This window comes from Ranitomeya variabilis, chromosome 1, assembly GCF_051348905.1.
Source record: "Ranitomeya variabilis isolate aRanVar5 chromosome 1, aRanVar5.hap1, whole genome shotgun sequence".
In the NCBI taxonomy this organism is placed as follows: domain Eukaryota; kingdom Metazoa; phylum Chordata; class Amphibia; order Anura; family Dendrobatidae; genus Ranitomeya; species Ranitomeya variabilis.
The window spans coordinates 943,293,551-943,437,729 of NC_135232.1; the positions used below are offsets into that span (position 1 = coordinate 943,293,551).

The 144,179-nt window shown below is 44.2% G+C and overlaps 1 protein-coding gene across 2 annotated transcripts; it reads right to left on the minus strand.

Annotated features, from left to right (window-relative positions):
* Positions 1-27,330: 27,330 nt before the first annotated feature.
* On the minus strand, positions 27,331-105,298 carry SETD7 (SET domain containing 7, histone lysine methyltransferase). 2 transcript variants are annotated; one of them, XM_077279208.1, is made up of 8 exons: positions 105,141-105,290; positions 93,710-93,839; positions 77,708-77,909; positions 74,436-74,625; positions 63,015-63,096; positions 40,083-40,200; positions 29,440-29,597; positions 27,331-27,772 (listed from the first exon to the last, which is right to left on the minus strand). In XM_077279208.1, the coding sequence occupies exons 1-8, from the start codon at positions 105,178-105,180 to the stop codon at positions 27,595-27,597; spliced, it is 1,098 nt and encodes a 365-aa protein (XP_077135323.1). In that variant the 5' UTR covers positions 105,181-105,290; the 3' UTR covers positions 27,331-27,594. The 2 variants fall into 2 exon arrangements, with proteins under 2 accessions (XP_077135323.1, XP_077135324.1); XM_077279209.1 differs by lacking the exon at positions 77,708-77,909 and having other exon boundaries at positions 74,436-74,648; positions 105,141-105,298.
* Positions 105,299-144,179: the final 38,881 nt, after the last annotated feature.

Sequence of the window (144,179 nt, forward strand, 5' to 3'; positions counted from 1 at the left end):
TTTGTTCTTCTAGGAATAACTGTTGGTTCACGACTTGATGTAGCAGAATCGTCTGATAGATCTTCTGTGGCAAAATATGAGTTGGAGGAGGCTGTAGAAATATTGAGATTGGTAAAGCTGACTTGCCTCCCTCTTTGTTAAATTTTGGTCTACTGAAAGATCTATTTTTCAAAACAGACGGCCGTGGTCTATTATTTTTCCACGTCGTGTAGACCTCACTAGCTTCATATTCTCTGGTGTCTCGCTCAAATTTTGTCTTTTTTAGACTAGATATTGAATCTTCCAACACTTGTAGATTTTTAACCATTTTGTGGTTAGTTTTATTAAATTCTTCCAAGTGGAAATAGATCTTAAGGGAAGACTGAATCTTATTTATGTCTTCCTTAAACCTATTCAATACAGCTTCCTCATGCTTGACAATGAGTTCCATAAGCGACATGGAGCAGGATGATAGAATTTGGTTCCAGTCAATGTGGAAAGTCTCTGTATAAAGAAAAGTGAAAACTGAAGTACGTTTTGTTGCTATAAAAGCACCTACACTAGGGAATATTCTTTCACCCAGTTATTTTTCTAATGAAACACTCATATACACTCACTGGCCACTTTATTAGGTACACCTGTCCAACTTCTTGTTAACACTTAATTTCTAATCAGCCAATCACATGGCGGCAACTCAGTGCATTTAGGCATGTAGACATGGTCAAGACAATCTCCTGCAGTTCAAACCGAGCATCAGTATGGGGAAGAAAGGTGATTTGAGTGCCTTTGAACGTGGCATGGTTGTTGGTGCCAGAAGGGCTGGTCTGAGTATTTCAGAAACTGCTGATCTACTGGGATTTTCACGCACAACCATCTCTAGGGTTTACAGAGAATGGTCCGAAAAAGAAAAAAAATTCAGTGAGCGGCAGTTCTGTGGGCGGAAATGCCTTGTTGATGCCAGAGGTCAGAGGAGAATGGGCAGACTGGTTCGAGCTGATAGAAAGGCAACAGTGACTCAAATCGCCACCCGTTACAACCAAGGTAGGCCTAAGAGCATCTCTGAACGCACAGTGCGTCGAACTTTGAGGCAGATGGGCTACAGCAGCAGAAGACCACACCGGGTACCACTCCTTTCAGCTAAGAACAGGAAACTGAGGCTACAATTTGTACAAGCTCATCGAAATTGGACAGTAGAAGATTGGAAAAATGTTGCTTGGTCTGATGAGTCTCGATTTCTGCTGCGACATTCGGATGGTAGGGTCAGAATTTGGCGTAAACAACATGAAAGCATGGATCCATCCTGCCTTGTATGGAGCATCTTTGGGATGTGCAGCCGACAAATCTGCGGCAACTGTGTGATGCCATCATGTCAATATGGACCAAAATCTCTGAGGAATGCTTCCAGCACCTTGTTGAATCTATGCCACGAAGAATTGAGGCAGTTCTGAAGGCAAAAGGGGGTCCAACCCGTTACTAGCATGGTGTACCTAATAAAGTGGCCGGTGAGTGTAAACCTACCTAGTTATCTACAAAAAATTTTTTCAGATGTGGACATACTCCCTGCAAAGCATGTTCACATGTAGTTCATAATAAACAAAAATGTAAATCTATCACTACAAACAAAGAACTTTCTATTAATAATGTTATAAATTGCCGGACCTTTGAAAAACGTATAAGATGTCATATGTCCGACGCGGTTAATATGAAAGCTGTCAGTATTATCAGCAGTCTCAAAACATTTTTCTCAAATACATAAGGGTAATATCAGCTCCCTAAAATTGTATGGCATAGAAAAAGTGTATAGACCTCAGAGAGGAAGTGATTTAAGGCGGAAATTGTTGAACCGCAAATCTTTTTGGATTTTTAAGTTACAGACCAGAGTCGCCCACGGCATGACTATATGACAAGATCTTATTTTAAAATACAATTAAGTTTAATCGATTTTTCTATTTTGTCTTGACGTATTATATATACATTTTTTTTACAATTTTTACAATTCTGACCACTGTCCCTTTAGGAAGTAATATTTCTGGAACGCTTCAATGGATCCCAGTGATTCTGAGGTTGTTTTCTTGCGACATATTGTAATTCATGATAGGGGTAAAGTTTCTTGGATATTACTTGCGTTTATTTGTGAAAAAAAGCGAAATTTGGCGAAAATTGTAAAAATGTTTGCAGTTTTTCAACTTTTAATTTTCATGCTGTTAAATGGCAGAGATGTCACACAAAACACTTAATAAGTAACATTTCCCACATGTCTACTTTACATCAGCACAATTTTGGAACCCAAATTTTTTTTTTTTGTTAGGAAGTTATAAGGGTTAAAAATTGACTAGCGATTTCTCATTTTTACAACACCATTTTTTTTAGGGGCCGCATAACAATTGAAGGCACTTTAAGGGGTTTATATGATGGAAGATACCCAAAAGTGACACCATTCTAGAAACTCACCCTTCAAGGTGCTCAAAACCACATTCAATAAGTTTATTAACCCTTCAGCTGCTTCCCAGGAATTTTTGGAATGTTTAAAAAAAAATGAACATTTAACTTTTTTTCACAAAAAAAATTAATTTAGACTCAATTTTTTTTATTTTCCCAAGGGTAACAGGACAAATTGGACCCCAAAAGTTGTTGTGCAATTTGTCCTGATTACGCTGATACCCCATATGTGGGGGTAAACCACTGTTTGGGTTCATGACAGAGCTCAGAAAGGAAGGAGCGCCATTTGACTTTTTCAACGCAAAATTGGCTGGAATAGAGATCTGATGTCGCATTAGGAGAGCCCCTGATTTGCCTAAACAGTGGAAACCCCCACAAGTGAACCCAGTTTGGAAACTAAACCCCTCAAGGAATGTATTTAGATGCATGGTGAGCACCTTGAACCCCCAGGTGCTTCACAAAAGTTTAAACGTTGAGCCATGAAAATAATAAAATCACATTTTCCTCACAAAAATGTTATTTTATCCCCAAATTTTACATTTTCATAAGGGTAACACGATAAATTGCACCATACAATTTGTAGTACAATTTCTCTTGAGTACGCCGATACCCCATATGTAGGGTAATACTACTTTTGAGGCACAGTGCAAAGCTCAGACGGGAAGAGGTGCCATATTGGAGTTCAGATTTTGATGGACTGGTTTGAGGGTGCCATATCACATTGGCAGAGCCCCTGAGGTGCCAGAACAACAGAAACCCCCTATATGTAAACTCATTTTACAAACTACACTCCCCAATGAATTAATCTAGGGGTGCAGGGATCATATTGAAACCACATGTGCTCACAGAATTTTATACCATTCAGCGGTGAAGAAAGAATAAATTAAATTTTGACCACTAGAATGTTGTTTTAGCCCCAAGTTTTTATTTTTTTTCCAAGGGCTAATAAGAAATTTTGTTTACAACAAACTGAAGTCCACTTTTTCTGAGTGCGCCAATACCCTACATGTAATCGGGAAATATTTTTCAGGCACAGTGCAAAGCTCAGAATGCAAGGACCGCCAGATTTTACTGATATGGTTTGCAGGTGCCATGACCCACTGGGAGAGCCCATGAGGTGCCAGAACAGCAGAACCCCCCATAAGTGACCCCATTTTATGAACTACACCTCTCAATAACTTCATGTAGGGGTGCAGTGATCATATTGACATCAAGTGTGTGTCACAGAATTTTATACCATTGGCCAGTGAAGACCAAATAGCTAAATTTTTAACACCAAAATTTTGTTTTAGCTAAAGATTTTACATTTTCACACAAGAAGTGGGTAAAAATGGCACCAAAATATGTCCCACAATTTCTACTGAACATGGAAATACCCCATATGTGGCTGTACAGTACTGCTTAGCCACACGGAGAGACTCGGGGGGAACAAAGCGCTATTTGCCTTCGGGAGCTCAGATTTTCCTACAACAGTTTGCGGACTCCATATACAGAGCCCCTAATTGCTAGAAGAGCAGAATCCCCCCCAAGTGACCTCATTTGGGAGACTATACCCCCTTGGGGAATTTATCTACAGGTGTAGTGTGGATTTTGACTCCATGGGTATTTTCCAGAAACAAGCAAAATGAATGTTGCCAAGTAAAAATTGCAAACTGCCGCTGTAGTGACCAGTATGCTGTAGTCACCAGTGCTTTGCAGTCCATAGCGTTTACCAGTGAATACAGGGGGTGGGTGGCACCAGGCTGGATCTGAAGAACCCCAACTTACATTTAGTTTCTTATTTCATTGCTTTCTCAAGGGGATGCAGAAACGATTAGTTTTTTATAAATATAATTTATTTTTATTGTGTAAAAGCAGCAAAACATAAAAAAAGACATAAAAGTGGTATCACTGTAATCATACTGTCCCAAAGTTTAAATGTGGCATATCACTTTTACAACACTGAACAGCATATAAAATACCCAAAAAATATGAATTGCTGGTTTTTGTTCATTCTGCCTCAAAAAATTGGAATAGAAAGCATTAAAAAAAGTTATGTGTCAGAAAATGATATCAATAAAAACTGACTCATCTCGCAAAAAAAGCTCCCAGATGACTCTGTCGGTAGAGATATATAAAAAATTATAGCTTTCGTTTTTTAGTGTGTGATAGCAGCCAAACATAAAAAAAAATATAAATATGGTATCGCTGTAATTGCACCGACCAGAATAAAGTCATCTAATCACTTATACTGCACAAGGAATGGCTTAAAAAATAAATGTAAAATATTCTTGACCTGCTGTTGATTTGTTCTTTCTGCCTCACAAAGGTCACAGTAAGGCTCTGCTCATATTTATCCTGCGTGCTACAATGAGTGCTTACACTGTGGTTTCCATGTAAATCTCTGATATGTGTGATTGAGACGGAACCCCAGACAAAACATTCCCGATAATGAGGCAGATGGAGGCACTGTGGACGCTGTCTGGCCTATGATCCGGCAGTGTCCATCTTTTTAAGCGTGCATAAAAACGTGGTTAGCCACAGTTTTGTGCACCTCTGAAAAGATAGACAACGCTGAACACAGGACAGATGGAGTCCAGAGTAACTCTGCTGCCTCATTATAGTGAATGGATCCATCCCTCAAGGGTTTCATTTAAAGCATGTCATTCAGAGATTTACAGTTGCGCTCAAAAGTTTACATACCCCGACAGAATTTTTGCTTTCTTGGCCTTTTTCAGAGAATATGAATGATAACACCAAAACTTTTTCTCCACTCATTGTTAGTGGTTGGGTGAAGCCATTTATTGTCAAACTACTTTGTTTTCTTTTTTTTTTAAGTCACAATGACAACCAAAAACATCAAAATGACCCTGATCAAAAGTTTACATACCCTGGTGATTTTGGCTTGATAACATGCACAGAAGTTAACACATGGGTTTGAATGGCTACTAAAGGTAACATCCTCACCTGTGACCTGTTTACTTGTAATCAGTGTGTGTGTGCATAAAAGCTGGGTGTGTTTCTGGTACCCAGACAGACTCTTGCATCTTTCATCCAGCCACTGACGTTTCTGGATTGTGAGTCATGGGGAAAGCAAAAGAATTGTAAATGAATCTACGGAAAAAGGTAGTTGAACTGTATAAAACAGGAAAGTGATACAAAAAGATATCCAAGGAATTGATAATGCCAGTCAGCAGAGTTCAAACTGTGATTAACAAATGGAAAATCAGGGGCTCTGTAAAAACAAAACCACGGTCAGGTAGACCAACAAAAATGTCATCCACAGCTGCCAGGAAAAGACTCTCTGAAAACTAACAGTGTGGCTGTTTCAAGATGCACAATAAGGAGGCACTTGAAGAAAAATGGGCAGCTGAGAGTTGATTATGCTGATTGGAAACTTAGGGGCTCTGGATATGGAGTTCGCTAACTATTCTAGGAAAATCTATGCTCCAAGAAGCAAATAGCGCTCTATCCCTCCAGAGTCTCGCCGTGTAGTTAAGCTGCACTGCACAGCCACATATGGGGTATTGCCACGTTCAGTAGAAATTGTGGGCCAAATTATGGTGACATTTTTACCTACTTCTTGTGTGAAAATCTAAAATCTGGGGCTAAAACAAAATTTTGGTGGTGAAAATGTACTTACTTTTTCTTCACTGCCCAATGGTATAAAATTCTGTGACCCACCCGTGGTGTCAATATGAGTATGCCTAGATGAATTTTCTGAGAGGTGTACTTTGTAAAATGGGGTCACTTATGGGGGATTGTGCAGTGCTGGCACCTCATGAGCTCTCCCAGTGGGTCATGGCACCTGCAAAACATAACAGTAAAATCTGCACTATAGTATGGCGCTCCTTCGCTTCTGGGCTTTGCACTGTGCCTGATAAATATTTCCCATTTACATGTAGGGCATTGGCGCACTCAGGAAAAATGGACCTCAGTTTGTTGTAAAAAAATTTCCTATTAGCCCTTATAAAAATTAAAAACTTGGGGCTAAAACAACATTTTAGTGGTAAACATGTAATTTATTCTTTCTTCACCACTCAATGGTATAAAATTCTATGAGACACATGTGCACCCCTAGATGAATTCATTGGGGGGTGTAGTTTGTAAAATGAGTTCACATATGGGGGATCTGTTATGACACCTCAGGGGCTTTGCCAATGCGACATGGCACCCTCAAACCATTCCAGAAACTCTCCAAAAACTCACAAGTTCAATGGATGCAAGAATTGTGAAGGTGATATCAAAGAAGGGTCCTATGTTAACATGTAACTTGGCCTGTTAGGATGTTTTGGAGGTAAATAGCTTTTTTGTTCAGTGAATGTGACCTCCTAATGCTGCAAATTCCACAAATGAGCACTTTCAGTTCTTCAAAACATATCAAATGTTTAGACATTCTACTGTGCCTAATAATTTGGAACAGTGCATTTTGAGTTTTTATTCATTTTGGAGATTATACTGTTATTATTGGGAGGTTTCTTCAATAAAATTCAATGTATACTCTAACAGGTGATGACTTTTATTAGAATGACTGTCATTTGCACCGACCATTTAGGAAAATCCGAGAAAAATGTCATTTGCATAATAATTTGGAACATGGTGTATGTTCCAGAGGACTGGCGAATAGCAAATTTAGCACCAATATTCAAAAAGGCATAAAAAAAGAAAACAAAACTGATCTAGAAATTATAGGCCAGAAGTTTAACATTTCATTTATAGTAAACAAAATTGTAGGGTTTTCTAAGAGAAGCTACCTGGAGTGTCGCAGTAAAAAGTAACCTTAGAATCCTGAATCAACATGGGTTTGTGAGGAATTGGTCCTGTCAATCTATTGATTAGCTTCTATGAGCAGATATGTTTCAACCAGTCTTTGTCGGGTAAGACCATATATGTCCTCTACCTGGACTTCTCAAAGGCGCTTGATATGATGCCGCATTAAAAAGTTAGTAAATACAGTTAGGTCCAGAAATATTTGGACAGTGACAGAGTCTTCATGATTTTGGCTCTGCATGCCACCATTTTGGATTTAAAATGAAACAACTCAGATGCAATTGAAGTGTAGGCTTTCAGGTTTGATTAAAGGGGGTTGAACAAAAATATCCTGTGACGTGTTTTGGAATTGCAACCATTTTTCTACAAAAACCTCTTAATTTCAGGGGCTCAAAATTAATTGGACAAATTAACTTTACCATAAATAAAATGTTCATTGTTAATACTTTGTACAGAATCCTTTGTATGCAATAACTACCTGAAGTCTAAGACATGGACATCACCAAACACTTCCCTACTTTGTAATGCTTTGTCTCTTATTTACTATAGCGGACTTCAGTTGTTGCTTGTTTGCGGATCTTTCTGCCTTAATTTTTTTCTTAAGCATGTTAAATGCATACTCAACGGGGTTGAGATTTGGTAATTGACTCTGCCACTGCAGAATATTCCACTTCTTTGCCTTCAACTCTTGGGTTGGTGTAGCAGTGTGTTTTGGGTCATTGTCTATCCCCATACTGTGAAGCACCGTCTAACCACCCTTATTGCATTTGGTTGAATCTGAGTATAAAGTACAGGGCTGTACACTTCAAAATTCATCTGGTTGCTTCTGTTTTCGGTTCCAGTAATTCAGTGTGATTGGAAGCCATACATGTCCATACCTATCACACTGCCTCCGCCATGTTTTACAGGGGATGTGCTGTGCTTTGTTTCATGCTCCGTTCCAAGCCTTTTCCATACTCTCTTCTTCTCATCATTCTGCTGCAGGTTAATCTTAGTTTCATCTGTCCAAAGAATGCTTTGTGGCAAAATCTAAGCTGGTGTATTTTAGTTTTTTTTATTTTTAAAGCTGATTAATGGTTTGTACCTTCTGATGAATCCTCTGTATTTGCTCTCATGAAGTCTTCTCTGATTGGTGGACTTAGATACAGAAACACCTACTGCCTGGAGAATGTTCTTCACTTGTGTGAATGCTGTGAAGGGGTTTTTCTTCACCATGGAAAGGGTGCTGCGGTCATCAACTATTGTTGTCTTCCATGGACGTCCAGACCTATTGAGTTTCCAAGCTCACTAGTGTTTTTTTTTTTTTGCAGAATGTAGCAAACTATTGATTTGGACACAACGAGGGAAAGGAAAAAGGGGAAAGTCAGCTCACCAAGTCCAGATTCACCTTGCCAGGTGAAGGCAATTTGCACAGTCGTCCCAGTCTCGGAGCGGAGTGTGTCAATGACTGACTTCTAGACATCTGTCAAGTCAGCAGTCTTCCCCACGATTGTGGAGCCTATTGCAACAGACTAAGGCACCTTTTTGAACGCTTAGGAAGCCTTTACAGGTTTTTTTTGTTACTTATTCTAATTTACTGAGATAATGTCTTTTGGGTTTTCATTGGCTGTAAGCCATAATCATCAACGTAACAGAAATAAACACTTGAAATAATCACTCTGTTTATAATGACTGTATAATAAGTTTCACTTTTTGTATTGAAGAACTGAAATAAATTAACTTTTTGATGTTTTTATAATTTTGTGATAGGTAGAGATATGGCAGAGAAATACTGGTACAGTACAATGCCAAAGATTTCACTTACTTTTTACATTACGTGAGTGATATCTATTGTAAATTCTACAGTACCGTACAGCAGAGGGGATTTATGGAAGTCAACCCCTTATGTGCCAATTCTTATGACCTACCCCCTCCCTCAGTTCCAGTCAGCATTTTATTCTTAGCTGAACTCCCTGCAAAGAAAAAGCCATGGAAAATATCACTAATTGGACACTTGTGCTTATTTAATAACAAAAATGCCCCCTAAAAGTTGCTGCAATGCATTTCAGCTTGTAGTTGTTGTAAAACTATAACTCCCATCATGCCCTGGCATCCACTGGCTCTGAGGGAATGCTGGGAGTTGTAGTTTTGCAGCAGTCTCAGAGCCTATTTAGAAGTAAATAGTCCCATGCGGCCTCACATTACATGACTACTCTGCAAATAAGGAGCCACCATATAGTATAATGCGCCCCCATATTGTATAATGCACCCTCCAGTCCTCCACACAGTATAATGTACATTCCACTGTCCTCCATATATAATACACAGCCCATAGTCATCCATATAGTGTTTTGGAAATTTGGTTTTAATAAATCTACCCCTGTGTAGGCTGCGGCAGTTCCCAAATAGACTGATACAGGAAAGATATATATCTTGGTACAGTGTTAGCCAGTAGATAGAAAAATATTTAGAATTGAGAGTCCTCAGTGGTTGATACCTTTTAATGGCTAACTGAAAAGATGGTAACAAATTGCAAGCTTTCGAGACTACACAGGTCTCTTCATCAGGCAAAGACTAAAAGAAATTCTGAAGAATCACATATTTATGCACAACATAGTATAGAAAAAAAAAAAAAAAGGAAAAACCATGGATAAGACAGGTGACATGAAGCAGAATTACCATGAGTGATAAACAGTTATGTCCATAACTGGCCCAATATTTATGGACATAACTTTATCACTCATGGTAATTCTGCTTCATGTCACCTGGCTTATCCATGGTTTTTCCCTTTTTTTTTTTTCTATGCTATGTTGTGCATAAATATGTGATTCTTCAGAATTTCTTTTAGTCTTTGCCTGATGAAGAGACCTGTGTAGTCTCAAAAGCTTGCAATTTGTTACCATCTTTTCAGTTAGCCATTAAAAGGTATCAACTACTGAGGACTCTCAATTCCAAATAGACTGAGTATTTTGAGCGCTCAATAATGACACTGTACAACTTAGTGACAGAATTCCATTAATACTGCTCGTTTATTGTACATACATGGTTTTATAATTGCATATAGAAAGGGGGTGGTTAGTTAATTACCATATTGTTGGGCTTCAATGTTATTGATTAAATATATATGGAAAATGGTGATTAATGCGCATATGAATGCTGATTAAGCAACTAAAGTAACTGTCACCATTTCTGCAATTAGGACAAAGTTGACATGTCTACTCATCACTTAGCACATCTGGTGTTGTTCCGCTTTTCATCTGGAAGGCCCCAAACAGTCTGTCTGGCTTATATCAGTTTGTCAGCCATTTTAAGTAATTGATTATAGTGTGTATATATTAGCTGTGAGTATATATGCAAGTGATCTATATGAAATAGAAATATATATATATATATATATATATCACAATAGTATAATGTACAGCCCATAGACCTCAATATTAGTGATACATCTAGATATAATGTACAGCCCATACTCATCCGTGTAGTATAAGGCACAGCCCATAGTCATCCATATAGTATGATGTACCAGCTTTAGTCATCTATATAGTACAGGGTGGGCCATTTATATGGATACAGCTAAATAAAATGGGAATGGTTGGTGATATCACCTTCCTGTTTGTGGCACATTATTATATGGGAGGGGGAAAACTTTTCAAGATGGGTGGTGACCATGGCGGCCATTTAGAAGTTGGCCACTTTGGATCCAACTTTATTTTTTCCAATGGGAAGAGGGTCATGTGACAAACATTGAATTTCACAAGAAAAACAATGGTGTGCTTGATATTAAGGTAACTTTATTCTTTCATGAGTTATTTACAAGTTTATGACCACTTATAAAATGTGTTCAAAGTGTTGCCCATTGTGTTGGATTGTCAATGCAACCCTCTTCTCCCACTCGGTTGACACAATGATAGCAACACCGCAGAAGAAATGCTAGCACAGGCTTCCAGTATCCGCTGTTTCAGATGCTGCACATCTTGTATCTTCACACCATAAACAATTGCCTTCAGATGACCCCAAAGCATCTGAAACAACGGATACTGAAAGCCTGTGCTAGCATTTCTTCTGCGGTGTTACTATCAGTGTGTCAAGAGTGGGAGAAGAGGGTTGCATTGACAATCCAACAAAATGGGCAGCACTTTGAACACATTTTATAAGTGGCAGTAGCATAGCTACCAGGGAGGGGCAGATGGTGCGAGTGCCCTGGGCCCGGAGCTCAGAGGGGCCCCACCCAGAGCTACGCTACTTTAACTGTATCGGCACGCACAGCACGCCGATACAGTTACATTCTGCGGCAGAGCAGGGAGAATAGGTCTCCCTGCTCTGCCGCCCGGCCGCTATGGGGCCCCTGAGCAGGCGGGGGCTTAGTGCCAGCAGTGGGCCCCCCGCCCGTCACCGCATTGATGAGGGAAGGAGTGCACAGCGCTCCTTCTCCCATCACCCCCGTCAGCGTCTGACGTCGCCGACACTGACAGTGGGTGCGGTGACATCACCACCCGGCGCCCTCTGTCAGGAGATGAGCGGGAGCTCGAAGAACAGCTGGAACAATGAGGAAGAGGGGAGTATTTGTTTTTTATGGGGGCTGCCTTATACTACAGGGTCTGCCTATGGGGGGCTTCCTTATACTACAGGGTCTGCCTATGGGGGTACTGTCTTATACTACTGGGTCTGCCTATGGGGGTACTGTCTTATACTTACAGGGTCTGCCTATACGGGTACTGTCATACTACAGGATCTGCCTATGGAGGTGCTGCCTTATACTACAGGGTCTACCTATGGGGTGCTGCCTTATACTACAGGGTCTGCCTATGGGGTGCTGCCTTTTACTACAGGGTCTGCCTATGGGGTGCTGCCTCTTACTGAAGGGTCTGCCTATGGGGTGCTGTCTTATACTACAGGGTCTGCCTATGGGGTGCTGTCTTATTACAAGGTCTATGGGGTGCTGTCTTATACTACAGGGTCTGCCTATGGGGTGTTGCCTTATACTAGAGTCTGCCTATGAGGTGCTGTCATACTACAGGAGGGTCTGCCTATGGGAGTGCTGTCTTATACTACAGGAGGATCTGCCTATGGGAGTGCTGTCTTATACTAGAGTCTGCCTATGGGGTGCTGCCTTGTGCTATAGTCTGCCTATGGGTGCTGCCTTGTGCTATAGAGTCTGCCTATGGGGAGTGCATTATACTATATTGAGGACTATCTTGTGCATTATACTATATGGAGGCCATCTAGTGGGCCATTGTACAGTGTGGGGATTACAGTGAGGGGACCAACGTACAGTGTGGGGATTACAGTGAAGGGGCCATCATACAGTGCTGGAGCCATCAAACAGTTTGAGGGCTACTAAGGGGTCAGGGTACTGTGTGGGGGGTGCATTACAGTGAGGAGGCATCATGGTATGTAAAAGAGCATCATACTGTGCATAGGGAAGCTGTACAGGGAGGAGACTCGGGACATTATTCAATGTAAAGTGGGCACTTATTGTTATAGGAGAACTCAGGTTACTGTGACTATTAAAGGGGCACACAGGGCAATATTACTTTCTACGAGGCAAAATGTGGGCAGTTTTCTAGGGCACTTGCACCCAGCATTACTATATTAGAGGGGAGCTTTAGAATTTAGAGGGCACAGAGAATCACACAGCAGGTGCAGTAATAGGGACACATACGGCAGCAGCGGCTCAGTACTGGAGTATCAGGGGCAGTAATAGGGACACATATGGCAGCAGCGGCTCAGTATTGGGGTATCAGGTGCAGCAATAGGGAAACATACGGCAGCAGCAGCTCAGTATTGGGGTATCAGGTGTAGTAATAGGGACACATATGGCAGCAGCGGCTCAGTATTGGGGTATCAGGTGCAGCAATAGGGAAACATACGGCAGCAGCAGCTCAGTATTGGGGTATCAGGTGTAGTAATAGGGACACATACGGCAGCAGCGGCTCAGTATTGGGGTATCAGGTGCAGTAATAGGGACACATACGGCAGCAGCGGCACAGTATTGGGGTATCATCAGGATGAGGAGTTTGTGCAGGTTGGGAATAGATGGTGATGGGGCTGGAATATGAGAAGTGAAACGTGTCTTTGTTGTATTCTCTGCAGGTGAGTCGTTGCTGGGAGAAGTTGTCATGTCGGTCTGGGTCAGATGAAAAAGACGGGAACAGTGAACGATTCCATCAGAAAGGACGTCAGCGGTAAGTCACTATCTGTAACTCTGCTGTGATCTCTTATATGTTCTGTAGGGCTGGTATCTACCACTGACCATATGGCGGTAATATCTGTGTTGGTCTTGAAATAGAAATTATCTTTAGTAACAGCGCGGTCATCTGCTGAGGTTCTCCTCCACTATTAGGGCGCGTCACCGAGTTGTAATAAAGGTTACCTGGCTAGGGGCCCTCAGAAGTTTTGCCCCCTGAACCAAAACCCTAGCTACGCCTCTGATAAGTGGTCATAAACTTGTAAATAACTCATGAAAGAATAAAGCTACGTTACAGCCAAGCACACCATTATTTTTCTTGTGAAATTCTCAATAGGTTTGTGTCACATGGCCCTCATTGAAAAAAATGAAGTTGGATCCAAAATGGTCGCCATGGTCACCACCATCTTGAAAAGTTTTCCCCCTCCCATATACTAATGTGCCACAAACAGGAAGTTGATATCACCAATGATTCTCATTTTATTTAGGTGTATCCATATAAATGGCCCACCCTGTATAATGTACAGCCCATAGTCATCCATATAGTATAACTCACAGCCCATAGCCATCCATAGTACCATCCACTCCCCTGCCACATGGCCTTTTCTTCTGAAGCCGCAGCTGACTTAAGCGTGTAAGTGACAGGAGAACATGATGTCACTTCCATGCACCCCGATCATGTGCACTCCGTCAGCTGCTGGTATCTGATTGGTTGGCAGTGTGTATTGCTGCTTACTGACCCGACAGATCTGTGCTCCACCGCAATACACTTCATCTGAATGATGACACGAGTCCAGTAAGTAAATATGAAAACTAGTCACAAACCTTGTCTCAATACTAAAGTAAAGGGCCAGCACATAATAACTTGCATATTTTACTCATGACTGAGCATCTTGCTTCATTCATTCACGATTAATCAGCTCTGCCACATTCGACTCTGTAGAACGGGATTACAAAAATAAGTACAGGAGGCATGGGGATAATTGAATGCATTGTTTAATACCGATAGAGAAGTCTTACATTGTATAGTCATTTTTCCTCCAAATTGATACTTATTTTACCTGAACAATTGCTTTCCACATCTTATAAAATGATATATCTGACAGATTGAAACCGTTATTATATTTTTCCAAGAGTGATAAGCATAAATCAAAACTTGTAGTCGCAGCGCTGCACGTTTCCAAGATCCAGCAGCCCACCATGTACACAAGTCTTAATTACAGTAACCAGCAGCATTCTGAATTCCGGTTATTGCACTTTTAATAAAGCCAACATGGAAATAACAGATTACTCCATTTCTCAATAATAACATAGTAACTCGCAGTCTTATGGCATGTTCACATGTGGCAATTTCACAAAGACATAGAAAACTCGTGAACACACCTTCATACTGGTTTATCGCTTTCCTAGAAGTTTTCATAAAAGCACATTATTCTCAATTCTCTCGCGCTTGATAAATACAAACATGATCATACATAGTAGGTCACAAATGTCAGTCTTTTCTTTATTGTGCATACATCTCAACTCAAAAACAGCAATACAGTTTATCCAACAACAAATCCATACTTTAGATCAGACCCGGTTTTAAACCTGTAAACTACAATATACTAAAATACATAAAAAACACATTTATTAATGTTCTAGTATGCAATGTATTAAGGGAGAAACTTCCCAGAATTTAATTCTGATACATCTGCTGTCTTACTTTACACAGAAAAAGAAATCAGAGCCTTACGGAGCCATTGCTTCAGTTGCGGCTCCTGTACACTAGTGTGAACAGAATCTAAAATATGACTACAGATCAACGAAAAAGTTAAAAAACGCCAGCCTCTATTGAACGTAGAGGTACAGTAGTGTGCACCCTGTCCAGTAGGTGAGGTGCTGGTGTAACGGACAGAAAAGCCCTGGTTAAGAGTGAGTCGTAAGTTCACCGCACACTCGTAGGATCTGTGATGCAAATACATTTCATTTATTACAGTCCAATAGAGAAGTCAATCTTACAAGTGAGCGAAAAATGAGCAGTCATACATATAGTAACAAAGGCTGCTAAAACGACAATGGTTACATCACACGTTGTGACCCTCCCGATCTAACTCATTGAGTCGCTGTGTCTGAAGAATAGTCTGTAGAGACCAGTGTTTCTCAACTCCAATCCTCAAGAGCTACCAACTGGTCATGTTTTCAGGATTTCCTTAGTATTGCCCAGGTGATGGAATTAATGCTTGAGCAGGTAATAAAATTATCACCTGTGCAATACTAAGGAAATCCTAAAAAACATGACCTGTTGGTGGGTCTTGAGGACTGGAGTTGAGAAACACTGGAATAGACCAAAACAGGGCTGTTCTCAGAAGATCCCAAGGGAAACTGCTTGGTAGCGGGAGCGCCGCTTTCTCCACTCAGACCACCAACGTCTCTGACAGCCACCCTACCAAGCAGTTTCCCTTGTGATCTTCTGAGAACAGCCCTGTTTTGGTCTCTACAGACTATTCTTCAGACACAGCGACTCAATGAGTAAGACCGGGATGGTCGAAACGTCTGATGTAACTGTTGTCGTTTTAGCAACCTTTGTTACGATAGGTATGACTGCTCATTTTTCGCTCACTTGTAAGACCGACTTCTCTATTGGACTGTAATAAATGTATTTGCATCACAGATCCTACGAGTGCGCGGTGAACTTATCACTCTCTCAGCCTCTATTGAACAACAGGAATTACATTAAGAGTTACCTTTTTGTTACTTCAATGAAATACTCATGTAACAGGAAAGTGGAGTGAATCTTATTGACCTGTGTATAAGTCAGAAATAAGCAGGAATCCGATGTCCAACATGGGGAACCGCGGCACAACCTGCTGTGTACTGTAGTAGCGTCGGTTAATGACATTCTAAGAAATCTCATGCAGACGTTGCAGCATAAACTGACCAGCGTTGGAGGTAAGATCTGTAGATGTGAATTTATATGCACTGCAAAGGGTGAAATGTGTGACAAATCCACAACATTATAGCAACAAGATCTGCAGTAGGGCACAAACCCGTAAGCTACGTTCACATGTAGCGATCATGCTTCGGCTTTGAAAAGCAGTGACCCTGTGCCCGTGTCCCTGCACAAATCACTTAATCGTGCAGGGAGACTTCCGTTTCATACGGTCAACAGACTAGCCAACCACAAACCTTTAATAAACACAATCCTCAATTATATACTATGTAATATATTATATAATAGGCTGTTGAGAATAACTTTTTTCCACTTTGTAATTTTGTATTCCGTCTTTCACGTCACACAAATTAAAACACTTGTGTCATTTTAAGGCACATAAAAAAAGCAAAAAAATACCAAACACACAAAATCTTCAGTGCAAACCTATAGCTTTAATATTTCAGTTAATGGTATATCATGCCCTGAGCAGCCACTAAGTGCATCCTGCAGGACATGAAGATTCCTGCATCCCGTAAAGCAATTTCACAGCAGTATACCAAGCATTGTCCCCATTTATCATAGGCACAAATAAGAAGTATACACTGATTAAACAGTCTGTAGATTTCTTGTAAGACAATACAGATCACAGGTGAAGTTTACAGGCAGCGTCACATTTACCTTTAATATTGCACTTACTAACAAAGATAGGAGGGCGTTCGACAATATATTTACCTCCCATACGGCCGCCTCAGCTCAAACTATTACATGTGCAATTCTGTCAATTTTAAAATCAAATCCGTTTTTATTTCACAATGCCATTTCATTTTTAAATTAGAGACAACTTCAGGTCCATTTACACTACACAACTATGAACAAGGATGAAATAATCTTACAACTCATATTTCTCGGCAGCTTGTTGTCCTGTGTAAACAGAACCTGTGCTGCTGAGAACAAAGGCAGTCTATGCGCATAGAACGATCGATTACAGATCATCCGTGCACTTATGAAGCTCCGTCTGCCTGTGTAAACCCGCTATTAAACAGCATCAATCATTATTCATTTCTCCTGAGTCCATGGGGTACAGTGGGTAATTGTCTCCTAATTGCGCCCCACATTTAGCAAATTATCGTTTTTCCACAAAATATGGTAGCTGATAATTTACTGATGGCTGGAGGTCTTACTCCCGGGGATACTGCAATCCCAAGTGTTGGCTTTGTTCACATGTCCAATAGTTATTTCTGGTTTTGGATCCATTTTGAGATGACAAAAAAGGGAAAATGATCCAGGATGCATTCGTGTCTTCTGTTTGACTGCAATATGTTTTCAGCTGTCTGAAGTTTATGTGAAATAAATCATAACAAATGGTCATCAGTTATGACATCTATATATTAAGGGCTGTGTATGCTCCGAACAATAGAGGTGTTGGGAGACACCTCTGGTAAAACAGGTGCACACATTGGTTTCTGTTTTGCATCCATTTTTGTTCCATGTGTTAGGGTATGTGCACACGTAGTTTTAAGCTCTGAGGATTTTTCCGCAGCGGATTTGAGAATTTGGCAGGCAAAAGGCATTGCGTTTTACCTGCGGATTTAGGGTATGTGCACACGTCCGGATTTCTTGCAGAAATTTCCTGAAGAAAACCGGAAATTTTCTGCAAGAAATCCGCATTTTTTTTTCGCATTTTTTTTAGCATTCTGCAAGCGTAATTAGCTTGCAGAATGCTAAAGTTTTCCAAGCGATCTGTAGCATCGCTTGGAAAACTGACTGACAGGTTGGTCACACTTGTCAAACATAGCGTTTGACAAGTGTGACCAACTTTTTACTATAGATGCTGCTTTTGCAGCATCTATAGTAAAAGATAGAATGTTTAAAAATAATAATAATAAAAAAAAAAAAATGCTTATACTCACCCGCAGACAGCTGATCTCCTCACCGGCGTCCGTTCCGTATAGATGGTGTGTGCGCGCAGGACCTTCCATGACGTCGCGGTCACGTGAGCGGTCACATGACCGCTCACGACCAATCACAAGACAGTGACGTCATCGGCAGGTCCTTCACCGCACACCAGCTACAGGAACCGAAGCGGCAGCATGCAGCTGAGAGGCGGGAAGACATCGAAGGTGAGTATAGGACTATTTTTTATTTTAATTCTTATTTTTTGACCACTTATATGGTGCCCAGTCCGTGGAGGAGAGTCTCCTCTCCTCCACTCTGGGTACCAACCGCACATAATCTGCTTACTTCCCGCATGGTGTGCACAGCCCCGTGCGGGAAGTAAGCAGATCAATGGACTCCTAGGTGTGCGGAATCCCCGCAATTCCGCATTTTAATGAACATGTTGCTTTTTTTTCCGCGATGCGATTTTTTCGCGGAAAAAAAGGCTACATTTGCACAAGAAATGCGGAATACACTGAAAATAATGGGAGGCATATGTTAGCGTTTTTTTCGCGTTTTTTCCGCGTTTTTATCACGTTTTTATAGCGAAAAAACGCGAAAAAAACGCAAAAAATACTGAACGTGTGCACATGGCCTAACAGAGGATTTTGTGCGGATTCCACCTGCGGATTCCTATTATGGAGCAGGTGTAAACCGCTGAGGAATCCGCACAAAGAATTGATATGCTGCAGAATGTAACCCGCAATGTTTCCGCGCGTTTTTTCTGCAGCATGGGCACTGCGGATTGCATTTTCCATAGGTTTACATGGTACTGTAAACGCTGTGGATCTGCAGCAAAATCCGCACATAGCCTACCAGATTCAGGTTTGTTTTTTTTCATCCTGGATCCATTACAAATGGATGACAATTGGACATATGAGCAGAGTCTTAAGTGCAGCACTGTTCTTTTTATTGTGTAAAGGGAGTCTGTCAGTAGGATCGTCCCTAAGTGTCTATATGGGCATGTAATAAAGTACGCCTGCGCAGGAACCGCGACAAGAAGCAAAGTAGAGGACGACATCGTATGAAGATGGGAGGCGCCGGACCTGCATTACAGAATGCTGTAGATAAGCCCCTGATGGCGGTGGCCGCAGTTTATAGGCCCAAAATTAGGTGACAGATTCCCCTTAAGTGGGGTTGATTCTACTGACAGATTCCCTATAAAGGGACAGCTGGAGATAGCCAGTACTTGCCAAATACATTTACCCTATATATCTTCATGACTAGGAATTAGCAAACCCCTAATTATGTTTCTTATATGCACATTACAAGTCACTAAGAACTTTGAAATCCAAGCCGTCATTTTCATATACAATTTATCTATAATAAATATTGAAAATGGACCTGGAGATAACAAGTGAGGCTTTAACTATATCAATTTTCAGGTTAATATATAACATAATAAAAGCAACTGTAAATCGTGATATTAATCCAGTGTTAAAAAAACAATAGTAGATCACAACATTGTACTCTAAATTCTCAAAGGTAAAAGGCAAGTGAAGACAAGCATATGAAAACTTGTGTTTTGTTTTTCTTTTACCAATCCCCCCCCAAAAAAATACAATTTCACTGCACGTGTCATCAGCATTACAGTATTTTTTTTTAAAAACCTCATTATAACATACGTTTTATACATTAACAGTTTAATGTGTTTTTTTTTTGTTACAGGACCAAATATGTTTTCCTATCTTAATTGCAATGCATCTGTAAGAACGTATGCTATACAATTGCTCTACTTTTTTTTTGCGTACCCATAGACTTGAATGTGTAAGTCTCATCCAAAATGCTGAAAAGACTAGATTATGCTCAGATTATTATTTGCTCATCACTATTTTTTTTTCCTGCATGGCCACTTGCTGGGGCCACTATATTGAAGAAAAAAAGCAATTTGCTAAATTCAGAACTACAGAATAAACTAATTGGAGCAGATTTATGAAAGAGTCTAAAACTAAATTGTTAAACTTGGCTTTGTTGCAACTAATCACATTGTGTTTAGTAAACGCCTGGCGGCCCCGTTGGGGCACGTGTCCGAAGCCCCGGGAAAAACAGGATTTGGTCTATGCACCGACGGGGCCATGGACTGTTCTGGTTCTGAGAGAGCGAACATGCTCTCCGCAGTGCATAGTTTTTGAGCATGCACGCCTCGGACCCTCAGAGGCAGTCTACTACGCCTGAGCATCCGCCTCCAGCAGGCGTACACCCTCACAAATTATGCACATGTCCACTCTGCTGTCACAATTATAGTCTACTAGACTGTGGGCCCGATTCTAATGCATCGGGTATTCTAGAATATGCATGTCCCCGTAGTATGTGATTCGCGGCAGACTGTGCCCGTCGCTGATTGGTCGAGGCAACCTTTATGACATCATCGTCACCATGGCAACCATTATGACATCTACGTCGATACTGTGCCCGTCGCTGATTGGTCGAGGCCTGGCAGCCTCGACCAATCAGAGACGCGGGATTTCCATTGTGACATCATCGTCGCCATGCTGTGCCCGTCTCTGATTGGTCGAGGCCTGGCGGCCTCGACCAATCAGAGACGCGGGATTTCCAGGACAGACAGACAGACAGAAAGACAGACAGACGGAAAAACCCTTAGACAATTATATATAGACTAGACTGTGGCCCGATTCTAATGCATCGGGTATTCTAGAATATGCATGTCCCTGCAGTATATGGACAATGATGATTCCAGAATTCGCGGCAGACTGTGCCCGTCGCTGATTGGTCGAGGCAACCTTTATGACATCATCGTCGCCATGGCAACCATTATGACATCTACATCGATACTCTGCCCGTCGCTGATTGGTCGAGGCCTGGCGGCCTCGACCAATCAGAGACGCGGGATTTCCAGGACAGACAGACAGACGGAAAAACCCTTAGACAATTATATATATAGATGGCCCTGTCGCCCATACGTCAGCATCCCGTTTTGTGGGGGGTTCGTACGTACGCCCTGTCGGGTCCACCAAGCATGTACTAAGCCCAATGTGAAAGCACACTAATAACGACAGTTTTACAAATCACAAATCTCCACCATTAATTTTAAAATATGCGACAATAGTGAGCAGATGTTAACAGTGTGGAAAAGACAAACAGCAATTGTGCCGTTTCCATAAGGACACCATTTGTTTTTATTTTATGGTGGTGGGGGTGAATTGGCCTCATTTATGAAAACGTCGTAAGAGAAATAACAAACAGAAAACTGAAGATGAAAGCTGCAGTGTCACAGTTTGCTACTGATAAGTTGTTTTTGTTTATAGCTGACTTTTCAGAAATTTTAAGCCAAATTGTGAAATCTATTAAAAATAAATAATAAACGCCACACTGTCTGTTACTCATGAAAAGCAATTTTTAAAAAAAACTATAAAAAATTTAAAACTGCAAAGTAATTGGTTGCTATGTGCAACCCCAAAAAGTGTTTGTTTTTTTTCAGGAAGATTTCAGGAGTTAATCATTCTTAGTAGTCGATCAAGGCCGTTGTGTCACTTTTCCCACGCACTTCTACTATTATGGGATTATCGAAAAGCTGTGAAATTTTAATTTACTTGTTTTAGCAGAGTTCATGAAAACCTAGCCCTGGCCTTTTCCATACAAGTCTGCAAATTTTGTAAGTCAGATCATATTCTTTAGACGTGCGTTTCTCAACTCCTGTCTTCGAGTACCTTCAGCAGGTCACGTATTCATACTGCACTCGTGAAGTAAAATCCTGGGCCTCAAAACAGCCATAAAAGTGTTTTCTACGGGATATTCTCAAGATTGTGCGTTTTCAAGTATCCATGTTGGGGGGATCTTGAAGATTGAAGGTAACAAACAATGCCCTTAGGCAGCCCTTAAAAAACCCCGTCCCTCCCCTTTTCATAAGTATCTTAGCATCTGTAAGGCCCATTCACACATCCTGATATTTCTGGTACTGGAAAAACAAGTACCGCTGCTATCAGTCTCCGTATGTACAATCCGTGTGACATGTACTGGAATAAAATGCAGAACAGAAATGACAGCTGTTTAGGTGTTTGATAGATTGATATGGGGTAGATAGAAAGATAGGTATCTGTGAGATACAGAATTAGTCCTGTGTGTGTGCAGTTTATTGTACATGTATTTAGCTAATAAATGAAAAAAAATGACGTGGCGTCCACCCTCCTATTTTTTGATAACCAGTCAAAGTAAAGCAGACAGCACCAGGCTCATATTATTAGGTTTGTTATTAGGCCCTACCCAGCCTAAAAACACCGACCAGCAGCCACCCAGAATTAGCACTTCATAGATGCACCAATTCTGGCACTGGCTCTTCCCAATGGCTCTGGTGTGGTGACAATTGGGGTAAAATTACCGCTTTTCACAGGCGATGGGGTAGTGATGACAACAATCATTATCACTGCCGGGTCTTGCTGAGCAGCTCTGATCAGAGTTGTAATTAGTACCCGACGCCTATGAATAGCAGTTACTGTACTGCTATTGACACTCGCTGGAGCCTGATTTGAGGATCATGGACTATGGAGAAGCTTTGTGGGAACATTTTGGCTAATAATTGGTGAACGAGTGAGTGTCTATCGTATTTCAGGTAACCATTTTTTGACTACTTCGGATTTGTTGGATTACAGAAATCCTGCATAAGGTTTTCTAATTTTATTTTTTATATATAAATTGGTGAACGAGGGTGTGGGGGGAGTCTTTATTCAAATAAAGTCTTTTTGTGTGTGTTTTTATTTTTTATTACCAGGTTAGTAATGGAGATGTCTGACACCTCTCCAATACTAACACTAGTGGTTGATGGCATGCTGTGATTTTTTACAAATCACAGCTTTCATCAACACCAACTACCATTACTTGTATTGTCACTGCACCAGAGCAATCAGGAAAAGCAGGGCAGAGCGCCAGAATAGGCATATCTAATAGATGTGCCAATTCTGGGGCGGCTGCGGGCTGGTATTTTTAGGCTAGGAAGGGTACAATAACCAGAGACCCTCCCGGCCTGAGAATATGAGCCTGCAGCTGTATGCTTTACCTTGGCTGGTTATGAAAAAATAAATGAAAAAATGTACTTATTAGCAAAATACATGTAAAGTAAACTACACACGCACGGCATTAATTATATACTTCATGGATAGCTTTCTATATATCTCTATCTTTGTACAGCACCTAACACCTAAACATCTGTCATTTCTATTCGGCATTCTATTCTGGCGCATGTCACACCAATAGCAAAGATATGTCACACTTTATGTCATCCATGTACATGTGTGAGGACATATTGACATCTGTGCTGCCAGAAAAAAAATGGATATATCCACGTGTGGGCCACACTCACACATGGACATGTGCGCAGCCCCGTAGATTATAATGTGTGTCTCCAATACATGTGAGAAGTGTCACCACACTTCTTAGAAACATTGACAGTGTGAAGGGGGCCTAAGACACAGCTCACTGACGTATTAAGGTCCCAATCTTGCTTGAGTAGCAACCCAGAGTACAGAAAAAAAGGTAGTTTTGGCTAATGTCATCCAAAGTTAGCATTTCAGGCAGTTTTGAAGCTATGCCATGTTGGTATGTATGCCAATAGTCAGCTAGTTAGAAACCTCAGCTAGGTGAGACCATATTGAGTGGAGTATCGGATACACTACCCTCAATCTAACCCTAACTTCTGTAGAACATGGGTACTTGACGGATTACAAATAAAACAAGCTCTCAATATTTCAACATGTCCATCGAATAGACAGATGAAGTGCCATTACTAAGCAGCGCTTTTCCGGTTATATATAGGTATGTTCAGGCATAGATTTTTTTTATTGCCTGAAAACGCAAGCTATGGACAAAAAAAAAATAAATACAGCGTAAATGACACCTTTTTTTGGCAGATCTTAATTCATTTCTGGTGATAAGCCACATTGATCTTTATGGGAACCCCATTTTGTTTCCACAGGTAAAAAAAAAAAAAAAAAGCACCCTGTGAATGAAATGTTCAAAATTTCATTTTGTAAAAAGATGCCCTTTACTGCACAAAAATAGCCGCTGTATGTGAACAGTGTACTAGAATCCTGAATAAAGCAGTAACAGAATGAAGTCATTTAAACATTCATATTTGCAGTTGTTTTAGGCTACAAATCATGAATGTGAATAGTTACAATACATTAAGAAGTTCTGCTGTCCTAGGGTTAGGGTAAGTTCACACAGGGCATTTTTTCTGCAGCAAAACCTGATCTTCTTGGCAGGAAAGAAGCTGCGTCAAAAACGCAGGTTTAGGTGCGTTTTTTTCCCTCTTTGTCCATGCTAATGTCCTTGAATTTTCAGCAGCAAATAATGATACCTGCGTTTTTGCTGCGTTTTTTTTCAACACCCATTCAAGTCAATGGGTGAAAAACGCTGAAAAAACGCTGAAAGAAGTGACATGCTATATGTCCAAAAACGCAGCAAAGCACAAAATACTGATCACACAAAAAACCAATGTGTGTGCATGAGATTTCTGAAATCTCAAAGGCTTTGCTGGTCCTGTAAAAAGCAGCTGAAAATTACCATAAAAAAACGCAGCAAAAACGCCCTGTGAGAACTTACCCTTACACTTATGTGAGTAAACCAATACCATATCTCACATTGTTACTACAACGGTAACCACTGTGGACCCCTATAGTTTGGTCACAAGCAGAGTCCAAAAGGGTTATGCTATGTTCTGACCAGTAGCCCATCGTTGGCACGTTCGTACCCTGAGTGTGAGAATCTGATGCGTAACAGCCATAAAAAGTGTGAGGATGTACAAGGACCAGCACATTCGTGAATTCTGGAGAAAGGATGCGTCTTGGTCTTCCTGCCCTTCATATACATGTATATAAAATAAGATATTTATTAACAAATAAGCAAACGTTTTACTTAAATCAGTGTAAAGAAAAAGGGACCACCCTTAAAGGGATTGTCTGATCTAAAATGAAAAGTCTGCAGTCACTCTGTGTAACTGCAGACTTTAGAATTTCCCCAGCGCACATGAATGGCGGTGACGTATGCGAGATGTATACTGCCGGTAGTTGAATTTCCCCAGCGTACATGAATGGTGGTGATGTATGCGAGATGTATACTGCCGGTAGTTGAATTTCCCCAGCGCACATGAATGGCGGTGACGTATGCGAGATGTATACTGCCGGTAGTTGAATTTCCCCAGCGCACATGAATGGCGGTGAGTGTGACGTATGCGATATGTATACTGCCGGTAGTTGAAGTTCCCCAGCGCACATGAATGGCGGTGACGTATGCAATATGTATACTGCCGGTATAACATGTTGTATGGAGTGAGGCCACGCCCACTCAATGGCTTTTGGCCAGGGCGTGCATATCGCATTCATCAGATAATCCTATAAATGTGCCCTGCTGTGTACTGTGTAATGGCCGTGTCTGACCGTACAGGAACATGGTCTGATCATACCGCAGCTCCTGGGCAGGGAGGATATACTGTAAATCAGACAAGTACTATCTGTTAAAAAAATGGATCACACTTGGACCAATGTGATTCAATGGAGCAGTGCAGAATGTACGTTTTTGTATTTTTCCTCCGACTGATTCAGAATTTTAAAAAACTGCTGCAAGCTTGATTTGACTCTGGAAATTGGATGAGACTCGCCCATTCAAGTCTATGGGTGCAAGAGAGAAAAAAAATGATTGCATGTCACAGTACAGAATTACAAATACATTGTACGGTAATTCTGTAACAGACTGCACATGGTCCTGTTTGATTAATAGCCAGATAACACACAGACTGCACACAGATGACAAGTGTGGGCAAGTAGTTGGGGGAAAAAATAAATAAATATATATCTATCGATCCATCTTTCTGGATTAAATTCTGATCGATCTTTTAACAGTCCTGTGAACCAACCCTTACTGTGAGGTAAACAGGAACATTTGATTTAAACACATCCAATTGTGAAAATTACCTTTATTCCAAGCTCTATTCATAAAAATGTACTTTGTTTGTGGGACAACCCCTTTAATGTGGACATAGGCCTCCCTTAACCCAACTGAGCTAATAGAGTTTCCTCTTGGCCACTTCTAGGCTATGTTCCCACATTGAGCCGTTGATGCTTCAGATTTTCTTCACATCTTATTTAAATCAGGCGATTTGCGGCCTTTTATTGCACTTTTTACCATGCATTATTATTGTGTTTCTGACACTGCAGTTTTGGTCTCAGCCCACGACGTCTTAGTGTCCGCCTCCTGCAGGTGTACGCTCCTGAAGAAAGTGCACAGCCGAGCGCACGTTTACTCTGCCGCCACCATTACAGTATATGGCTCATGCGTCCGGACCCTGTTTTGAGGGGGATTTCTCACGCATGCCCTGACGGGGACACAGAATGCAATGCGATAGCACCCTTAGTAGCTAAAAAAACACAAATCAAAAAGTCCCACAAGCACAGGAGATTACTTTTACAGCTGGCCGCTGCATATAAACTAGAACATACGCGTGGTTTTGTTGGTATAAAGAGTACGTCAGATGTGAAAAAGTGTAATGATTTAGCAGTCTAAAATTACAGATATGTGGGAGATATTAAAATCTCCTGGCATACAGCAACCATGCCCCATGTGACCGCCACTGGATAGGAGACTACAGCAGAATGCCGAAAGCACTAGCATGTATGCAGACATATAGCTGCCGCCTGCCGTGTATATGCATCCGCTCACAGCCGGAGACAAGAAGCCTTTGATTTCTTGCAGGGAATACATTCTGTACACATGCATCTATACGAGGTCATTACGTTAGAAAAGCATTTTATACATCCATTTTTGTGCACATTTCTTTGTAAATCAATACTCATCACACCTGCGATATTCTTTCACAGTCTAAGAACACACTGCATAGGGCATTATAGAATATAACAAAAGTGTACCAAAAGATCACTAGTTTTCATTTTCCCACAGCTAAATGTGCGGTCCTACCACAGACAGATTTATAAACAATCCAGGAGAGACTTGACCCTTCTGTAGTTCTTTCCTATGTACGTAGAAAAGGTCACATTGTAGTAAAGACAACAGCCACCCTTTCCCATCTCCGGTACAGGACTGCCAACTTACACGACAGCGTCCTAGTGTATTGTACACGCCGTGTAACCGGCCCAACGGCAGAGACACAAAAGCCTCCATATTTGGAGTCCTAGCCTTCTCCGCCCTGATGCCTATGGAAATTAACCCTGAAATATGTACTAATCCGCACAGTATTTGCCTAGTATTAGCATCCTCCTTTTAGTGTAAGATACGGTCACAATGCTAATAGGTATTTTGACTACAAGTTTAATAACGAGTAACATCACAAGATGAAGATTAGTCGATTGTTATTCTCAGCGACCTTAGGAAAGTCCAGAAATCTTCGGTAAAAACAAAATGCATAGATCCAGTTACCCAGAGAGTAGAAGAAAAGCTTCGCCGTTCACTTCTGAGTCAGCTCAAATTCCTTCAGCTGCTGCCGATACCATTCTGGGGCCTCGGGGCCATTTTTCCCTGCAGAGTTGTGGTCGTAGCCGTACGCCACAGTAAGTTCCTCGTCCTTTTCTACTGCTGCAATGGTTCTGATGCACTTGATCAGCCCAAATCTAGGATGAACAAACCTTAAGAAAGAAGACGACATAGAAATCAAGAAAACATTACAGTTTAGATAGGAAGGTGTGATAACATCTATCTTCACACAGGGGAATGATTATTTTTTTGAAGCTGATAATTTGGAGTCTGCAGCCAAGTGCAAATAGGGACAGACAGAGCTACAACAATAAATGCCAATACTGTAGATATGCAGTCGGTAGCAAGTGTTACAAGTCATCTGGCAATATAGACCCCACCTATCAAATAGGTCACACTCTAAAGGGAATTGGTCAGAACAAGGTATTCATCAGCAATCTGTAATTTATATGTTGCTGTTGTGTATTTTATGCTAGATGTATGCTTTCTTATTAGGTGCAGCACTCATGAGTCAACTCCTATCATTCCTGCCAGTCATTGACTGACAGTTTTCTGCAAATGAACAGTAACAGAGTTGTCAGTCATAAGCACAAACTACCAGATCCTAAATACCGAAGACACCTCACAGAAACTACACCCCAGGGACGTGTAGTACTGAAATCAGCTTGCTTTCAAGTTATCTCTGTATCTTCCAGCACGCAACCTCTGATTCTCCCAAGACCTCTTTTTCTCCTCCACATATACGTTCCTCACCCAATCACCTCCAAGACTTTTCCTCTTGTATCCCTCATCCTCTGGACTTCTGTTCCTCAACACATCCAACTATCCGTCACATTTGGAACATTCAAACGGAACTTGAAACTCCACCTCTTCAGGGAGGCTTACAGCCTACAATGACCCTGCGGCCACCTCACGCCACCAAAGCTGCTGTAACACTAACCCCCACCTTACCGTCTCCTTCCCCCTTATCCTGCACTCTGCAACATTCCCCCTTTACATTTCCTGGGGGGAGTCTTCCTCTCACTTGCACAGCACTGTTAGTATACCTTTCCTCACCCTCCGAGGTCTCTGCCATTGCTCCTTGCATCTAATATTGGCTGCAGCTCTGACGCCACCTCAACAGCCAATCAGTGAGCTCAGAAGCTTTGTGTGTGGCATTACATCTATAAAGGCAGAGCTCAGTAACTGATGTCAATGATACCGTCAATTTCAAATACCTGGAACAGTGGTGGATATTCGGCAGTGGACCCAAAGAGGGTAGATGAAAAAAAAACACTGATTTTCTGGGAGACGACAGCCTATTTAATAGAACAAACATTTATATACAAATTTTCTCCTATAACGGACTTATAGGCCCAGGTCCATTTCATGTGGTATAATACAGAACAATGGCGTATGTGCATTCTCTGTGGTATTTATATCATTTTAGTGCTTACAGATGAACAAGTGTAGTCTGTAGACCAACGCCAGAAGAGCTCTAACCATCAGAGTCAATGAAGACACAGACAAAATATAGGGAAACCCAATCACAACGTGAATTATCTGAAAAATGTAACCTTCACGTGCTCCATTATAATATTCTACTGTCAGCAGACACACAACACAGGACATTCCTGACAAATACTCCCAAAGAACTATAGAATGTGACCCATGAGACTTGTATAAGACAATGAGAACTGTCTGCACATAGCACTACATCAGGTATTAGTTAGAGATCAGATTTTTAATTCAGCTACCTTATATTTAATGTATGTAAGCCCCTTAAGACCAAGTTTCATCTAGTTCTACATCTCCAGTAACTTAAGAGTATTGTACTCACGTGTCATAAATACAGTTAGGAGAAAAAGCGTGGTTGGCCTTATGTCCCAAAGATGCAGAATATTTGGTAGTAATGTTGTAGGGATCTGGTACATCAATTACAGTTTCATCGTCTAAGGAAATTGTGTTGCCATTTAACGACCAGTCTCTGCTGTCCACCTAGTGGTTAAATCAGAAAGGGTACATGATTCTTCATATTTCTGGGAAGGGGAGGTAAAGTACACAATTCGGCTCAAACCTTATGGAGAATCCTTGTTTTTATTCTACCAGTGTACTAGATACCATAATTAGGCAGAGTACCTAATATTAACAATGCCAGCTTATCAAAGGGAACCTGACAGATGGCACACACTGGCCGATCCATGGGCAGCATGCATTTGATGCTGGCTGCTTTATTTTAGCTCCAGTGGCATTACAAAAAGGAAAATGGGCAGATTCAAAAGTTTGGGCACTCTGCGCGGTTATTACCTAGTAGCATTCCCTATTGAAAGTATCATAGCTTGTAAACGCTTTTTGTAGCCAGTCAAAAGGCTTCCAATTCTTGTACAAAAATGTAAAGTGCTGCAAAATATGTTGGTGCCATAGAAATATTATTATTATTAGTTTGAAGGAATTTCATCCATTGTTCCTTGGAAAATTCTTCCAGTTGTGTGAGATTCCTGGGTGGTCTTGCTTGCACTGCTATTTTGAGGTCTAGCCACAGATTTTCAATGATGTTCAGATCAGGGGACTCTGAGGGCAATTGTACAACCTTCAGCTTGTGCCCTTTGAGGTACCGGTAGTCTATTGTGGATTTTGAAGTGTGTTTAGGATCTTTATTAGTGATGCACGACAGTGCTTGGATATCGTGTTGTTAGAGAGCCGCAACACATGCAGGGATTGCATGTTTGTTAGAACATAAAACACGCAGCTGCAGGGACTCGAACATACAGTGCCAGCAAAAAAAACAATCTTTACAAATTCAGCAAAACCACAAAATCTTAACATTCAAGTGTTTTATTGTGGATATTTTATTTCAATAAGTATTTTGTTAAAAATTAATTAGTATTTACATTTTGCTAAGCCAGTTTTGCTACTAGACAGTTTTTGATCATCTCCCCCATTGTGTGCACTTTTAAAGAAGTAAAATCAGGATGTGGATTTTACATGTAAAGTTTTATTTTGCAGCACAAGTATGAAGATTTTTTTGCTAGCACTGTATTATTCGAACACACCCAAGATACTCAGATAACTCGTTATCTGAGCACATTCGCTCATTACTAATCATCCATTTGTAGAAACCATCCTCTTTTCAACGTCAGCTTGCATCAAGAATTTGTTGAAATTTCATTGAATCCATTCTTCCCTCTACCTGTGAAATATTCCCCATGCAATTGGATGCAACACAACCCCAAAGCATGATTGATCCACCGCGACAAGCCCGCCCTTGGGCATGAGAATCTCAATAACTGAAAACTACAGATAAAGATTAAACAACAACCACAAAACGGATTTCATCAACCAAGGTAACAGTTTAATCAGTATAACGGCGCCAACCTGGCACTGTCTGTAGGTTACTCAGCATAATCCTTCTGACAGGTTCCCTTTAACTACCTCATCGGTACACAGGAATGGTTTCTAAAGTGAATCAGGCTTGTTTAGATGTTCTTTTGCACACGTCTGATGCTGAATTTTATGGTGAGAGGTTTTCTTCTGATGACTCTTCCATGAAGGCAATATTTGTGATGGTGTCTCTGAACAGTAAAACAATGTGCATCATCCAGGGTCTACAAAATCTTTCTGCAGGTCTTTTGCAGTCAAGCAGGGGTTTATATTTGTCTCTCTAGCAATCCTACAAGCAGATCTCATTAACATGTTGCTTTGTCTTCCAGACCTTAGCTTGACCTCCGCTGTTCCCGTTGACTGCCATTTCTTAATTACATTTCAAACTGAGGAAAGGGCAACTTGAAAACGCTTTGCTATCTTCTTATAGCCTTCTGCTTTGTGGGCCTCCACCATTTTCAGAGTGTTAGGCAGAACTCATTGCTGCTATTGTTTGGCACAAGGTTAAAGGAGGCTGAGTTTTTGCATCACCTGGCCTTTCTTAACGATGAAAGTGAAAAAGCCATAACTCTAACAGGCAAATTAAAGTCTGAAACCATGGTCAAAGTTAAATGAGCACACAAATCTCCAAGGTTGCCCAAACTTTATCGGACCATTTTCCTTTTTGTAATTTTTTAAAATGTAAGGGATGAAAAAATAAATAAATATATATATTAGATGGTGGCCCGATTCTAACGCATCGTGTATTCTAGAATATGTATGTATGTATATAGCAGCCACATAGTATATAGCACAGGCCACGTAGTATATAGGATCCATTTAGTATATAGCAGACAAATAGTACGTGGCCTGTGCTATATACTATGTGGCTGCTATATACATACATATTGTAGAATACCCGATGCGTTAATACAGGCCACGCAATATAAAACAGTGGCCACACAGTATATAACACAGCGCAAACAGTATATAACACAGCCCACGTACTATATAACCAGCCCACGTACTATATAACACAGCCCACGTACTATATAACACAGCCCACGTACTATATAACCAGCCCACGTACTATATAACACAGCCCACGTACTATATAACACAGCCCACGTACTATATAACACAGCCCACGTACTACATAACCAGCCCACGTACTATATAACACAGCCCACGTACTATATAACACAGCCCACGTACTATATAACACAGCCCACGCAGAATATAGCAGCCACGCAGTATATAACACAGGCGACGTAGTATATAACACTGGCCACGTAATATATAGCACAGCCCACGCAGTACAAAACACAGCCCACATAGTATCTAACACTGGCCACGTAGTATATAGCAGCCACGCGGTATATAACACAGCCCACGTAGTATACAGCAGTGTGGGCACATATCCCTGTTTAAAAAAATAATGAAAATAAAAAATAGTTATATACTCACCCGCCAGGATCCAGCGAAGCTCTGGCGATGCGCGCGCGGCTGCCGCCATCTTCCGTTCCCAGGATGCATTGCGAAATTACCCACATTTTAGCGGTCTTGAGAGACCACTAAGTCTTCTGGGTAATTTTGCAATGCATCTCTGGGAACGGAAGACGGCGACAGCCGCGTGCGGCTCGGCGGACTACGGAGGGTGAGAATAGCAGGTTTTTTGTTTTTTTTTTAAATTATTTTTAACATTAGATCTTTTTACTATTGATGCTGCATAGTTAGCATCAATAGTAAAAAGTTGAGGACACACAGGGTTAATAGCAGCGATAACGGAGTGCGTTACCTGCGGCATAACACGGTCCGTTACCGCTGGCATTAACCCTGTGTTAGCGGTGACTGGAGGGGAGTATGTGGGCGCCGGGCACTGACTGCAGGGGAGTAGGGAGGGACTAAACGGACTGTGACCGTTGCTGATTGGTCGCAGCAGCCATGACAGGCAGCTGTCGAGACCAATCAGCGACGCGAGATTTACATTACAGAAGATGCCGACGGAAGTACCCCTTAGACAATTATATATATATATATATATATATATATATATATATATATATATATATATATACACACACTCACTGGCCACTTTATTAGGTACACCTGTCCAACTTCTTGTTAACACTTAATTTCTAATCAGCCAATCACATGGCGGCAACTCAGTGCATTTAGGCATGTAGACATGGTCAAGACAATCTCCTGCAGTTCAAACCGAGCATCAGTATGGGGAAGAAAGGTGATTTGAGTGCCTTTGAACGTGGCATGGTTGTTGGTGCCAGAAGGGCTGGTCTGAGTATTTCAGAAACTGCTGATCTACTGGGATTTTCACGCACAACCATCTCTAGGGTTTACTGAGAATGGTCCGAAAAAGAAAAAAAATCCAGTGAGCGGCAGTTCTGTGGGCGGAAATGCCTTGTTGATGCCAGAGGTCAGAGGAGAATGGGCAGACTGGTTCGAGCTGATAGAAAGGCAACAGTGACTCAAATCGCCACCCGTTACAACCAAGGTAGGCCTAAGAGCATCTCTGAACGCACAGTGCGTCGAACTTTGAGGCAGATGGGCTACAGCAGCAGAAGACCACACCGGGTACCACTCCTTTCAGCTAAGAACAGGAAACTGAGGCTACAATTTGTACAAGCTCATCGAAATTGGACAGTAGAAGATTGGAAAAACGTTGCTTGGTCTGATGAGTCTCGATTTCTGCTGCGACATTCGGATGGTAGGGTCAGAATTTGGCGTAAACAACATGAAAGCATGGATCCATCCTGCCTTGTATGGAGCATCTTTGGGATGTGCAGCCGACAAATCTGCGGCAACTGTGTGATGCCACCATGTCAATATGGACCAAAATCTCTGAGGAATGCTTCCAGCACCTTGTTGAATCTATGCCACGAAGAATTGAGGCAGTTCTGAAGGCAAAAGGGGGTCCAACCCGTTACTAGCATGGTGTACCTAATAAAGTGGCCGGTGAGTGTATATATATATATATATATATATATATATATATATATATATATATATATATATATATATATATATATATATATATATATATATATATATATATATATATAATGTTCCAAATTATTAGGCAAATGACGTTTTTCTCAGATTATCCTAAATGGTCGGTGTAAATGACAGTCAGTCTAATAAAAGTCATCACCCGTTAGATTATACATCGAATTTTATTGAAGAAACCTCCCAATGATAACAGTATAGTATCCGAAATGAATAAGAACTCAGAATGAACTGTTCCAAATTATTAGGCACAGTAGAATTTCTAAACACTTGATATGTTTTAAAGAAATTAAAATGCTCATTTGTTGAATTTCCAGCATTAGGCGGTCACATTCACTGAACAAAAAAGCTATTTAACTCCAAATCATCCTAACAAGCCAAGTTACATGTTAACGTAGGAACCTTTCATTGATATCACCTTCACAATTCTTGTATCCATTGAACTTGTGAGTTTTTGGAGAGTTTCTGCTTGTATTTCTTTGCATGAAGTCAGAATAGCCTCCCAGAGCTGCTGTTTGGATGTGAACTGCCTCCCACCCTCACAGATCTTTTGCTTGATGATACTCCAAAGGTTCTCTATAGGGTTGAGGACAGGGGAAGATGGTGGCCACACCATGAGTTTATCTCCTTTTATGCCCATAGCAGCCAATGACTCAGAGGTATTCTTCACCGCATGAGATGGAGCATTGTCATGCATAAAGATGATTTAGCTCCTGAAGGCACGTTTCTGCTTTTTATACCATGGAAGAAAGTTGTCAGTCAGAAACTCTATATACTTTGCAGAGGTCATTTTCACACTTTCAGGAACCCTAAAGGGCCCTACCAGCTGTTTCCCCATGATTCTGGCCCAAAACATCACTCCTCCACCTCCTTGCTGACGTCGCAGCCTTGTTAGGACATGGTGGCCATCCACCAACCATCCACTACTCTATTCATCAGGACCATCCAGGGTTGCTCGACACTCATCAGTAAAGACTGTTTGAAAATTAGTCTTCATGTATCTCTGGGCCCACTACAACCGTTTCTGCTTGTGAACACTATTTAGGGGTGGCCGAATAGTAGGTTTATGCACCACAGCAAGCCTTTGAAGGATCCTACACCTTGAGATTTGAGGGACTCCAGAGGCACCAGCAGCTTCAAATAGCTGTTTGCTGCTTTGTAATGGTATTTTCGCTGCTGCTCTCTTAATCCGATGAATTTGTCTGGCAGAAACCTTCCTCATTATGCCTTTATCAGCATGAACTCTGTCTGTGCTCTGTTTCAGTCACAAATCTCTTCACAGTTTGATGATCACTCCTAAGATTACGTGAAATATCTAATGTTTTCATGCCTTGTCCAAGGCCTTGCACTATTTAACACTTTTCAGCAGCAGAAAGATCCTTTTTATCTTCCATATTGTTTGAAACCTGTGGCCTGCTTAATAATGTGGAACATCATTTTTAGGCCGGTTTCACACGTCAGTGGCTCCGGTACGTGAGGTGACAGTTTCCTCCCGTACCGGAGACACTGACACACGTAGACCCATAAAAATCAATGCATCTGTTCAGATGTCATTGATTTTGTGCGGACCGTGTGCGGACCGTGTCTCCGTGTGCCAAACACGGAGACATGTCAGTGTTCGTGGGAGCGCACGGATTACACGGACCCAATAGAGTCAATGGGTCCGTGTAAAACACGGACCTCACACGGACATTCTCCGTCTGGGGTCTGTGTGCGTGCCGGAGACAGCGCTACAGTAAGCGCTGTCCCCCCCACATGGTGCTGAAGCCGCCATTCATATGTTCCCTGTAGCACCGTTTGCTACAGAGAAAATATGAATGATAGTGTTTAAAATAAAGATCCATGTGTCCGCCGCCCCCCCACCCCCTGTGCGCCCCCCCCGCTGGTCAGAAAATACTTATCCGGGTCCCCCGTCGGCTGTCGCTCCTTCCTGGTCTGGCCGCGCCTCCTACTGTATGCGGCCGATTACACTCATGAATATGTGGCTCCACCTCCAATAGGGGCGGAGCCGCCTATTCATGAGTGTAAATGAGCGGCCCCACGTGACCGCATACAGTAAGCCGCGGCCAGACCAGGAAGGAGCGACTGCCGACGGGGGATCCGGGTGAGTATTTTCTGACCAGCGGGGGGGGCGCACAGGGGGTGGGGGGGCGGCGGACACATGGATCTTTATTTTAAACACTATTCTTCATATTTTCCCTGCAGCAAACGTTGCTGCAGGGATGATATGAATCGCAGCTTCAGCACCATGCAGAGTGGGTACCACACGCTCCGTGTGGTACCCACTCGCCATACGGGCGGCACACGTGTGCCGCAGGTATGGCCTCCGTGAGTTCCCAGGCACACGGACACGGATAACTCCGGTACCGATTTATTCCGGTACCGGAATTATCTGGACGTGTGGGTCAGCCCTTAAGAAGTTTTCCTTTAATTTGAATCACCTGGAAAAGTAATTATCACATGTGTTTAAGATTGATTTCAGTGATCCATTGAGCCCTGAGACACAATACCATCCACGAGTTTATTTGAAAAACAAAACAATTACCGTATATACTCGAGTATAAGCCGACCCGAGTATAAGCCGACCCCCCTAATTTTGCCACAAAAAACTGGGAAAACTTATTGACTCGAATATAAGCCTAGGGTGGAAAATACAGCAGCTACCGGTGAATTTCAAAAATAAAAATAGATGCTCCATACCGTTCATTATTGCCCCAAAGGAGGTTCCATATAAAGCTGTGCCATATATAATGCTCCATACCGTTGATTATTGCCCCATAGATGCTCCATATATAGCTGTGCCATATAGAATGCTCTGCACCGTTCATTATGGCCCCCATAGATGCTCCATATAAAGCAGTGCCATATATACAATGCTCTGCACCATTCATTATTGCCCCATAGATGCTCCATATAAAGCAGTGCCATATATGCTCTGCACCGTTCATTATTGCCCCATAGATGCTCCTTATAAAGCAGTGCCATATATGCTCTGCACTGTTCATTATGGACCCATAGATGCTCCATATAAAGCAGTGCCATATATGCTCTGCACTGTTCATTGTTGCCCCATAGATGTGCCATATAAATCTGTGCCTTATATAGTGCTCTGCACCGTTGCCCCATAGATGTGCCATATAAATCTGTGCCATATATAATGCTCTGCACCGTTGCCCCATAGATACTCCACATAAATCTGTGCCATATATAACGCTGCTGCTGCAATAAAAAAAAAAACAAAACACATACTCACCTCTCTTGCTTGCAGCTCCTCAGCGTCCCGTCCCGGCGTCTCTCTGCACTGACTGATCAGGCAGAGGGCGGCACGCACACTATATGCGTCATCGCACCCTCTGACCTGAACAGTCAGAACAAGAGGACGCGAAGACAGAGCGGCGCCCGGCGGTTGGAACGTGGACAGGTGAATATAAAATACTCACCTAGTCCCGGCGCTCCTGGCGCTCCCCCTGCCTGTCACACTGTCTCCGGGTGCCGCAGCTCTTCCTCTATCAGCGGTCACCGGCACCGCTGATTAGAGAAATGAATTTGCGGCTCCGCCCCTATGGGAGTGCAGTCCATAATCATTTCTCTAATGAGCGGTCCCACATGACCGCTGAACAGGGGAAGAGCTGCGGCACCCGGAGACCGTGGGACGGGCAGGGGGAGCGCTAGGAGCGCCGGGACTAGGTGAGTATGCGACACGCTCTCTCCCCCTCACCCGCCGACCCTGCCGCCGACCGTGACTCGAGTATAAGGCGAGAGGGGCACTTTCAGCCCAAAAATTTGGGCTGAAAATCTCGGCTTATACTCGAGTATATACGGTAAATCTTTATGACACTTAAATCCAATTTGCATAATAATTTGGAACACAGTGTGTGTGTATATATATATATATATATATATATATATATATATATATATATATATATATATATATATATATATATATATATATATATATATATACACACACTCACTGGCCACTTTATTAGGTACACCTGTCCAACTTCTTGTTAACACTTAATTTCTAATCAGCCAATCACATGGCGGCAACTCAGTGCATTTAGGCATGTAGACATGGTCAAGACAATCTCCTGCAGTTCAAACCGAGCATCAGTATGGGGAAGAAAGGTGATTTGAGTGCCTTTGAACGTGGCATGGTTGTTGGTGCCAGAAGGGCTGGTCTGAGTATTTCAGAAACTGCTGATCTACTGGGATTTTCACGCACAACCATCTCTAGGGTTTACAGAGAATGGTCCGAAAAAGAAAAAAAATCCAGTGAGCGGCAGTTCTGTGGGCGAAAATGCCTTGTTGATGCCAGAGGTCAGAGGAGAATGGGCAGACTGGTTCGAGCTGATAGAAAGGCAACAGTGACTCAAATCGCCACCCGTTACAACCAAGGTAGGCCTAAGAGCATCTCTGAACGCACAGTGCGTCGAACTTTGAGGCAGATGGGCTACAGCAGCAGAAGACCACACCGGGTACCACTCCTTTCAGCTAAGAACAGGAAACTGAGGCTACAATTTGTACAAGCTCATCGAAATTGGACAGTAGAAGATTGGAAAAACGTTGCTTGGTCTGATGAGTCTCGATTTCTGCTGCGACATTCGGATGGTAGGGTCAGAATTTGGCGTAAACAACATGAAAGCATGGATCCATCCTGCCTTGTATGGAGCATCTTTGGGATGTGCAGCCGACAAATCTGCGGCAACTGTGTGATGCCATCATGTCAATATGGACCAAAATCTCTGAGGAATGCTTCCAGCACCTTGTTGAATCTATGCCATGAAGAATTGAGGCAGTTCTGAAGGCAAAAGGGGGTCCAACCTGTTACTAGCATGGTGTACCTAATAAAGTGGCCGGTGAGTGTATGTGTATATATATATATATATATATATATATATATATATATATATATATATATAACATTTTTTGCCTAAAATACAAAGGATATGTGTCATCTTTAACATTAGGCCTTTTAGAGATCATTTAATCTTCAACTTGCTTAACAGTTCACAACATTAATTTTGACCAGGGGTGCCCAAACTTTACATGCCACTGTATATATGTTTAATTCGGAAGTGCTGCGGGTTCTCCCCGCCCGCTGACCTGAATTGGCAGGTCTCTCCTTGCGTGCGTGTATAGGGAGAAACCTGTTACTCAAGGGCAGTGGGTGGGGGAGGCCGCTGGTGACCAGCCTGTCTGACTAGTCTCCCATGTGGCTCAGTCCCCAGCGGCTATTAAACTATGTTTTTCTCTGAAAAGCGGCAATGTTTTAGAATTAAACATATACTCTATGGTTGATGATATACAGCCAGCGCCTGATACATGCTGCCTGTGGATTACTGGTGGGGTTCCCTTTGTTCCCTTTTAATTGCCATGATAAGGTTATATTGTAGATTTTATGTTTGGAGATACTACTGCACCTCTTCTTCCTAAATGGATCCAAAACCAGATTAGAAGAGTGTAACCAGACATACGAAAAAGTGATGTTTGATTGATAATCCAAAGAGATAGCAGTGTGGCTGAATTCACACTGCAGCTACCCAGAGCATCCAAACATGTCCATAGCACCCCAGTCATTCAATAAGGCAATATAAGGCTATGTTCACAAGTTTCATTTTTGCTAAGTTTTTACAGCAGGAAAACTTGCTCTCTTGGCAGTAAAGAAGCATCTTACAAAAAGCAGATTCTGCTGCGTATTTGCACTTAGTCTTTACTTTCATGGGTGAAAAAATGCTGCAAAAACACTGAAAGTAGTGACATTCTGCAGTTCTAAAAAAAAAAAAAAATACAGCAGTTTTCCAAATCAGTCAGGAAAAAAAAAACAATGTGTGTGCATGAGATTTCTGAAATCTCATAGCTTTTGTTGGTACTGTAAAACGCAGCTTAAATTTTGCAGCAAAAACGCAACGTGTGAACATAGGCCTAGAGGTTCTGATAGGCCTCTATTGGGCAGGTATACCCCTTTCATTTGGTTGGAATAGATTACCATAATCTGCTGCAGTATAAAACATTTCCTGCAAGGCTTACATGTTTCTAACATGGGAAGCAGTGGGTGAGGTCCAGCATAGCTTGCGTTAGTTTCTTAAGTCTTACCTCTTGATGTGTAATCCGCACACCATTATAGAAGGACATCACAGTACGAGGACCTGTGCTTATATTAGCGTAGAGACCTTCTCCAGCATTAGAAATCAAAGAAACAGCTACGTACACTCTAGGGAAGAGAAGAAAAGATGCAAGTCCAGAGATAGTCATCAGACGGCAATTACAAGAGACGGAACAGGAACCCAGAAAATGGCTCCCTAATAGCAGAATATGGAAAGAAGAGTCCTCGGTAGGAACAAACCGAGCAGCAGCTTGGAGCCACCCATTCCACCTCCTATCAAGAGGAACAAACCTTCACATGTATGGCACTATAACCAATATATCATGTCTGCAGGCACCAATCTCTACAGAAAATGTGGCAAATAGACTATAAAAATATGCAGTATATCTTAAGACATAAAAGAGTGGACGCCCCCCCTTTGAAGAATACGAAGGGGGTCGCATGATAACACAGCCCTCTCCCCACATACATATGATTAAAACGATGGGATTCACTATTTGGAGGAAGTTATAGCAGGTCTGAAAATGCGGTTGTTTTTCCTGAAAGAGTTAATTTATTCAGTAAGCTGCGCTGAAGCGTGAGCAGGTTATTTCTGGTTTTATCTGGTTTTATTCCCGCACTTTCTGTGGTTTTTGATTGGTCCATAAGGAAAGTGCGGGAAGAATTTATCCTATATATTCAGCTGTTCCATCAGCTGTCTCTCAGTCACCTGATGAAGACAGAAGACAGCTGATGGATTCCCTCCTACAGCACCTGATCCAGAGGGCGGAGGCGGAGGGCGGCGCCGAATGGCTGCGGAGTTGCCTGGCTATGAGACCGGCTATAAAACCTACCTCTGATATAGAGGTGCCGGCTTCTCTCGCGCCTAGGCTGTCTCCCTCCCCTCGGCGGGACGAACCACCTTCAACACCGGCGAGGTCAAGCCAGAATTCCGGGAGGAATCGCAGGGCCAGAGTGGTGTACTCCCCGTCACCACCATCTTCGCTAGCGCCGGAAAGCACTCTGTTGGCGCGCAGCGGCAGGCGGAAGTCGTTGCGGCGGAAGTCCCGGAGTCCGCCGCGAGATTTGAACAGGAGCCAGCCGACACCTCACCTCCAAGCGCCGGATGCTGCAGCTACGTCCGGCGCATCTCAATGGGAGGATCTGGACGAGCCTTCAGCGCCGGCGGCCACATCAGAAGCCCCTTCTCATCGCTTTAGCTGTGTGGGCTCTGCAGCAGCACAGGGAGTGTGGGTGAATCCAGAGAGTGGCACCGGTGAGCTGTTAGTCCAGAGCTCCCCAGCTGCTGCGTCCACCGCCGCGAGATCCTGGTTGTGCCACCCTGCAGCGCCCAGCCGAGATGCGATGCGTCTCCCTCATCTAACGCATTCGCCTGCAGGAGCAGGCTCGAGTGCCGACATCCACGTCTCACAGGACCGGAGGCTTCACGGCAGTGGTGAGAGCCAAAATGTACCAATATCTGTGTATTCTCCTAGTGTAAAAGATCAGGTTAGAGAAGCGTTGGAAGAATATCTGGGCAGTGGCATTTCTTCTGCTCCTAGATATTCTTGCACTGATACTAACTCTGGTAGCTGTAATGCAGTTTTAAAGCCAGGATTGTCAGAGATTCTTGTAAAAGAATCCCTTACTTGTGAAATTTCACCGCTGGGTTTTCATTTAAGCCCCGCGGTGAAGGAGTTAATCTGGAGCAGAGCATTCGTTGATGTATTTTCCCTTTTGCCTTCTGGTAGGGACCAACAGAATAAATTTGAGAGAAGGGATGATTCTGATGACAAAAAGAAATCTGGTCCTGTTAAATCATTTAATAACTGGATCCAGGCCTTCTCCATTTATTCTGCGGTATTGGGGGAAAAATTTCCGAATCTCTGCTCTGGGCTTTTCCAGCACTTAGACTCTATATTGGAAGCCTACCGTAACTTTGGTGGTATGGCTTGGTTACTTTACGCTGAGGCATTCAGGCAGAAATGATCAATGTTCCCTCATTTATCTTGGGGTACGAAGGATGTCGGGTTATGGGTTAATCTGATGTTACCTCAGAGGTTCCCATCCCATAGACAGACTCCTAACCCCTCGATAAAAAAGGGTGTGTGTTTCGCATTTAATGAGTCGACGTGCAAATGGGCTCAGAACTGTAGGTTTCGGCACGAATGTTCCTTTTGTGGAGGAACCCATGCAATGGCCAAATGTTTTAAGAAACAAATGCAAAGTAGTCAGCACACCAACAGTAAAGAATCATTTTCTAAAAGCACTGACTCCAGTGATACTGGAAGAAATGGTCCCTTGGCTAAGAATCTATCCAGATCAGGAGAGTAGTTCCCTTTTATATAATGGTTTTTTAAAGGGATTTTTCGTACCCCCATTTTCCGGTATCGGTTGCAGGCCTGTGGTTAATTTGCCGTCTGCACTTGAATTTCCGCACATAGTAGAAGAAAAAATCATAGCTGAATTAGAGCTGGGTAGAGTTTCTGGTCCGTTTGATACCCCTCCATTTGAGAACTTTAGGATTTCGCCCTTAGGTGTAGTTCCTAAGAAAGATAGTGGGTCTTTTAGACTCATTCACCATCTATCATATCCTAAAGGCGAATCCCTAAACGATGAAGTGAGCGGTTATGATTGTTCAGTTCAATATACATCTTTTGACGTTGCGTTGGATTTATTGCGGAATTTTGGTCGCGATGCCCTTATGGCAAAATCGGATATAAAGTCCGCATTTAGGATCCTACCAGTTAATCCGGATGGTTTCAACTCTCTTGGCTTTTCTTTTAAAAATAAATTCTTTTTCGATAAATGCCTCCCCATGGGTTTTTCCCTTTCGTGCTTTTATTTTGAATCTTTCTCTTCGTTTCTGCAATGGGTAGTGGAGTTTGATTTTTCTGGAGGCGGGATGCTACACTACCTCGACGACTTTTTGTTTGTCGGTCCTTTTGATTCAGGTAAATGTCAGGCTATGTTGGATAGGTTTTTAGAAGTTTGTCGGTGTTTTGGCGTCCCAATTGCCAAGGACAAAACGGTACTTCCTTGTACTTCACTTGAGTTTTTTGGGTATTGTTATTGATTCCCATAGTATGTGTTGCTCTTTACCTTTGGAAAAGCTATCTAAATTGCAAGCCACAATATCCCGCTGTTTGATTTTGGAAAAAGTTACTTTGAAAGATCTGCAGTCCCTTCTAGGTATGTTAAACTTTGCATTAAGAATTATCCCTATGGGCAGGGTATTCTCTAGAAGGCTTTACGATGCTACGGCGGGTTATTCTTCTCCTAAGTCCCATATACGCTTGGGCAAGGAGCTAAAGGATGACCTTAAAGTTTGGTTGAAGTTTTTATCTAGCTTTAATGGCAAGTCTATGTGGCAGTCTTCATTTGTGTCAGCAGAGGACATTAGTTTATATTTTTTCGCTGTAAGCGAGCTTGGTTTTGTTATATCATTTGAATCCTCTTGGTGTTCAGAGCATTGGCCTCCTTTCTGGCAGGAGAACAGAGCTTTGAATAACCAGACGGTTTTGGAGTTATTCTCGGTATTTTTGTGTCTCCATCTGTGGGGTTCCTTTCTAAAGGATAAACGAATTTTGTTTTCATCAGATAATCAAGGTTTGGTTTTTGCTTTAAACACCCTTTCTTCAAAAAATAAATGGTCGGCTAGGATTATTAGGCACATTGTTTTTCTTTGCTTGAAATTTAATATTTGGATAAAAGCCTCCTTTTCCTTTAAGGAGCGCATTGATAATGCTGCATCTGTTTATCACCGCCAGCTGTTTCTATCCAAGAGGGAGTCATTGAAAGCAGAAGAAAACAGAACTTCCTGCCCGCAATGGATTTGGAATATAATTCAGGAGTAATTTCGCATTTTATTGCTAAATCACTAGCCGATAGAACATGGGCCGATTATTCGGCGGCATGGAAGCTGTGGATAGATTTTTGTTCAGCGAAAAATAACCCTCATGGTAATTGTAGCGTGGGGATGTCACTTTGTTTTTTGGAGCATATGGTGGGTAAAGGTTTATCCTTTTCAGCTTTATCAAAGAATGTTGCGGGGGTTTCATTTTTCCTCAAAATGCTAGGCGTCCGGCCAATGTCGGATATTTTTCAGGTCCGGCAGTTTTTAAAGGGTTTTAAGAAGGCCAATTTTAAACCTGATGATCGTCACCCGATTTCTTTCCATCTACTGAAAGACCTTTGCTCAAGCCTTTCCTCAGTTTGTTCTAACGATTTCGAATCTTGTCTTTTTTCCACAGCGTTTTGTTTAGCCTTTTTTGCGGCGTTAAGGGTGGGCGAAATTGTATCTCAGAAAAAGTCTTCCCCTTCTGGTCTGTTTTTTGAAGATGTGAAGCTCTTTGATTCACATATCCTGATATTTATTAGAAAATAAAAAACAGACCAGATGGGTAGAGGCTCCTCGCTACGCTTGAACGCTATACCGGATAAGGTTATATGCCCTGTTTTCAACACTAGAAAGTGGTCGTTGTTAAGGCCCAGAGTCAATGGCCCGTTTTTCATTCATAGTAATGGTGAACCGGCAACGATTTTTCAATTTAATTTTATTCTTAAAAAATGTTTAAAGTCACTGAATGTCTCTGACCAAAAAATTTCCTCCCATTCCTTCCGCATCGGTGCCGCAACGGAAGCTGCCAGATCGGGTTTTCAAGAGAGCAGGATAAAAAGCATAGGCAGATGGGAGTCTAAGAGATAGCATTAAGCTACTTACGGGTAGCGGCATTTTTCGGAGGCCCATGACAGCACTACGAGAGAGGGGATCCGCCCTTCAGGAACAGGAAACCTACAGAGATACAAAAGGGCGGCACCTCTCCCTATGCATCAGTTGTATATTAGAGCCTGAGAGGACTACCGCGGTTAGTAGCACACAAATATTATATATAGTTTATATACAAAACTAATCCAATACAAATACCACACGTGAGATCTATATATATCTCATTATATACATTATAGGAAGTGCAACCCCCACGTGAATAGGGAGGGAACTAAGGGTGCTGTCATGGGCCTCCGAAAAATGCCGCTACCCGTAAGTAGCTTAATGCTTTATTCGGACTCCCATGACAGCACTACGAGAGAATTACAGAGATGTAAAACTACCTTAGGGAGGGACTATAGCTTGCAGCACCCTTAACCCGAAGGTGAGATCAGAGGAGCACCCCAAGTCCAACCGATAGTGCTTGAAAAAGGTGGAAGGGGACGACCACGTAGCTGCCTTACATATCTGGTCGATTGATACTCCAGATCTTTCCGCCCAGGATGTAGCCATGGCCCTGGTGGAATGCGCCCTCAGATTCTGCGGAGCCGGACCTCCACCTGCAGTATAAGCCAGAGAGATAGCCTCCCTAATCCACTTCGCTAGTGTGAACTTCGAAACTCTAAGCCCTTTCCTAGGACCTTGGAAGGATAAAAATAACGCATCCTCTCTCTTCCAAGCGTTAGTGACTGTGATGTATTCTAACAGGCATCTTCTAACATCTAATGTATGGAGTAGTTCTTCTTTAGCGTTAGAGGGGTTAGGGAGAAATGATGGTAACACTATCTCCTGTGATCTGTGAAAATGTGAGGTGACTTTTGGCAAATAGGCGGGGTCCGGTTTTAGGACTACTCTGTCCTGTAAAAACTCTGTATATGGGGAGAGTCTAGAGAGCGCTTGAATGTCCCCTACTCTACGAGCAGATGTTATCGCTACCAAGAACGCTGTCTTGAGGGACAATAATTTAATTGAAGCAGAATGTAAGGGCTCAAACGGTTCTCTAGTCAAGGCTGACAGGACTAGGTTGAGATCCCAAGGTACCGACCTGTTCTTGTGTATAGGTCTAGCTCTACTAGAAGCTTTTATAAACCTTGATACCCAATAGTTATTAGCAACGTTACAAGAAAACAGGGCCCCCAGGGCTGAGACTTGTACTTTTAGTGTACTCGTGGATAGGTTTAGCTCTAACCCTTTCTGCAGGAATTCTAAAATTTGGTTAATTGGTAACCCTTCTTCCATTCTGAAATCCAAGAACTTCCTCCAGGTTCTAGAGTAGATCTTTGTTGTTATATTTTTTCTACTCTTCATAAGGGTATCAATTAAGTTTGGGGAAAAACCTCTGTTTTTTAATAATGACCTCTCAAACACCATGCCGTCAAATGGAGCCCCTTCACCTGCGGATGGGTGATCGGACCTTGATGGAGTAAATTGGGAATGTCCGGAAGTACCCAGGGGTCTTCCACCGACATGGTCCTGAGCCACGCGAACCAAGCTCTCTTGGGCCAGAAAGGGGCGACCAGTATGACCCTTGCTCGGTCCTCCCTTATTTTCCTGACCACAAGAGGTAATAGGCCCAGCGGGGGAAACGCATAAGCCAAACGGAAGTCCCATTTGTTCAGGAAGGCGTCCACTGCCAACGGATTCTCCCTGGGATTCAGAGAACAGAATTTTTTTGTTTTTCTGTTGTCCCTGGTGGCAAACAGGTCCACGTCTGGATGACCCCACATGTGGACAATCTGACCGAAGATGTCTCTGTTCAGGGACCATTCCCCTTGTTTTAAGGTGTTGCGGCTTAGAAAGTCCGCTTTTATGTTTTCTTTCCCTTTTAAATGTAGAGCAGTTAAAGATAGTAAATTGCTCTCTGCTGTCTGGAGAAGGCGGTCTGCTACATCCATCAGAGATTCGGAGTGTGTTCCACCCTGGTGGTTTACGTAGGCTACTGCCACCTGGTTGTCGGAGAGGATCTTGACATGGTGACCCTGTAGATACACGAGGAGTTTTTTAACTGCTAGCTCAATAGCCATTAACTCTCTCTGATTGGAGGAAGCTGATGTTTGAGGGTCCCATAGCCCTTGAACTACGATGTCACCCATGTGCGCCCCCCATCCCGTAGGGCTGGCGTCAGTTGTTATTACACGAGTCACATGTGTCACCCAGGGAACTCCTGCCGACAGATTGCCTTCTACTAGCCACCATCTGAGAGATGTAAGTACTACTGGACTTAACGTCACCTGACCCTGCAAGGACCCCTGTAAGGCTCTATCATTGTCCAGAACCTCAAACTGTAAAGGTCTGGTATGGAATTGGGCACAACGGACGGCAGGAATGCACGAAGTTAGGGATCCTAACAGTGACATAGCCTGTCTAAGGGTCATGGATGGTTTATTAATCGCCTTCAACACCTGTTGTTGAATGTGGAGTAATTTATCAGGCGGCAGACAGCATTGTTGGGTCTCAGAATTTAATAACAGTCCGAGGAATCTCTGAATTTTTAGGGGCTGTAAACGGGATTTGTCATAATTTATAATCCAGCCCAGATGTTCTAGTTTGGCTATGGCTGTCATTGCTTGCGAAAGGCAATGATCTGCTGAATTCCCCACAATAAGGAAATCATCCAGATAAGGTATTATGAGGATATCGGATTCTCGCAAATATGCCATAACCTCAGCGACTACCTTGGTAAATACCCTAGGAGCTGCAGAAATGCCGAAGGGAAGGGCTCGATATTGAAAATGACGAACAATTCCCTCTATAGACACCGCCACCCTCAGGAACCTCTGGAAGTTCTCATGGATAGGAACATGATAGTATGCGTCCTTAAGATCTACAACTACCATAAAGCAGTGTTTGAACAACATCTTTATTGTAGTACTGATAGACTCCATTTTGAAGGTTTTATTAACCAGGAATTCATTAAGAGATTTAAGATTAATGATGGTCCTAAATGACTTATCTGGTTTTTGAATCAGAAATAGAGGAGAGTAGAACCCTCTTCCTCTTTCTGAATCTGGGATCTCAATCAGCACCTTTTTAAGACATAAATTGGTGACTTCAGCTTCCAAAGCCGTTTGTTCAATAGAGGAGGAACGTAAGGGGGTTAATTTGAACTTATCCCGAGGCCAATGGTCAAACTCCAGTCTCAGACCGTCTGATATAATGCCTCGGACCCAGTCACTATTAGTGATGTCAGACCATGCGGAAGAGAAGGCTGCCAATCTCCCTCCCACAGGGATTGCTAGTCATTGGTCTGACTTTTTACGTTCTTTTGAGGAACGGCGGAACATATAGCCCGTACCTCTCTTGCGTCTATCCTCCCATCTGAAATTATCTCTCGAGGGTGAGGACGCGCGTTTCCTTCCGCGACCAAACCTCCTTCTGTTGAAGGGGCGACGGTAAGATGCTGATGCCAGATTAGGGAACTTCTTCTTATCATCACCTGCTTTTTCAAGCAAGTCATCCAGAGTTGGTCCGAAGAGATATTCCCCTTTACATGGGATAGCGCAGAGCTTGGATCTTGATTGGATGTCACCAGACCAACATTTTAACCATAAGGCTCTACGAGCCGCGTTGGAAAGACCTGCTGCTCTGGCCGCCATTCTGACGGAATCCAGTGAAGCGTCCGACAGGAAGGCCGCAGCATCTTGAATCACTGGGAGCGCATTCAGGATTGTATTCCTGGATGCACCTTCCTTAAGTTGTGACTCTAACTGATCCAGCCAGACCATTAAGGATCTGCCTGTACACGTTGCGGCCACCGCTGGTCTCAGAGATCCGGCCGCCATCTCCCAGGTACCTTTAAGGAAGGTGTCTGCCTTCCTATCGAGCGGATCTTTAAGGGTCCCCATATCCTCAAAGGGTAATGAGGCTTTTTTGGACGCTTTCGCCACCGCCGCATCTAGCTTAGGGGCCTTGTCCCAGGTATCAACGGCTGCATCCTCAAAGGGATACCTGCGTTTTAAAGCTGGTGGTAACGAGCCTTTTTTCTCCGGCTTCTTCCACTCTCGGAGAATTAAATCTTGAACTTTATCTATCACCAGAAAGGATCTGCGCTTCTTATGGTCTAATCCGCTGAACATTATTTCCTGCCTGGAAGGTTGTGTTTTAGGCTCTTCCAGGCCCATGGTACCCCTGACCGATTTAACTAGTTTGTCCACTCGGTCCAGCGGTAGACAAAACCGGCCAGAGTCCTCTTCCGAAGACGAGGAAGAGGGAATAGAGCCATAGGAACCTTCCTCTCTTTCTTCCTCCGAAGATTCAGAGATTAAGGGAGTTTTAGGTTTTGAACTTCCCGCCTGGGATAGAGACCGCAGGGATTCCCTTACTTCCATACGGATCATCTCTTTTAAGTTAGCCGTATTTGCAGATTCTTCCGCTACCTAGGGGAGGACAATAAGGTGATACCATCTATCCGACCTGATGTCCCTTAACCCCTACCACACCTGTAGACCTCACCGTCTGTTGTATACAGGGGGCACATAATTTTTTGGGATAAGAATCTGGTAAAGGGATTCCGCACAGGGCGCACTCCTTATGTTTCGTCTTTGCACTTCTCTTCCCCTAGAATGACAAAGTATAAGGGGGCCCGCGTCACTGAGTGAACATTCACGTAGATCACTTACCAGTGTACGCCAAATCAAGGTACCGGAACACGAGGGGGTTCTTTCCCAGTCGAAGCTCTCGATCCCTGCTTGGACGAGCTTTTGCGGCTGGACTGGTCACTCCTGACATGCTCCTTCTCCAAGGGCTTCTGTCGCACATCCAGTAGCTGAGGCTGCTCACCATCACTCTCCATGATGGAAGTGTGACCAAAAGCAGGGTTCTAAATCCGACACCTGCTTAAATCCCCCCTGGGTTCCGGTCAGCAGACTGCCTGGCGTCATCCCATTGGTTTCTGCTGACCAGACCGCAGCCCACTACGGAGATTTTCATCTGTAGGATCCTGTCCCTCCAGGAACAGGAAACCAACTGATGCATAGGGAGAGGTGCCGCCCTTTTGTATCTCTGTAGGTTTCCTGTTCCTGAAGGGCGGATCCCCTCTCTCGTAGTGCTGTCATGGGAGTCCGAATAAATAAGATTTACATTCGCCCTGATTTGTATTCTTCTTAATATTTGGTTCCTTTTTTAGGTATACTGTCAGTATGGATCGTTGGGCATTCTTATGTCTTTTGGTCTGAGAGAAGGGCCAGCTCGAGATCGTATTCAAGGAATCTCTCTTTTAATGCTTCTTTCCTTCAAGTTTTTTGGTTTAGCAGGCGAGGAATGAGATGGAAGGAACTGATTGAAGAAATGCGAAGATTAAAGAAGATCTGGCCTAGTCCGGACTTAATTATATTGCATTTAGGTGGTAACGATTTGGGTAAAACAAGCACCCTTAACCTTATTGCTTTGATGAGGAGAGATATATCTATGTTAAAAACCGAGTTCTTTCATTCCACTATAGTTTTTTCAGAAATTATACCGAGATTCTTATGGTTTAACAGCAGCATGGTTTTTCTTGACAAAATTCGTAAAAGAATCAACAGGAGTATGGAGAAATTTATGTTTATAACAGAAAGTTTTTCTTTCAGGCATTTGGAGTTGGAGGACGTCATCCCTGGCATGTATAGAGGGGATTTGGTTCACTTATCAGATGTGGGCCTGGACATTTTGAATTTAGATTTTCAATCAATTATTGAGAAATGGCTATGGCGTTTGGGGGGGCCTCACCTTCCAGGTGAGGCGTGTGGGAAAATCGCCCGTTGAATGCGGGTGGATTTGGTCATGAGTTGGAGTAGTATTAATCTAATTATTCAAATGGTTCTATGCTTGGTTATTGGATTAAAATAGTAATTTTCAAGTAACTCTAAACAAACGCCACGGCCATTTTCTTCCAACAATATACTTTGTGTCTAGTCTCTTTATTGGGGTTATATGGGGGCTTGTGTTACCATGGTTTCAGTTCTATTATACATTTTCTTTTTCGAGATAGTTGTCTCAATGACCTCTAGAAAACATATGCAAGTTACTTAATAGAAAGAATATGATAGCCCATGATCTGCTGGGAAAGCAGATCTTCTTACCTGCGTGTACAAGGACAAGTAAAGGACTCGTTACAGGGCAATGCTTTAGAATCTGTAATCAAGTAGAAAAACCTTGCTCTATGTGTAGACTAAGGGCAACGTTACAGGTCTGAATGCGGCAACAAAATGGATGTCCACATAATTCTCTGGATGAGAAAACGCAAAAATAGTTTGAGGGGAAGTAGCCAGGTAAAAAAAAAAAAAAAAAAAAAAAAAAAAAAAAAAGGGGGCTTGGTGGGTGGACTTTGTTACCACACAACAGTTCCAAAGCATTTATTTCTCTTAAAACTGAGGTGTTTTTTTTTTAAAACTATTTACATATTACTGACGTACTCAAACAATTTTTTTTTTTCTCTGAGGCTATGTGCACACGCCAGGATTTTCTGCCGAATTTTCCTGAACAAAAGCGTACTTTTTCTGCAGGAAATCCGCATGCGTTTTTTGCGGGTTTTTTTTTTTCCGGAGCTTCCCAATGCATTAAATAGCGGGAAAAACTAGAAAAATCCGCAAAATTAAGGCTGTGTGCACACGTTCAAGATTTTTCGCGTTTTTTTTCGCTATAAAAACGCATACATATGCATCCCATCAATTATAATGCATTCTGCAATTTTTGTGCACATGATGCGTCTTTTTCCGAAAAAAAAACGCATCGCGGTAAAAAATGGATCATGTTCATTAATTTTGCAGATTTTTCGAATTTTTCCCACTATTTAATGCATTGGGAAGCTCCAGAAAAAAACGCGAAAAACCGCGTCAAAAAACGCATGCGGATTTCTTACAGAAAATGTCCGGTTTTGTTCAGGAAATTTCTGCAAGAAATCCTGACGTATGCACATAGCCTAATGAACATGCTGCGTTTTTTACCGCGATGCGTTTTTTTTCGCGGAAAAAAACGCATCATGTGCACAAAAATTGCAGAATGCATTAAAAATGATGGGATGCTTATGTATGCGTTTTTTAAGCGTTTTTCCCACGGAAAACGGCCGAAAAAACATGAAAAAAAGCAAACAATCCTGAACGTGTGCACATAGCCTGAAAGTAGACACCTGATGCATTGTCAGAAAGGCCACTCAGCACCTTATACACACAAGCTCAGAAGAAGCGTGACTCAAGCGAAACGTATGTTAGCCAATTTTGTCTCAAAATTCCCTGAACCGCAACAAAGCAAGTGGTGAGTGCCTTAGGGTATGTGCACACGTTGCGGTTTTTACTGCAGATCCGCAGCAGTTTTCCATGCGGTGTACAGTACCATGTTAACCTATGGAAAATAAAAACCGCTGTGCACATGCTGCGGAAAAAAATGCGCGGAAACGCAGCGGTTTATTTTCCGCAGCATGTCAATTCTTTGTGTGGAATCCGCAGCGATTTTACACCTGCTCCATGTTCAAAAACCGCAGGTGTAAAACCGCAGTAGAATCCGCACAAAAACCGCGGAAAATCCGCAGAAAATCCAAGATAGATCCGCAGGAAAAACGCAGTGTTTTTGCCCTGCGGATTTATCAAAATCAGTGCGGAAAAATCCGCACACCAGTCCGCAGCGTGTGCACATACCCTTATTCTACCTTTACTTGTAAGTGTTTCTTTGGTGAGCACCACTTGTGCGATGTTGCTGCCATCAAGTCTACGATGTCGTATTTGGTTACGGCCCTTATTGTGCAGAGTGCGAACAGCACCCAATTGGACCCAATACAAAAGTTGGTCCTGGGCCCCCCTGCATGTTGGTCAGATGTATGGGCCCTTGTAGCGTTCTAAATCCTATAAAGACATGCATGTTCGCCCACACCCTTTCATTATGTAGTAATGTCCCCCTTCCTGGTAGTCATGTCCCTCATCCTGGTATATGTTACCTGTTCTGCATTTAACCCCTTACCGACCAGAGGTATTTTGGTTTTGCATTTTCATTTTTTGCTCCCCTTCTTTCCAGAGCCATAACTTTTTTATTTTTTTGGTCAATATGGCCATGTGAGGGCTTGTATTTTGCGGGATGAGTTGTACTTTTGAACAACACAATTGGTTTTACCATGTCATGTACTCGAAAACAGGGAAAAAAAAAGTGCTGTGAAATTGCAAAAAAAGTGCAATCCCACAGTTTTTTTTTTACCATATTCACTAAATGCTAAAACTGACCAGCCATTATGATTGTCCAGGTCATTACGAGTTCATAGACACCAAACATGTCTAGGTTCTTTTTTATTTAAGTGGTAAAAGAAATTCCAAAGTTTGTTAAAAAAAAAGAAGAATGATCATTTTTCGTGATCTCGGGTCGGGTGAGCTGAGTGCTGCGTGCTGAGCTGGCGTTTTTAATGATACCATGTTGGTGCAGATTCGTTCTTTTGATCGCCCGTTATTGCATTTCATGGCAATGTACCAGTGACCCAAAAAATGTAATTCTGTTTTGACTTTTTTTACGCCGTTTAGTGATCGGGTTAATTCTGTTTTTATATTGTATGTTTGATTTTTTTATTGTTTTATTTTGAATGGGGCGAAAGGGGGGTTATTTGTAGTGATGAGCGAGTACTCCTTGCTCGGGTCTTTCCCGAGCGCGCTCGGGTGGTCTACGAGTATTTATGACTGCTCGGAGATTAAGATTTCATCGCCTCAGCAGCATGATTTAAGGTACCTTCACACGAAACGACTTTGTAACGATATCGCTAGCGATCCGTGACGTTGCAGCGTCCTCGCTAGCGATATCGTTTCGTTTGACACGCAGCAGCGATCAGGATCCTGCTGTGATGTCGCTGGTCGCTGAATAAAGTCCAGAACTTTATTTGGTCGTCAGATCGCTGTGTATCGTTGTGTTTGAAAGCAAAAGCAACGATACCAGCGATGTTTTACACTGGTAACCAGGGTAAACATCGGGTTACTAAGCGCAGGGCCTCGCTTAGTAACCCGATGTTTACCCTGGTTACCAGCATAAAAGTAAAAAAAACAAACACTACATACTCATCTGCGCGTCCCCCAGCGTCTGCTTCCTGACACTTACTGAGCGCCGGCCCTAAAGTGAAAGTGAAAGCACAGCGGTGACGTCACCGCTGTGCTGTTAGGGCCGGAGCTCAGTCAGTGTCAGGAAGCAGACGCTGGGGGACGCGCAGATGAGTATGTAGTGTTTGTTTTTTTTACTTTTACGCTGGTAACCAGGGTAAACATCGGGTTACTAAGCGCGGCCCTGCGCTTAGCAACCCGATGTTTACCCTGGTTACCCGGGGACCTCGGCATCGTTGGTCGCTGGAGAGCGGTCTGTGTGACAGCTCCCCAGCGATCAAACAGCGACGCTGCAGCGATCGGCATCGTTGTCGCTATCGCTGCAGCGTCGCTTCGTGTGAACGTACCTTTACATCTATTAGCCAACTTGATTACATGTGGGGATTACCTAGCAACAGGCAACCCCCACATGTACTCAGCCTGGCTAATAGCTGTAAATCATTCAGCTGCAGTGATGAAAACTAAATCTCCGAACACTAACAAATACTCAGAGGTCCGGGAAAACCCACTCATCACTAGTTATTTGAACTTTTATATTTTTTTATTTTTCTAATATTTTTAAAATCATTTTTTAAAATATTTTTGGCATGCTTCAATAGTCTCCATGGGAGACTAGAAGCTGCAATAACCGATCGGCTCTGCTACATACAGGCGATGATCAGATTTCCTGTATGTAGCAGAATTGATGACGTGCTATAAGCGCCGACCACCGGGTGGCGCTCATAGCAATCCGGCAGTGACAACCACAGAGGTCTGTTGAAGACCTCTGGTTGTCATGCCAACCCATCGATGACCCGTGATCACGTGACGGGGTCACCGATGGACGGATTTCCGGCCCGCATGCTGGAAGCGCGCCTTAAATGACGCACATCCAGCTGCCGGGCCCGTGCAGGAGGGGAAGTACGCTGACCCCAGCACCAACTTCAGCTGGATGTGCTTCCAATGACACACATTCAGCTTAAGTGTATTGCAATAATGTAGGTTATGGTGCATAATCCTACTGACAAGTTCGCTTTAAGTGTATTGCAACACAGGGACCCTCTGGCTGCCTGCACTGAAATACATGCCATTGGCCATGGAGCATCTTATGGGGCCATAATCAGCATTTATGGAGCATTACATGGGGCAAATGATTGTGTGGAGCATCTTATGAGGCCATAATCAGCATTTGTGTAGCATTATATGGGGCAAATGTCTGTATGGAGCATCTTATGGGGCCATAATCAGCATTTATGGGGCATTATATGGGGCAAATGACTGTATGGAGCATCTTATGGGGCCATAATCAGCATTTGTGACATTTACCGGTGGGGGGGGGGGGGGGGGGGGGTTGGTCGGCTTATACTTGAGTATATACGGTAATTTTTTTGTTTTTCAAATAAGCTCATGGATGGTATTGTGTCTCAGGGCTCAATGGATCACTGAAATCAATCTTAAACACATGTGATGATTGGTTTTCCAGGTGATTCTAATTAAAGGAAAACTACTTAAAGATGATGTTCCATTTTATTAAGCAGGCCACAGTTTTCAAGTAACATGGGAAAGAAAAAGGATCTCTCTGCTGCCGAAAAGCATCAACTAGTGCAATGCCTTGGTCAAGGGATGAAAACATTAGATATTTCACGAAAACGTAAGCATGATCATCGTACTGTTAAGAGATTTGTGGCTGAATCTGAGCACAGATGTGTTCGTGCTGATAAAGGCATAATGAGGAAGGTTTCTGCCAGGCAAGTTCGGATTAAGAGAGGAAACCAAAAAACCATTACAAACCAGCAAACAGATATTTGAAGCTGCTGGTGCCTCTGGTGTCCCTCGAGCCTCAAGGTGTAGGATCCTTCAAAGGCTTGCTTTGGTTCATAAACCTACTATTCGGCCACCCCTAAACAGTGTTCACAAGCAGAAACGGTTGCAGTGGGCCCAGACAACACTACACAGTACCGCTTGTTACCACTAGAGGGAGCCCAAAAACAGAGTTCACAACAGTACCCCCCCCTTGAGGAGGGGTCACCGAACCCTCATCAAAACCCCCAGGGCGATCAGGACGAGCCGCGTGGAAGGCACGAACCAAATCGGCCGCATGAACATCAGAGGCGACAACCCAGGAATTATCCTCCTGACCATAGCCCTTCCACTTCACCAAATACTGAAGCCTCCGTCTAGAGATACGAGAATCCAAAATCTTCTCCACCACGTACTCCAATTCGCCCTCGACCAGCACCGGAGCAGGAGGCTCAACAGAAGGAACCACAGGTACCACATACCTCCGCAACAAAGACCTATGGAACACATTATGAATGGCAAACGATGCTGGGAGATCCAAACGAAAAGACACCGGGTTAAGGATTTCCAAGATCTTATAAGGACCGATGTAGCGAGGCTTGAATTTAGGAGAGGAGACCTTCATAGGAACATACCGAGAAGACAGCCACACCAAATCCCCAACACAAAGTCGGGGACCCACACCGCGACGGCGATTGACAAAGCGCTGAGCCTTCTCTTGTGACAACCTCAAATTGTCCACCACATGGTTCCAAATCTGCTGCAACCTATCCACCACAGAATCCACCCAAGGACAGTCAGAAGGCTCAACCTGACCCGAGGAAAAACGAGGATGGAAACCAGAATTGCAGAAAAAAGGCGAAACCAAAGTAGCAGAACTAGCCCGATTATTAAGGGCAAACTCGGCCAATGGCAAAAAAGTCACCCAATCATCCTGATCAGCAGAAACAAAACATCTCAATAAGTTTCCAACGTCTGATTAGTTCGCTCGGTTTGGCCATTAGTCTGAGGATGGAAGGCCGACGAAAAAGACAAATCAATGCCCATCTTAGCACAAAAAGTCCGCCAAAACCTGGACACAAACTGGGATCCTCTATCAGACACAATATTTTCAGGAATGCCGTGCAAGCGAACCACATTCTGAAAAAAGGAACCAAATCGGAGGAAGAAGGCAACTTAGGCAAGGGCACCAAATGGACCATCTTGGAAAAACGATCACACACCACCCAGATGACAGACATTTTCTGAGATACCGGAAGATCCGAAATAAAATCCATGGAAATGTGCGTCCAAGGCCTTTTCGGAATAGGCAAAGGCAAAAGCAAACCGCTGGCACGAGAACAGCAAGGCTTAGCCCGAGCACAAATCCCACAAGACTGCACAAAGGAACGCACATCCCGCGACAAGGAAGGCCACCAGAAGGACCTAGCCACCAAATCTCTGGTACCAAAAATCCCAGGATGACCCGCCAACACCGAAGAATGAACCTCGGAAATAACTCTGCTGGTCCATCTATCCGGGACAAACAGTCTCTCTGGTGGACAACGGTCAGGTCTATCCGCCTGAAATTTCTGCAGCACTCGTCGCAAATCTGGGGAAATGGCAGACAAAATCACTCCCTCTCTGAGAATACCAGCCGGCTCAGAAACTCCCGGAGAGTCAGGCACAAAACTCCTAGAAAGTGCATCAGCTTTCACGTTCTTCGAACCAGGCAGATATGAGACCACGAAGTTGAAACGGGAGAAAAACAACGACCAACGAGCCTGTCTAGGATTCAGGCGCTTGGCAGATTCAAGGTAAATCAGATTTTTGTGATCAGTCAAGACCACCACACGATGTTTAGCTCCTTCGAGCCAATGTCGCCACTCCTCAAATGCCCACTTCATAGCCAACAACTCCCGATTACCAACATCATAATTCCGCTCGGCAGGCGAAAACTTTCTTGAAAAGAAAGCACATGGTTTCATCACAGAGCCATCAGAGCTTCTCTGCGACAAAACAGCCCCTGCTCCAATCTCAGAAGCATCAACCTCGACCTGGAAGGGGAGAGAGACATCTGGCTGACATAAGACTGGAGCTGAAGAAAACCGGTGCTTCAGCTCCCGAAAGGCCTCCACGGCCGCAGGAGACCAATTAGTCACATCAGAACCCTTCTTGGTCAAATCTGTCAAAGGTTTAACCACGCTAGAAAAATTAGCGATGAAACGACGGTAAAAATTAGCAAAACCCAAGAACTTCTGAAGACTCTTAACAGACGTGGGCTGAGTCCAGTCATGAATAGCCTGGACCTTGACTGGGTCCATCTCCACAGTAGGAGAAAAAATAAAACCCAAAAAGGAAACCTTCTGTACTCCGAAGAGGCATTTTGAGCCCTTCACAAATTAAGCATTAGCACGCACGACCTGAAACACCATCCTGACCTGCTTCACATGGGACTCCCAATCATCAGAAAAGACCAAAATGTCATCCAGATAAACAATCATAAATTTATCCAGATATTCTCGGAAGATGTCACGCATGAAAGACTGAAACACAGAAGGAGCATTAGAGAGTCCAAAAGGCATCACCAAGTACTCAAAATGGCCTTCAGGCGTATTAAATGCTGTTTTCCATTCATCTCCCTGCTTAATGCGCACAAGGTTATACGCACCACGGAGATCTATCTTGGTGAACCAACTGGCACCCTTAATCCGAGCAAACAAATCAGACAATAGTGGTAAAGGATACTGAAATTTGACTGTGATTTTATTCAGAAGACGATAATCTATACAAGGTCTCAACGAACGGTCCTTCTTGGCCACAAAAAAAAATCCTGCACCAAGAGGGGAAGAGGATGGGCGAATATGTTCCTTCTCCAAAGACTCCTTTATATAACTCCGCATCGCGGCATGCTCTGGTATAGACAGATTAAAAAGTCGTCCCTTAGGGAATTTACTACCAGGAATTAAATTTATAGCACAGTCACAATCCCTATGAGGGGGCAGGGCACTGGACCTGGGTTCATCAAATACATTCTGGTAGTCAGACAAAAACTCAGGGACCTCAGAAGGAGTGGAAGAAGCAATAGACACCAACGGAACATCGCCATGAATTCCCTGACAACCCCAACTTGACACAGACACAGCTTTCCAATCTAAAACTGGATTATGAGCCTGCAGCCATGGCAGACCCAAAACGACAACATCATGCAAATTATGCAGCACAAGAAAGCGAATCACCTCCTGATGTACGGGAGTCATGCACATGGTCATTTGCGTCCAATACTGAGGCTTATTCTCAGCCAATGGCGTAGCATCAATTCCCCTCAGAGGAATAGGAAATTCCAAAGGCTCCAGGACAAAACCACAGCGCCTGGCAAACGACAAATCCATCAGATTCAGGGCAGCACCCGAATCCACAAAAGCCATAACCGGGTAGGATGACAAAGAACAAATCAAAGTAACAGACAAAATAAACTTAGGCTGCATAGTACCAATGGTGACAGGTTTAGCGATTTTTTTTAAGCGTTTAGAGCATGCTGAGATAACATGAGTAGAATCACCACAGTAAAAGCACAACCCATTTTGACGTCTATGACTTTGTTGCTCATTTCTGGTCAGAGTTCGGTCACATTGCATAGACTCAGGTCTCTGTTCAGAAAATACCGCCAAAGGATGAGCAGATATGCGCTCCCGCAAACGCCGATCAACCTGAATGGCTAAAGCCATAGAATCACTCAGACTTGTAGGGGTGGGAAACCCCACCATAACATTCTTAACGGCCTCAGAAAGACCTTCTCTGAAACTTGCAGCCAAGGCACACTCATTCCATTGAGTAAGCACCGACCATTTCCGAAATTTTTGACAATACACCTCTGCTTCATCCTGACCTTGAGAGATAGCCAGCAACGCTTTTTCTGCCTGATTCTCAAGATTAGGCTCCTCATAAAGCAGTCCAAGAGCCAGAAAAAATGCATCTACATTAAGCAATGCAGGATCTCCTGGCGCCAGAGAGAAAGCCCAATCTTGAGGGTCGCAACGCAACAAGGAGATAACAATTTTAACTTGCTGAGCGGAATCACCAGAGGAACGAGGTCTCAGAGATAGAAATAACTTACAATTATTCTTAAAGTTTAGAAACCTAGATCTATCACCAGAAAACAATTCAGGAATGGGTATCTTTGGTTCTGACATAGGGCTATGAATAACAAAATCCTGAATACTTTGCACCCGTGCAGTCAGATGATCCACACTAGAAGTCAGAGTCTGAAAATTCATGTCTGCAGCTGAGCTCAAAACCACCCAGAGTTCAAGGGGATGAAAGAAGCTAAACAGACTGCAGCAAAGGAAAAGCGGGAGGAAAAAAAAAAAAAAAAAAAATGTACTCAGGTCTTCTTTTTATCCCACTTCTGCGATGCATTAAACACTTTTGTGGCCTGCTCTACTGTTATGATCCTTAGTGGTTGAGGATCACAAGTTACTCCAGCTAAGTAACATACATAGGACAAGCTCTAGGGAGGTGGCAAACTGGACTGACCGCAAATCTGAACCTATCCAAACACACTAGAAGTAGCCGGTGAACGTGCCTAAAAAATCCTAGACGTCTCGAGCCAGCCTGAGGAACTAACTACCCCTAGAGAGAAAGAAAGACCTCTCTTGCCTCCAGAGAAATAATCCCCAAAGAAATAGAAGCCCCCAACATATAATAACGGTGAGGTAAGAGGAAGGCACATACACAGGGGTGAAAACAGATTTAGCAAATGAGGCCCACTAATACTAGATAGCAGAAAATAGTAAAGGGGTCTGTGCGGTCAGTAAAAAACCCTTACAAAATATCCACACTGAGATTTCAAGAACCGCCGCACCAACTAACGGTGTGGGGGGGGAGAAACTCAGTCCCCTAGAGCAACCAGCAAGCGAGGAAATCACATTTTAGCGAGCTGGACTAAAAACATAATAAATGCTGATAATCAAAAAAAGATCAAACAAAAACTTAGCTTGTCTTGGAGAGACTGGGAGCAAGGTAGTCACAAGGAATCTGAAGAGCACTGAATACATTGAGAGCAGGCAAGGAACTGAGTATCCAGGTGAACTAAATAGGAAACCCAACCAAGGATAACGAACCAGCTGATACTGCCAACCTGCAGAAAGACAACACTACACAGTACCGCTTGTGACCACTAGAGGGAGCCCAAAAACAGAGTTCACAACAGTCCTCCTCCTGACTTGTTGTCTTCAAAAGATTTGTTGGCAACTGTGTCTCATCATTATCTACCTCTTGAGACAATAATTGCCATTCACTACAGTCAGCTTCTTCTGACTGTGGCTGCTCAAATATTTGGGCATCATCGCACACAATCTCCTCATGTCCCTTTTGAAACGTGCACGGTGAGAGACCAGAAGAAGCCATAAGTGGAAAGGTAAAGAGCTCCTCAGAGTGTCCAAGTATGAGTTACTTGTCTTTTAGGACTTGCCAGGGTGGGACGAAGAAGGTTCAGGGTTAAGATTATGTGGTCCAGACTCTTGACTAGTGAGACTGGACCGTATGGAGAAGAGGGTGATGCTGGGAAACAGACTGGAAACATTATCTGTAGGGATTAACGAAAACCTTTGTATAACTCCTTATCCGAATAGCTATAGCGCTCTCCATGCATGTGTTGTGACTGTCACACAGCCATGCAGCTGCGACGACGAACAGCTTATTATCGGGAGCGCTCCAGGTATCCGGGTTCCAGATGCAGCTATTCCATAAACGCTATAGCTATTCGGATAGGGAGCTATCCAAAGCTATTTAAGCTATTTGCTCATCCCTAATTATCTGCCATCAAAGCCACAACCTGCTCACACTGTTCTGGCTTCAACAGTGGTGTCCTGCACCCTCCAGAAAAGTGTGACAAGAAGCTAGGTCTCGTGGATGAGAATGTTTGTTGTGCTCCCGTAGCAAGCACAGTTTCACCTCTGCTTGGTCCATCATGTCCACTTCCCCGTCTCTTTCTGCATGCCTTGCACATTTTAAATTATCTACACAGCCAAGAGCGGTATTATTAGAATATAGAATCGATTTAAATTGTCACTGAAAGGAAATTTGCTTATACGTCGCAGCACTAAGGTCTTTAACTCAATCAACCCTGAGTAGACACCTGTAATACGCTATCCCTACACCGCCAGCTAACCCTAAACAAATTGCAGATAAGAACGATATTAGTGAATATAATCTTTTTAAATTGTCACTGAAAGGAGTTTTGCTTGTACGTGGCAGTACCAAGGACTGTAATGCACTCAACTGTGCTCTAAGTGCCTTTAATACACTATTCCTTCTCCAGCAGCTAACACTACACGAATTTCAGCTAAGTGCCATGTCATAGAATAGAATCGATTTGAATCAGCCCTAAAAAGGGCTGTTGGTTTAATGTTGCACCAATAGGTAATGTAATGCTATATAACACACTGTTCCCTCTGCAGCAGCAACTCTCTCTACACTATTTCCGGGTACAATGTGCCCAAGATGGCGTCACCAGATCTTATATAGACCCAATGACGCTATCACAGTAATGCCAGTAGCCAACATGGCTGTAGTATTACTGTGTGACTGGCAGGCAATCCCTGCATGTTTGGTGGCTGAAAATCAGGCACCAAACATGCGCGACGGTTACCTGGACACTTGATAGAATACCAAGCATCTCAAGCACCAGGATGTTCAATCGAGTACTGTGCAGTGCCAAGGAGGCTTGCCTATAACTGGTAATCAATATAGATACAAACATGCACAAACAAACTTCAATGTCAATGTGACTTGGCAGCATCATGTCACCACCAAGAATATGTAGAAATTTGATCATAGCAACGTGTATAATTTTAGTGATGATTAATTTGGTTATCCCTTAACTCCCCCTCCCCCCCCCCCCCCCCTCAAAAAAAAAAAATTAAAAAAATCCCACAAGTTATCTCCTATCAATAGGATAGAAAATAGCATGATAGCAGCTGGGGAATGAACCACTGGGACTGACAGAAATTAAAGCCAATATGTCATACATTCATTGCCTATGAGATTGGTGAAAAAAGTCAAGTGCTGTACTCAGCAGTAGCAAAGAAAAATAATGGAGCAGAGGCTGTGTATGCGCACTTCTGCTCTACGCAGAGCCCAGATCTAGGGATAAATTCGATTTTTGAGGCTAACCCTTTAATAGCTTCAACTAACCAAAATTCCCACTGTAATGATTAATGTGTGTAGGATCATTTATTTTTATTTTTTTTCAAAATATAGTACAAAGTTATGAATACTGGCTGAGGTATGCAAAATTAATAGCACAACGTTATCTTGTAACCTAAAAAGTTAACTCATTCACATTTGAATAACCATAATATTATTCATCTCACCTTTCTGATTCATAGGGGTCTGGAAGCAAAGGACTTGTGGAAATACCGGAGGAAGTAGATTTATCAAATGTATAAACTTTACCTACAAAAAGAAGAACAGTTGTAAGTGTCAACCATTCACCGCTAGCAATAATCAGTCTGGATTAAACTCAGATGATTTTTCATACACTCCTCTGCAGGCACCCTTAAGTTAACTTGATGGGTGAGAAAAAAAATCTACTATATAATTGTCTAAGGGTCACTTCCGTCTGTCCTTCTGTCTGTCTGTCATGGATATTCATTCGCTGATTGGTCTCGCCAGCTGCCTGTCATGGCTGCCGCGACCAATCAGCGACAGCCATAGTCCGATTAGTCCCTCCCTACTCCCCTGCAGTTAGTGCCCGCTCCATACTCCCCGCAGTCACCACTCACACAGGGTTAATGCCAGCGGTAACGGACCGCGTTATGCCGCGGGTAACTCACTCCGTTACCGCTGCTATTAGCCCTGTGTGACCAAGTTTTTACTATTGACGCTTGCCTATGCAGTGTCAATAGTAAAAGGATCTAATGTTAAAAATAATAACAAAAATAAAAAATTATTATATACTCACCTTTCCCGCTCCTCGCGACGCTCCGGTGACCTCTCCATGCAAGCGGCAGGTTCCGGTGCCAACGATGGTACGGGAGAAGGACCTGCCATGACGTCACGATCATGTGACCACGACGTCATCACAGGCCCTGCGCGAGAAGGACCTGCCATGACGTCACGGTCATGTGACCGCGATGTCATCACACCCTGGGACCGGAAGCTGCCGCATGCACCGTGCACAGGCGACAGAACTACAAGGGGCCCTCGGATCGGAAGGTGAGTATGTTTATTTTTTATTTTTTAACCTCTGACATACGTGGCTGGGCAATATACTACGTGGCTGGGCAATATACTACGTGGCTCTGTGCTGTATACTAAGTCGCTGTGCAATATACTACATCACTGGGCAATATACTACGTGGCTGGGCAATATACTACGTCGCTGTGCAATATACTACGTGGGCTGTGCTGTATACTACGTCACTGGGCAATATACTACGTGGCTGGGCAATATACTACGTGGCTGGGCAATATACTACGTGGCTGGGCAATATACTACGTGGCTGGGCAATATACTACGTGGGCTGTGCAATATACTACGTGGACATGCATATTCTAGAATACCCGATGCGTTAGAATCGGGCCACCATCTAGTGTAAAGAATAATAAGGAAATTGCTGCGGGGGTGAGTGCATCATCTCCACCCAAAAATAAATAAGACAATTAACACTGCTTGTGTGTCCCAAAATGGTGGTATTGGAAAAAAAATACAACTCATTCAGGAAAAAACAAGCCTCAGGCATAGATCCTTCAATGTGAAAGTGAGAGAAAAACAAAAAACAAAATAAAAAACAGACCTGGTTGTTAAAGCACTGTCTACCCAGACAATACAGGTTGGAAGCGTGTGTCTCGAATATGGTCAAATCTGGGCAGCATGTACAAGTCATATAAATAGCTACCACTTTTCAAAAAGCATTTTTCTCTTTTTATAGACTTAAAGGGATATTCCCATCTCCAAGATCCTACCCTAATATGTAGTAGGTGTACTATCAGTAAATACCTCCAATTAGAAACGTATTACAGTTCTTCTGATTCGCTATATCTCTTTCCCCATGTGCAGGACAGTGCAGTAGCTTGGGTATCCATGGCTACAACCACTCACATAGTGACAGTTAGTTGCTAGTGGTCATAACCATGGATTACCAAGCTACTGCAATGTCCTGCACATGAGGAAAGAGACATAGCGAATCAGAAGAACTGTAATACGTTTCTAATTGGAGGTATTTACTGATATTATTATTAGTACACTTACTACATGTTATGATAGTATCTTGGAGATGGGAATACCCCTTTGAAGCTCATTAGGTCAGACATAATGCGGATTCATATTACCATACATGTTAGGGCCACAATTCCACGCTTGAGGTTAACCTATATCTTGGTATGGAAATTTTGAAAAAAAAAAAAAAAAATTAACAAAACCTTAGTTCACAAAGGACTTGAACAAGACCCTGCTTGAGCAATTCACTAATATTTCTGTCCTGCAGCGCACTGTTAATTTCGCAGTCTCCTATGAAGCAGACATGGGGGTCTCCAGAAGGCCTCCATCAGCCTAACTAACCCATCATCACTCTGCTACTGTATCATGCAATGAGTGCGACAGATCTTTATGTAGAGTCAAAATTGCTAACCAAGATCATGGGTTTATCGTATGAAAATTCTAACATTCGTAACCTAAAGAGAATGATTATAAAATGTACCTTATTCTTTTCATTAACTAAAGACAAATTCAGTGTCATTTACTGACCCTAATAGGCTGACGACGGGACAGGTATAATGATAGAGAGGGGGATTAGACAGAAGACATTAACTGTCCCTACACTGATTCTATGCCTCTTAACACCTACCATCTGTCCTACTCTACTAGTACATTAAGCCGCCGCCGGTTATACACTATTCCCAGATGGCGTCCAAAGCATTTCTGCACTAAAAATAGTTAAAGTTCCTTCATAGAGTTAAAGCCAACTAGAGGGAAGCATAGGTCCTGATTCATTCAGACTGGCGGTTCAGACACTATTGAGGCGCGGGCGTGAATAAGATGCGTCAAATTCATCAAGAGGCGCACACCATTTAAAAGGAAATCTGTCTGCAATTTTTCGGTATTTAACCCCTTTAGCCCCAAGGGTGGTTTGCCCATTACGGACAGGGCCAATTTTTACAATTCTGACCACTGTCCCTTTATGAGGTTATAACTCTGGAACGCTTCAACGGATCCCGGTAATTCTGACATTGTTTTCTCGTGACATATTGTACTTTTATTTGTACTTTTATTTGTGAAAAAAGCAGAAATTTGAAGAATATTTTGAAAATTTTGCAATTTTCCAACTTTGAATTTTTATGCCTTTAAATCACAGAGAAATGTCATACAAAATACTTAATAAGTAAAATTTCCCACATGTCTACTTTACATCAGCACAATTTTGAAACCAAAATTTTTTTTCTAAGGGAGTTATAAGGGTTAAAAGTTGACCAGCAATTTCTCATTTTTACAACACCATTTTTTTTATTTAGGGACCACATCACATTTGAAGTCACTTTGAGGGGTCTATATGATAGAAAATACCCAAGTGTGACACCATTCTAAAAACTGCACCCCTCAAGGTGCTCAAAACCACATTCAAGAAGATTATTAACCCTTCAGGTGTTTCACAGGAATTTTTGGAGTGTTTTAAAAAAAAAAAATGAACATTTAACTTTTTTCACAAAAAATTTAGTTCAACTCCAATTTGTTTTATTTTACCAAGGGTAACAGAATAAATTGGACCGCAAAAGTTGTTGTACAATTTGTCCCTAGTACGCCGATACCCCATATGTTGGGGTAAACCCCTGTTTGGGCGCACGGGAGAGCTCGGAAGGGAAGGAGCACTGTTTTACTTTTTCAACGCAGAATTGGCTGGAATTGAGATCGGATGCCATGACGCATTTGGAGAGCCCCTGATGTGCCTGAACAGTGGAAACCCCCAATTCTAACTGAAACCCTAACCCCAACCATAACCCTAACCACACCCCTAACCCTGACACACCCCTAACCCTAATCCCAACCGTAAATGTAATCCAAACCTAACCCTAACTTTAGCCCCAATCCTAACCCTAACTTTAGCCCCAACCCTAACACTAACCCTAATGGGAAAATGCTAATAAATACATTTTTTTTATTTTATTATTTTACCCTAACTAAGGGGGTGATGAAGGGGGAGTTTGATCTACTATTTATAGCGGTTTTTGTAGCAGATTTTTATGATTGGCAGCTGTCACACACTAAAAGACGCTTTTTATTGCAAAAAATAGTTTTTGCATCTCCACATTTTGAGAGCTATAATTTTTCCATATTTTGGTCCACAGAGTCATGTGAGGTTTTGTTTTTTTGCGGGACGAGTTGACGTTTTTGTGAGGCAGAATAACCAAAAACCAGCTATTCATGAATTTCTTTTTGTGTGTGGGGGTAGGGTGTTTATACCGTTCCAGTTTGGTAAAATTGATAAAGCAGTTTTATTCTTCAGCGATACCTCATTGATATAATTTTTTTATGTTTTGCCGCTTTTATACGATAAAAACTATTTTATATAAAAAATAATTATTTTTGCATCGCTTTATTCTGAGGACTATAACTTTTATTTTTTCTTTGATGATGCTGTATGGTGGCTCGTTTTTTGCGGGACAAGATGACGTTTTCAGCGATACCATGGTTTTTTATAACCGTCTTTTTGATCGCGTGTTATTCCACTTTTTGTTCGGCGGTATAATAATAAAGTGTTGTTTTATTACTTTTTTTTCGATGTTCACTGAAGGGGTTAACTAGTGGGACAGTTTTATAGGTCTGGTCGTTACGGACGCGGCGATACTAAATATGTGTACTTTTGTTGTTTTGTGTTTTTTTATTTAGATAAAGAAATGTATTTTTTTTTTTTTATTTAGGATTTTATTTATTTATTTATTTTTTACACATGTAAATTTTTTTTTTTTTTTTACTTTTTTACTTTGTCCCAGGGTGGGACATCATGCTATAGTGGCAGATCGCTGATCTGACACTTTGCACAGCACTGTGTCAGATCGGCGATCTGACAGGCAGTGCTGGAGGCTTGCTGGCGCCTCCTCTTAGCAGGCGCTTGTAAGCCACCTTCCTGCAGGACCCGGAAAGAGCCCCATGGCCATTTTGGATCCAGGGCCTGCAGGGAGGAGGACGTAGGAGACCTTGTGAACAACGCGATCACATCCCGTTGTTCCGAGGGTCTCAGGGAAGCACGCAGGGAGCCTCCTCCCTGCGCGATGCTTCCCTATGCCGCCGGAATGCTGCGATCATGTTTGAACAGTGTTCCGGGGGTTAATGTGCCAGGAGCGGTCACGACCGCTCCTGGCACATAGCGCCGGATGTCAGCTGTGATAGTCAGCTGACACCTGGCCGCGCTCCCCCCATGAGCGCGGATGATCGGTGATGACGTACTAACCCGTCGGTGGTCATAGGGGCCCAGACCACCTCGACAAGATAGTACGTCGGATGTCAGAAAGGGGTTAATCCGAGGGCAGCATGATGTCGGGACTGAGACCCTGATTCCAGCAACATGTCACTTACTGGGCAGTGTGTTGATATTTCAATGAAATCAGTGTTTTGTCTTGTGCCTCCTTGTCAACTGCTCTGTGTAACGATGCTCCCACCACTTGTCAGCAGTGCACAGTGTGCACAGAAAGCGGCCAATCAGTGGTGCGCTAGAGTTGTACAAAGCTCAGTATTAGAGAACTGCTAGATCTGCAACAGATAAACCAGTGATTTGACAGCAAGTCAAATAAGTGACATCACTGGAATCAGGGTCTCTGTCCCATACTGCTATAATATTTATTTTAATTTCTATTTCATAAACAGTAAAGAAAGACAAGGAACTTTGCATTTTCTCTCAGAGAAATCTGCTTGTTTCACCTCCTGGACTGATCCTTCACTCTAATTTCAGTGCTAATAATCTGTATTCAATGAAGACATTTTCCCCATTTCTGAAAAAGGAGATGACAGTTAATGGCAAAGATAGACATTCTGCTAAAAGTTCTCCTGAAAATGATGGCTACAGTGCTCCATAAACGTCATAAGCACCGACTGTCATCTTCGATCTCATTAATGGACAAATCTGTATTCCAAGACAGATTTTACTGAGAATTCTGAGGATGAATGATCAGCTCAGGAGGAGAAAGCAGTAGATTTCTCTAATAAGATAGACTACAAAGTTTCTTAGTTTCACGTGTATTATGGATTTATAGAAAAAAACAAACAAACATTAAACAGTTACTCTTGATGAATTTCGTGCATCTTATCAATGGAGTCTGCCTCCTTGCTCCTCGCCAGAAATGTTACTCTAGTAAGGGACTGGAGTAAGTAAAGCTGCCACTTTTGATGAATGTGACAGAATGGTGTAGCCACACTCTGTACCACCCTGGCTCATCACTACAGTGGGGAAAAAAAGTATTTAGTCAGCCACCAATTGTGCAAGTTCTCCCACTTAAAAAGATGAGAGAGGCCTGTAACTGACATCATAGGTAGACCACAACTATGAGAGTCAAAATGAGAAAACAAATCCAGAAAATCACCTTGTCTGATTTGGCAAGATTTTATTTTGTAAGTCTTCACAAGGTTGGCGCACACTGTTGGTGGTATGTTGGCCCATTCCTCCATGCAGATCTCCTCTAGAGCAGTAATGTTTTGGGCCTGTCGCTGGGCAACATGGACTTTCAACTCCATCCAAAGGTTTTCTATGGGGTTGAGATCTGTAGACTAACTATTATTATTACTATTATTTATTTATATAGCACCATTGATTCCATGGTGCTGTACATGAGAAGGGGTTACATACAAGTTACAGATATCACTTACAGTAAACAAACTAACAATAACGGACTGATACAGAGGGGCGAGGACCCTGCCCTTGCGGGCTTACATTCTACAGGATTATGGGGAAGGAGACAGTAGGTTGGGGGTTGCAGGAGCTCCGGTGTTGGTGAGGTGGTAGCTTCGATAGTGGTGAGGCGGCAGCGGTGTCAGTGCAGGCTGTAGGCTTTCCTGAAGAGATGAGTTTTCAGGTTCCGTCTGAAGGATCCGACTGTGGTTGATAGTCGGACGTGTTGGGGCAGAGAGTTCCAGAGGATGGGAGATATTCTGGAGAAGTCTTGGAGGCGATTGGATGAGGAGCGAATAAGTGTGGAGGAGAGAAGGAGGTCTTGGGAGGACCGGAGATTACGTGAGGGAAGATATCGGGAGATTAGTTCAGAGATATATGGAGGAGACAGGTTATGGATGGCTTTGTAGGTCAGTATTAGTAATTTGACTAACTAGGCCACTCCAGGACCTTCAGATGCTTCTTACGAAGCCACTCCTTCTTTGCCCTGGCTGTGTGCTTGGGATCATTATCATGCTGAAAGACCCATCCACGTTTCATCATCAATGCCCGTGCTGATGGAAGGAGGTTTGCATGCGAAATCTCATGATACATGGCCCCATTCATTCTTTCATGTACACAGATCAGTTGTCCTGGTGCCTTTGCAGAGAAACAGCCCCAAAGCATGATGTTGCCACCCCCATACTTCACAGTAGGTATGGTGTTCTTTGAATGCAACTCAGCATTTAGTCTCCTCCAAACACAACGAGTTTTGTTTCTACCAAACAGTACTTTGGTTTCGTCAGACCATATGACATTCTCCAAATACTCATCTGGATAATCCAAATGCTCTCTAGCAAACTTCAGACGGGCCCAGACATGTACTGGCTTAAGCAAGGGGACACGTCTGGCACTGCAGTAGTCCCTGGCGGCATAGTGTGTTACTGATGGTAGCCTTTAATTAGGTGGTCCCAGCTCTATGCAGGTCATTCACTAGGTCCCCATGTGTGGTTCTGGGATTTTTACTCACCGTTCTTGTGATCATTTTGACCTCTCAGCGTGAGATCTTGCATGGAGCCCCAGATCGAGGGAGATTTTCAGTGGTCTTGTATGTCTTCCATTTTCTTACTATTGCTCTCACAGTTTATTTCATCACACCAAGCTGCTTGCCTATTGCAGATTCAGGGCTACAATTTTGTTTCTGGTGTCCTTCAACAGCTCTTTGGTCTTCACCATAGTGGAGTTTGGAGTGTGACTGTCTGAGGTTATGGACAGGTGTCTTTTATACTGATAAGTTCAAACAGGTGTCATTACTAATGAGTGGAGAACAGAGGAGCCTCTTAAATAAGTTACATGTCTGTGAGAGCCAGAAATCTTGCAGGTTTTTAGGTGACCAAATAAATCCTGCCAAATCAGACAAGGTGATTTTCTGGATTTGTTTTCTCATTTTCACTCTCATAGTTGTGGTCTACCTATGAGGTCAATTACAGGACTCTCTCATCAAGTAAGAGAACGTACACAATTGGTGGCTGACTAAATACTTTTTTCTCCACTGTAGCTTTGCCCATTATGGCTAAGGCTAGTTTCACACTAGCGTTTTGAGGAGCTGTGGACTTCCTCTGTGAAGCCCCGCCCTCAGCCGCACCTTCGCCGCTAGCTCCGCCTACTTCTGCAAGCGACCTGCAGGCGGCCTGCATACCTATCTTTAACATTAGGTACGCAGGTCGTGCGGCTGTATTCGGATGCTTCCGCATGCGTCGTTTTGATGATGCGGCGACCTGCATAGGACGCAGCTGGCAGCAGTTTATTTTTTTCTCCGCATCGTCAAAACAACGCATGCGGAAGCATCCGAGTACAGCCGCACGACCTGCGTACCTAATGTTAAAGATAGGTAGGCAGGCCGCATGCAGAAGTAGGCGGAGCTAGCAGCGGCGGTGCGGCAGAGGGCGGAGCTTCACGGAGGAAGTCCGCAGCTCCTCAAAACGCTAATGTGAAACCGGCCTAAGCTGGTGGAAAAGTGGCGTTTTCAGTTTCTGGTGTAAAAATTTTGATGAATCAGAGCCAGAGAGTTTTAGATAACATTTGGTGCCATTTATGTTTGACAGCAGTGTAAGCCGGAAGTCACTTCTCAATGTAAGTCTACGAAGGCCAGAACGAGACCAGTGAGGCCCCTGGACTTACAGTGAGAGCTTGTGCCCGTTACCTCAGATTTCTGCTCCGTAAATAGTCATGGTCACAAGATGACAGCACGAGACTGGAGCGGCACTGGAAGAGCTGAAGGTGGCAGATAAGTATAAGACTTGGGGAACTTAGATTAGTAGCACCAATCCAGTGGCGAAATAAAAATAACACAAAACGCTGGAATGTTGCAACAATATGGAAATTATAACCAGGTCTGTTGTAGCCCAATGAAGCACTGTCATAGCACAATGGGGAGACGAATAATGCTAAGTGTGCGTCACTTTACCTCCCACCCTGACTGTTTGCTTTGGTTGATATATTGTGGCCCTGCAGTCTCATAGATTCCAATAGAAAGATCCACTGGTTTGGCCATGGAAATTCACCTGAAATTCTGTCACTGTATATAGGGACTATTCCTTACAAGAAATGTTACCGATATAGTGCCCAACTTGTCAGCAAATTACCTTCATAGTCTTGCCTTCTTAACTCTACCGGGGTCGGAGGGGAACATGGCGGATCATTCATTTGTACTAAACATTACCACAACAGAGATGAAGGGGTTACAGAAAGGATGGTCACTTGTAACTACCTAAGAGTATTACATTAATTTGTCAGCCTCAGTCACAGGCAAATAATCAGAGAAACACCAGTGCCAAGAAGTAGGTCTCACGGAGGAGGATATCCCAGATCAGAGAACAAATCTGAGCATTGGCAGCAATGTTTTGGGAAGCCAATTCACTCATGTATCCCCCATTGGTAGATAGATCACCCGTAGTTATTTTTAACCATCTGAAATAAGAAGCCATGTTCCTGCTCCAATGTCAGTGGTAGTGAACTTCAGGACCTGTCGCCACCAAGCCCTGAGATAACCTAGGGCGTCTAAATATTCATATTTTAATTGGCGGAGGAGGTTCCATCTAGACACACACATGGCCATATTATTCATAAGGCTGACTAGACTGAAGGCGCAACTTTATGGAACATTGTTAGGATATCTTCGCACCTTTTTTGTCTTTTTTTTATTTTCTTATTTTAGACGTTTGTACATAGCATTTCTGCTAGTAAAATTTTTTTTTTTATTTTTTTTTTTTTGGGGGGGGGGGGGGGGGGGGGGATTTTCCTTTTCCTGAAGCTTTAATTGTAGCATTTTGATTTAACAGTGCCTACTTTAGGCTATGTGCACACGTTGCGGAATTGCCGCGGAAATTTCCACGGAAATTCTACAACTCCCTGCCATGGGTATAACGCATGTAGAATTGGCATGCGTATTCCCGCTAAACACTAGCGTTTTGAAAGCGTAATTAGCTTGCAGAATGCTAGCGTTTTCCAAGCGATCAGTAGCATCTCTTGGAAAACTGGTTGACAGGTTGGTGACACTTGTCAAACATAGTGTTTGACAAGTGTGACCAACTTTTACTATTGATGCTGCCTATGCAGCATCAATAGTAAAAAGATATAATGTTAAAAATTATATATGAAAAAAAAAAATCGTGATATTCTCACCTTCTGGCGTCCCTCGCCGCCTTCCCATTCCTCGCGATGCTCCCGTTCCCAGTAATGCCTCACGGCAATGACCCCAGATGACGTAGCATCACGCGAGACCACTACGTCATCACAGGTCACTGTCGCAAGGCATTACTGGGAAAGGGAGCATCGCGAGGAGTGGGAAGGTGGCGGGGGCCGACGGAAGGTGAGAACATCACGATTTTTTATTTTAAAACTTTTTTTTTTTTTTACAGGTATATGGTTCCCATGGCCTGGAGGAGAGTCTCCTCTCCTCCACCCTGGGTACCATCCGCACATGATCCGCTTACTTCCCACATGGTGGGCATAGCCGCATGCGGGAAGTAAGCGGATCAATGCATTCCCATGTGTGCGGAATCCCCGCGATTCCGCACAAAGAATGAGCATGCTGCATATTATTCCGCGATGCGATTCCGCCACGGAAAAATACGCATTAGCACAGCATTGTGGAATCCCATTGAATTCAATAGGCTGTGTTGTGTATGCGTTTTCGCCACGAAAAAACAAAGCAAAAACGCATACAATCTGCAACGTATGCATATAGGCTAAGAGCGGATACTATCAGGATCTGGATAAAAGAATTGACTTGTGCCATCTGTTATCCATTAGGTTGTTCCATTCTGAAACCACTCAGTGTGAACATAGCCTTACCGATGCCCTAGGGCTCCAATTGTTAAAGGCACTTGGCACCCATAGCATTATATGTAAATATATATTTATAACAGTGGAGCGATAGCACATTAGTGTCGGGGTTGTGACCCCATATTGCATCTCCATGAAAAATACAGTCTAGTCGTGACCTTGATCGTGCTTGAACGTTCCAGCAGGTAGTTGGGACCGTCAGACGAACAAATGGCAGCCAGCATTAGAAGCACAAGTCAGGATTTAAGAACTAAACCAGTAAAACTATTGCTCTTTGAGAAAAGAGGTTAGCTGACCTTATGCCAATTGGGCATTGATGTCCCCGTAAATGATGGCACAAGCTCTACCTTCATAGTGTCTGGAGGTGAATTTTACTTGGACACTAACTGAACTGACAAATGCGCTTTCCATAAAGACCAAGCTGTTGTGGGGTGAAATGCTGAAGTATCGGAGAGGGCCTGAAAATACCAGAAAGCTCAGGGGCCCCGCTAGGAGATAATAGGGTCCTGTGTATATACTCTACCTCACCCTGACCTGGATTTCCTTTCCAGATGACAGCCAAGTCATTTTGATATTATTGAGTATACTTACTGCCAGGTACAATCTCAAAGTATGGCTTCCCTTCCTCCAATGACATGAGTGTAGCCAATTTTCCCTCAAGCATTTCTCCATCAATAAACTTTCCATACATGGCAGTTCTTCTGTCTGGGTAAACATAAGCAATCTTCTCACCAGTCATCTCCCCATCTTCATTCACTTCTCCCACAAGGCTCCCTCCATCCTGTAAGAGAATGCAACCAACATCTGCTTGCGTCAAAGAAATTCAGTAAAGTAGACATGTTAGTGGATACTCTGCTTTTACAGGAACCAGTCACGCTGCCCAAACTGTCAGAGCTTGGCAGCACGATTATTCTCTGAAATGCACTGGTGTTTTAGAGAAAATAAAGTGAAAAGATTCGGCTGGTGAAAAGACTCTGACCGGCTGTCCTCAGCACCACTACAGGCTATTGGAATATGTACACAACGGGAGAGACCTGTCAAAGTGCATCTGCTCTAAAGCGCCAGAGCGTTCAGAGAATAATATACCTGACGGCAGCACTGCAGCTAGGCCGAGACTCCTGCTGATCGCAGTTTGGGCATCATGAATACCTGACAGGTTTCCTTTTTGAAGGTAACTTGTCAGCAGGTTTTTATACCCCAAACTAATGTTCTCAATGTAAAGTCACTGCAATGATGATTAAATCCATACCTTTGTTTTTGAAACCCATCACTGAATTTTTATGCAAATGAGCTGAAAGTGTATTGGTCGGCACTACATTTCCAGCTTTCCGGCCTCTCTCCATTGCCCTCCTACCTGCCTCTTGTCAGCGACTGACATGCCACTCTTATCTTTCCCACCCGATATTCCATGCAGATGCGGTCAATCTCTGAGGTGGCATATGAGCAGTAAGATCCTGATGATGTACGAGGGCCAGACTATTAATCTGCACATGTGCCTCCCAGGACATGACGGTGACTGTGCGAGATGTCAGGCTAAGAAGGCAAGGGTGACCTGTTTGTACCGACATGCGGCAAGTGGATGGGGAATATGGAGAGTGGCTGGCAAGCTGTATATACAAGGTCAAGCCCACTGCACTTACATAAAAATTTGCCAATGAATTTCTCAAAAACGGAAACAAAGATTTCTGGAACAAAGGTATGGACTGAATCAATATTACAGAGGCTTGCCATAGATGCCATATAGTTTGGTATTTAAACACCTGCTGAAAGATTCCTTTAAAGGGAATCTGTCAGTAGCATAAAACCTCCTATGCCATCTCTACAATAGGAGTACGAAGACGCTGAATAAATTGATACCTTTATATCAGAGATTCGCTGTCTTATTCCAGAAAAATCTATGTTTTTCATAATATGTAAATGGATAAAAAGGATAGAGGAAAACTTCCTGACTGCTATGGGGTGGGGTTGGGGGTCCGCCCACTATGACCTCCACCGATCTCGGGAAAAGGAGCTCTGAAGAGTAGGGTTGAGCGACTTTTATTTTTATAGGATCGGGTCGGGTTTCACGAAACCCGACTTTCTCAAAAGTCGGGTCGAGCGAAATCGGCCGATCCTATAACAAAGTCGGGGTCGGCCGAAACACGAAACCCAATGCAGTGCAATGGGATACTATGGTTCCCAGGGTCTGAAGGAGAGGAAACTCTCCTTCAGGCCCTGGGATCCATATTAATGTGTAAAATAAAGAATTAAAATAAAAAATATTGATATACTCACCTGTCCGGAGGCCCCTGGACATCACCGCTGGTAACCGGCAGCCTTCTTTGCTTAAAATGAGCGCGTTCAGGGCCTTCCATGACGTCACGGCTTCTGATTGGTCGCGTGCCGCGCATGTGACCGCCACGCGACCAATCACAAGCTGTGACGTAATTCTCAGGTCCTAAATTCCTAATTCTAGGAATTTAGGACCTGAGAATTACGTCACGGCTTGTGATTGGTCGCGTGGCGGTCACATGGGCGGCCGCGAACAATCACAAGCCGTGACGTCATCTAAGGCCCTGAACGCACTCATTCTTAGGAAGGAAGGCTGCCGGAAAGAAGCCGAGGGTGAGTATATTCCTATTAGGTATATACTCACCCTCGGACGTACCCTGCTTCTTTCCGGCAGCCTTCCTTCTTAAGAATGAGCGCGTGAAGGGCCTTAGATGACGTCACGGCTTGTGATTGGTCGCGGCCGCCCATGTGACCGCTCACGCGACCAATCACAAGCCGTGACGTAATTCTCAGGTCCTAAATTCCTAGAATGAGGAATTTAGGACCTGAGAATTATGTCACGGCTTGTGATTGGTCGCGTGGCGGTCACATGAGGGGCACGCGACCAATCAGAAGCCGTGACGTCATGGAAGGCCGTAAACGCGCTCATTTTAAGCAAAGAAGGCTGCCGGTTACCAGCGGCGATGTCCAGGGGCCTCCGGAGAGGTGAGTATATCAATATTTTTTATTTTAATTCTTTATTTTACACTTAAATGTGGATTCCGATACCGATTTCCGATATCGCAAACATATCGGAACTCGGTATCGGAATTCCGATACCAGATTCAGAAGATCGCCGACCTCATGGCCGACCCCACACAGGGGTCAGGTCGGGTTTCATGAAACCCGACTTTGCCAAAAGTAGGCGACTTCTGAAAATGGCCGACCCGTTTCGCTCAACCCTACTGAAGAGTCTAGTGGGCATGGAATCAAGGTCAATCATCTGCATTGCTGCTCCATTCAGACTTATGGGAGTGCTGTGTGCATGACTGACTTTTACTCCATTCACATGGGTCTAGTGATCTCAACAATGAATTGTAATCTGTGAGGGAAGCTGGTAATGGATGTCATTTTTCTGCTGCTGCAGCACAGGAAAAATGAAACATTTCACCACAAGTATCATAGGGTTGCCTGTGTAATAACCACCTTAAGGGGTCCTGATCTATTAGTTAGTGTGGCGCCTGACTATGAAGTGCGTCACTCTCACTCTGGAGTTATGTCATACACTATACAGCTGATTCCAATAAGCACCATGATGTAATACATTCATTTCCCCCTTGTGGTGCAGTAGATGAAGCAGCCACCTTCCTCATTAGATCACCGTTGATCTCTTTGATATGAGAGGTCCCAGCAGCGAGACACAATCAGCTATGTACTATGCTTAATGATCGGTGAATAAATACATCAGCTGCAGTACGGGCCGATTTACAGCATGTTCACACCACATAAGCAACGTGAAAGAAATAAACACCATCAAATTGACAAATCTTTTTTGCAGCACACCATTTCTACAACACCATACTGCGCTATTGCAAATATTATAATTTGCTTACTGGATAGTAAATCCAACAGACTCCATGTCGTATGTTGTCTCGATACTGGCCTTTAAATATTAGTTTTCCATTTGCGTCATATTCTTGAGCTGAGCCATTTAGTTCTCCATCAACATATGTACCATGCAGAGCACCACCATCCTCATAAGTGTACACCCCTTGTCCTTGTAAGGCATCATCAACATAGAAACCTTCCAAAGTACTAAAAAAAAATAAAAATAACTCAAATTATTATCTGAGTAGTAAGGTAAAACTGTGCATTCATTACATGTATATGGAGCCATATAGCCACAGTGTTTCGCCATGTGTGCTCCACCAGGTTCCATGTGGACAGAGATATTCTTCACTAGAATACAGGTGATAGCAACTCTTCCCGACCTCCTCATTCATGTGGATCGGTGATAAAGGGTTATTCCTAACACTCCAGTTAGGGTATGTGCACACGTTGCGGATTTGCCTGGGGAATTTTCTGTGTGGATTCTGCATCCCTTGGCAGAAAATGCAGGTCAAAATCTGCACATTTTTTATGCAGATTTTGTGCGTTTTTGTTGAGGATTTACTGCGGATTTCTTGCATTTTTACCCCTGCGGATTTCTATTATGGAATGGGTGCAGAAACGCTGCAGATCCGCACAAAGAAATGACATGCTCCTTCTTTTAATCTGCAGCGTTTTCCGTGCGGAATTTTCGGCACCATTAGCACAGCATTTTTTTTGTTATTGTAATTTTTTTTTTTTTCATAAACGCTGCCTATTGTTTTCGATTACATATAAAATTTAAGAGTTCTGTTGCTTTTGTTGTTTAACTTGCACCCCAGAAGTCATACTCTACCAGAGCCAGAATCGGGCCTTCAATCAGCTTGTAGAACACGACTGATTGTGGAGTTTGCAGTGACTGCATCGGGGATATATTCCAAGCATTGAAATTGGAGGTGTATATACCATACGTTCTCTGTTAGTTTCCCGATAACCGGCCTATTAGTGGAAATGGCCTGCAGCCTCCTCTGTTGGTTGTCAGTGAGTCGCGTAATTGCCCGAACGATAGGGGGCAGCAGAGAGCTGTCCACTCCAGCAGGTGGTTCTGCGCGACCTCCCAGGCTGCGATCTTTCACAAATTTGTGGCAGCAGTGGGACTCTCCGTATTCTCTCCTGTGTCCCCTCCTTGACAGCATATACCCTCTCCCGTGTCCCCTCCTTGACAGCATATACCCTGAAAAACTATTATGGTTTTTCTGTATTAGGCTGTGTGCACACGTTGCAGATTTCCTGCAGATCTGCAGCCTTTTTTTCCGCGCAGAAACGCTGCAGATCCGCAAGTGATTTACAGTACAATGTAAATCAATGGAAAAAAAATGCTGTGCTAATGGTGCAGAAAATTCTGTGCGAAAACGCTGCGGATTAAAAGTAGTAGCATGTCACTTCTTTTGTGCGGATCTGCAGCGTTTTTGTACCCATTCCATAATAGAAATCCGCAGGGGTAAAAACGCATCAAATCCGCAGCAAATCCGCACATAAAACGCGTCAAATCCGCACCTGCGTTTTCTGCCAAGAGATGCAGAATCTGCACAAAAAATTCCTGAGGCTAATCCGCAACGTGTGCACATAGCCTAAGGCTGTGTGCACACGTAGCATATTTTTCGCGTTTTTTTCACGGTTTTTCGCTATAAAAACGCTATAAAACCGCGAAAAAACGCTTACATTAAGCATCCTATGTAATAGAATGCATTCCGCATTTTTTGTGCACATGCTGCATTTTTTTCCTGAGCGGAATCGCATTCCAGAAAAAAACGCAGCATGTTCATTAAAATTGCGGAATCGCGGCGATTCTGCACCCATAGGAGTGCATTGATCTGCTTACTTCCCGCACGGGGCTGTGCAGACCATGCGGGAAGCAAGCAGATCATGTGCGGTTGGTACCCAGGGTGGAGGAGAGGAGACTCTCCTCCACGGACTGGGCACCATATAATTGGTAAAAAATAAAGAATTAAAATAAAAAATAGTCCTATACTCACCCTCTGATGGCCCCTGAAGTGTTCCCGCCTCTCCGGTGCATGATCTCTCTTCCGTTCCTATAGATGATGTGGTTCAGGACCTGTGATGACGTCACTGTCTTGTGATTGGTCGCGTGACCGCTCATGTGACTCACGCGACCAATCACAAGACAGTAACGTCATCGAAGGCCATTCACTGCACTCCAGCTATAGGAACGGACGCCGCTGAGGTCTGCAGATGAGTATAACCATGTTTTTTATTTTTTTTATTATTTTTAAACATTCGATCTTTTACTATAGATGCTGCATAAGCTGCATCTATAGTAAAAAGTTGGTCACACTTGTCAAACACTATGTTTGACAAGTGTGACCAACTTGTCAGTCAGTTTTCCAAGCGATGCTACAGATCGCTTGGAAAACTCTAGCATTCTGCAAGCTAATTATGCTTGCAAAACGCTAGTTTTCTGCGGGTATATGCATGCAAATTCTGCATGCGATATACCCGCGGCAGGAGGCGCAGAATTGCCGCGGAAATTTCCGCGGCAATTCTGCAACGTGTGAACTTAGCCTTAAAGAGCTTTTGAGATAATTTTACGATTACTTTTGGTACCTTTAAAAAGAGGCACCTACAGTGGCTTGCGGAAGTATTCACCCCTTAGGTTTTTTACCCATTTTGTTACTTTCCAACCTCTGGTTAAAAATTGTTGTAATCTGATTTGTTTGTGATGCATCAGCACTAAATAGTGTACGTTGGTGAAGTGAGAGAAAAATAGGCATAAATTAAGTTTATGGGATCAAATAACTAAAAATTGGCATGGGCATATGAATTTGCCCCTTTGGCTTTGAAGTTCCTAAAAAATTCTAGTGCAAGCAATTATCTTCATAAGTCTCATGCTTAGTGAAAGGAAGTCCACCTGTGTGCAATCTAAGTCTCACATGGACTGTCAATATATGCACATCTTTTGTGAAAGGCCACAGAGGCTGCAACATCATTAAGCAAGAGGCACCAGTAACCAAATAACACCATGAAGACCAAGGAGGTCTCCAAACAACGCAGGAACAAAGTGGTTGAGAAGTACAAGTCAGGGTTGTGTTCTAAAAAATATCACAATCTCTGATGATCCACTGGAGCACCAGTAAATGGAAAGTACAAGGTACTATAAACCTGCCAAGAGAGGGCCGCCCACCAAAACTCTCGGCCCGGGCAAGGAGGGCATAAATCAAAGAGGCAGCACAGAGACCAAAGGCAACTCTGAAGGAGCTACAGAGTTCTCAAGCAGAGACTGGGGTATTTGTCCATTCGACCACAATAAGCCATACACTCCATAGAAGTGGCCTTTATGGAAGAATAGGCAGAAAAAAGCCTTTACTTCCACAAAAAAATTGTGAGGCTCGTTTTCAGTTTGCCATGACATGTGGCAGACTCTCCAACTGTATGGAGGAAGGTGCTGTGGTCAGATGAGACCAAAACTGAACTTTTGTCCATCAAGGTAAATGCTACGTCTGGCACCAAACCAACAGAGCTCATTACCACAAGAACACCAACCCCACAGTGAAACATACTGGTGGCAGCATCATGCTGTGGTGATGTTTTTCGACAACAGGGACAGGGAAAATGGTCTGAGTCTAGATCTGTGGTCAGACTTGAAGATTGCTGTTCACCAGAGAAAACCATGTAACTTGAAGGAACTGGAGCAGTTTTGCCTTGAGGAATGGGCAAAATTCCCAATAGTAAGATCTGGAAAGCTCATATAGAAACTTCTCGAAAGTGACTTGCCCCTGTAATTGCTGCAAAAAAAAGACTCTACAATCTACTGAATTTAGGGGGGTGAATAGTTATGCACACTGAAGAATAAAAAGAAAACCAGATCTGTTCACAGGTGTAGGCATGTTCTTTACATAAACAAATGCAAACCCTCAAAAAAAAAAAAAAAAAGTGAAATTCCAGGTTGTGAGGTAGAAAAACATACAAAATGCCAAGGTGGGGAATACTTTCACAAGCCACTGTACATATTGAAGAGTTGTAATTCCTAAAACTTTACTCCAATTAGGACATACCGTAAATACACTCAAATTAAAGCTGAGAGTCTGCAATTTAAGCCCATAATTATATACCGTATTTTTTGGATTATAAGGCGCACTTTTTTCCCCACAAATTTAGGGGGGGAAATGGGGGTGCGTCTTATAATGAGGATATACCTTACTGGTACCGTTGCTGCAGGCCACAGGCTGGGATAAGGAGGTGCCCGGCGCTGATGCGGGGGTGCCCGGCGCTGATGCGGGGGGCTCTGCCGACATTTTGTGAAAGGCTAGAGCCCCCCGCAGTTCCATGGTTTCCTGTGCGGTGGACTCCGGAAAAATCCCCCCAGCAGCCATTTTCCCGGAGTCCACTGCACAGGAAACCATGGAACTGCGGGGGGCTCTGGCATTTCACAAAATGTCAGCAGAGCCCCCCGCAGCATCGGAGACACCCGCAGCAGGGACGGAGACCCCCGCAGCAGCGCTGGACACCAGCAGCAGACACCTGCAGCGGCGTGCCGCACATCGGAACACCCCCTCATCCCAGCCTGCAGCATCACCCCACTCCTGCCTCCTCCAGCAGTGACCCAGGACCCTGCTTCACCGCAGCCAGTAAGCAATAAGACACATGGATTATAAGAAGCACCACGATTTTATTAAAAAAAAAAATGTTCTATTTTTCTCCTCAAAATTTGGGGTGCGTCTTATAATCCGAAAAATACGGTAATTGTATTTTGAATATGTTTTGTTACACAGCTAAAATTCCACAACTTATGTTACCGTCCAAATATTTCTGGACAGGGTTAAGTAAGTCCCAGCTCTGCAGGATTTCATTAGCTGCCCCGGCTTTTTAGTAGAACCAGGTCCTGTATTCACTTAGTGTGCCAGTCTGCTGGGTGGAGCAGAGTCAAATGTGCTGGAGCTGGTGAGTCTCTCAGCTACGTTACAGCACACATATTGACTGGTCAGAGACGTTCTGGCGTCTCAGTCTGAATTGGGACTGTATAGGTCAGCTAGGAAAGTTGAGTAGTCTGTTTGTGGGAGTTGCAGCCTTTTCAGTTTAAACTGTGTACGGGGTAAGCCCACACTAACATATGTGCCTGCTAAATCAATTGTTTACTTGCTTGTTTGCATACCTTTGTGCTCAGAAGAGGCTGTTTGTGGCTTTAAAGGGAACCTGTCACCCCCAAAATCGAAGGTGAGCTAAGCCCACCAGCATCAGGGGCTTATCTACAGCATTCTGTAATGCTGTAGAAAAGCCCCTGATGTATCCTGAAAGATGAGAAAAAGAGGTTAGATTATACTCACCCAGGGGTGGTCCCGGTCTGGTTCTGGTCCGATGGGCATCGCGGTCTAGTCCGGGGCCTCCCATCTTCTTACGATGACGTCCTCTTCTTGTCTTCACGCTGTGGCTCCGGCGCAGGCGTACTTTAACTGCCCTGTTGATAGCAGAGCAAAGTACTGCAGTGCGCAGGCACCGGGAATGGTCAGAGAGGCCCAGCGCCTGCGCACTGCAGTACTTTGCTCTGCCCTCAACAGGACAGAAACTACGCCTGCGCCGGAGCCGCAGCATTAATACAAGAAGAGGACGTCATCTGATGAAGATGGGAGGCCCCGGACCGGACCGCGATGCCCAACGGACCAGAACCGGACCAAGACCGCCCCTGGGTGAGTATAATCTAACCTCTTTTTCTCATCTTTCAGGATACATCGGGGGCTTATCTACAGCATTACAGAATGCTGTAGATAAGCCCCTGATGCTGGTGGGCTTAGCTCACCTTCGATTTTGGGGGTGACAGGTTCCCTTTAACCCCTTAATCCCATATGACGTACTATCCCGTCAAGGTGACCTGGGACTTAATTCCCAGGGATGAGACAGTACGTCATAGCAATCAGCCGTGCTCGATCGCGGCCGGGTGTCAGCTGACTATCGCAGCTGACATCCGGCACTATGTGCCAGGAGCGGTCACGGACTGCCCCTGGCACATTAACCCCCGGCACACTGCGATCAAACATGATCGCAGCGTTCCGGGGGCATAGGGAAGCATCGCTTAGGGAGGGGGCTCCCTGCGGGCTTCCCTGAGACCCTCGGTACAAGGCGATGTGCTCACTTTGTACCGAGCATCTCCTCCCTGCTTACAGGTGGCTTACAAGTTTTTTACAATATAAAAAACAACAATAAAAGTACACATATTTGGTATCGCTGCGTCCGTAACAACCCGACCTATAAAACTGTCCCACTAGTTATCCCCTTCAGTGAACACCGTAAAAAAAAAAAAAAAACCACGAGGCAAAATTATTATCATACCGCCGAACAAAAAGTGGCATAGCACGCGATCAAAACACAGATATAAATAACCATGGTACCGCTGAAAACGTCATCTTGTCCCACAAAAAACGAGATGCCATTCAGCATCATCAGCAAAAAAATTAAAAAGTTATAGTCCTCAGAATAAAGCGATGCCAAAATAATTGTTTCTATAAAATAGTTTTTATCGTATAAAAGCGCCAAAACATAAAAAAATGATATAAATGAGTTATCGCTGTAATCATACTGACTGGAAGAATAAAACTGCTTTATCCATTTTACCAAACGCAGAACGGTATAAATGCCCCCCCCCCCCCAAAAAAAAAAAAAAGAAATCACAAAAATTGGAATGAAAAGCGATCAAAAAATGTCACGTGCCCGGAAATGTTACCAATAAAAACGTCAACTCGTCCTGCAAAAAACAAGACCTCACTTGACTCTGTGGACCAAAATATGGAAAAAATATAGCTCTCAAAATGTGGTAATGCAAAAAATATTTTTTGCAATAAAAAGCGTCTTTTAGTGTGTGACAGCTGCCAATCATAAAAATCCGCTAAAAAAGTAAATCAAACCCCCCTTCATCACCCCTTAGGGAAAAAAAATAAAATAAAAAATAATGTATTTATTTCCATTTTCCCGTTAGGGTTAGGGTTGGGGCTAGGGTTGGGGCTAGGGTTAGGGTTAAGGCCCCGTCTCACACAGCGACGCTGCAGCGATACAGACAACGATGCTGATCGCTGCAGCGTCGCTGTTTTGTCGCTGTGTGGTCGCTGGGGAGCGGTCACACAGACAGCTCTCTCCAGCGACCAACGATCAGGGGAACGACTTCGGCATCGTTGAAACTGTCTTCAACGATGCCGAAGTCCCCCTGCAGCACCCGGGTAACCAGGGTAAACATCGGGTTACTAAGCGCAGGGCCGCGCTTAGTAACCCGATGTTTACCCTGGTTACCAAAAAAAACAAACAGTACATACTCACCATCTGTTGCCCGTCAGGTCCCTTGCCGTCTGCTTCCCGCTCTGACTGTGTGCCGCCGTACAGTGAGAGCAGAGCGCAGCGGTGACGTCACTGCTGTGCTCTCACTTTACGGCGGCAGTCAGAGCAGGAAGCAGACGCCAAGGGACCTGACGGGCAACAGATGGTGAGTATGTACTGTTTTTTTTTTTTTACATTTACGCTGGTAACCAGGGTAAACATCGGGTTACTAAGCGCGGCCCTGCGCTTAGTAACCCGATGTTTACCCTGGTTACCAGTGAAGACATCGCTGGATCGGTGTCACACACACCGATTCAGCGCTGTCAGCGGGACCTCAACGACCAAAAAAAGGTCCAGGCCATTCCGACACGACCAGCGATCTCACAGCAGGGGCCGGGTCGCTGGTACGTGTCACACATAGCGAGATCGCTACCGAGGTCGCTGTTGCGTCACAAAACTTGTGACTCAGCAGCGATCTCGCTAGCGATCTCGCTATGTGAGACGGGGCCTTTAGGGTTTGGATTACATTTACGGTTGGTATTAGGGTTAGGGGTGTGTAAGGGTTAGGGGTGTGGTTAGGGTTATGGTTGGGATTAGGGGTGTGTTGGAGTTAGGGGTGTGGTTAGGGTTGGGAATTCAGTTAGAATTGGGGGTTTCCACTGTTTAGGCACATCAGGGCTCTCCAAACGCGACATGGCGTCCGATCTCAATTCCAGCCAATTCTGTGTTGAAAAAGAAAAACAGTGCTCCTTCCCTTCCAAGCTCTCCCGTGCGCCCAAACAGGGGTTTACTCCAACATATGGGGTATCAGCGTACTCAGGACAAATTGGACAACAACTTCTGGGGTCCAATTTCTCTTTTTACCCTTGGGAAAATAAAAATTTAGGGGGGCTAAAAAACTGTTTTGTGGAAAAAAAATGATTTTTTTATTTTCACGGCTCTGCGTTATAAACTATAGTGAAACACTTGGGGGTTTAAAGCTCTCACAACACATCTAGATAAGATCCTTAGGGGGTCTACTTTCCAAAATGGTGTCACTTGTGGGGGGCTTCAATGTTTAGGCACATCAGGGGCTCTCCAAACGCGACATGGCGTCCCATTTCAATTCCAGCCAATTTTGCATTGAAAAGTCAAACGGCGCTCCTTCCCTTCCGAGCTCTGCCATGCACCCAAACAGTGGTTTACCCCCACATATGGGGTATCGGAGTACTCAGGACCAATTGTACAACAACTTTTGGGGTCCATTTTCTCCTGTTACCCTTGGTAAAATAAAACAAATTGGAGCTGAACTAAATTTTTTATGAAAAAAACTTAAATGTTCATTTTTTTTTAAACATTCCAAAAATTCCTGTGAAACACCTGAAGGGTTAATAAACGTCTTGAATGTGGTTTTGAGCACCTTGAGGGGTGCAGTTTTTAGAATGGTGTCACAGTTGGTTATTTTCTATCATATCGACCCCTCAAAATGACTTCAATTGTGATGTGGTCCCTAAAAAAAATGGTGTTGTAAAAATGAGAAATTGCTGGTCAACTTTTAACCCTTCTAACTCCCTAACAAAAAAAGAATTTTGTTTCCAAAATTGTGCGGAGGTAAAGTAGACATGTGGGAAATGTTACTTATTAAGTATTTTGTGTGACATATCTCTGTGATTTAAGGGCATAAAAATTCAAAGTTGGAAAATTGCGAAATTTTCAAAATTTTTGCCAAATTTCCACTTTTTTCCCAAATAAACGCAGGTAATATCAAAGAAATTTTACCACTATCATGAAGTACAATATGTCACGAGAAAACAATGTCAGAATAACCGGGATCCGTTGAAGCATTCCAGAGTTATAACCTCATAAAGGGACAGTGGTCAGAATTTTAAAAATTGGCCCGGTCATTAACGTGCAAACCACCCTCGGGGATTAGGCTACTTTCACACTTGCATTTTTTTTAATCTGTCGCAATCTGTCGTTTTGGACAAAAAACGTATCCTGCAAATGTGCCAGCAGGATGCGTTTTTTGCCCATAGACTTGTATCAGCGACGGATGGCCACACGTCGCGTCCGTCGTGCAATGGATCCATCGTGTTCTGGCGGACCGTCGGCACAAAAAAACGTTCAAGTGAACGTTTTTTTTGTCCGTCGCGTCCGCCATTTTCTACCGCGCATGCGCGGCCGAAACTCCGCCCCCTCCTCCCCGGACTTCAAAATGGGCAGCGGATGCATTGAAAAACTGCATCTGCTGCCCACATCGTGCACAAATTTCACAACGTGCATCAGTACGTCGGGCCGAAGCTTAGCTACGGACCCGTACCGATGCAAGTGTGAAAGTAGCCTTAAGGGGTTAAATCCTTTGGAGTTTTAAGAAAGAAATAAAATTGCACATGTCTGGACCAAAAAGCATTGCCTGTGTGAACGCAACCTAAAGTCTAACAGAGTACCTGCAAAATAAATAGGACACTAGACAGCATTCCCTTTTAGGATAGAAAAAAGGGTTGTCTCATTTTATTAAACAGGCAAAATTGCAAACTGGTTATAAATAAGTAGCAACTATGCATTACAAATTCCAGCATTTTAGGCTCACATTTCATCCTATAGTGCTACATAGTGAAGATGGGAGCCTGGACCGCAGAGGAGGACACTTTCTCTCCTGCACAGGTGACAGCAGCCATGGGGCTATTGTGTGACATCCTGCTGTATGGCTCCCCTATATTACTGGAGGTGCAGATTAGACAATCTGATCTGAGCTCGGGAATTATGTGACAGTTGTGGGACATACTAAAAAGAATGAAGAAAAGGAATAAATAATAAGAATGAACATAACTTATACAGGTCCTTCTCAAAAAATTAGCATATAGTGTTAAATTTCATTATTTACCATAATGTAATGATTACAATTAAACTTTCATATATTATAGATTCATTATCCACCAACTGAAATTTGTCAGGTCTTTTATTGTTTTAATACTGATGATTTTGGCATACAACTCCTGATAACCCAAAAAACCTGTCTCAATAAATTAGCATATTTCACCCGACCAATCAAATAAAAGTGTTATTTAATAACAAACAAAAAAACCATCAAATAATAATGTTCAGTTATGCACTCAATACTTGGTCGGGAATCCTTTGGCAGAAATGACTGCTTCAATGCGGCGTGGCATGGAGGCAATCAGCCTGTGACACTGCTGAGATGTTATGGAGGCCCAGGATGCTTCAATAGCGGCCTTAAGCTCATCCAGAGTGTTGGGTCTTGCGTCTCTCAACTTTCTCTTCACAATATCCCACAGATTCTCTATGGGGTTCAGGTCAGGAGAGTTGGCAGGCCAATTGAGCACAGTAATACCATGGTCAGTAAACCATTTACCAGTGGTTTTGGCACTGTGAGCAGGTGCCAGGTCGTGCTGAAAAATGAAATCTTCATCTCCATAAAGCATTTCAGCCGATGGAAGCATGAAGTGCTCCAAAATCTCCTGATAGCTAGCTGCATTGACCCGGCCCTTGATGAAACACAGTGGACCAACACCAGCAGCTGACATGGCACCCCACACCATCACTGACTGTGGGTACTTGACACTGGACTTCAGGCATTTTGGCATTTCCTTCTCCCCAGTCTTCCTCCAGACTCTGGCACCTTGATTTCCGAATGACATGCAAAATTTGCTTTCATCAGAAAAAAGTACTTGGGACCACTTAGCAACAGTCCAGTGCTGCTTCTCTGTAGCCCAGGTCAGGCGCTTCTGCTGCTGTTTATGGTTCAAAAGTGGCTTTACCTGGGGAATGCGGCACCTGTAGCCCATTTCCTGCACACGCCTGTGCACGGTGGCTCTGGATGTTTCCACACCAGACTCAGTCCACTGCTTCCTCAGGTTCCCCAAGGTCTGGAATCGGTCCTTCTCCACAATCTTCCTCAGGGTCCGGTCACCTCTTCTCGTTGTACAGCGTTTTCTGCCACATTGTTTCCTTCCAACAGACTTACCATTGAGGTGCCTTGATACAGCACTCTGGGAACAGCCTATTTGTTGAGAAATTTCTTTCTGGGTCTTACCCTCTTGCTTGAGGGTGTCAATGATGGCCTTCTTGACATCTGTCAGGTCGCTAGTCTTACCCATGATAGGGGTTTTGAGTAATGAACCAGGCAGGGAGTTTTTAAAAGCCTCAGGTATCTTTTGCATGTGTTTAGAGTTAATTAGTTGATTCAGAAGATTAGGGTAATAGGTCATTTAGAGAACCTTTTCTTGATATGCTAATTTATTGAGACAGGTTTTTTGGGTTATCAGGAGTTGTATGCCAAAATCATCAGTATTAAAACAATAAAAGACCTGACAAATTTCAGTTGGTGGATAATGAATCTATAGTATATGAAAGTTTAATTGTAATCATTACATTATGGTAAATAATGAAATTTAACACTATATGCTAATTTTTTGAGAAGGACCTGTAGGTCCTAATAGATGGAGAGGTATTATAGATTTCTTATGCATCTTAGATATGAAATTAACATAAAATATATATACCGTATATACTCGAGTATAAGCCAAGAATTTCAGCCCATTTTTTTTAGGCTGAAATTGCCCCTCTCGGCTTATACTCGAGTCATACCCAGGGGTCGGCAGGGAAGGGGGAGCGGCAGCTGTCTTAATAATACTCACCTGCTCCTGGTGAGGTCCCTGGATGTCCCTGGTTCTCCGGGCGCCGACAGCTTCTTCCTGTAGTGAGCGTTCACATGGTACCGCTCATTACAGTAATGAATATGGATCTGACTCCACTCCCATAGGAGTGGAGCCGCATATTCATTACTGCATTGAGCGGTACCATGTGACCGCTCAATACAGGAAGAAACTGCCGGCGCCAGGGAACAGACGTGCAGGGACCGCGTCAGGAGAAGGTGAGTATAACGCAGTGCGCGATATTCACTTGCTCCCCATTCCACCGTAGGCGCCGCTGTGTCTTCTGCATCCTCTGCACTGACGCTCAGATCAGAGGGCGTGATGACGCAATTAGTGCGCGCCGCCCTCTGCCTGAACAGTCAGTGCAGAGAACGGGGAAGACACAGTGGCGGCCGTCGGTGGAACGGGAAAGGTGAGTATAGCAAGTGCCGGGGGCCTGAGAGGTGAGTATGTGATTTTTTATTTTTTTAATCGCAGCAACAGCATATGGGGCAAATGTCTGTATGGAGCATCTTATGGGGCCATGTGCAGCATTATATGGGCAAATATCTCTATGGAGCATCTTATGGGGCCATAATCAACATTTGTGCAGCATTATATGGGGCATATTTTAATATGGAGCATCTTATGGAGCCCATCATACACTGTAAGGAGCATTATATGGGGCGTATTTTGTATGGAGCATCTTTTGGGGCCCATCATGAACTGTATGGAGCATTATATGGGGCTCCTGATTCAATTTGGATATTCAAAAACACTTAACCTACTGATGTCTCAATTAATTTTACTTTTATTGGTATCTATTTTTATTTTTGAAATTTACCAGTAGCTGCTGCATTTTCCACCCTAGGCTTATACTCGAGTCATTAAGTTTTCCCAGTTTTTTGTGGCAAAATTAGGGAAGTCGGCTTATACTCGGGTCGGCTTATACTCAAGTATATACGGTATCCAATATAAACAGGTGTATATTATATTCCCTGAGCTTTATAGTTGGGGAATGAACATGAAATATATGTAGATAATTGAAGAATGAACACATATCCCATATAAACAGGTGTATATTATATTCCCTCTGATAGGTGGGGAATGAACATGGAATATATGTAGATAATAGGAGAATTAACACATATCCCATATAAACAGGTGTACAGTATATTTATTATTCCCTGAGCTTTATAGGTGGGGAATGAACATGAAATATATGTAGAGAATAGGGTAATGAACACATATCCCATATAAACATGTTAATTTCTCTATTATCTACATATATTCCATGTTCATTCCCCACCTATAAATATCAGGGAATATAATATACACCTGTTTATATGGGATATGTGTTAATTCCCCTATTATCTACATATATTTCATGTTCATTTCATGTCCAAGATGCATAAGAAATCTATACCTCCTCTCCATCTCTTTAGACCTATAAGTTATTATGTTCATTCTTTTTATTTGTTCCTTTTCTTCATTCTTTTTAGTACGTTCTGACAGTTGTGCTTTCTTCTGTTTGCAATGTTTCTTGATGAATACAAGATTATGCCAGAATATACAGATCATCTATATTGCAATTTGAGCCTTGTCATTTCACAAGTGTTCCAGTTTAGGTTTAGAATAATCTACAATGTATTTGATTTTCACAGACTTAATGTTACGGAGGCATTCATTTGCTTTTTACTAAACTCAGCTGTGCAGGCAGAGATCCAGACAACTGCTCAGTCTGCAGACAAGCAACCGCTTGAGGAGTTTCCTGGCTATTGATGTACTAGCACGTACCCACAGCATTTCACAATCCAACATACCTGGCTGTGCTCATACAGCCAGTGCCCGATACCTGCTGCCCATGGATTGGGAAGTATGAAGCAACTGTAACAGATCGTGTAAACTTACTTATTTTTCACTTTAAAGGATTTTCTCAAACATTTTTTTCATTTAGACAGATCATTGATATTTAATCGATAGAAGAAGTTGGGCTTCCTGCATCAGCTAAGTGAAGGGAGCACAAGCATCATTTACCCAGGCACAGCACCGTACACACAGCTGCGGCTGTCCCTGGCACTGCAGATTAATCCCATTCAGCGTCGGACTGGAGCACCTTGGGCCCACCAGAGAAAATCATTCTTGGGGCCCACTATGTAGTTACATAGAAATAAATACAAGACCACCAATTGTGTGGTAAAACACGCTAATATCAGGGTATAATATAAGGTAGTACATGTCCTAATTATGTAGCAGGGGTTGGGGTAGAGTCATAGAGGGGTAGCCCTTCATACAATATAATGTTGCCCCCTCATAGATAATGTAGCCTCCCACATAGAATATAATGTAGCCCCCCTCATAAAATATAATGCAGCCCCCTCTCATAGAATGTAATGCAGCACCCCACAAAATATAATGCAGCCCCCCCCCCAGGTATAATGCAGTCCCCACCATAGAATATAATGTAGCACCCTCATAGGGTATAATGCAGCCCCCCTCATATAGTATAATGCAGCCCAACACAGAATATAATGCAGCTCTCCCATAGAGTATACTGTAGCCCCCTCATAGGGCATAATGTTGCCCCCTTCATATAGATTGCCCCCCCAGAATATAATGTAGTCCCTGAGAGAATAATGCAGCCCCCTCATATAGTAAGATGTAGCCCCCAGAATAAAATGTAGTCCCGAGAATAATGCAGTCCCCCACAGAATATAATGTAGCCCCCTCAAAATATAATGCAGCCCCTCTCCACCCCCATCATTGTCCTCATCACCACCTCCATCATTGCCTTCTCCCCCACCACCCCTATCATTCTTCCCCATCCACCCCATCACTGCCCATTCCACCACCATTGTCCATTTCATCACCTCCACCATTGCCTCCCCCACCACCACCATTGCCCATCACCTCCATCATTGCCCTGCACCACCATCATTGCCCATCGCCTCCATCATTGCCCATCACCTCCATCATTGTCTCCCCCACCATCATTGCCTAATCACCTCCATCATTGCCTCCCCCACCATCATTGCCCATCACCTCCATCATTGCCTCCCCCCACCATCATTGCCCATCACTTCCATCATTGCCCATCACCTCCATCATTGCCTCCTCACCATCATTGCCTATCACCGCCATCATTGCTTCCCCCCAAAATTATTGTCTATCACCGCTATCATTGCCTCCCCCACCATCATTGCCCATCACTTCCATCATTGCCTCCCCTCACCATCATTGTCCATCACCTGAATCTTTGCCTCCCCCCACCAACATCATTGTCCTTCCCCACCACCCCTCTCACACACAAAGCACAGAATCACACACAGCACAGCTCACCTCCCCGCAGCAGCAGCACATCCCGGCAGCCTCTTCCTCGCCGGTAGCTTTCTGTCTGAGACAGCGCACTGGATGATGACATCATCCAGCTGGGCTGTCTCAGACAGGAAGCAGAACGCAGGGATGTGCTGCGCTGTGCATGTGTGTGTGGTGGTGGGGCTTTACATGCGGGCAGTGTTAGCTGCGGCCTGCGGCTAACGCTGCCCGCTATTAAGGAGAAATGGTATTCACGCCTCTCCACGCCCATAGGGGCGTGGGGAAGCGTAAATATTAATTTTGCTTTAGCAGAGGATCCTGTCTCCAGCTGCTACTAGGCTGGCACAGGGCTGACTCCCTTGACTCATGGGCCCCATAGCCACTGGCTGGGGGCCTCTGGAGCAGTGGGGGCCCTAGGCAGCTGCTGGCCAGTATGCCAGCAGGTGTCAGTGCCTGGGCCCAATGGAGAATCCTCCGGTTGGCAAGTCCGAGCCTGGTCCCATTCACTTGACTGGCTACCCTTCTCAGCTGATCAGTGAGGATACCGTGAGTTGGATATACAGTGGGGACACCATGAGATCAACTCAAAAAAACCCTTAAAATTCTGGAATGACCTCTGATATATTGAGGCACAGTTATTACATACAATGCACCAAGTGTTTTGTAATATGCATTAAAAAAAAATAAAGGCATTAGTCTTTTTTGCACTTCTAGTTCTGTAAAGAGTTTGATAGATTAAAAAAAAAATTCTATAAAAATTACCTTCCATCAAAGAAAAAGAATTTCCCACGACCATTTTTTTCCCCATGTACAAAGTGTCCCTCAAAGCGGTCTGTGGAGCTGTAGCTGACAGTGCAGAATCCATGGGGCAAGCCGTCATCATCCAGTTGGCCTGTAACACAGAAAAAAGATCAAACTGTTTCTCCCACCCCTAGTTTTATTAGAGAATCGCATAGTTATGAGCGCTGAAACATTGCAGGAGCTCAGCTGGAGCTGTTACCTTCTGCTTTTTTAATGTGTATGGATACCAATGTCCACTGACTAAGACATGAACAGTCTATAATTTTAAGGGTAGGTTAATTTTAACATTGAGAGATTGAATATCAAAAATAAAATCCAGAAAATCACATTGTATAAAATTATATAAATGTATTTGCATTTTACAGTGAGAAATAAGTATTTGATCCCCTACCAACCTTTAAGAGTTCTGGCTCCTGCAGACCAGTTAGACGCTCCTATTCAACTCATTACTTGCATTAAAGACAGCTGTCTTACATAGTCACCTTTATAAAAGACTCCTGTCCACAGACTCAATTATTCAGTCAGACTAACCTCTACAACATGGGCAAGACCAAAGAGGCTTCTGAGGGCATGTGCATACGTTGCGGATTTTGCTGCGGATAAGCCTGGAGGTGTGCTTAGGGTCATTGTCCTGTTGAAAAATAAATGATGGTCCAACTAAACGCAAACCGGATGGAATAGCATGCCACTGCAAGATGCTGTGGTAGCCATACTGGTTCAGTATGCCTTCAGTTTTGAATAAATCCCCAACAGTGTCACCAGCAAAGCACCCCCACACCATCACAACTCCTCCTCCATGCTTCACGGTGGGAACCAGGCATGTAGAGTCCATCCATTCACCTTTTCTGCGTCGCACAAAGACACGGTGGTTGGAACCAAAGATCTCCAATTTGGACTCATCAGACCAAAGCACAGATTTCCACTGGTCTAATGTCCATTCCTTGTGTTCTTTAGCTTGTTGCCTGTCCTTAGCAGTGGTTTCCTAGCAGCTATTTTACCATGAAGGCCTGCTGCACAAAGTCTCCTCTTAATAGTTGTTGTAGAGATGTGTCTGCTGCTAGAACTCTGTGTGGCATTGACCTGGTCTCTAATCTGAGCTGCTGTTAACCTACGATTTCTGAGGCTGGTGACTCGGATAAACTTTTCCTCAGAAGCAGAGGTGACTCTTGGTCTTCCTTTCCTGGGGCGGTCCTCATGTGAGCCAGTTTCTTTATAGCGCTTGATGGTTTTTGCCACTGCACTTGGAGACACTTTCAAAGTTTTCCCAATTTTTCGGACTAACTGACCTTCATTTCTTAAAGTAATGATGGCTACTCATTTTTCTTTACTTTGCTGCTTTTTTCTTGCCATAATCCAAATTCTAACAGCCTATTCAGTAGGACTATCAGCTGTGTATCCACCAGACTTCTGCTCAACACAACTGATGGTTCCAACCCCATTTATAAGGCAAGAAATCCCATTTATTAAACCTGACAGGGCACACCTGTGAAGTGAAAACCATTCCCGGTGACTACCTCTTGAAGTTCATCAAGAGAATGCCAAGAGTGTGCAAAGCAGTCATCAAAGCAAAAGGTGGCTACTTTGAAGAACCTAGAATATAAGACATAATTTCAGTTGTTTCACACTTTTTTGTTAAGTATATAATTCCACATGTGTTAATTCATAGTTTTGATGCCTTCAGTGTGAATGTACAATTTTCATAGTCATGAAAATACAGAAAATTCTTTAAATGAGAAGGTGTGTCCAAACTTTTGGTCTGTACTGTATATATAATTATTTTTTTTGCAAAGCCAGCTTACCGCTTTGAAGAAACAGGAATACATCCAACCTCTAAGGCGGCACGACCGTTGAAACGCGTTTGATTTAAGGCTACTTTCACACTAGCGTCGGGAACAACCCGTCGCTGTGCGTCGGGCCGACATTCCCGACGCTAGCGTGGTCTCCGCCGCACAACGGGGGCAGCGGATGCATTTTTCCAACGCATCCGCTGCCCCATTGTGAGGTGCGGGGAAGTGGGGGCGGAATTCCGGCGGAGTTCCGGCCGCGCATGCGCGGTCGGAAAAAGCGGACCGTCGTGAGCAAAAAACGTTACATGTAGCGTTTTTTGCTCCCGACGGTCCGCCACTGCACGACGCATTCGTCGCACGACGGGTGCGACGTGTGGCAATCCGTCACAATGCGTCGCTTCATGTTAATCAATGGCGAAAAAACGCATCCTGCAAACACTTTTGCAGGATGCGTTTTTTTCTGCAAAACGACGCATTGTGACGGAATGCAGTTAACGCTAGTGTGAAAGTAGCCTTAATGCACTTTAAGCCTGTGACTGTCACTGTCACCCGTTTTTGTGTCTATGGATATGAAGATGGACTTTGGATTTATGTGCTTTTAACGAAAATTGAATAAAAGGTATTTTTTATGGACATCACCCACGCTGGACTTCTGCTTTTCCTACATCCAACCTGTAGTTACAGTTAGCACAGAAAACGGATTGGGACAAATCCACACAAGAAAAAGCTTTTTGTTTCTCCAGCGATCAGTCCAGTGGTAGAGTAAAATATACCTTTTATTTATTCATTAAAAAGTTCCAGAATTCTTCAGTAACAATATTGCTTACATTCAATCCTTTATGGACGACATGTTTCGACACCACATGTACTCATTTGGACCTGGAGAAAGACACGTGGTGTCGAAACATGCCGTCCATAAGGGATCGAATATATGCAATATTGTTACTGAAGAAATCTGGAACTTTTTAATGGATAAATAAAAGGTATATTTTACTCTACCATTGGACTGATCGCTGGAGAAACAAAAAGATAGATATATATATATGGTATATATATCTATCTCAGTAGCCTCAGGAGCTAAGCCATCTTTAACATGTTCCATTCTCCATCTCTAGATAGCGAAAATGGAAGAACAGAACATACTGAAGGTGATATGGGCTATATCATGCATCCTGAGAGTATTGTGAGTGTGGGCCATAACTCAAGTTATACTCATTGCCAGTAAGCCAGCCAGACATGATTTAAACTCCATTTACCTGTAGATTACCATTATATCTGAAGGTAAATAACTTTTATGGGTAGGTGACAGGTTCCCTTTAACAGCATAGATCCAGATGATACATTTTAGAGCCTGCTCACATCTGGTTTTGACATTAGCCACACTGTGTTTGCATGGGCACTGGGAAATCTATATATATATATAATTGTCTAAGGGGTACGTCCGTCTTTCTGTCGGCAACTTCCGTCACGGAAATCCCGCGTCGCTGATTGGTCTCGCCAGCTGCCTGTCATGGCTGCCGCGACCAATCAGCGGCGGGCACAGTGCGATTAGTCCCTCCCTACTCCCCTGCAGTCAGTGCCGGCGCCCGCTCCATACTCCCCTCCGGTCACCGCTCACACAGGGTTAATGCCAGTGGTAACGGAGCGCGTTATGCCACGGGTAACGCACTCCGTTACCGCTGCTATTAACCCTGTGTGTGCCCAACTTTTTACTATTGATGCTGCCTATGCAGCATCAATAGTAAAAAGATCTAATGTTAAAAATAAAAAAACAAAAAACCTGCTATTCTCACCATCCGTCGTCCGACGATGCGCTCGTGCCTGCCGCCATCTTCTGTTCCCAGAGATGCATTGCGAAATTACCCAGAAGACATAGCGGTCTCGCGACATGGCTAAGTCATCTGGGTAATTTCGCAATGCATCCTGGGAACAGAAGATGGCAGCAGCCGCGCGCGCATCGTCAGAGCTTCGCTGGATCCCGGCGGGTGAGTATATAACTATTTTTTATTTTAATTATTTTTTTTAACAGGGATATGGTGCCCACACTGCTAAATACTACGTGGGCAGTGTTATATACTGCGTGGCTGCTATATATTACGTGGGCTGTGTTATATACTGCGTGGCCTGTGCTATATACTACGTCACCTGTGTGCCTGTGGCTGTTATATAGTACGTGGGCTGGGCTGTGTTATATAGTACGTGGGCTGTGTTATATAGTACGTGGGCTGTGTTATATAGTACGTGGGCTGTGTTATATAGTACGTGGGCTGTGTTATATAGTACGTGGGCTGTGTTATATAGTACGTGGGCTGTGTTATATAGTGTGTGACCACTGTTATATACTGCGTGACCACTGTTATATACTGTGTGGCCTGTGTTATATACTGTGTGGCCTGTATTATCTACTGCGTGGCCTGTATTAACGCATCGGGTATTCTACAATATGTATGTATATAGCAGCCACATAGTATATAGCACAGGCCACGTAGTATTTGTCTGCTATATACTACATGGCTCCTATATACTACGTGGCCTGTGCTATATACTATGTGGCTGCTATATACATACATGCATATTCTAGAATACCCGATGCGTTAGAATCGGGCCACCATCTAGTTTGATATAAATGTACAATGTGTCCATAGACCTCCATCAATTAGGAGCCATACACCTTGTTAATAGAGGCGAAACTGCTAATAGTGCAAAGAAGCGTAAGGCTACTTTCACACTAGCGTTTTTTGCAATCCGTCGCAATGCGTCGTTTGGCCGAAAAAACGCATCCTGCAAAAGTGCTTGCAGGATGCGTTTTTTCCCCATAGACTAACATTAAGCGACGTATTGCGACGGATTGACACACGTCGCAACCGTCGTGCGACGGTTGCGCCGTGTTGTGGCGGACCATCGGCACAAAAAAACGCTACACGTAACGCTTTTTGCCGCCGACGGTTAGCTTTCTCCGCCACCACCTCCCCGCACTTCCCCGCACCTCACAATGGGGCAGCGGATGCGCTGGAAAAATGCATCCGCTGCCCCCGTTGTGCGGCGTATACAACGCTAGCGTCGGTATCCTCGGCTCGACGCACTGCGACGGGCCGAGCCCGACGCTAGTGTGAAAGTAGCTTAAGATATTAGGTCTTTGACGGTCATCTGAACAGTCTTTGGATGTGACCAGGAGGCAGAATTCTTGAGACTAGTGAGGATCTGAAGCACAAGGTAGATTAGTTCAACAACCTGCCACCAGTTTACAAGCATGTAAAAAAAAAACCTGCTGAAAGTCAGTATTTCCAAATCCTGATAACATATTGTCACCACGTTTCATCCACTGTCCCCAGCAGTATATTATCGTCTAAGCCCTTCATCTCTCACTGACCTAATCTCTCTCGTCTGCTGTCGCAGCATAGCAGCAGATCCCGGTTGTCCACCTGTAAAGCAGATTATTGTCACGGCTGCAGCCTGTCTGAGGTAATACACAGGTACTAGCGTGTAAGCATCCCTAGAGAACAAGGCGCTTATTTACTAGACTATAATCGTACATTTCTAAAGACACACATCCAAGATTGTATTTAGCTGGGAAAATACTTAGGAGTCATTAACAAGCAGAGGTTTATTACAAGTCATCAGGCGGATTACAATTAACATGCTACAAGGTCACAATAGCCATAGTCATAGCATGCCAGCATATAATCTCCATCTGCAGAAAATACCTAGTGCTACTGACTGTGACAGGAGATGGGGAACTCCTATTCAAGAGCGGATAAAGATATCAAAGTCAGTGCACCCTTCCGATCCTGCTTGCAGCATCAGAGCGCAGTTTTGGGAAAGCATTCGGCCTGACCTGTGAATCTTCAGGAACACACTCCCCCCAGCAAGCAGGAGGCAGGGTGGAGGTGTGCTCCTGAAGACAGAAATTGGGACAACTTCAAAAAACTCCAGAAGTAACAGTAAATATCCACCAGTACATAAATGGCCATAAACTCGGGCATCAGGTTGTCACATCCCTTCCTTTGTTTAGCAATGTGTTATGATCCAGACAAGGGGTGTGATAACTTCTAAGAGGGCCACAGATTAGATGTCACCATTTCCCCCTACTACGTCTTGACATTAACCACTTGGTGCAGATAAAGTATACATCTTAACATCATGGAAAATGGAGGGTTAATTCTTAAAAAAAAAAATCGCTTCTTTATTAGTGATCCATAGAAAATGAACAATTAAAATCCACCTGACATGATCAGAATAGTCACTAGTCTGCGATCCTGGTACATGGATTTTAATGGTCTCTATCTTCTATGGATCACAAATAAAAAACAATTTTAAGTTTTAAAGAATCATGGATAAGCTGTTATGGTTAGTGGTTGGGTGAAGCCATTTATTGTCAAACTACTGTGTTTTCGCTTTTAAATCATAATGAAAACCCAAAATAACCAAATGACCCTGATCAAAAGTTCACATACCCTGGTGATTTGGGCCTGATAACATGCACAGGAATTGACACAAATGGGTTTGAATGGCTACTAAAGGTAACATCCTCACCTGTGACCTGTCTGCTTATAATCAGTGTGTGTATATAAAAGCTGAGTGTGGCAAACAGTGAAGCCATCTAGTTCAGTTCATAAAAAAATATGGTCCCACAGATCATAGTAAAAAGCAAAATGCCGGTACACGCACAATGAAATATTAAATTGTGGGCAAGAAAAGGAATGGAATCTCAGAAAGCAGAAAAATGGAACTACTGAATAGCATAAGGACTATACTACCCCAATTCCTTATTAATAACAAATGGTGTAAATACGAGAGACAATATGAAAACACAGTGATTTTACTGACCTGGTTAGATAATGTTAAGGAGAGTCTGTCACCCCCAAAATCGTATATGAGCTGCGGCCACCGGCATCAGGGGCTTATCTACAGCATTCTGTAATGCATTCTGTAATGCTGTAGATAAGCCCTTGATGTCACCTGAAAGATGAGAAAAAGAGGTTAGATTATACTCACCTGGGGCGGTCCGGGTCTGATGGGCGTCGCGGTCCGGCCCAGCGCCTCCTATCTTCATACGATGACGTCCTCTTCTTGTCTGCATGCTGCGGCTCCGGCGCAGGCGTACTCTGCCCTGTTGAGGTCAGAGCAAAGTACTGCAGTGCGCAGGCGCTGGGAAAGGTCAGAGAGGCCCGGCACTAGCGCACTGCAGTACTTTGCTCTGCCCTCACCAGGACAGACAAACTACGCCTGCGCCGGAGCTGCGGCAGGAAGACAAGAAGAGGACGTCATCCTATGAAGATGGGAGGCCCCGGACCGGACCGCAGCAGGACCGCCCCTGGGTGAGTATAATCTAACCTCTTTTTCTCATCTTTCAGGTGACATCGGGGGCTTATCTACGGCATTCTAGAATGTCGGTGGACGCAGCTCATCTTCGATTTTTGGGGTGACAGGTTCCCTTTAATTTGATACCTGATGTAAAGGGATCCGCTCAGTGGCTGGTTACGTTTTTAATAAAATTACGTCTTGTGTGCTTAGAGGGTGGTACTGTACGTAGGCGCAGGGTCTTCTTCTGGTTCTCCACCCCCCCACCAGCCTCCTCTGCTTCTTGTACAGGTCACTGATTATTCAGTGACCTGCCTTCTAAAAAATTCCACGTCGCCGCCACCAATATTGTGTGGGTCGCGCATGCTTGGTGAAAAATTGGCATTGGCAAAATCTCAATCTGTGCATCTCAGTGCCTCTGGCGCAATTTTATCGAAGTCCTGCACACAGGATGCCAACTCAGAATGCGCACGTGCCACCCACACAATGATGGCGGAGGCGCAGAATTTTAAAAAGGAGGAATGTCACTTAATAATCAGTGACCTGTTCAAGAAGCAGAGGAGACTGGTGGGGTGTGGAGAACCAGGAGAAGACCTTGTATCCTGGCCCAGAGCCCACAAGACGCCATTTTCTGAACACTTCATAAGGGGAGTATTCAGCAGCCACTGAGCAGATCCCTTCACACCAGGTATCATATTAATCAGCATCACAGCGCCATTATGGCCATGCCTTTAGTTTATAGGACTAACTCCTGCTGACAGGGTCTCCTTAATTGGAATGCACTCGTCTGATTTACAGTCGTGGGAGCGAGGCTACCTAATGTAAAGATGTTGCTTCTCGCTGCGGACAGAAGCTCTTCATCTATGTGCACACAATCTACCGTAGTATTTGCAGCAGAAACCACAGCAGGAAAAATGGTGTGTAAAATATCAGCATTTTTTGCCCATTCATTTGAATGTGTGAAAAACACTACAAAAAAGCTGAAATAATGGATATGCTGCAGATTAATAACAAAAAAATACAGTTCAATGGTTCTGATCTGCAAGGAAAAAAATAAGCAGCATGTGCACAAGATTTAAGGGATCTCATTCACTTTGCTGGTACTGTAGAACGCTGCATTTCTTCCACGGTTATAACGCAGTGTGTGAACAAGCCCTTAGAGAAACTTGCAGAACTGTCAACTATCTGTCCTCCGTGAGGAATGTTTTCTAGTGGTCATTTCTCATTAGCACTACTGTGCTTACCCGATAGTCAGCATATATCAGGAGCGCTTTCCTAGGTAAATATTGATATATAAATATGCAGCCCCATATCTAAGATTAGTGATTCAGGGTAAACACAGATTATTCATGTGCGGTTATTCACCCCGCCGCAGATACATATATAGCACAGGATCAGAAATCAGCGTATTGGCTGCAGGAGACCCCCAGGACAGTGATCCTTAGGTGCGGACCTCGGTATTTTTCACCATGACTAATGTACGGTAGTTCAGCAACTTATGATGAGACTTTATTACCAGAGCCCTGAAAGCAGCTGGACTTCACCTGTGCCCCTTTTGGTACCATTACACCACTGCCCTGTGTGGCTGCGGTCCGGCCAGATATTGCCTGTTCATGACCACTCAGGGGCTGAAACAATGTAAGGCTATGTGCACACACTGCGGATTTGGCTGCGGATCTGCAGCCGTTTTCCATGCGTTGTACAGTACCATGTAAACCTATGGAAAACCAAATCTGCAGTGCACATGCTGCAGAAAATACTGCACGGAAACGCTGAGCTGTATATTCTGCAGCATGTCACTTCTTTGTGCGGAATCCGCAGCAGTTTACACCTGCTCCTCAATAGGAATCCGCACAAAAACCACAGGAAATCCACAGTGTGTTTTACCTGCGGATTTTGCAAAAACGGTGTGGAAAAATCCACACACGAATCCGCAACGTGGGCACATAGCCTATTACTCTTATTTATGGACAGAACGCCGTGTCAGATGGGAAAGACGTCCTCATAGTTTAGACCCGTGATTCTCAGACAGTCCTACAGAACTGTGAGAGGAAGCATCGAGGGAGCCGGGTGAGTATTTTATTTCCAGCAGGCGGGTGCACAGTGGGTGGGAGGTGACAAGTATCTTTATTTTAAACACAAAAAAAATTAAAAAAACAATGATTTTTCATTCCTTCTCTCCAGCGAACGCTGCTGGGAAGAAGGAATGAATTCCGGCTTCAGCACCAGATGCAGGGGACAGCGCTGTCTCCTGCACGGTCCGTGTGGTACCCAGTCGGCACACGGCTGCCGCACGTGTGCCACGTGAGCACACGGACACGGATAACTCCGGTACCGATTTTTCCGGTACCGGAATTATCTGGACGTGTGGGACAGGCCTAAGGCTGTTAATTATAGGAAAGTAGTAATCCTGTAGGTAGTCCAGTGTGTGGAGATGTACTCCGGTGTGTGTGGGGAGGGGTACTCCGGTGTGTGTGGGGAGGGGTACTCCGGTGTGTGTGGGGAGGGGTACTCCGGTGTGTGTGGGGAAGGTACTCCGGTGTGTGTGAGGGGAGGTACTCCGGTGTGTGTGTGGGGAGGTACTCCGGTGTGTGTGTGGGGAGGTACTCCGGTGTGTGTGGGGAGAGGTACTCCGGTGTGTGTGGGGAGAGGTACTCCGGTGTGTGTGTGGGGAGAGGTACTCCGGTGTGTGTGGGGGGAGATGTACTCCGGTGTGTGTGGGGGGAGATGTACTCCGGTGTGTGTGGGGGGAGATGTACTCCGGTGTGTGTGGGGGGAGATGTACTCTGGTGTGTGTGGGGGGAGATGTACTCCGGTGTGTGTGGGGGGAGATGTACTCTGGTGTGTGTGGGGGAAGGTACTCCGGTGTGTGTGTGTGTGTGGGGGAAGGTACTCCGGTGTGTGTGGGGGAAGGTACTCCGGTGTGTGTGGGGGGAGGTACTCCGGTGTGTGTGAGGGGAGGTACTCCGGTGTGTGTGAGGGGAGGTACTCCGGTGTGTGTGAGGGGAGGTACTCCGGTGTGTGTGTGGGGAGGTACTCCGGTGTGTGTGTGGGGAGGTACTCCGGTGTGTGTGGGGAGAGGTACTCCGGTGTGTGTGGGGGGAGATGTACTCCGGTGTGTGTGGGGGGAGATGTACTCCGGTGTGTGTGGGGGGAGATGTACTCCGGTGTGTGTGGGGAGATGTACTCCGGTGTGTGTGGGGAGATGTACTCCGGTGTGTGTGGGGAGATGTACTCCGGTGTGTGTGGGGGGAGGTACTCTGGTGTGTGGGGGGGGGGAGGTACTCTGGTGTGTGGGGGGGGAGGTACTCCGGTGTGTGTGGGGAGAGGTACTCCGGTGTGTGGGGGGAGGTACTCCGGTGTGTGTGGGGAGAGGTACTCCGGTGTGTGTGGGGGGAGATGTACTCCGGTGTGTGTGGGGGGAGATGTACTCCGGTGTGTGTGGGGGGAGATGTACTCCGGTGTGTGTGGGGAGATGTACTCCGGTGTGTGTGGGGAGATGTACTCCGGTGTGTGTGGGGAGATGTACTCCGGTGTGTGTGGGGGGAGGTACTCTGGTGTGTGGGGGGGGGGAGGTACTCTGGTGTGTGGGGGGGGAGGTACTCCGGTGTGTGTGGGGAGAGGTACTCCGGTGTGTGGGGGGAGGTACTCCGGTGTGTGTGGGGAGAGGTACTCTGGTGTGTGGGGGGGAGGTACTCCGGTGTGTGTGGGGGGAGGTACTCCGGTGTGTGTGGAGAGGTACTCCGGTGTGTGTGGCGGTAGTCCAGTGGTCAGCCGGTCTCTAGGACCCCTTGGTGGGGAGTCGTACAGATGACACCTTCTGGAGCTTTGTCCTTGTGCACACACCAGTATTGGAGCCATGAAGTTACTGCTGAGCTCCTGCCTGTCAGATTGCCTGGGGAAAGTCTGGGATCTGGTGCACAACCCTGCAGTCCTAGGCCAGGGCCCCGATCGCTGATAGATCCTAGCAATCTATAGGAAGTAGATCCCTGCATGGACACTTGCGGTGGCCGGAGCCCTGGTCGCCCGCTGCCATGCTGCCTGTCTCTTCCCTTCTATGGGCCGGATCGGCGGAGGATAAACTGGATATAGAAGAATCTAATCTCAGCGGCAGATGAAGTTGCATCACATCGGCTGTTACTTTGTGCACGCCATCCTCCTCCTCCCCCTCTCCAGCCTCCGCCACTTCCTTTTTGGGGAGACCCTATTTTAGCAGCCACGTTATTGCTTACATGTGAAACACTGACCTGCACTCAGTGCACTGCAATCTGCCGGGGCAGCAAAACCAGACACAAAGCACCCACCTTCCACGGTCTCCTCCACGTTCTCATCATCGCTGTCCATGGCTTCCTCTGCGATTGACAGACACCAAGTTATTCCGCGTGCGTGCCGCTCTCGGGCGCCCCCTCCCTCCACGATGCTGGAGAACGCGTGAGCTCGGCCAGCAGCGCCCCCTATGGACACAGCGTGCACCGCACCTCTTAGTAGTGGAGCGCTCTGCAGTGTTGTGTCTGATCATCTGTACTAGGGATCGCTGCCTTCTCATAGGCAGCAAGTGGCATCCCCCAAACCAGTGTGACATCCCCCAAACCAGTGTGACATCATAATAATAATCTTTATTGTTATATGACCCACCTCTTCCGACAAGCCTACAACCTGCAGTAACCACCGATCGACCAAACCGCTGCATGACCAGCTCTATCCTCACCTACTGTATTCTCACCCATCCCTTGTAGACTGTGAGCCTTCGCGGGCAGGGTCCTCTCTCCTACTGTACCAGTTTATGACTTGTATTGTTCAAGATTATTGTACTTGTTTTTATTATGTACACCCCTCCTCACTTGTAAAGCGCCATGGAATAAATGGCGCTATAACAATAAATAATAATAATAATATAGCGCTAACATATTCTATAGCGCTAACATATTCCGCAGCGCTTTACAGTTTTTTGCACACATTATCATCACTGTCCCCGATGGGGCTCACAATCTAAATTCCCTATCAGTATGTCTTTTGGAATGTGGGAGGAAACCAGAGTTGCCTGAAGGAAACCCACGCAAACACGGAGAGAACATACAAACTCCTTGCAGATGTTGTCCAAGGTGGGATTAGAACCCAGGACTCCAGCGCTGCAAGGCAGCAGTGCTATCCACTGAGCGACCATGCTGTCCATCCCCCCATGTGACATCCCCCAAACCAATTACATCTCCCAAACCAATGACATCCTCAAAACCAGTGTGACATCCCCCAAACCAATGACATCTCCAAAGCCAGTGACATCCCCCAAACCAATGACATCCCCCAAACCAGTGTGACATCCCCCAAACCAGTGATATCTCCCAAACCAATGACATTCCCAAACTAATGACATCCCCCAAACCAGTGTGACATCCCCCAAACCAGTGACACCTCCCAAACCAGTGACATCACCCAAACCTGTGGCATACCTCAAACCAGTGACATCCCCCAAACCAGTGACATCTCCCAAACCAGTGACATCTCCCAAACCAGTGACATCACCCAAACCTGTGGCATACCACAAACCAGTGACATCCCCCAAACCAGTGGCATACCCCAAACCAATGACATCCCCCAAACCAATGACATCCCCCAAACCAGTGTGACATCCCCCGAACCAGTGACACCTCCCAAACCAGTGACACCTCCCAAACCTGTGGCATCCCTCAAACCAGTGACATCCCCCAAACCAGTGACATCCCCCAAACCAGTGTGACATCCCCCAAAACAGTGACATCTCCCAAACCAGTGACATCCCCCAAACCAATGACATCCCCCAAACCAGTGTGACATCTCCTAACCAGTGACATCCCCCAAACTAGTGATATCTCCCAAACCAATGACATTCCCAAACTAATGACATCCCCCAAACCAGTGTGACATCTCCCAAACCAGTGACATCTCCCAAACCAGTGACATCTCCCAAACCAGTGACATCACCCAAACCTGTGGCATACCTCAAACCAGTGACATCCCCCAAACCAGTAGCATCCCCCAAACCAATGACATCCCCCAAACCAATGACATCCCCCAAACCAATGACCTACCCCAAACCAGTGTGACATCCCCCAAACCAGTGACACCTCCCAAAACTGTGGCATCCCTCAAACCATTGACATCCCCCAAACCAGTGACATCCCCCAAACCAGTGACACCTCCCAAACCAGTGACATCACCCAAACCAGTGACATCTCCCAAACCAGTGGCATCCCCCAAACCAGTGACATCACCCACACCAGTGACATCTCCAAAACCAGTGACATCACCCAAACCAGTGACATCACCCAAACCAGTGGCATCACCCAAAACAGTGACATCTCCCAAACCAGTGACATCACCCAAACCAGTGACATCACCCACACCTGTGACATCACCCAAACCAGTTACATCACCCACACCAGTGACATCTCCCAAACCAGTGGCATCTCCCAAACCAGTGACATCTCCCAAACCAGTGACATCTCCCAAACCAGTGACATCCCTCAAATCAGTGATATCACTCACACCAGTGACATCTCCCAAACCAGTGACATCTCCCAAACCAGTGGCATAACTCAAACCAGTGACATCTCCCAAACCAGTGACATCTCCCAAACCAGTGACATCACCCACACCAGTGACATCTCCCAAACCAGTGGCATCTCCCAAACCAGTGACATCACCCAAACCAGTGACATCACCCAAACCAGTGACATCACCCAAACCTGTGACATCCCCCAAATCAGTGACATCACCCAAACCAGTGACATCACCCACACCAGTGACATCTCCCAAACCAGTGACATCTCCCAAACCAATGACATCACCCAAACCAATGACGTCTCCCACAGCAGGGAGATCACCCAAACCAGTGACATCAGCCAAACCAGTGACATCTCCCACAGCAGGGACATCTCCCAAACCAGTGACATCACCCAAACCTGTGGCATCCCTCATTCCAGTGCCATCCCCCAAACCAGTGACATTACCCACACCAGTGACATCACCCAAACCAGTGACATGTCCCATAGCAGGGACATCTCCCAAACCAGTGATATCTCCCAAACCAGTGACCTCACCCAAACCTGTGGCATCCCCCAAACCAGTGACATCACCCACCTGTGGCAAGCATCCCCCCAAACGAGTGACATCCCCCAAACCTGTGCGAGCTGTCATTTCTCAGAATGGGATGATTTATCCACAGATCCAGGAAGATGGGATCATTTATTTGTCATACACAGTTTTAATGACTTCTATTTTGTACAATGTCTTCACCAGGGTTGGTAATCGTGTTGGCCCTAGGGGATGTTCACTGGTGGCTTTTTTGTGGAGTTTTTCTGCACTAAAGACCAGAGTTGAGAGAGGAAAATGCTGGGTACAATATATGCGTTGTCTCATTTTCATGTGGGTTTTTGTAGTGGTTTTTACTTGTGTTTTTTATTTTAATAGGTGAAAAGTGCTGGAAAAAACGTTAAAACTGAAAATATTTGTGGAGCAATCCTCACTTTTTTGGAGGGTTTCTAACAGCAACGAAACATGCGGGTGGGGACTCCGGTGCAAACTCGAATAGCGAGCATTAGCACTCAACACTAATATTTAATATGACGACTTATGTTATCAAATTCTGTGTCATACCTGTGGGTTCACAGTGCTCACTATACCCCTGGATAAAATGTTTGAGGATGTAGTTTCCAAAATGGAGTCAGTTTTGGGGGGTTTCTGCTGTTTAGGCACCATAGAGCCCCTGCAAATGAGACATGATGCCCACCATCTCTTTCAGCCAAATTTATGTTCCAAAATTCAATTATTGCTCCTTCCACTCCGAGGTAGGCCGGTTGTCCAAACATAACTATTTCACTACATGTGGGGTATCGCCGCACTCGTAAGAAAGTGGGCAACAAACTGTGGTGTCCACCTTTCGGTGTTACCTCTTGCGAAAGTGAGACATTTGGGTTTAAGAAGATTTTAGAGGTAAAATTAGTTTTTTTTCATTCCACTTTGTATTAATTCCTGTGCAGTAACTGAAGGGTTAAAAAAATTCCCAACAAGTTTTAAAGTATTTGAGGGGTGCATTTTTTTTAATGGCCTCACTTTTGGGGATTTTCCAATATACAGGCCCCTCAAAGTTCACTCTCCCAATGCGTCATGGCACTTACAATCCATAATCGTAAAATCTGCACTATAATATGGTGCACCTTCCCTTCTGAGTTTTGCACTGTGCCTGGAAAGTATTTCCCGATTACATGTAGGGTATAGGCACACTCAGGAAAAACTGCACAACAAACTGAGAGGTTCATTTTTTCCTATTAGCCCTTATTAAAATTAAAAATTTGGGGCTAAAACAATATTTTAGTGGTAAAAATGTAATTATTCTTTGTTCACCGCACAATGGTATCAGTTTCTGTGAGGCACATGTTGTGTCAACATGCTCAATGCACCCCTAAATGAATTAATTGAGAAGTGTAGTTTGTAAAATAATGTTGCTTATAGGGGGTATCTGCTGTTCTGACACCTCAGGGGCTCAATTTGACATGACACCCTCTAACCATTCCAGCAAAATCTGAACTCCAATATGGCACTTTTTTCCTTCTGAGCTTTGCACTGTGCCTCAAAAGTAGTTTTTGACCACACATGTGGTATTGATGTGCTCGGGAGAAATTGCAAAATAAATTGTATGGTCCATTTTGCCCCATTACCCTTGTGAAAATGAAAAATTTGGGGCAAAACCAACATTTTTGTATTTTTCTTATTTTCACAGTTCAACGTTATAAACTTTTGTGAAGTACCTGTGGGTTCAAGCTGCTCACCAGACACCTAGAGACATTCCTTGAGGGTCTATTTTCCAAAATGGGGTCACTTGTGGGGGGTTTCCACTGTTTAGGCACATCCGAGGCTCTCTAAGCGCGACATGGCGTCCGCTAACGATTCCAGCATATTTTGTGTTTAAAAAGTCAAGTGGCGCTCCTTCCCTTCCACGCCCTGCAGTGTACCCATCAGTAGCATAGCTACTGGGGGGGCAGAGGGGGCCATCGCCCCGGGCCCGGAGCTAAGAGGGGGCCCACCCGGAGCTACGCTACTGTACCGGCATTTAGCCATTACAGCTGACCGCGGGAGGGAGCACTACGCTCCTTCTCCCATCATCCCCCTGTCAGCGTCTGCGATGATGTCACCACCCGGTGCCCACTGTCAGGAGATGAGCGGGAGCTCGGAGCACCGCTGTAACAAGGAGGAAGAGAGGTGAATATTGTTTTTTATGGGGGCTGCCTTATACTACAGGGTCTGCCTATGGGGGTGCTGCCTTATACTACAGGGTCTGCCTATGGGGTGCTGCCTTATACTACAGGGTCTGCCTATGGAGGTGCTGCCTTATACTACAGGGTCTGCCTATGGGGTGCTGCCTTATATTACAGAGTCCACCTATGGGGTGCTGTCTTATGCTACAGGGTCTGCCTATGGGGTGCTGTCTTATACTACAGGGTCTGCCTATGGGGTGCTGTCTTGTACCATAGAGTCTGCCTATGGGGTGCTGTCTTATACTATAGGGTCTGCCTATGGTGCTGTCTTATACTACAGAATCTGCCTATGGGGTGCATTATACAATATAGAGTAGGCCTAAGGGGAGTGCATTATACTATATTTAGGACGATCTGGTGCATTATACTATATGGAGGCTCTCTAGGGGGCCATCATACAGTGTAGAGATTACAGTGAGGGGGCCATCCTACAGTGTGGGATTACAGTGAAGGGGCCACCATACAGTGGTGGAGCCATCAAACAGTTTGGGGGCTACTATGGGGTCAGTCAGTGTTTACTGAGGAAATGGATGAAGGTTTAGCTGTATGCTAGAATCCACACCGCATCATACGTGGAGGAAGGCAGAACAGGGTGCGTCACCCACTTGTAATAAAGGTTACCTGGTTAAGGGCCCACTCAGAAGTTTCGCCCCCACCCCGGACCAAAACCCTAGCTACACCTCTGGTACCCATACAGTAGTTTTCTCCAGTATATGTGGTATCAGCGTACTCAGGATAAATTGCATAACAAATTGTATGGTCGATTTTCTCCTGTTACCCTTGTGAAAAAGGCAAAATTTGGGGTTAAGAGAACATTTTTGTGAGAAAAAAATTGTTGTTTTTTTTATTTTCACGGCTCTAGGTTATAAACTTCTGTGAAGCACATGGGGGTTCAAGGTGCTCACCACACATCTCTAGATATATTCCTTGAGAGGTCAAGTTTCCAAAATGAGGTTACTTTTGGGGGGTTTCCACTGTTTAGGCACATCAATGGCTCTTCAAATGCGACAGTAGTTTTCTCCCACAAATGGGGTATTGGCATACTCAGGAGAAATTGAACAAGAAATATTGGGGTTAATTTTCTCCTGTTACCCCTGTGAAAGTAAAAAATTTGGGGAGAAAGTAAAATTTTTGTGAAAAAAAAGTAAAATATACATCTCTCCTTCCACATTCCATGAATTCCTGTAAAGCACCTGAAGGGTTAATAAACTTCTTGAATGTTGTTTGCGGACTTTGAGGAGTGCAGTTTTTAGCATGGTGTCACTTTTGGGTATTTGCTGTCACATAGGCCCCTCAACATCATTTCAAATGTGACCTGATAGCTAAGAAAATAGTTTTGTAAATTTTGTTGGAGAAGTGGGAAATTGCTGGTCAAACTTTTCTGCCAACCCCCCCCCCCCCCCCCCCCGGGCAGATTCCCTGGAACCGCAGTGCTCAGCAAAACGCGGCTGTTGGCCCTTTAAACCCCAGCCTCCAGCCCCAATGTCTCCTGTGATGTGCTCCAGCCTCCAGCCCCATGTCTCCTGAAAGGTATATAATGATGCCCCAGACCCATGTCTCCTGTAATGTGCTACAGCTTCCAACCCCATGTCTCCTGTGGTGTGCTCTGTAACAACCCAGGGTCCTGGTTGTTACAGTGGCATTGCTTTCATGATGGGGAAAGTGATGTCACTCTTGAAAGCGAAGGAAAATCTTTCTCAGCAGGTAAACACAAGCATACAACATGTTCACACTGCAGGCCAGAAGGGGGAGCTCTGATCCAGCTTGTGGTTGGCTTCCCAGTATATATATTCTGGTCTGGAGAGAAAGGCAGATTGTGAGAGGACAGTGAAGCAGAGAGATGAGCTGAGAAGGAGCTCCCTGTCATAGGGGGCTAGAGAGAGATTGCCAGAAGGGAGCTTGTCGAGGAACATCAGCTTAGGCAGAGAGCAGTGTGAGGGGACGTGCAGCCAAGAGTGTGCCGCAGGTCCTGGACAGGGAGAACATGGAAGAACACATTGTAGTGAGCGTGCAGGAGAGCAAAGCACAGGAGAGTAACAACTGGGGAGGACAGATGCGACTGGGTTACCTCCCTACAGAGCGCAGATTCCAGTAGCCGGAAGACCGGGGTTGTGTCGGACTCTAGGATGCACAGCAGAGACCGTCAGGACAGCTGGACTACACCTGGCCCTAATACCCAGGAGCCACAGTGGCGCATAGAGCCCGGGTCATGATAGAGACCCTGTAAAAAGGCTCGAGCCACCTGTCATACGGGTTAGTGTCCCACCTTTATGGAGGACAGAGAGAACTGTGAGGACCTTGTTAGAAGCCACAGGCAGCAAGGGACTACACCAAAGGGCTGGTAGGAAGGCTTTCAACTCCACCTGATAAAGGGGACTCTGAACTCGCTTCCAAGCTGGCCGGACCCTAACTGTACCTGTGATCTGGTGCCCTGGACTGCAATTGCCTGAAGTCTTCAGTAATCCAGGTAAAGAGACTGCAAACCTGTGTCCTCCGTTTCTTACCGCACCACCCACAATCTTCATCTACACACTGCGAGCCCTGGGGACCCAACTTCACCTGTGGGAAGTTATAACATCTTAGCTGCCATAACATCACCCCAGACTACCCCTTTAAGCAGCGTCGGTCCCCACTGAGTGAATACCACAGGTGGCGTCACGAACACAAACTTTATTCAAAACCCTTTACAGACATTCCCTGTAACATGGGCACCCAGGGCCACGGACCGGGTCGCCACCACCGTGACATCCCCCTTTAAGTACCAGACCCGGTACCAAGTACCCCACGGCCCTGGCGGTCGAATCAGCTCCAGCCTCCAACCCCATGTCTCCTGTGATGTGCTCCAGCACCAAATGTCTCCTGTGATGTTCTCCAGCCTCCAGCCCCAATGTATCCGTCAATGTGCTCCAGTCTCCAGTTCCATATCTTCTGTGATGTGCTTCAGCCTCCAGCTCCATGTCTCCTGTGATGTGCCTTCAGCCCCATGTATCTTATGATGTATATACTGCTGCCCCAGTACCATGTCTCCTGTGATGTGCTCCAGCCTCTAGCGCAAATGTCTCTTGTGATGTGCTCCAGCCCCATGTCTCCAGTGATGTCCTTAAGCCCCAGTGTCTCCTGCGATGTGCTCCAGCCTCCAGCCCAAATCTTTTCTGTGATGTGCTCCAGACTTCAGCACAAATGTCTCCTGTGATGTGCTCCAGCCTCCAGCACAAATGTCTCCTACGATGTGCTCCAACCTCCAGCCAAAATGTCTCCTGTAATGTGCTCCATCCTCCAGCCACAATGTCTCCTGGGATGTGCTCCAGCCTCCATCCCCAATGTCTACTGTGATATGCTCCAGCCTCCAGCCCCAATTTTTCCTGTGATGTGTTCCAGCCTCCGGCCCCAGTGTCTCCTGTGTGTGCTCCAGTCTCCAGCCCCAATGTCTCCTGTGATGTGCTAAAGCCTCCAGCCCCAATATTCTCCTGTGATGTGCTCCAGCCTCCAGCCCCAATGTCTCCTGTGATGTGCTCTAGTCTCCAACCCTATGTCTCCTGTGATGTGCTCCAGCCTCTAGCCCCAATTTCTTCTGTGATGTGCTCCAGCCTCCAGCCCCATGTCTCCTGTGATGTGCCTCCATCCCCAAGTCTGATGTGATGTGCATCTTTCTCCAGTCCCATGATTCCTGTAATGTGCTGGAGCCTCCAGCCTATAACAGTTTTTTTTTAGTAACAGTATGTTAGTATTATTCATATATAATCTGTACTCAGAGAATTATCTCTGTGTCATCTGCGGTGTTACATATGAATGCAGGCAGTGTTGGACTGAGGTTCCAAGGGCCCACCAGTAATATTGACTCTAATGGCCCACTGTTCAGCTGCATGGAAATATAATGGTGATCCCCGAACCTTCAGAAGGGGAACACATGGCATTGCCTCATGTGTTATGTGTCCCTCTCCTGAAGGGGTTAAATGGCAGGTAGTTTTCCACTGTTTTCTGTTATGGCATGTACCCTCAAGTGCCAAGCATGTGATTGGTGGGCATATCTGGCCAGTCAGGGGCCCGTAGCAAGGGAAGATTAGGTTTGCTTCCCTGTGAACACCCCTTGATTGGACACTGGTATTAGTAAACAGAGTGGGGAGCAGAGGTTAAAAGAGGAGAGTGCGAGAGGTTTGTGTTCGACCTCCGGTGTTTCACTGCCAGAACTGCTGCCGTACCCTCTTGTCATGGACGTCCCTCTGGGGGAGCCTCGGAAGAAGATGGGTGAAGACGGAGCCATGCTATGCCTGGAGAGATGCCTGGAATCCCTGCCAGTATATGCTGCCTGGCTGGAGGATGTAGTTCGTGTGAGCGGGAATCAGAAAGTAGCGAGCAATGACACGGTCGGAGCATCGCTAAGAGAGATGATATCATCGGGAGGCAAGGGCACTTGCAGTGGTGTGCGACTGAAGAAGAGGAAAATAATCTTTTCTCCTTCACTGATTAGAGGGATTAGGACAGCAGGGAGATGAAGAAGATGGAGGACAGCACATGAAGCCACACCAGGTCAGCATGCCAGTCAGGGCTCGGTCAAGGAGCTGTAGTTAGTCCCGGGCTAGACGACATGGATACTGGAGGTCTGGACAGGAGTCAGGCTTTTGGGCAGAGCGGCACACAAGAAGAACAATCATCGGGTGTTGAGTACAACCCATCCCATACCCAACTTCCCACTGCCTTATCACAGTTATCTAAATTGTTGGTGTACCTTAAGGGTATGCCCCAAGCCCAGATAGGCCAGTCGGCTTCTGTCAGTCTTCTCAGGCCCCCAAGGTGACAGAGGTTTGGAGGCACCTTGATGAGGGCCTGGAGGAATTGGCGGGAAAGCATGACCCAATAGTGATGCATATAGCTTTGGGTGTTAAAGCGGTGGGGGAGGCTTGCAATAGGGAAGTCATGATCTGTGCAGTTTCCATGCTAGGTTATCACCTAGCAATGTCTATAAAAGAAAAGATCTGGTTCAATGAATTTGTTGATTTACTGTCATTGCTGCTAGCATCAAAGGAGTTTTTAGCCAGGATAGAAAAGAAAGAGGATGAGGATAAACATAGACCGATTCCTAGGTCATCTAACAACTGGCTGCAAGCATTTTGCATATATGCTAATATCATGGTAGAAAGGTTCCCAAAGAAATGTTCTGGTTTATTTCAGCATGTGGACATAGTTTTAGAAGCCAACAAAAATTCCAACAGCCTTAGCTAACTTCTATGATGGAAACTTTAGACAGAAATTAGCAGTGTACCCATCAGCTAAATAAGAAGTTAAGTGTGGGACTCTGGTTGGATTTAATGCTTCCGACTAAGTCAGGTAGTTTGCAGAGGCCCCCAACCCAAACTCTGCTCAAAAAGAGTACTTGCTTTGCATTCAATGAGGCCCAGTGTAAATGGCCTAATACAACCCCTGGCAAAAATTAGGGAATCACCGGCCTTCGAGGATGTTCATTCAGTTGTTTAATTTTGTAGAAAAAAAGAAGATCACAGACATGGCACAAAACTAAAATAATTTAAAATGGCAACTTTCTGGCTTTAAGAAACACTAAAAGAAATCAAGAACAAAAAATGTGGTAGTCAGTAATGGTTACTTTTTTTTTACAAAGCATAGGGAAAAAAATATGGAATCACTCAATTCTGAGGAAAAAATTATGGAATCATGAAAAACAAACAAATAAAAAAACACTTCAAAACATCACTAGTATTTTGTTGCGCCACCTCTGGCTTTTATAACAGCTTGCAGTCTCTGATGTGTGGACTTAATGAGTGTCAAACAGTACTCTTTATCAGTCTGGCTCCAATGTTCTCTGATTGCTGTTGTCAGATTAGCTTTGTAGGTTGGAGCCTTATCATGGACCATTTTCTTCAACTTCCACCAAAGATTTTCAATTGGATTGAGATACAGACTATTAGCAGGCCATGACATTGACCTTATGTGTCCTTTTTCAAGGAATGTTTTCACAGTTTTTGCTCTATGGCAGGATGCATTATCATCTTGAAAAATGATTTCATCATCCCCAAACATCCTTTCAATTGATGGGATAAGAAAAATGTCCGAAATTTCATCATAAACTTGTGCATTTATTGAAGATGCAATGAGAGCCATATCTTCAGTGCCCTTACCTGACATGCAGCCCCATATCATCAATGACTGTGGAAATTGCATATTCTCTTCAGGCAGTCATCTTTATAAATCTCATTGGAAAGGCACCAAACAAAACAAAAGTTCCAGCATCATCACCTTGCCCAGTGCAGAACCACGATTCATCACTGAATGACTTTCATCAAGTCATCCACAATCCACGATTGCTTTTCCTTAACCCATTGTAACCTTGATTTTTTCTGTTTAGGTGTTAATGATGGCTTTTGTTTAGCCTTTCTGTATGTAAATACCATTTTCTTTAGGCGGTTTCTTACAGTTTGGTCACAGACGTTGACTCCAGTTTCCACCCATTTGTTCCTCATTTGTTTTGTTGTGCACTTCCTGTTTAGGAGACATATTGCTTTAAGTTTCCGGTCTTGACACTTTATTGTCTTCCTTGGTCTACCAGTATGTTTGCCTTTAACAACCTTCCCATGTTGTTTGTATTTGGTCCAGATTTTAGACACAGCTGACTGTGAACAACCAACATCTTTTGCAACATTGCGTAATGATTTACCCTCTTTTAAAAGTTTGATAATCCTCTCCTTTGTTTCAATTTACATCTCTGGTGTTGGAGCCATGATTCATGTCAGTCTACTTGGTGCAACAGCTCTCCAAGGTGTGATCACTCCTTTTTAGATGCTGTCTAATGAGCAGATCTAATTTGATGCAGGTGTCATTTTTTGGTATGAAAATTTACAGGGTGATTCCGGAAAGATATATATCTTGGTACCGTGTTAGCCAGTGGATAGAAAAATATTTAAAATTAAGAGTCCTCAGTAGTTGATACCTTTTAATGGCTAACTGAAAAAAAATGGTAACAAATTGCAAGCTTTTGAGACTACACAGGTCTCTTCATCAGGCATAGACTAAAATAAATTCTGGAGAATCACATATTTATGCACAACACATCACAGAAAAAAAAAAAAACAGAAAAAAACATGGATAAGACAGGTGACATGAAGCAGAATTACCATGAGTGATAAACAGTTATGTCCATAAATATTGGACCAGTTCTTAGATAAGGAGTGTTTTATTGTCCTCTGATAGTGGTCTGGTTCTGTTGTAATGACCCCACATGGTCTGAGGGGCAAATTCCTTAGTTCCTTAGTTGATGTAAAAAGACATAAATCCATGCGACACATTCATTCCTGCACTGAGTGTCAAAGGTCATCGTCAGTTTATATTCCCATATTTTTCTGTCACTTTGAGATTTGAAGCTACCTTTTAATACAAGTAATTTCATGTCCATAATGTTATGATCCGGGAGACAGAAATGTATTGCCACAGGTAGATCCATTCTTTTTTCTCTTATTATATGGCGATGAGAGTTCATTCTTGTTCTCAGTTTCTGCCCTGTCTCCCCTACATACAGACCCCTAGTTGGACATTTAGTACAAATGATTATGTACACCAGCTGAAAGTACCTGGTATCTTGTATCTTGTAGTCCGGATGTGAATTGGGGATCTTTATCTTGTCCGTGGTCATTATAAATGGACATGTTTTACATTTTTCTGATTGCAAGGAAAGGTACCTGCAGCTGTTGGAGAGGACAGGGAGCTTTGGACAATGATGCTTCTTAGATTTGGGGGCTGCCTAAAACACAGTAGTGGGGGTCTGGAAAAATGGATTGTAAGCGGGCATCTTTTTGTGGTAAAGGTTGTAATTTCCGTGCAGCTCCCCTTAGCACCTCCAGATTTGGATTGTAGGTGACCACTAGAGGCACCAGGTTGTTTTCTTCTTTAGCTATGTAATGTAGCAGGTGATTCCTTGATATTCCGGTGGCTCTTGTAATCTGGTTTTCAATTGTTCTTGGATGGTAGCCTTGATTCATAAAGGTCTTTCTAAGGGGACCAATGTGTTCATCTCTATCCATGGGGATGGAACATATACGATTGTATCTGATGGCTTGGTTGTAGACAGTAGAGTTTTTTTATGTGTTTTGGATGGAAACTGTCCCATTTAAGGTATGTTGGACAGTCGATTGGCTTCTGACGAAATAGAAACATCCCTGTATCAGAAGCCATCAGAAGTATTTGTGGAGGGGCGCATCCAATGAAAAGATGTTTCAAACCAGACAACTTGCCTGGTCAGTCCTCCCCAAAAGAATGTCTTAACAAAAACAATGACGCCAGTAAAACTGGAGAATATGCTAATATGGCAGTGTCCAAACCGCAAGATTGCCAACGTACTATCTGACGGTTTTTCTGAGGGCTTTGTGATCCCGCCTTTTACTGGCCATGGTGGTACTTGGGTAACAAACTTAAAATCTTTGCAGCTGCATCCAGAGGTGGTAGTGGCAAAGATAGCTAAAGAAATCAAGGTAGGTAGAATTGCCAGCCCTTTTGCTGAGTTACCATTTCCTGATTTTTGCCTGTCTCCTCTGGGTGTCGTTCAGAAAAAACAGCCAAATTCTTTTAAATTAATCTATCACTTATCATTCCTTTTCGGTTCTTCATTAAATGATAGCATAGATGTTAATCTGAAATCAAGCACAGTGGCAATAAAAAGCTTTGGTCCCAATGCCATGATGGCAAAGGCGGACATTGAAGCAGCATTCAGATTGCCCCCTATACACCCAGATGGGTTTAGCTCCCTAGGTTTCCAATTTCAAGGTTCAATCTATATAGATAAGTGCTTACTGATGGGGTGTGGGTTATTCCGTTCATACTTTGAGGCATTCTCTTGTTATTTGGAATGGGTAGTAGCAATACAGTATATGACAGGCAGGATTGGGCATTATTTAGATGATTTTTTTTATATTTTTTTGTTTATAGGTCCAAAGGATTTGTAGGCAGTTGTTGAATACATTTGAGCTAGTTTGCATGGAATTTGGCATTCTATTAGCAAAGGAAAAAACTGTTCTACCTTCCATTTGTATCGAATATTTGGGCATAGTTGTCGCGGGTGTGTCACATCCTGATGTGAGTCCTGTAGGGCATGGAATAAGAAGGTTACAACGTTTAATAGATCGAAGATCCTCTTTAGAATCCGTCTATCGTTTACCTTGAATTGGAGTGGATTTACTTTCATTCGTTGCTGAAAGGGTTAAGGACCCTTTCTCTTCTGGCTGTGAACTTGGAGCTTGAGTACTCAGCTGCAGCACCTTGTGACCACTCCCTTGCACTATATAAACCCACCACTAGCTCCATTCCTTGCTGGCTATAGTTCATCTATACTGACCTATTTGAAGGAGCCAGTCTTTGGAGAAGCTGAGGTTTGTTCCTGTTTAAGCAGTGAAGTTTCCTGTTGGTGAACTAGAGGAGTGTTATTTGTTGCGTCTTTTCCCAATGTTTGTCATACCTTCCTCGTGTTGTCTGCGCACTAGACAGGGTAAGTTGAGGGCCTAGGTACGTGATCATGCATGGGTGGATGAACCCGTCTACGGATGACACAGAGTGCCGGGATCAGACTTAGGTTTATGTTAGGAGGTGACCCCCTGTCCCTTCTCCCTATTGCCATGCTCTTCTTTGTATATCTTTCCTGGTGTTCCCCTTGTGTTGTGCCACTTGCTGGGCGTACTCTCGCCTCCACCATGACAATAGTGATCGACACAGTGCAAGGAGAGCTTAGGTTGCCATTAGATAAGGTTGTCAAATGCAAAAAAAAAGCGCTGATGGCATTTTATAAAAAAAAGAAAGCGATAGTGAAAGAAGTTGAATCATTGCTGGGCATGTTATCATTTGTTTCCAGAGTGACATCTATGGGTCTGGTGTTTTTGAGGAATGCTAGCGATACATATAGTAGGCTTGAGAAATCCATCTTTGCACATATGGTTTCTAGGGAAATAAAAAAGCATTTTGAAATATGGTTAGAATCTTTAAGCAACATTAATGGTAAGGCTGTTTGGAGAGAACCATTTGTTGTAGCTCATGACATGAATCTATTGACGGATGTGGTGGGGTCAGAGGGGTATGGAGCCTTTTGGAATGGTAAGTGGAGCTCAGCTAGATGGCATTAGTCGTGGGTGATTAAAGGTGTTGCAAAAAAATTAGTGCTTTTGGAACTTTTTCCCGTGGTGGTAACATTAGTGCTTTTGGAACTTTTTCCCGAGGTAGCAGCGTTAGTGCTTTTAGAACTTTTTCCCGTGGTGGTAACGCTGGTGCTTTTAGAACTTTTCCCCAAGGTAGTAGCGTTAGTGCTTTGGGTTGCGATTTTGCTGAGATCAGATAACAAGGATGTAGCATTTGTAATAAATTCTTTGCCATCTCATTAAAGTTTAGTAGTAAAATTGCTGAGGCATCGAGTTTTAGTATATATGAAATGGAATATTTGGTTGAAAGCGGTGCATATTGAAGACAAATTCAATGTAATACCTGATTCACTTTCTCCATTCCAGTTCAGCAAGTTTTTCTGGGGTGAGCATCTGCTGTTGCACCAGTCTGGCATGCTACTGTCGCAGTTCCAATTCAGAAGCATACTAAGGAAATATCTGCTAATTTGGGTTTAGGCAATCGATATTGTTCAAGACACTCGTTTCGTATTGGGGCTGTGACAGATATTTTTCAACTCACTCATTTCGTATTGGGGCTGTGACAGAGGCTGTAAGACTGGGGTTATATGAGACAATTATAAAAAGCTGGTGAGATGGGAGTTGAACTGCTACCAGCTGTATATTTAGAAAGTAACTGGTCACTAATGCCGATATTATGTAGTTTTTACAGCTTTTACAGTCTGGATCCTGCAGCATTCATTTATCCACTGGCCAGAACAGAGTGCAGGTGTAGGGAGGAGAGCCAACCTTGTGGTCTGTCTTGCGAGACTGGGCTGGAACTGTCGTGGCTGTCACCAGTGTTTCAAGGGGAAGAGATTTCGGACCAGAGAAGTTCAGGACACCTGACTTATGGGGACAGGCTCAACATAAATAGCAGTCTGAGTGGGAAAACGAGACACTTGGCAGGGAACAAGCTTGTGAGTAGTGAGACTGTTGACTCCCTCTGGACGGACCCACGCCAGCTAGCTGTCCCTGTATCTCCGGCTAGCAATACTGCCAACACATACTACCCCCAGCCCAGAGAGACATCCACACTGGGTAGAGACCAGGATAGCGTGCATACCTTGGCTCCACTCACCACCGCGTAGGCACTGCTTAGTCTAATCTTTGCGGTGCCTGCTAAGGACCGGCCTGTGCCTGTGGCTGTGTCCGCTGGACTGTGTGCTTCAACTGCGGCCTTGTCTACTGAACTTTCCGCTTCCACTGTGCCGCTGACCATCATCTCTACCCCACCGTGTGCCCGGATCAGGAGATCAGAACCTGTTAACCCTTGCTCTGCCTCCTGTGTGTCACTGCATCCTACGCATCTGCTAGCATTCTACACAGGAATAGTGCTACGTGCCTAACCTGTCATTACCACCTGATCACGTGAGAGTCTGTTGGATGGGAATCAGAGCGCAAAAGAAGGACGGCCTGTTCGATCAAGTGTTTATGGTGAGTGACAGTTTCACAGCCCCTGACATTATAGTAATACATCTGGGAGGTAACAACATAGGCAAGATGGGAACTATAGACCTCCTTTTTCTTATATAGAGAAGTTTGCAAAGAACTAGGTTATTTTTCCCAGGAGTAAAGATAATTTTTTTCAGAAATTATTCCGTGTTTTGAACAGATCAGTTTGTAAGCTTTTACCTTCAGTCGGAGGTTTTTCATTCAGACACAATGACTTGGCAGGTGGTGTACCTGGCCTTTTCAGAAAAGATTTAGTGCACTTATCTGAGATTTGAAATTATATTTTTAATTTAAATCTGCAAGCAATGATTGAAATAGCTTTTGGTGGGGCCATGCTTGCCTGGTTAGGCAAGATGGCTGGAAGGGGTTAGTCATTAAGGGATCTGAATGGACGGTAAGTTGGGGTTAATGGGATTGCGCCTTTGGCCAAGCTGTGGTGACTGGCTAAAAGTTTTTTGAGTTTAATAATTCTACAAAGTTGATTGGTTTGATTATCTGTATAAATAATCAAATAAAGGCCATAGCCAATTTTTTGTAACCACAAAGTCAATGTGTCAAGAGTTGTTTTTATTTATGCGATGTATAGATTTGGGTTAAAGGGAACCTGTCACCCCGTTTTTTCCGTATGAGATAAAAATACCATTAAATAGGTCCTGAGCTATGCCTTACAATAGTGTATTTTGTGTACCCTGATTCCCCACCTATGCTGCCGAAATACATTACCAAAGTCGCCGTTTTCACCTGTCAATCAGGCTGGTCTGGTCAAATGGGCGTGGTGACATCGCTGTTTCTTCCCCCAGATCTTGCTTATTTTTCCGTTGGTGGCGTAGTGGTTTGCGCATGCCTAACTGCCGAATCCACTGCACAGGTGAGGAAAAAGAGCGCGATCTGCGCTATTCCCCTGGTGATCGTGGGGGCGGCCATCTTCCTGAGGCCACGCGTGCGCAGATGGAGCACTCTGCTGCCCGGGGCTTCAGGAAAATGGCCGCGGGATGCCGCGCGTGTGCAGATGGAGATCGCAGCGGCCATTTTCCTGAAGCCGAGATGCGAACTCGGCTTCAGGAAAATGGCCGCAGCGATCTCCATCTGCGCACGCGCGGCATCCCGTGGCCATTTTCCTGAAGCCCCGGGCAGCAGAGCGCTCCAACTGCGCACGGGCGGCCTCAGGAAGATGGCTGCCCCCACCGATCACCAGGGGAATAGCGCAGATCGCACTCTTTTTCCTCACCTGTACAGTGGATTCGGCAGTTGGGCATGCGCACACCACTACGCCACCAACGGAAAAATAAGCAAGATCTGGGGGAAGAAACAGCGATGTCACCACGCCCATTTGACCAGACCAGCCTGATTGACAGGCGAAAACGGCGACTTTGGTAACGTATTTCGGCAGCATAGGTGGGGAATCAGGGTACACAAAATACACTATTGTAATGCACAGCTCAGGCCCTATTTAACGGTATTTTTATCTCATACGGAAAAAATGGGGTGACAGGTTCCCTTTAAGTTATACTGTGTAATGCCATATTACCCTCATTCACAAATTTGTATAATAATACACTGGGTAGTTTGTTAACCTCTTTCTGACCTCGGACAGGATAGTACGTCCGAGGTCAGATACCACACTTTGATGCAGGGCTCCGGCGGTGAGCTCGCATCAAAGCCGGGACATGTCAGCTGTTTTGAACAGCTGACATGTGCCCGCAATAGCGGCGGGTGAAATCGCGATTCACCCGCCGCTATTAACTAGTTCAATGCCGCTGTCAAACGCAGACAGCGGCAACTAACCGGCGCTTCCAGCTGGGCGGCCGGAAAAGAGCGCATCGCCGACCCCCGTCACATGATCGGGGGTCAGCGATGCATCAGAATGGTAACCATAGAGGTCCTTGAGACCTCTATGGTTACTGATGCCGGCCTGCTGTGAGTGCCCCCTGTGGTCGGCGCTCATAGCACACCTGCATTTCTGGTGCATAGCAGCGATCTAATGATCGCTGCTGTGTAGCAGAGCCGATCGAGTTGTGCCAGCTTCTAGCCTCCCACGGAGGCTATTGAAGCATGGCAAAAGTAAAAAAAAAAAAGTTAAAAAAAATGTGAAAAAAATAAAAAAAATATAAAAGTTTAAATCACCCCCCTGTCGCCCCATTCAAAATATATCAATAAAAAAAAATCAAACCTACACATATCTGGTATCGCCGCGTTCAGAATTGCCCGATCTAGCAATAAAAAAAGGATTAACCTGATCGCTAAACGATGTAGAGAGAAAAAAATTAGAAACGCCAGAATTACGTTTTTTTGGTCGCAACGACATTGCATTAACCCCTTCATGACCCAGCCTATTTTGGCCTTAATGACCTTGCCGTTTTTTGAAATTCTGACCAGTGTCCCTTTATGAGGTAATAACTCAGGAACGCTTCAACGGATCCTAGCGATTCTGAGATTGTTTTTTCGTGACATATTGGGCTTCATGTTAGTGGTAAATTTAGGTCGATAATTTCTGAGTTTATTTGTGAAAAAAACGGAAATTTGGCAAAAAATTTGAAAATTTCGCAATTTTCACATTTTGAATTTTTATTCTGTTAAACCAGAGAGTTATGTGACACAAAATAGTTAATAAATAACGTTTCCCACATGTCTACTTTACATCAGCACAATTTTGGAAACAATTTTTTTTTTTGCTAGGAAGTTATAAGGGTTAAAATTTGACCAGTGATTTCTCATTTTTACAACAAAATTTACAAAACCATTTTTTTTAGGGACCACCTCACATTTGAAGTCATTTTGAGGGTTCTATATGGCTGAAAATACCCAAAAGTGACACCATTCTAAAAACTGCACCCCTCAAGGTGCTCAAAACCACATTCAAGAAGTTTATTAACCCTTCAGGTGTTTCACAGCAGCAGAAGCAACATGGAAGTAAAAAATGAACATTTAACTTTTTAGTCACAAAAATGATCTTTTAGCAACAATTTTTTTATTTTCCCAGCGGTAAAAGGAGAAACTGGACCACGAACGTTGTTGTCCAATTTGTCCTGAGTACGCTGATACCTCATATGTGGGGGTAAACCACTGTTTGGGCGCACGGCAGGGCTTGGAAGGGAAGGAGCGCCATTTGACTTTTTGAATGAAAAATTGGCTCCAATCTTTAGCGGACACCATGTCATGTTTGGAGAGCCCCCGTGTGCCTAAACATTGGAGCTCCCCCACAAGTGACCCCATTTTGGAAACTAGACCCCCCAAGGAACTTATCTAGAAGCATAGTGAGCACTTTAAACCCCCAGGTGCTTCACAAATTGATCCGTAAAAATGAAAAAGTACTTTTTTTTCACAAAAAAATTATTTTAGCCTCAATTTTTTCATTTTCACATGGGCAACAGGATAAAATGGATCCTAAATTTTGTTGGGCAATTTCTCCTGAGTACACAAATACCTCACATGTGGGGTAAACCACTGTTTGGGCACATGGTAAGGCTCGGAAGGGAAGGAGCGCCATTTGACTTTTTGAATGAAAAATTATCTCCATCGTTAGCGGACACCATGTCGCGTTTGGAAAGCCCCTGTGTGCCTAAACATTGGAGCTCCTCCACAAGTGACCCCATTTTGGAAACTAGACCCCCCAAGGAACTCATCTAGAGGCATAGTGAGCACTTTAAACCCCCAGGTGCTTCACAAATTGATCCGCAAAAATGAAAAAGTACTTTTTTTTCACACAAAATTTCTTTTAGCCTCAATTCTTTCATTTTCACATGGGCAACAGGATAAAATGGATCCTAAAATTTGTTGGGCAATTTCTCCTGAGTATGCCGATACCTCATATGTGGGGGTAAACCACTGTTTGGGTGCATGGCAAGGCTCGGAAGGGGAGGCGTGCCATTTGACTTTTTGAATGGAAAATTAGCTCCAATCGTTAGCGGACACCATGTCGCGTTTGGAGAGCCCCTGTGTGCCTAAACATTGGAGCTCCCCTACAAGTGACCCCATTTTGGAAACTAGACCCCCCAAGGAACTTATCTAGATGCATAGTGAGCACTTAGAACCCCCAGGTGCTTCACAGAAGTTTATAACGCAGAGCCGTGAAAATAAAAAAATAATTTTTCTTTCCTCAAAAATGATTTTTAGCCCAGAATTTTTTATTTTCCCAAGGGTAATAGGAGAAATTGGACCCCAAATTTTGTTGTCCAGTTTGTCCTGAGTACGGTGATACCCCATATGTGGGGGTAAACCACTGTTTGGGCGCACGGCAGGGCTCGGAAGGGAAGGCACGCCATTTGGCTTTTTGAATGGAAAATTAGCTCCAATCATTAGCGGACACCATGTCGCGTTTGGAGAGCCCCTGTGTGCCTAAACATTGGAGCTCCCGCACAAGTGACCCCATTTTGGAAACTAGACCTCCCAAGGAACTAATCTAGATGTGTGGTGAGCACTTTGAACCCCCAAGTGCTTCACAGAAGTTTATAACGCAGAGCCGTGAAAATAAAAAATGTGTTTCCTTTCCTCAAAAATATTTTTTAGCCCAGAATTTTTTTATTTTTGCAAGAGTAACAGGAGAAATTGGACCCCAAAAGTTGTTGACCAGTTTCTCCTGAGTACGCTGATACCCCATATGTGGGGGTAAACCACTGTTTTGGCACACGTCGGGGTTCGGAAGGGAAGTAGTGACGTTTTGAAATGCAGACTTTGATGGAATGCTCTGCGGGCATCAGGTTGCGTTTGCAGAGCCCCTGATGTGCCTAAACAGTAGGAACTCCCCACAAGTGACTCCATTTTGGAAACTAGACCCCCAAGGGAACTTATCTAGATGTGTGGTGAGCACTTTGAACCCCCAAATGCTTCACAGAAGTTTATAACGCAGAGCCGTGAAAATAATAAATGTGTTTCCTTTCCTCAAAAATATTTTTTTAGCCCAGAATTTTTTATTTTTGCAAGACTAACAGGAGAAATTGGACCCCAAAAGTTGTTGTCCAGTTTCTCCTGAGTACGCTGATACCCCATATGTGGGGGTAAACCACTGTTTGGGCACATGCCGGGGCTCGGAAGGGAAGTAGTGACGTTTTGGAATGCAGTCTTTGATGGAATGGTCTGCGGGCATCATGTTACGTTTGCAGAGCCCCTGATATGCCTAAACAGTAGAAACCCCCCACAAGTGACCCCATTTTGGAAACTAGACGCCCCAAGGAACTTATCTAGATGTGTGGTGAGCACGTTCAACCCCCAAGTGCTTCACAGAAGTTTACAACGCAGAGCCGTGAAAATAAAAAATCATTTTTCTTTCCTCAAAAAAGATGTTTTAGCAAGCAATTTTTTATTTTCACAAGGGTAACAGGAGAATTTGGACCCCAATATTTGTTGCCCAGTTTGTTGTGAGTATGCTGATACCCCATATGTGGGGGTAAACCACTGTTTGGGCGCACGTCAGGGCTCGGAAGGGAAGTAGTGACATTTGAAATGCAGACTTTGATGGAATGGTCTGCGGGCGTCACATTGCATTTGCAGAGCCCCTGATGTGCCTAAACAGTAGAAACACCCCACAAGTGACCCCATTTTGGAAACTAGACCCCCGAAGGAACTTATCTAGATGTGTGGTGAGCACGTTCAACCCCCAAGTGCTTCACAGAAGTTTACAACGCAGAGCCGTGAAAATAAAAAATCATTTTTCTTTCCTCAAAAAAGATGTTTTAGCAAGCAATTTTTTATTTTCACAAGGGTAACAGGAGAATTTGGACCCCAATATTTGTTGCCCAGTTTGTTGTGAGTATGCTGATACCCCATATGTGGGGGTAAACCACTGTTTGGGCGCACGTCAGGGCTCGGAAGGGAAGTAGTGACATTTGAAATGCAGACTTTGATGGAATGGTCTGCGGGCGTCACATTGCATTTGCAGAGCCCCTGATGTGCCTAAACAGTAGAAACACCCCACAAGTGACCCCATTTTGGAAACTAGACCCCCGAAGGAACTTATCTAGATGTGTGGTGAGCACTTTCAACCCCCAAGTGCTTCACAGAAGTTTATAACGCAGAGCCGTGAAAATAAAAAATAATTGTTCTTTCCTCAAAAATTATGTTTTAGCAAGTAATTTTTTATTTTTGCAAGGGTAACAGGAGAAATTGGACCCCAACAGTTGTTGCCCAGTTTGTCCTGAGTACGCTGGTACCCCAAATGTGGGGGTAAACCACTGTTTGGGCGCACGTCGGGGCTTGGAAGGGAGGGAGCACCATTTGACTTTTTGAATGCAAGATTGGCTGGAATCAATGGTGGCGCCATGTTGCGTTTGGAGACCCCTGATGTGCCTAAACAGTGGAAACCCCTCAATTCTAACTTCAACACTAACCCCAACACACCCCTAATCCTAATCCCAACTGTAGCCATAACCCTAATCACAAACCTAACCCCAACACACCCCTAACCACAACCCTAACCGCAACACACCCGTAACCCTAATTCCAACCCTAATCCTAACCCTAATCCCAACCGTAGCCCTAATCCCAACCCTAACCACAACTGTAACCCCAACACACCCCTAACCCTATCCGTAACCCTAACCACAAGCCTAATCTTAACCCTATTTCAAACCCTAGCCCTAATTCCAACCCTAACTCTAATTCCAACCCTAACCCTAAGGCTATGTGCCCACGTTGCGAATTCGTGTGAGATTTTTCCGCACGATTTTTGAAAAATCTGCAGGTAAAAGGCACTGCGTTTTACCTGCGGATTTACAGCAGATTTCCAGTGTTTTTTTGTGCGGATTTCCCCTGCGGATTCCTATTGAGGAACAGGTGTAAAACGTTGCGGAATCCGCACAAAGAATTGACATGCTGCGGAAAATACAACGCAGCGTTTCTGCACGGAATTTTCCGCACCATGGGCACAGCGGATTTGGTTTTCCTTAGGTGTACATGGTACTGTAAACCTGATGGAAAACTGCTTCGAATTCGCAGCGGCCAATCCGCTGCGGATCCGCGGCCAATCCGCTGCGGATCCGCGGCCAATCCGCTGCGGATCCGCGGCCAATCCGCTGCCAATCCGCTGCGGATCCGCTGCCAATCCGCTGCGGATCCGCTGCCGATCTGCTGCGGATCCGCGGCCCATCCGCTGCGGATCCGCTGCCAATCCGCTGCGGATCCGCTGCGGATCCGCGGCCGATCCGCTGCCGATCCGCTGCGGATCCGCGGCCCATCCGCTGCGGATCCGCGGCCCATCCGCTGCGGATCCGCTGCCAATCCGCTGCGGATCCGCTGCGGATCCGCTGCGGATCCGCTGCGGATCCGCTGCCGATCCGCTGCGGATCCGCTGCCGATCCGCTGCCGATCCGCTGCCGATCCGCTGCCGATCCGCGGCCGATCCGCTGCCGATCCGCTGCGGATCCGCGGCCGATCCGCTGCGGATCCGCGTCCGATCCGCTGCGGATCCGCTGCGGATCCGCGGCCGATCCGCTGCGGATCCACGGCCGATCCGCTCTGTGTGCACATGCCATAACCCTACCCCTAATTACCCTACCCGTAACCCTAACCCTACCCCTAACCCTACCCCTAGTTCTAACCCTAGTTCTAATCCTAACCCTAGAGGAAAAAAAAAAAAAAAAAAAAATTCTTTATTTTATTATTGTCCCTATGGGGGTGATAAAGGGGGGGGGGGGTTATTTATTATTTTTTTATTTTGATCGCTGTGATAGAACCTACCACAGCGATCAAAATGTACCTGTAAGGAATCTGCCGACTGGCAGATTCGGCGGGCGCACTGAGCATGCGCCCGCCATTTTCCAACATGGCGGCGCCCAGCGAGGAGACGGACGGACACCGGGAGGATCGGTAAGTATGAAGGGGTGGTGGGGGGGTGGATCGGAGCACGGGGGGGGGGAACGGAGCACAGGGGGGGTGGGTCTGGGCAAGGAGGGAGCGGACAGGAGGACGGGGGAGCCGGCAGGCGGACGGAGGGGACCGGACCCCATAACAGAGGACGGGGGGGGCGATCGGTGGGCGTGGGGGGGGGTACTTCAGTATTTCCAGCCATGGCCGATGATATTGCAGCATCGGCCATGGCTGGATTGTAATATTTCACCATTTTTTTAGGTGAAATATTACAAATCGCTCTGATTGGCAGTTTCACTTTCAACAGCCAATCAGAGCGATCGTAGCCACGGGGGGGTGAAGCCACCCCCCCTGGGCTGAAGTACCACTCCCCCTCTCCCTGCAGATCGGGTAAAATAGGAGTTAACCCCTTCACCCGATCTGCAGGGACGCGATCATTCCATGACGCCACATAGGCGTCATGGGTCGGATTGGCACGGGTTTTCATGACGCCTACGTGGCGTCATGGGTCGGGAAGGGGTTAAAATGCAATAACGGGCGATCAAAAGAACGTATCTGCACCAAGATGCTATCATTAAAAACGCCAGCTCAGCACGCAAAAAATAAGCCCTCGACCGACCCCAGATCATGAAAAATGGAGACGCTACGGGTATCAGAAAATGGTGCAATTTTTTTTTATTTTTTTTTTAGGAAAGTTTGGAATTTTTTTCACCACTTAGATAAAAAATAACTTACAAATGTTAGGTGTCTATGAACTCGTAATGGCCTGGAGAATCATAATGGTAGGTCAGTTTTAGCATTTAGTGAACCTAGCAAAAAAGCCAAACAAAAAAGTGTGGGATTGCACTTTTTTTGCAATTTCACCGCACTTGGAATTTTTTTCCCATTTTCTAGTACACGACATGCTAAAACCAATGATGTAGTTCAAAAGTACAACTTGTTTCGCAAAAAATAAGCCCTCACATGGCCATATTGACGGAAAAATAAAAAAGTTATGGCTCTGGGAAGGTGGGGAGCAAAAAACGAACACGGAAAAACTGAAAATCCCAAGGTCATGAAGGGGTTAGAGGGGTTATCTAGAACTAATTTATTTTTTTACTATGGGCCTAAAGACTAACATGCAGATAGTTGTTGCTAGCATAGGCAACAACCTACCATGTTCTACCCGATGATTCGGCCTCTCCTCGTCAACAGAGCAGCTTTTCTTCAGGACTGCTCTGTCGACGGGCCGTGAAGTCATGCTGATTGGCATTAGGCAGCAGGGAGCCAGCTGTCAAACAGCATAGCGTTGGCAGTCGTGCCTTGTCAACAAGGCAAAGCAGAAGAGAAGCCGCTGCTCTTCCATTATAACATCAGCGGAAGCCGCTGACTCGACGTCAGGAGCAGTCTGTGGCCCATTTCTGCACAGGGGCCTACTGGGGGATTAATTTGTTCACCCGTGAGGTTACTTGCATTTTTTTGCATGCTTTTGATGCTGCATTATTTGTGTTTTTGGTATGCCACGTTGATATATTCATGTGTGGATTACATGCATTTTTGTCAGTTTCTGCCTTGGAAATGCACTAAAAGTGCATGTGCATTTTTTACTTGTGGACTTTTCACATCTAGTGCAAGTCTATGAGAAAATCTACACATAAAACTCAGCGTACCCTCAAAAGAAATTGACATCCTGTGGATTTTAAACACGCACCGCAGATCAGTTTACGGCAAGTAAAAAGAAGCACAGTGGGCGTGAGATTTCTATAAATCCCATCCAGTTTGCTGGAACTGTAAGGCTATGTGCACACGTAGGAAGGGTCCTCTGCGGGTTCTCCCGCAGCGGATTTGATAAATCTGGGCAAAACCGCTGCGATTAGCCCTGCAGATTTATCGCGGTTTGTCTTGCGGTTTCCGCTGCGGGTTTACTCCTGCACTTGTTTTACTATTGATGCTGCATATGCAGCATCAATAGTAATGTTAAAAATAATAAAAAAAATGGTTATACTCACCCTCTGACGTCCTGATCTCCTCGGCGCTGCACGCGGCGGTCCGTTTCCAAAGATACTACGCGAGACGGACCTTCGTGACGTCACGGTGACCGCGACGTCATCTCAGGTCCTGCTCGCATAGCAACCCTGCGACCGGACGGCTGCGTGCAGCGCTGAGAGGTGAGTATATCATTATTTTTTATTCTTTTTTTTAAACACAAATATGGTTCCCAGGGCCTGGAGGAGAGTCTCCTCTCCTCCACCCCTAATACCATCCGCACATGATCCGCTTACTTCCCGCATGGTGGGCATAGCCCCATGCGGGAAGTAAGCGGATCAATGCATTCCTATGTGTGCAGAATCGCTGCGATTCCGCACAAAGAAGTGACATGCTGCGGATTGTAAACCGCTGCGTTCCCGCGCGTTTTTTCCCGCAGCATGTGCACAGTGGATTGCGGTTTCCATAGGTTTACATATAACTGTAAACGCAATGGAAACTGCTGCGGACCCGCAGCGTCAAAATCGCTGCGGTTCCGCGGTAAAAACCGCAACGTGTGCACATAGCCTAAGGGTATGTGTCCACGTTCAGGAAACGCTGCGTTTTGCGTCAAAAACACAGCGTCCAGATGTTACAGCATAGTGGAGGGGATTTAATGAAATCCCGTCTCCACTGTGCATTAAAAAACGCATGCGTTTTTCCCGCAAAAACGCACATGCGTTGCGTTTTTTCAGAACGCAGCATGTTGCTACAATGAGCAAAACACGCAGGAACACCGCAGGTGACCTGCCAGTGACCTCAGGTGCATTTTTGGTCAGGATTTTACCTGCATAAAATCCTGACCAAAGCCTGAAGCAAACCTGACCATGGACACATACCCTAAGGCTCTGCGTTTTTGACATAGCAAAATTATGCAGCTGTTGGCTTCAATTACTTTTATTTTATGCATGAATAGATACTTATCCATGGGGCAGATACTAACAATGAAGGTCCCCTGCGCAGTACGTGTGTCTGAACCTGCCTCACCATCACGTTTTATTTATTTTATTCACTTATATAGCGCCATTAATTCCAAAGCGCTTTACAGACATTACCAGTTCAGCTGGGCCCCTTCCCACACTGGCCCCTGTGCAGCCGCTTCACATGTGGTATGGACTATGGTTTCAACTGATAAAATTCACATAGTGGGCAATAACAAATTTTGCAAAAACTTATTAAGTCAGAAGATATTATCAAAAAAAGGAAGGCTGGAACTTCATCTACACCTACATCCCTGCACAATGCTTTACTTAAAGAGTAACCGTTGTTTTAACTTTTATTTCATAAATCAATAGTGCTCATGAAAATAAGCAGCTTTGTAATATATCTTATCAGAGAGATTTGCTTCTTTCTCCTCCAGGACTGATTATTTAATTTCAAAATCCTCAATTCTGGGGTAAAATCTGTATTTAGTGAAGACAGACTTTACCATTACTGAGATGGGAGATGACAGCTGCTACTGATGAGATTCTATATAGCCTGGAGGGGATGGAGCAGAGGTGTCAAACTGCATTCCTCGAGGGCCGCAAACAGGTCATGTTTTCAGGATTTCCTTGTATTGCACAGGTGATAATTTAATCACCTGCACAGAATGATTCCAGCACCTTGTGGAATGCTAAGGAAATCCTGAAAACATGACCTGTTTGCGGCCCTCGAGGAATGCAGTTTGACACCTCTGGGATGGAGGATCTATTCCTCTATCAGTAGCACCTGTAGTTCTACTTTAGATACCCCATTTAATGGTATAATATAGAATCCTCAGAGTACTAAGGCAAACTTTATATAAAATGTTTAACTTTTTCACAAGTGTATGATTGTATGGAATGGAAGATGATTTTTCTTTTCAAAATTCAATTTTTATTGAAAGATTATATCATTTTCAATTACAAAAATACAAAAAAAGAATAAACAGTACAATATCAGTATCAATTTATCATTAGTGTTGAGCGATACCGATATGCAAAGGTATCGGTATCGGATTGGATCGTCCGATACCCAAAAAATATCGGATATCGCCGATACCCGATACCAATGCATATCAATGGGACACAAAATATCGGAATGGTTCCCAGGGTCTGAAGGAGAGGAAACTCTCCTTCAGGCCCTGGGATCCATATTCATGTATAAAATAAAGAATAAAAATAAAAAATATTGATATATTCACCCCTCTGACGGCCCCGGCTCTCACCGGTCCAAGCGTCTGCCTCCGTTTCCTAAGAATGCAGAGTGAAGGACCTTCGATGACGTCGCGGCTTGTGATTGGTCGCGTGACCGCTCATGTGACCGCTCACGCGACCAATCACAAGCCGCGACGTCATCGCAGGCCCTACACTCACTCATTCTTAGAAATGGAGGCTGCCGGTTACATCGCTAAGGTCCAGGGTCCGCCGGAGGGGTGAGTATATCAATATTTTTTATTTTTATTATTTATTTTTTACATGAATATGCATCCCAGGGCCTGAAGGAGAGTCTCCTCTCCTCCAGACCCTGGGAACCATACGCACCGCACACTTCCGATTCCGATATCGCAAAAATATCGGAACTCGGTATCGGAATTCCGATACAGCAAATATCGGCCGATACCCGATACTTTCAGTATCGGAATGCTCAACACTATTTATCATACAATATGAGTATAAGGTCCAATAAAACATCAAGTTATAGGAAGAAAAAGGAGGGAAGGGAACATTTTAAGCCATCAGTATTCCAATTAGGAGGTGACTAAAATCCAATGGAAACCATACACAGTGCAGCCAGGCACGGACCAACGTGGTGCATGATTTTTTTAAATCACTTTAGGACCATTAGTAAATAATTGTTGTTCACAGCCTTGTGTATAATATGCAGTATGAGTAATTCAGAAACAGATGGGAAGTATGATCTTATTCCTATTGTGATGTCACCCAGTTATGAAGACTTTCCCAGCAACATGGACAGTTTTTATCTGAATTTCTCTATATCAAGTTAACTGTTTGCATCAAAGCCTTTGTTCCCTGTTTTAGATGCCCCAAACTCTGCAGCAGTGGGTCCTTTCTTCCAAAAAGTGCCCAAGTAGGATATGAATACATCTCCCTCCTGTTTCTTTGGCTTCATGAACATGTCACAAAGCAATCATCGCAGTAATGACTGAGATAAATACATTATACACATGTCCGACTCCTCATGTATGACCTTGGTCAGCTAAAATGGAAAAGGTAATGAATAGGGTTGTCCAGAGTCCAGATTACTGTTTTTCCACATGGATTGAGCATCCATGTGAAACAAAATTGCAGCATGGATTAGTTTGCTCTATATTTTGGATGAGACTCACCCATTGTAGCCTATGGGTGCAGATCATCCATATAGCAATTTTTTCGGATACATTGCAATTCTTGACGTGAAAAAATACAGTTTTCTATCTGCTGATCTATAAAAACAGATGGGTGTACAAAATGGAGACATGGATGGTATACAGAAAAGAATGCGGATGAAAATCATCCTTTTTTTTTTTCAGGGTGAAAATTGGATGATTTTATTTTATGCACTTGTCTGAACCCAACTTTAGTGGCAACCTAAGCTGCCTACCAGTGGTTTAGCTAGCGGTTCAGCTCAGGAGGGGCAAAACATTTGAGAGGGCCCCTAACTGGTAACCCTGATTGCAACTATGGTGACACCCTAATTTTGGGTATAGGGGAACCTCAGCAGATGACCACGCTGTTACTGAAAATAAATCTACACAAAAACCAACACCGATGTTACCGCATATGGTGACATATAGTGGTGGATACCAGTCTTGCAGAACATGTAAGTGACTACTGTACAGTTATAGATGGTGACGTGCAGATGATGTTTTTTCTGATGGATTAGCTACTTTTCCCAATTTTTTTATCTGGCCCAGACAAAAATGCAACTTCTTCCAGCCACGACTCATCTGCAAAGATTACAGCAAAGAAACATTTGACCATCTATTCAGCACATACAGGTTTATAATTGTAGATATTGGGGCATATGGAAGAACTGAAGACTCCAGAGTCTTCAACTCTTCCAAAATGGGTCGGCGGCTGCGCAAATGTCAGGGAGAGACTAGGTGAGTGAGAGCTAATAACCCGGGCCCCTGCAGTTTCCCTCAGACTAGGGAAATCCTGACAGACCCTCTACCTGGAGCTTACACTGAAGGTGTGCATGTCCAGGCCTCGAACCTCACTGTTATGATCTGGTGACCTTGGAGCCGCATGAGAGACTTTCTCAGGAGTAGGTGGTACCTGTACTGACCGCAAACCCTAATCTAACACCGCAACTAGAAGTAGCCATGGGATGTACCTAACACGTCCTAGACATCTCGACACAGCCGGAGGACTAAATACCCCTATAGATGGAAATGGGAATTCTATCTTGCCTCAGAGCAGAACCCCAAAGGATAGGCAGCCCCCCACAAATATTGACTGTGAGTATAAGAGGAAAGACACACGCAGGCAGAAAAACAGGATTTAGCAAAAGAGGCACTTCTAGCTAAATAGAAAAGGATAGGACGGAATTCTAAGCGGTCAGTATTAAAATCCTAAAAACATCCACAGCAGATAATACAAATATTCCACATCTAACTAAAGACATAGAAAGTATATCTGCATCTCCTGAGAATCCAGCATGACTGAAAAATCCAAACAAAGTCTAAGCTGGACAAAAACACAATAAATTGCACTGAATTGCAAGCACACTGCATGTGTGCACAGAGACAAAAAAACAGACACTTATCTTAGCTGAATTTGCAGCAGGGCATGAGGAGCCAGAGAGAGATGCAATCCCTCCAAGTACAATGGACAACTGGCACAGACGCATGGATCCTGCACACCTAAATACCTAATAGAGCTGCAATCAGCAGAAACACCTGCCCGGATTACAACCCCAAGACAACTGCACTACCACCAACAACCACCGGAGGGAGCCCAAGAGCAGAATTCACAACAGTACCCCCCCCTTGAAGAGGGGTCACCGAACCCTCACCAGAGCCCCCAGGCCGATCAGGACGAGCCAGATGAAAGGCACGGACCAAATCAGCAGCATGGACATCAGAGGCAAAAACCCAAGAATTATCCTCCTGGCCATAACCCTTCCATTTGACAAGGTACTGAAGCCTCCGCCTCGAAAAGCGAGAATCCAAAATCTTCTCAACCACATACTCCAACTCCCCATCAACCAACACAGGAGCAGGAGGATCAACAGAGGGAACAACGGGCACCACATATTTCCGCAATAAAGATCTATGGAAAACATTATGGATGGCAAAAGAGGCCGGAAGGGCCAAACGAAAAGACACTGGATTGATAATCTCAGAAATTCTATAAGGACCAATAAACTGAGGCTTAAACTTAGGGGAAGAAACCTTCATAGGAACATGACGGGAAGACAACCAGACCAAATCCCCAACCCGAAGCCGGGAACCAACACACCGACGACGGTTAGCAAAACGCTGAGCCTCCTCCTGAGACAACACCAAATTGTCCACCACATGAGCCCAAATCTGCTGCAACCTGTCAACCACAGAATCCACACCAGGACAGTCAGAAGGCTCAACCTGCCCCGAAGAAAAACGAGGATGAAAACCAAAATTACAAAAGAAGGGCGAAACCAAGGTAGCCGAACTAGCCCGATTATTAAGGGCAAACTCGGCCAATGGCAAGAAAGCCACCCAATCATCCTGATCAGCAGACACAAAGCATCTCAGATAAGTTTCTAAAGTCTGATTAGTTCGCTCGGTCTGGCCATTTGTCTGAGGATGAAATGCGGAAGAAAAAGACAAATCAATGCCCAGCTTAGCACAAAAGGCCCGCCAAAACCGAGAAACAAACTGGGACCCTCTGTCGGACACAATATTCTCCGGAATACCATGCAAACGAACCACATGCTGAAAAAACAACGGAACCAAATCAGAAGAGGAAGGCAATTTAGGCAAAGGCACCAAATGGACCATCTTAGAGAACCGGTCACAAACAACCCAGATGACAGACATCTTCTGGGAAACCGGAAGATCAGAAATAAAATCCATAGAAATATGCGTCTAGGGCCTCTCAGGGACCGGCAAAGGCAAAAGCAACCCACTAGCACAGGAACAACAAGGCCTGGCCCGCGCACAAGTCCCACAGGACTGCACAAAAGAACGCACATCACGTGACAAAGAAGGCCACCAAAAGGACCTACCAACCAAATCTCTGGTACCAAAAATACCAGGATGGCCAGCCAACACAGAACAGTGAACCTCAGAAATCACTCTACTAGTCCATCTATCAGGAACAAACAATTTCCCCACTGGACAGCGGTCAGGTTTGTCAGCCTGAAATTCCTGAAGAACCCGTCGTAAATCAGGGGAAATGGCAGAAAGGACCACCCCTTCTTTCAGAATGCCGACCGGTTCAAGGACCTCAGGAGAATCAGGCAAAAAACTCCTAGAGAGGGCATCAGCCTTAATATTCTTAGAACCCGGAAGATACGAGACCACAAAATCAAAACGGGAAAAAAATAAGGACCATCGAGCCTGTCTAGGATTCAGCCGCCTGGCAGACTCGAGGTAAATCAGATTTTTATGATCGGTCAAGACCACAATGCGGTGCTTAGCTCCCTCGAGCCAATGTCGCCACTCCTCAAACGCCCACTTCATAGCCAACAACTCCCGATTGCCGACATCATAATTGCGTTCAGCGGGCAAAAACTTACGGGAAAAGAAGGCACACGGTTTCATCAAGGAACCAACAGGATCCCTCTGAGACAAAACGGCCCCTGCCCCAATCTCAGAAGCGTCAACCTCAACCTGAAACAGAAGAGAAACATCTGGTTGACGCAACACCGGGGCAGAAGTAAATCGGCGTTTAAGCTCCTGAAAGGCAGAGACAGCCACAGAGGACCAATTTGTCACATCAGCGCCTTTCTTCGTGAAATCGGTCAAGGGTTTAACCACACTGGAGAAGTTAGCAATGAAACGGCGATAAAAATTAGCAAAGCCCAAAAATTTCTGAAGGCTCTTCACAGATGTGGGTTGAATCCAATCATGAATGGCCTGAACCTTAACCGGATCCATCTCTATAGATGAGGGAGTAAAAATAAAGCCCAAAAAAGAAAACTTCTGCACTCCAAAGAGACACTTAGACCCCTTCACAAACAAAGCATTATCACGAAGGATCTGAAATACCATCCTGACCTGTTTCACATGAGACTCCCAATCATCGGAAAAAATTAAAATGTCATCCAAATATACAATCATGAATTTATCAAGATAAGTCTGGAAGATATCGTGCATGAACGACTGAAAAACAGATGGAGCATTAGAGAGCCCGAATGGCATCACAAGGTATTCAAAATGGCCTTCGGCGTATTAAACGCAGTTTTCCATTCATCACCCTGCTTAATACAAACAAGATTATATGCCCCCCGAAGGTCAATCTTAGTAAACCAACTAGCCCCCTTAATCCTAGCAAACAAATCGGAAAGCAGAGGTAAAGGGTATTGAAACTTGACCGTGATCTTATTCAAGAGGCGATAATCAATACAGGGTCTCAAGGAACCATCCTTCTTAGCAACTAAAAAAAATCCTGCTCCCAACGGTGAAGAAGATGGCCGAATTTGTCCTTTCTCCAAAGACTCCTTAACATAACTCCGCATGGCGGTATGTTCAGGCACAGACAGGTTAAAAAGTCAGCCCTTAGGAAACTTACAGCCTGGAATCAAGTCAATCGCACAATCAGTCCCTATGCGGTGGAAGGGAACTGGACTTGGGCTCATCGAATACATCCTGAAAATCAGACAAAAACTCTGGAATTTCAGAAGTGGAAGAAGAGGAGATTGACATCAAAGGAACATCATTATGAACCCCCTGACATCCCCAACTAGTCACAGACATAGACTTCCAATCCAACACAGGATTATGTGCCTGCAACCACGGAAAACCCAGCACGATAGCATCATGTAAATTATGCAACACCAGAAATCGACAATCTTCCTGATGGGCTGGCGCCATGCACATGGTCACCTGTGTCCAGAACTGGGGCTTATTTTTAGCCAAAGGTGTAGCATCAATGCCCCTTAAAGGAATAGCGTTCTGCAAAGACTGCAAGGGAAAACCACAACGCCTGGCAAACTCAAAGTCCATTAAGTTCAAGGCGGCGCCTGAATCCACAAACGCCATGACAGAAAATGATGATAATGAGCAGATCAAGGACACAGATAATAAAAATTTAGGTTGTACAGTACTGATGGTAAATGAACTAGTGATCCTCTTTGTATGCCTAGGGCAGACTGAAATGACATGAGAAGCATCGCCACAATAAAAACACAACCTATTCTGACGTCTGAATCCCTGTTGTTCCATTCTAGACAGAATCCTATCACACTGCATTGACTCAGGCATCTGCTCTGAGGACAACGCCACAGCGCGCACAGTTCTGCGTTCCCGCAAACGCCGATCAATCTGAATGGCCAGACCATTTTCTAAATTTCTGACAATACAATTCTGCCACTTCTTGACCCTGAGACAGGACCAACAAGGTCTTCTCCGCTTGATCCACAGAATTTGGTTCATCATATAATAATCCTAAAGCCTGAAAAAAGGCGTCTACATTAAGCAAGGCCGGATTCCCAGATTCCAGGGAAAATGCCCAATCCTGAGGATCACCACGCCGCAGGGAAATGACAATTTTAACCTGCTGAATGGAATCACCAGAGGATCGAGGTCTCAGAGCAAAAAACAGTTTACAGTTGTTTTTAAAACTCAAAAATTTGGACCTGTCCCAAAAAAACAAATCAGGAGTAGGAATCTTAGGCTCTAAAACTGGAGTCTGAACAATATAATCAGAAATACCCTGTACCCTAGCAGCAAGCTGGTCTACACGAGAAGCTAATCCCTGAACATCCATGCTAGCACAAGACTCCTCAGCCACCCAGAGAAAAAGAGGGAAGAAAAGACAAAGCAGGCTACAGAAAAAAAAATGTCTCTTCCCTTCTTCTGAGATGCATTTAACTCATTGTTGGCCAGTTGTACTGTTATGATCCGGTGACCTTGGAGCCGTATGAGACTTTCTCAGGAGTAGGTGGAACCTGTACTGACCGCAAACCCTAAACTGTCAAGTAGAAGTAGCCGTGGGGTGTACCTAACACATATAGATGGAAATGGGAATTCTATCTTGCCTCAGAGCAGAACCCCAAAGGATAGGCAGCCCCCACAAATATTGACTGTGAGTATTAGAGGAAAGACACACGCAGGCAGAAATCAGGATTTAGCAAAAGAGGACACGCTAGCTAAATAGGAAAGGATAGGACAGAATACTAAGCGGTCAGTATTAAAACCCTAAAAATATCCACAGCAGATAATACAAAAATTCCACCATCTAACTAAATACATGGAATGTATATCTGCATCTCCTGAGAATCCAACTTGACTGAAATATCCAAACACAGTCTAAGCTGGACAAGAAAAAACATTGAATAGTACTGAATTGTAAAGCACACAGCATGTGTGCTGTAGAAGCAAAACCAGACACTTATCTTTGCTGATTTGGCAGCAGGGCAGGAGGAACCAGACAGAGATGCAAAACCTCCAAGAACAATGGACAACTGGCAAGGGCTAATGAATCCTGCACACCTAAATATCCCAGTCAGAGCTGCAATCAGCAGGGACACCTGCCCAGGATTGCAACCCAGGGACAACTGCATTACTACCAACAACCACTGGGGGGAACCCAGGAGCAGAATTCACAACACCTCTCACAAAATTAGAATATCATCAAAAAGTTAATTTAATACAAAGTCATTACAAACAGAGTGATCTATTTGAAGTGTTTATTTCTGTTAATTTTGATGATTACGGCTTACAGCCAATGAAAACCCAAAAGTCATTATCTTAATAAATTAGAATAATGAACAAAAAACACCTGCAAAGACTTCCTAAGCATTTAAAAATGTCCCATAGTCCGTTTCAGAAGGCTACACACTCATGGGGAAGACTGCTGACTTGACAGATGACCAGAAGGCAATCATTGACACACTCCACAAGGAGGGTAAGCCACAAAAGGTCATTGCTAAAGAAGCTGGCTGTTCACAGAGTGCGGTATCCAAGCATAGTAATGGAAAGTTGAGTGGAAGGAAAAAGTGGGGAAGAAAAAGGTGCACAAGCAACCGGCATAACCACAGACTTTAATGACTCTATATAATATATGAGTTTTACTTTTTGTATTTAAAAACTGAAATAAATTAACATTTTAATGAAATTCTAATTTTGTGAGAAGCACCTGTATTCCCCCCCCTGTATTGATAGTCTCTGTTTATGATCACAAAATAATGTCCAACAATATTAAACCCATATCATATTTGGGTTAATGTACCCTTTAATTGCTACATTATTCACAAAATGTGTTACCCAGAAGAAGAAATGCACGGGTAACCAATAGGTACTTTAAAATTAAAAAGTAATTTTTATTGATATACAATATTAAAAAATATAAAGAGAAAGGTGCTAATTCATTAAAAAAGGGACATTAATGCCATGGGGTGCCACAAACAAAAAGTTATACCAAAATTAGCAGCCCAAACATAAAGTCATGTGTGAAATACAATACATCTTCAAAAAACTGGAAAGCATGAGCAATATTATGGAAAACCACTAGAAATGGCGATAATAAGCAACAAGACTGCAAACTAAGAGCAAAGCTATTTAAGTAACCAGGGGCAAAAACATTATTAATATAAGCTGTATTCAATACATGCTGTGCTAAAATAATGCCAAGTTCAATGTCCAAGGTACTGTAGTTTTGCTATAGACCAGCTACAGTGTAAACATAAACAGTGCTGCTAACAATGTGAACATAACTCATGCTGTCAGCACATCAAGTCAAATTGATAGGTGGGCATATAACACCTGTGGTATGGTCATGGGAATCCCGGGCGTCCCTCTGCCCCGACGCGTGATTTGCACTGCTTCTTCTTGATGTGCTGACAGCATGAGTTATGTTCACGTTGTCAGCAGCACTGTTTATGTTTACACTCCAAGGGGGGTGCTATTGCTCTCAAGGCAGGAGTAGGTACCTTCCCTGTAGCCATAGGCTCTTCAAAGGTACAGCATTTCAACATGTTTCGGTGAAGATTCCACGAATGTCCCCGAGTCCCTACTGGCTCTACCTTATACCTCATTGGACATGTTAGGGTCTACACTCCTTATCATTGCATATAGCACCACCTCCCACCGTCCATCCAATTTCCCAGATGGCCGCTTGACCCTGATCATCACCCAATCACCCGGAACATATTTATCTTTCCGCATGTGTCTCGAGTTGGGGGTGCAACACTTCACAACCTTGTGCACCACCCCCAGCCACTGGCGATGCTCTTGCACCCACACGGTGGTATTTCTTGGTGCTGGACCCATTGAGTCGGACATGTGGAGATCTTCGACCTCCCTGCCTGATCTCACAAACATGAGCATATGACTTGAGTAGCCGGTGGTGCCGTGTACCCTGTTTTTATAGGCCCATATTAATTTGGGTAAGTATTACAGCCACTGGGCCTTTTGATTATTTTCCAGAGTCCTCTGCATCTGGACCAGGGTGCGGTTACACCGCTCGCACATGGTATGTGGTCCTGCGGGAACACTCAATGCCATATAGCTGGTACAGCTCAGTCATCAGGGTGCCCTGGAAGCATGCCCCCTGATCCGAATGAATTCTCTGGGGACACCCAAACACTTGTACAAAGTGTTTGCAGACCACCTCAGCAGCCGACTCTGCCATCTGGTTTCTGAGGGGTATGGCCACCGCGTATTTTGTGAAATGATCTGTCATGACTCATGACCAGACAGTATGAGTGTCCATAGACAGAATACCCAATCTGTACATACAGTGGGTACGGAAAGTATTCATAAACCCTTTAAATTTCTCACTCTTTGTTTCATTGCAGCCATTTGGTAAATTCAAAAAAGTTCATTTTTATTCTCTTCACTGAAAAAAACAGAAATGTAATAATTTTTGCAAAGTTATTAATAAAGAAAAACTGAAATATCACACGGTCATAAGTATTCTTATCCTTTGCTCAGTATTGAGTAGAAGCGCCCTTTTGAGCTAGTACAGCCATGAGTCTTCTTGGGAATAATGCAACAAGTTTTTCACACCTGGAATTGGGGATCCTCTGCCATTCTTCCTTGCAGATCCTCTCCAGTTCCGTCAGGTTGTATGGTGGATGTTGGTGGACAGCTATTTTCAGGTCTCTCCAGAGATGCTCAATTGGGTTGAGGTCAGGACTCTGGCTGGGCCAGTCAAGAATGGTCACAGAGTTCTGAAGCCACTCGTTTGTTATTTTAGCTGTGTGCTTAGGGTCATTGTCTTGTTGGAAAGTGAACCTTCGGCCAAGTCTGATGTCCAGAGCACTCTGGAAGAGGTTTTCATCCAAGATTGCTTTGTACTTGGCCGCATTTATGTTTCCTTCAATGACAACCAGTAGTTCTGTCCCTGCAGCTGAAAAACACCCCCATAGCATGATGCTGCCACCACCATGTTTCACTATTGGGATTGTATTGGGATTGTATTGGGATTATAGTGTGAATAGCATTCAACATGACAGTACCCCGAGTTCTATGAGGGACCCCAGGGCCCTCACGACTTATAGGACCCGGCTTGTCCGGATGGCGGTGGTGAAACATACT

Excerpts from the sequence above, each read along its gene's own strand:
- SETD7 (XM_077279208.1), bottom strand. The coding sequence starts at position 105,180 with ATGGACAGCGATGATGAGAACGTGGAGGAGACCGTGGAAG. Across the intron at positions 77,910-93,709 it reads TTCTTTTTCTTTGATGGAAG|TACTTTGGAAGGTTTCTATG; the intron begins GTAATTTTTATA and ends ATTTTTTTTTAG. Across the intron at positions 74,626-77,707 it reads TCTGTTGGATTTACTATCCA|GATGGAGGGAGCCTTGTGGG; the intron begins GTAAGCAAATTA and ends ATTCTCTTACAG.